Source organism: Trachypithecus francoisi, unplaced genomic scaffold (genome assembly GCF_009764315.1).
Source record: "Trachypithecus francoisi isolate TF-2019V2 unplaced genomic scaffold, Tfra_2.0 Lachesis_group4, whole genome shotgun sequence".
In the NCBI taxonomy this organism is placed as follows: Eukaryota; Metazoa; Chordata; class Mammalia; order Primates; family Cercopithecidae; genus Trachypithecus; species Trachypithecus francoisi.
In genome coordinates, this window is record NW_022681469.1 from 120,524,863 (window position 1) to 120,669,041 (window position 144,179).

The window sequence follows — 144,179 nt, forward strand, 5'->3', positions numbered from 1 at the left end:
GGGAGGCTGAGGCAGGTGGATTACGAGGTCAGAAGTTCAAGACCAGCCTGGCCATATGGTGAAACCCCATCTCTACAAGAATATTAAGGTGTGGTTTGCTTTGTTCACTGAGTTGACATTTGCACTGAACATGCAAACAATAGTGACTTGGTGGTGACCTCAAACTGTGCTAGTCTCATGACATTCTTTACCATCATGCATGCACAGTTAAAAAAAAAAAGCAAAGCAAAAAAAAAAAAAAAAAGAGTGAGTTTCACTTGAGAATGTCCTTGATGAAACAGTAAAAATTATTGGTTTTGTCAAATCTCACCCTGAGCACACCTCCTTCTACTATTCCAATTGTCCAAATGCATAATAAAGTACAGTGGTTGCCTTGAGAAGAACCTCAGGTGGGATATAGTTGGAGATGTAAGCTGAACTAGTCAGTTTTTCCATGGAACACATTTTTAATCGAAGTAACAATTGACAGACAAGCTGTGATACACATTTTCTTGGAAATTAACAAAGTGAGCCTGTCACTTCAAGTCAAACAACTCACAGTATTTATTACCGAGGATAAAATTCAAGCTTTTAAGTGAATATTAGATTTTTGGAAAACTTGTATCTGTCACCATGAGCTTGACAGCTTCCCAATACTTAATGACTTCTCTGAGATTGAAGATATTAACAAATATGCTATTTGTTTTGATATTGTATCATACTGTTTGTCCACATCTAGAAGACCCATGTAACTCAGTGAACTAGCATATTTCCAATGACCAAAGCATGATGTGACAAACTCATGTTCCAATAAGAGAGCCAAAGTGCAGGTAGATCAATGGGTTTTATTGAAATAGATTATAAAAGCTTCATTCGTATGTTTCAGATTCTACATTGTATTCAACCTTTTAAAAACCACCTCATGTGGCCAGGTGAAGTGGCTCACACCTGTAATTTCAGCACTTTGGGAGGTCAAGGTGGTGGGATTCCTTGAGGTCAAGAGTTTGAGACCAGCCTGAGCAACATGGCAAAACCTCATCTCTATAAAAAATAAAGAAACTAGCTGTATTAGTCTGTTTTCATGCTGCTGATAAAGACATATCTAAGACTGGGAAGAAAAACAGGTTGAATTGGACTTACAGTTCCACATGGTTCAGGAAGTCTCAGAATCATGGTGGGAGGTGTAAGGTACTTCTGAAATAGCAGTGCCAAGACAGAATGAGGAAGAAGCAAAAGTGGAACCCCCCGATACACCTATCAGATCCCATGAGACTTATTCACTATTACAAGGAAAACTGGCCCCCAAGATTCAGTTACCTCCCCCTGGGTCCCTCCCACAACACATGGGAATTCTGGAAGATACAATTCAAGTTGAGATTTTGGTGGGGACACAGCCAAACCATATCATTCCACTCCTGGCCCTTCCAAATCTCATGTCTTCACACTTCAAAACCAATCATGCCTTCCCAACAGTCCTGCAAAGTCTTAACTCACTTCAGCATTAACCCAAAAGTCCACAGTCCAAAGTCTTATCTGAGACAAGGCAAGTCCCTTCTGCCTATGAGCCTGTAAAATCAAAAGCAAGCTAGTTACTTCTTAGACACAATGGAGGGTACAGACATTGGGTAAGTACAGCCTTTCCCAATGGGAGAAATTGGCTAGAACAAAGGGGTTACAGGGCCCATGCAAGTCCAAAATTCAGCAGGACGGTCAAATTTTAAAACTCCAAAGTGGTCTTTGATTCCGGGTCTCACATCCAGGTCACGCTGAGGCAAGAGGTGGGTTCCCATGGTCTTGGGCAGCTCTGCTCCTGTGGCTTTGCAGGGTACAGCCTCCCTCCCAGCTGCTTTCATGGGCTGGCATTGAGTGTCTGTGGCTTTTCCAGGCACACGGTGCAAGCTGTTGGTGGATCTACCATTCCATGGTCTGGAGAACGGGCACCCTCTTCTCACAGCTCCACTAGGCAGTGCCCCAGTAGAGACTCTGTGTGGGGGAGACCCACACTTCCCTTCCGCATTGCCCTAGCAGAGGTTCTCCACGAGGGTACCACCCCTGTAACAAACTTTTGCCTGGGCATCCAGGCATTTCTGTATATCTTCTGAAACCTAGGCAGAGGTTCCCAAACCTCAATTCTTGACTTCTGTGCACCGTCACGCTCAACACCTTGTGGGAGCTGCCAAGGCTTGGGGCTTCCACCCTCTGAAGCCACAGCCCGAGCTATATGTTGGCCCCTTGCAGCCATGGTTGGAGCAGCTGGGACACAGGGCACCAAGTCCCTAGGCTGCACACAGCCTATCCACGAAACCATCTTTTTCTCCCGGGCTTCTGGGTCTGTGATGGGAGGGGCTGCCGTGAAGGTCTCTGACATGGCCTGGAGACATTTTCCCCATGGTTTTGGGGATTAACATTAGGTTCCTTGCTACTTATGCAAATTTCTATAGCTGGCTTGAATTTCTCCTCAGAAAATGGGTTTTTCTTTCCTATCGCATAGTCAAGCTACAAATTTTCCAAATTTTATGCTCTGCTTCACTTGTAAAGGTGAATGCCTTTAACAGTACCCGAGTCACCTCTCGCATGCTTTGCTGCTTAGAAATTTCTTCCACTATATACCCTAAATCATCTTTTTCAAGTTCAAAGTTTTACAAATCTCTAGGGCATGGGCAAAATGCCACCAGTCTCTTTGTTAAAACATAACAAGAGTCACCTTTACTCCAGTCCCAACAAGTTCCTCATCTCACCCTGAGACTGTCTCAGCCTGGACCTTATCGTCCATATTGTTATCAGCATTTTGGGCAAAGCCATTCAGCAAGTCTCTAGGAAGTTCCAGACTTTCCCACATTTTTCCTGTCTTCTTCTGAGCCCTCCAAACTTCCAATTTCTGCTTGTTACCCAGTTCCAGAGTTGCTTCCACATTTTTGGGTATCTTTTCAGCAATGCCCCACTCCCGGTACCAATTTAATGTATTAGTCCATTTTTGTGCTGCTGATAAAGACACACCCGAGTCTTGGAAGAAAAAAGAGGTTTAATTGGACTTACAGTTCCACATGGCCAGGGAGGCTTCAGATTCATGGCAGAAGGTGAAAGGCACTTCTTACATGGCAGTGGTAAGAGAGAACGAGGAAGAAGCAAAAGCAGAAACCCCTGATAAACCCATCATATCTCATGAGACTTATTCACTATCACAAAAATATCACAGGAAAGACCGGCCCCCATGCTTCAATTACCACCCTCTGGGTCCCTCCCACAGCATGTGGGAATTCTGAAAGATACAATTCAAGTTGAGATTTGGTGAGGACACAGCAAAACCGTATCATTAGCTTAGTGTAATGGCACATGCCTGTAGTGTCTGTGGTGGCACACGCTAATTAGGAGGCTGAGACAGGAGGATCACTTGAACCTGGAAGGTCGAGGCTGCAGTGAGCCATGATTGCCCCACTGTACTCAGCCTGGGTGATAGAGTAAGACCCCGTCCCCCCAAAAAAACCAAAAAACCCACCTCATGTTGCATTTTGATTGCAGTATCAAAGAATATTCACAACTGTCTGTTTTTAAATTTTCCCTTTCCTTTTCAATTACATTTTTGTGTGAGGCTGGATTTTCTTTACGTACTTTGATCAAAACAACATATCTCAATTCTTCTGAATGTAGAAGCAGGTATGAGAATCTAGCTATCTTATGTTAAGCCTGATAATACAGAGATTTATAAAAATGTAAGACAATGCCACTCTTATTATGATTGTTTAGAAAATACTTGTGTTTTAAATAAAGATGTTACCCATGAGAACACATAATTGACTTGTTATTCTGATTTTAAATAAGTAAACATTTGAAGATATTTTGAGTATAATTTCCAACATAATAAATATCAATAGATGAAAAGATACAAGACTTCCTTGAAGTCTGTATTAGTTTTCTATTGCCGCTGTAACAAATGATCATAAATCTAGTGACTTAAAACACACAAATTTATTGTTTTATAATTCTGTAGATTTCTGACATAGGTCTCCCTGAGCTGAAATCAAGATAGAGGCAGAGCTGCATTCCATCTGGAGGTTTTTGGAGAGAATCTGTTTCCTTGCTTTTTCTGGCTTGTAGAGGCCACCTCCATTCTTTCGTTCGTGGCCCCTTCCTCTATTTCCAAAGTGAGCAATGATGCATTTCTTTGACCATCTCCCCATAATCACAGCTCCCTCTCTGATCCCAGATGGATAAGATTTATGTGATTAGATTGGGCCCACCTGGATAATCTAGGATAATCTCCCCATTTTCTTACCTTTAAGCACATGTGCAAATTCCCTTTGGCCATGAATAGTAACATAATCACAGGTTTGGGGGATAAGGGTGTGAACTTCTTTGAGGTTTCATTATTCTGCCCACTACAGTCTACCCACTGGCTCTTAAAGATTGATTTCTGTCCCACAATGCAAATTACATTCATTTCATCCCAATGTTCCTCAAAGTCTCAAACCATTACAACATCAACTTGAAGTTTAAAAATGTCATCTAAATCTGATCAACTCCAAAGTTCCAAATTTCTCTCTCTAAATCAAGTGTGGGTGAAATCATGAGTATGGTTCATCCTGGAGCATCACTCCTTTCCATCTGTGGACCTGGGAAATTAGAAAACAAATTATCTGCTTCCAAAATACAATGGTGGAATGGGCATGGGACAACAGTTATAGACATTCTCATTCCAAAGGGAGAAAGTAGAAGGAAAAATGGAATCACTGGTCCTAAGCAATTTTGAAATCCAGCCAGGCAATCATTGTTAATTTTCAAGGTCTAGAAACAATCCTTTGTGGTTTGTGGCTTTGTCCTCTGGGCTTATGGCCACCTTTATTCTGCCAGCCATGGGGTCTTTAATTTTTAAGAATGCAGAGGAATCCTGGACACAAGTTTGAGAACTGCTACATTAGATCAGATGCGTTAGAGATTGGGTGCCAGGAGAGCTGTTGGGAAGGATCCTGAGGTTGTCTGGACTCAGCTGGAAGCGTGCTTCAATGAATTAGTAATGTCTGCTGTGGTCTTGGCAGGGAGAGTGCTTTGATCAGTTAGTAACGTCTGCTGTGGCCCTTAAGGGACACAGGCGTGGTTACCATTCCTGTATTATCCATAAAGACCCCTCCAGCTTTGTGGGTCTCTGATTCCATGAATATTCTCTGCATATGCTGAATCTTCTCAGAACATTCTGGAAGAAGTAGTTAATATCATAAGAAAAAGCTGTGCAGTTTCAACTATGACCAGTGGCCCTTTTAGGCAGAGCTGATCCTGAAAAAAATGATGAGAGAGTTCTATATTTTGCTATTATTCAAATTTCGGCAGAGTGTCTTCCACCCATAATTTTAGGACCCTGGCATGTTTTGTCACCCCCACTGAAATCTCATTTTATAAAAGTATATGAGAAACTCATTTTTTATTCTATTTTATTTTTTGAGACAGTGCCTAACTCTGTCACCCAGGCTGAAGTACAGTGGTGTAATCTTGGCTCACTGCAACCTCCACTTCACAGGCTCAAGTGATTCTCCCACCTCAGCCTCCTGAGTAGCTGGGAATACAGGTGCATGTCATCACACCTGGCTAATTTTTAAATTTTTTTTAGAGACAGGGTTTTGCCATGTTGCCTAGGCTGGTCTCAAACTCCTGAGCTCAAGCGATCTACACGCTTTGGCCTCCCATAGTGCTGGGATTACAGGTGTGAGCCACTGTGCCCCACTTTGATGAACTCAAAGTCAGGCAAACGTACCAGCCTTTCTGAGAGGTTCTACTTTTATTGCAAGCAAAGTCTTCAGCCAGCAAATTTCAAACCTTTCAAATGCATGCCCTCCCTTTTCTGAACATAAAAGTCTTGATCTTCCATTCTGATATAGTTCTTTCAAGGGGAGCCATAATATTATCTGAATATGCCTACTAGTCAAGAAAAGCCTGTAAAGCTTTATTTTCTGAAGTCTTTGTTGTGAAAATATTACAAATATGAAAAATACTACAACTTTTTTTACTATGCTTTTTTAAACTCAGCCCCTACAACCTCAAAGCAGCCTAAAAAAGGGTTAGGCTTCTCCTTCCACCCAATCCTAAGTTAAGAATCCCTGTTTCAGTTGTGGCAGAATTTATTTTCCAAGATGGTGTCAATAATCTCTCCCATTCCAAATGTTCTTTTAACAATCCTTTAACATCAATATGACTTACTGAGAAGTGAGGTCTACACTCCTGTCAATGGAATCTGTGTCACCTGTGATTATGGAAAAAGTGACACTGTGACTTCTGGTGCTAGGTCATAAAAGGCAATAAAGTTCCACTCTTGTCCTATTGTGATACTCATTCTTGGAGTCCAACTACCGCAGCAAGGAAGGCCAGGCCACAAGGAGAGACTACATGCAGGTGCTCCGCCAACAGCCCCAGCTCAGGTCCCAGTGACAGCCAGCATCAACCACCGATGTTAGTAAACAAGCCTTCAGAGCCCCCGGTGGTTGAGGCTTATTTTCTGTGCCCTAGATATCAGGGAATAGAGGTGAGTTGCCCCTATTGAGTCCTGCCCAAGTTGCAGATTCATGGGCAAATGAAATGACTGCTGTTTTAAGTCTCTACTACATTTTGGAGTGGTTGTATAATATGGCAAGAATAATTGGAACAAAAATCAAAAGAGAGTAAGAGACTGTGTCATTGGCAGATTGTGGGGAAAGATATGTGATATGGTGTGGCTGTGTCCCCACCCAAATCTCGTCTTTAATATAGCTCCCATAACTCCCATATGTTGTGGGAAGGACCCAGTGGGAGATAATTGAATCACTGGGGTTGTTTCCCTCATGCTGTTCTTGGGGTAGTAAATATGTCTTATGAGATCTGATAATTTCATAAGGAGTTTCCCCTTTTGCTTGATTCTCATTCTCTCTTTGCCTGCTGCCACCCATGTAAGATGTGTCTTTGTTCTTTCCTCGCCTTCTGCCATGATTGTGAGGCCTCCCCACCCGTGTGGAACTGTGAGTCCATTAAACCTCTTTTCTTTATAAATTATCCAGTCTTGGGTATGTCTTTATCAGCAGTGTGAAAATGGACTAATACAATATGTTTGGAATCAACCTTCTCTCCCCTCTATTTCACCCCTAACTACTGATCTACTGATCACATCTGATTTAATGATGCAATTCTCAAACTTGGCTTCCCCTTTGCAATTTTTTTGTTTCTTTCTTTTTTTTTTTTTGAGATGGGGTCTTGCTCTGTTGCCCAGGCTGGAGTTCTGTGGCTCAATCTTGGCTCACTGCAATCTCTGCCTCCTGAGTTCCAGTAATTCTCCTGCCTCAGCCTCTGGAGTAGCTGGGATTACAGGGGCCCGCCACCATGCCCAGCTAATTTTAGTAGAGACAGGGTTTCACCATGTTGGCCAGACTGGTCTTGAACTCCTGAGCTCAGGTGATCTGCCCATGTTGACCTCTCAAAGTACTGGGATTGCAGGTGTAAGCCACCGTGTCTGGCCCCTTTGCATTCTTAAAAATTATCAAGGACCCTATGGTAGGCCGAATAATGGTGGAGCCATAAGCCCAGAGGCTGGAGCCATAAAGCACAAAGAATTGTTTCGAAGCCTTGAAACTTAGTGCAGCTGGGGAGAGAAAACTTGTGAGATTTGACTTTGAACAATTCCCCCATTTCCCTTTCCCAATGTCTGTTACTAATCATATCCATGTACCCTTAAAAAACTCTTTTTAAGGACTTTGGGGTGAGTCATGTTACTTATTTAGGCATTAGGTTCTTCCCTTCCTAAACTTTTCTGCTTCCCACCTCCTAGTTCGCTCTCTTCATTTTCCTTTCCGTGTTTCTCCTTTTTTTTTTTTTTTTCCAAACTTACCAATGAAAATTGTAAATGCCACAAAATCACCTCTCTACTAGATTGAATCCACTTGGGGTAGATAAACTGCAGGAATCGCTTTTTCTGGCTCTGTGAATTTGACAGTGTGTTTGCATACCGCCTGGTGTTTCGTCGGCATTTTCTCACTTTTTGATGCCAGGCTTCCCACTAACGAGTCAGTACTCCAAGGACAGCCGCCGGTGGTCCTCCTCATTCTTTTATTTTTTTTTCAAATCTTCCAATTGAAATATTTATGAAAGTTTCTTTACTTACAAAGTTCAGCTTAAACGAGTTATGGTCCGCACCCCTGTACCCCAGAACCTCTGATTTTTTTTGAGAAAAATGTTCTTTTATTTTACAATATTCATTTTTTAAAAAATGCTGGAAGAATATAAATATCCTGGGATGAGAATAGAAATTTTAGAGAGGGAAATTTTTATGTTAAATATTTTTATAATTTTTATTTATTTATTTTTATTTTATTTATTTCACTTTAAGTTCTGGGATAGATGTGCTGAACGTGCAGGTTTGTTACACAGGTATACGTGTGCCATGGTGGTTTGCTGCACCTATCAACCCATCATCTAGGTTTTAAGCTCCACATGCATTAGGTATTTGTCTGAATGCTCTCCCTCCCCTTTCCTCCCACCCCCGACAGGCCCTGGTGTGTGATGTTCCCCTCCCTGTGTCCATGTGTTCTCGTTGTTCAGCTCCCACTTATGAGTGAGAACATGTGCTGTTTGGTTTTCTGTTTCTGTATTAGTTTGCTGAGGATGATGGTTTCCAGTTTCATCCATGTACCCACAAAGGACATGAACTCATTCCTTTTATGGCTGTATGGTATTCCATGGTGTATATGCGCTGATTTTAATAGATGCATGCAGATGGGTAAACAAATAGCTTAAGGACTGTGTGCTAGATTTGCACAATGGGAGACAGGCAGTTGATACACCAACAGGGGACAGCTCAGGTGGATACTTTTTTTTTTCTTGAGACAGAATCTTGATCTGTTGCTCAGGCTGGAGTGCAATGGCGCGATCTCTGCTCATTGCAACCGCCACCTCCTGGGTTCAAGCAATTCTCCTGCCTCAGCCTCCCAAGAAGCTGAGACTACAGGCGACTGCCACCATGCCCAGCTAATTTTTGTATTTTTCTAGAGATAGAGTTTCCCCATGTTGGCCAGGCTAGTCTCAACCTCCTGACTGCAAGTGATCTGCCTGCCTTGGCCTCTCAAAGTGCTGGGATTATGGTGGGGCCACTGCACTTGGCCTAAATTATTAAGTATTTTAAATAAATGTTATTTATACATATTGTGTACAAGATAGCCTTCTTTTATTTTTGATATCTAAATAGGTACAGAACATTTATTAATAAATGTCTGGCTAATGCACACATTCTTGAGAACTTGGAGACCTTCAGCACAATGCTAATTAAACTGGACCTGTGCTTTTTTAAATTAGAAATTTAACCCATTTTTATTTATTATAATATGTTAACTTTTAATTATATTATTTCATGTGTTCTGTCATTCATATTTCATTATTTTGCCTTATAGACCACACTTTCTTTGCTTTTCCCTTGTGACTCAATAATGTATAGCCAATATTTAATTTTAATAAATGTTAATTTTACATTGTTCAAAAAATCTTTGCTTGGGTAATATCTATAACTATTAAATCCAAAATTAATACAAAAGCTTTTGGCTCTTCTTTTTGAAATGGAGAATTCAAGATGTGTTTTAACTCTTTTTGTTCGACTTTCTTGGCCTTGCAAGTAGAATTCGGAGCACACATTGTAAGACGCATGTTTTTATTAATATTGGCATTGTTTACAATAACTCATCTCAGGAGTCTCTGTTGACTTGGGCATTCCTTTAATTATCAGTGTACGCTAATTATTTATACAATCTCTAGTTAACAGTGTCCATGCTTGATTTTATAATTTCTCTGATCTTGAGCACTTATTTTTTGGTGCATCTCCTAGGTTTTGATTAAAACTTTGGTTAAGATTTTGAGGAAGAGTGCATCAGTCATAGGATTTTCTGTGGCATAACCTATCTCAGGCTATCTGTCCTTCACTTTGGCTCATGAACAGCATCTGGGTTAGGCAAAGAATTCTTGAGTCACAGATGTCTCCCTTAAACACTACAGACATTACTTCATTTTCTTCTGTGTTAGCAATGGTAGAACTATAGAATTAGGGTTAGCTGAATTTCAGTTCTTCTGTTACAACTTGTCATTATCGTTTAATTTTTCCTAGCTTAGTGGCAGTTTCTCCAAACTCGACATGAAAATGTCACTCAAATATAACTACTGTGTCTCTTTTTATAAATTTACTTAAAACAGTGAGTCTAGGCCGGGTGCGGTGGCTCACGCCTGTAATCCCAGCACTTTGGGAGGCAGAGGTGGGTGGATCACCTGAGGTCAGGAGTTTCAGATCAGCCTGGCCAACATGGCGAAACACCATCTTTACTAAAAATACAAAATTAGCCAGTCATGGTGGCAGGCGCCTGTAATCCCAGCTACTTGGGAGGCTGGGACAGGAGAATCGCTTGAACCCTGGAAGTGGAGTTTGCAGTAGCTGAGATCACACCATTGAACTCCAACCCGGGCAACAAGAGTGAAACTTCACCTCAACAAAAGAAAACAAACGGGCCGGGCGCGGTGGCTCAAGCCTGTAATCCAAGCACTTTGGGAGGCCGAGACGGGCGGATCACGAGGTCAGGAGTTCGAGACCATCCTGGCAAACATGGTGAAACCCCGTCTCTACTAAACAAATACAAAAAAAGCTAGCCGGGCGAGGTGGCTGGCGCCCTTAGTCCCAGCTACTCGGGAGGCTGAGGCAGGGGAATGGCGTAAACCCGGGAGGCGGAGGTTGCAGTGAGCTGAGATGCGGCCACTGCACTCCAGCCCGGGCGACAGAGCGAGACTCCGTCTCAAAAAAAAAAAAAAAAAAAAAAGAAAACAAACAAACACCAAAACAACAACAACAAAAACATTGAGTGTTTTTTTTTTGTTTTTTTGTTTTTTGTTGTTGAGACACAGTCTTGCTCTGTCGCCCAGGCTGGAGTGCCCTGGCCCGATCTCAGCTCACTGCAAGCTCCGCCTCCCGGGTTTACGCCATTCTCCTGCCTCAGCCTCCCAAACAGCTGGGACTACAGGCGCCCGCCACCTCGCCCAGCTAGTTTTTTGTATTTTTTTTATTTAGTAGAGACGGGGTTTCACTGTGTTAGCCAGGATGGTCTTGATCTCCTGACCTCGTGATCCGCCCGTCTCGGCCTCCCAAAGTGCTGGGATTACAGGCTTGAGCCACCACACCCCGCCAACATTGAGTGTTTTTGATTTGCACACTCATGTGCTTTTTTTCCAGCCCAGGAAAATTGTCTTCTATTAAACTATTGATTTTTTCTTTTCCTCCACTTATTCTGGTTTCTTCTTTAGAAATATTGCTAGAGATTAGATATACTGAACTGTTACCTGGACTTGGGAGACAAAACAATGTCTCCATTATACACAGCAAAAATGCTATGGATTTTTAAATGGGGATACATTATAGGTAGCTGATACGGTTTGGATTTGTGTCCCCACCCAAATTTCATGTTGAATTGTAATCCCCAATGTTGGAGGTGGGACCTGGTGTGAGGCGAGTGGATCATGGGGGCGGATTTCCCCCTTGCTGTTCTTCTGATAGTGAGTGAGCTCTCATGAGATCTGGTTGTTTAAAAGTGTGTAGCACTGCCACCCCTACTTTCTTCCTCCTGCTCAGGCCGTGTAAGATGTGCCTGCTTCCCCTTCACCATTCGTCATGATTGAAAGTTTCCTGAGGCCTCCTCAGCCGTGCTTCTGGGGTACAGCCTGTGAAACTGTGAGCCAATTAAACCTATTTTCTTTATCAATTACCCAGTTTGTTTACAGTTTCTTTAAGGAAATTCCCATTTCCTTAGCAGGACTCTTCCATTTAAAGACAAGATTGCAGGATTTTCCTTCCCACACATCTGGCTGCAGCTCTTGGCTCTGAAACACATCTCTTTCATTGGTCCAATAAATAGTAGAAACAATCTATAATCATCAGATTTATCATGTAGATATATGACTGCCATTTGTTAACAGTGAGATTTATTGTGATAAAATTTATCTGCTCCAGTGTCCTTTTAACAAGGCAAAGGAGATGGCACAACTCTAGTTTTACGTGTTTTGGTGACTTAAGTCAGGATTTTGACTCAGCTGCGGTTGGGCGCTGGTATCTGTGCTCAGCTCACAAAAAAGCAGAATTGTTTCTACTTTCAGCTAAAGTCCTTACTGGTACAATTGACCATCTGAAAGAGTAAAGACAGTTCACTGAGGGGAGAGGACCGGGAAAGCCATAGATTAGGAGTTTTCAAGGTTCTTTTCAGTTATACTTTCTCCAGCTGAAATCTTCCCTGGACACTTAAAAAGCTGATATGTTCTACTTAAAGAAGACATTGTACCATTCAACTAACTCTCCAATATGTGTACCTCAAGGTAACCCTGGGCAGGGTTCCGAGAAGCCCCAGGATTTGGCCAATCACAGTTTGAAATCCAGTGCTGATTATAAAAGGCCTTGGGGCGGGGCCTGGCTCACTCTGCTCAGTAGCTCCTCAGCAAACTTGAGCCTCCTAATTCCTTGCACTGACACCAACTCCCTCTTCAGAACCATCGTAGCATTTTAATGTTTCTTCTTGGAACGCTTATTACTCCTTACCTTTTTTGTCTTATAATTTATAATTCAGATATATGACTTATCTTCTTATATCTGCTTATTAGTCTACAGTGTACTCAAAGTAAGAATTTATTAGTTCATCAAATAGCCAGTTAGCAAGCATCCTCATTTCCCAGATTATTTCTCTTACTTTTTTTTTTTTTTTTTTTTTTTGAGGCAGAGTTTTGCTCTGGTTGCCCAGGCTGGAGTGCAGTGGTGCGATTTCGACTCACCGCAACCTCTGCCTCCAGGTTCAAGTGATTCTCCTGCCTCAGCCTCCCGAGTAACTGGGATTACAGGCTTGCGCCACCATGCACAGCTAATTTTTTATATTTTTAGTAAAGACGAGGTTTCTCCATGTTGGCCAGGCTGGTCTTGAATCCCTAACCTCAGGTGATATACCCGCCTCGACCTCCCAAAGTGTTGGGATTACAGATGTGAGCCACCATGCCTGGCCTTTTCCAGATTATTTTTTCAGTGTGTGTGTTTGTGTGTGTATGTGTGTGTGGGTGTGTGTACGTGTGTGTGTTTTAGTTTGTTTGAATCAGAATATCCATGCATTACAAAACTCAAAGTCCACGCATAACATTTGGTATTTTTTCTACAATTTCTCCACCTTCTTTTTGTTCTTCTTGTAACTTATTTGTTGAAGAAAATGGAACCTGCATGCTGTATAGTCTCTCATATTGTGGCTTTGCAGTTTGCATCACTTAAGACAACACACTTAAACAGGATTCATAAGGGTTTTCAATGGAGATACACATTTGTTTCTTTACTGCACACCATACAGACTCCTTACGTGCTAGCACTGGGGCCCTGCATGTGTGAGGCCCCTCTATTCTAGCCAGGCCAGCCTGCATGTTGTCCTGGTACAGCAACATCTCCTTAACATAATCATAGACTTTTCAGGCACAAAGGACCTAGAGTCACCTTCTCACATCTATAACTCCCAGCCATGTGGTGTTTTCTCTCTTTTATCACCTGTCATCCATATTCATTACTTCCTTTAAGATCATACACAGGCCAGGCATGGTGGCTCACACCTATAATCATAGCACTTTGGGAGGCTGAGGTGGGTGGATCACTTGAGGTCAGGGGTTCAAGACCAGCCTTACTAACATGGTGAAATCCCATCTCTTCTAAAAATACAAAAAATTAGCCAAGCTTGGTGACAGGTGCCTGTAATCTCAGCTACTTGGGAGGCTGAGGCAGGAGAATTGCTGGAACCTGGGAGGTGGAAGTTGTAGTGAGCTGAGATCGCACCATTGTACTCCAGCCTGGGCAATAAGGATGAAACTCTGTCTCAAAAAAAAAAAAAAAAAATCATACTCAAATTCTTCTGGGGACTCAATACAAGAGAGAGGGAAGAAAGCATGAATGTGGGAATTAGACTCTTGAATTGGCTGTTTCCCTGGATCTCCCGATCTTGGGCAGATGACTGAACTTCTCTGAGCCTCAGTTTTAAAAATCTGTATAATGGAGATGTTGCAAGGATTAAACAACAAGACAAAATGCAGTAGAATAAAACATTCTTGCAGTTGCTTAGACCCAAAACATCAGAGTTACTTTTTTACTTCTCTCTCTCACACCCCATATTAGAAAAAAAAGGACCTAGAGTCACCTTCTGAGGGGAAGCTCAATGCTACGTGATTTCATCAAATCTTCTCTTTGAGCCTTTATAAATATTGCAGGTCCTTAAATAACAGAAATAGTAACATCTATTCATCACGTACTCTGTATCAGGCAATATATTAAAAGCCTTCTGTCTAATAACTCATTTAAGCCTCTAAGAAATCCGACAAGGTCGGTATTATCACCAGTCCCAGTTTTACAGATGAGGAAATGGAGACCCAGAAAAATTAAGTAATATACCCAAGGGTACCTGGGAAGTAAATGATGGTGTCTGAATTGGGACCTATGCTGTCATACTCCAGGGACTTTTTTTTTTTTTTTTGAGACAGGGTCTCACTCGGTCCCCCAGGCTGGAATGCAGTGGTGCAATCATGGCTCACTGCAGCTTCAACCTCTCTGGGCTCAGGTGATCCTCCCACCTTGGCCTCCTGAGTAGCTGGGACTACAGGTGTGTGCTACCACGTCTGGCTAATTTTTGTGTATATATATATATATATATTTTGTAGAGATGGGGTTTCACCATGTTGCTCAGGCTGCTCTCGAACTCCTGGGCTCAAGTGATCCACCTGCCTTGGCCTCCCAAAGTGCTAGGATTCTAAGAGTTATCCACTGCATTTGGCCTATGGGGACTTCTTAACCCTGCCCATACTACTTAATGCACTAGGAGCTATTAAGAAAATATTGAATTCCACACCCCACCCCAGACCACCTCAGCATCTCCAGGTGATGGACCCAGGCTTGGAAACTTCTTAAAAGCTCCCAGGGGATTCTTGTGCATGGCCAGAGTCGAGAACTACCAATGTTGACATGATGCAACTGAAAATGATTATGATTATGAAATGAAACAATAATCCAGGGCTGGGTGTGGCGGCTCACGCCTGTAATCCCAGCACTTTCGGAGGCCAAGGTGGGCGGATCACTTGAGACTAGGAGTTCAAGACCAGCCTGGCCAACATGGTGAAAGCCCATGTCTACTAAATATACAAAAATTAGCCGAGCGTGGTGGTACATGCCTGTAATCCCAGCTACAGGCAGAGGTTGCAGTGAGCCGAGATCCCACCTCTGCACTCCTACCTGAGTGACAGCGAGACTCTGTCTCAAAAAAAAAAAAAAAAAAAAAAATTTGGGATTATTGTTAAGTGTGTCTTTTACCCTGTAGCCTCTACTCTTGATTATTCTTGAGTGTTACTTTTCCTTTCTGGAGTTGGGTTAAAGGGTATCTAAGGACCTTTTTAGATTTATCATCCCACGCGTCTGTGACTCAGGGAAGGTCACAGATTTCCTCAAGCCACCGGAAAGCCACCGGGGAGCCAGAAGTAAGCTTCAGCGGTGATACCTCTGGCCACCTCCTTAGTGGTAGCAAGAAGAGTCTTCAAAAGCCTCTGCTGGGCCTGTCACATCCGAGTGAAATACATATGCCTGTCAGTTACCTTCCTATATTTCTCAGGCCACTTGAGGTGAAAAATGTGTAGGCTTTGAACCATCCCAGGAGAGCTTTCTCAGCTGTCAGCAGCTGAGCACAGTCACGATCAGATTCATACTGACCCTTGCATTGTGTCAGTCACTGTAGTTCCTCACCTGTCTGAGAGGTTGACAGCCTTGTCTTGTTGGTTTGTCAAATCGAATGACAGTCCCTCCAGATTTGGTGATGCGTGGACAAGAGAAGTTGTCACGGAAACCTTGTGGGCGCCGACGAGCCGGGGCATCTTCACCATACTCAGATGGTGTGAATAAGGAGAACAGGGCAATTAGATGCTCTGCATCATTAATACGGGAAGGTTTACAAATTAAAGCTTGTCAGCGTCCTTAAGGCCACTCAATGACCAAAAAAATTTGAGTGCAGATATACGAAGGCAGAATTCTGCAGCAGGAGTTACAGCTCCTGTTTTCTCCTCCCTTCCTTCTTTTTCTTTCTTTTTTTTTTGAGACAAGGTCTCACTCTGTCACCCAGGCTGGAGTGCAGTGGCATGATGTCAGCTCACTGCAACTTCTGCCTCCCAGGTTCAAGCGATTCTCCTGCCTTGGCCTCCCAAGTAGCTGGGATTACAAGAGCACGCCACCATGCCTGGCTAATTTTTTTGTATTTTTAGTAGAGACGGTGTTTTATGTTATTGGCCAGGCTGGTCTTGGACTCCCAACCTCAGATGGTGTGCCCACCTTGACCTCCCAAAGTGTCTCCTCCTTTCCTTCTTTCAGTTAATCATGCTCATCTCAGTGAAACAGGGCCGACTGGGTAAATTGCAAGGTCTCTGCTGTCTGGCGTAATGTTTGCCGATTGTTGACTGCGTCAAGCAGAGAAAAAAAGAAAAAAGGTTGAATTTGGATGTCAGGGTTTAAGTTTTAACTCAACCACCATTGGCTTATTTCATTGCATTAAAAAATTGAAATAGAGGGCCGGGTGCCGTGGTTCACACCTGTAATACCAGCACTTTGGGAGGCTGAGGCAGGTGAATCATCTGAGGTCAGGAGTTTGAGACCAGCCTGGCCAACATGGTGAAATCCCATCTCTATTAAAAATACAAAAATTAGTCAGGCACGGTGGTGGGCACCTGTAATCCCAGGTACTTGGGAGGCTGAGGCAGGAGAATTGTTTGAACCTGGGAGGCAGAGGTTGCTGTGAGCCGAGATCGCACCACTGCGCTAGAACCTGGGCAACAGAGCAAGACTCCAAAAAAAAAAAAAAAAAAGAAAGAAATAGAATAAAAAGAAATATATCAAAATGCATTACACAGATTGGAGTTAAGTTTTGCTTGTGCAACATTTATTTTAGTTATGTAAATGTATAAATCACTGGGTGTACTGGATCATGCTGTCATGTCTGTGTGTGTGTGTGTGTGTGTATGTGTTTTAGATGGAGTCTTGCTCTGTCACCCAGGCTGGAGTGCAATGATGCCGTCTCAGCTTGCTGCAACATCTGCCTCACTGGTTCAAGCAATTCTCCTGCCTCAGCCTCCCGAGTAGTTGGGATTACAGGCACCCGCCACCATGCCCAGGTAATTTTTGTATTTTTAGTAGAGACAGGGGTCTATGCTGTCCAGGCTGGTCTCAAACTCCTGACCCCAAGTGATCTGCCGGCCTCAGCCTCCCAAAGTGCTGAGATTACAAGCATGAGCCACCACGCCTTGCCTCAAGTGTGTTTTTTATTGTGACTTACTACCAGGAATATTGGAAAACGACTATCCCAAGAAATCCAGGGGTGGAGGAAGGAATTCTACCTGTCTTTTTAGATGGGCCCATAGAAGTAGCCACAATTATGAGTTTTTACCATGTGCCAGGCACTGTCTAAGCACTTGAGAAGTACTACGTCATTTTATCCTCATGACAACCCTATGAAGTAGATACCATATTACCAAACTCATGAGACAGATGAAGAAATGGAGACATGGTTGATTATGAATTGTGGTGACAACCTAAGCAACATAATGAGATGCCCTCATCTCTAAAAAAATTAAAAAATTAGCCAGGCAGGGTGGCATGCACCTGTAGTCCCAGCTACTCAGAAGGCTGAGAGAGTAGGATCTCTTGAACCTAAGAGTTGGAGGCTGCAGTGAGCTATGATCACATCACTGCACTCCAGCCTAGGTGACAGAGCCAGTCTAGGCACTCAGTCTAGCTGACAGAACCAGACTCTTTCTCTTAAAATAGAAAAAGAATGTGGTAGCAGAACAATGACTTCCAAAGACGCCCATGTCCTAATGCCTCGAACCTGTGAGTGTTACCTCCAGTGGAAGAGGCTTCACAGATGTGATTAGCTCTGGATTGTATAGATGGGCCCAGTGTCCTTCAATGATCAGGGTCCTTCAATGATGGAAGAGGGAGGCAGAGAGTCTGAGTCAGATGGAGATGCGAAGCTGCTGTACCGCTGACTCTGAAGTTGGAGGGAGGGGAATTGAGCAATCTCTTTTTGCTAAAGGCCTCTACCTCCCTCCATTTTGACCTTGGTCCTCCCTCTTTCCTTCAAGCGAGAGTGGTACAGCAGCTTTGCATCTCCGTCTGACTCAGACTTTCTGCCTTCCCTTTCCATAAATGAAGGACCCTGATGTTCACACTGGGCCCATCTGTACAATCCAGAGCTGATCATATCTGTGAAGCCTTTTTTCCACTGAAGGTAACACTCACAGGTTCGAGGCATTAGGACACGGGCATCTTCGGAAGTCATTCTTCTGCTACCACATTCTTTTTTTTTAAGAGAAGGAGTCTGGCTCTGTCAGCTAGATTGAGTACCTAGACTGGCTCTGTCACCTAGGCTGGAGTGCAGTGGTGTGATCATAGCTGACCGCAGCCTCCAACTCCTAGGCTTAAGAGATCCTACTATCTCAGCCTTCTGAGTCAGCTGGGACTACAGTTGCATCTCCTTCATCTTTTTTGAGTCATGGATTCAAGTCCACCCCTTCCAATAGGTCTTCCTTGATGGAGCCTACTCCAGGAATAGTATATTGTTGTAGACTTGCCAATGTACACTTTCTTTTTAAAATTTATTTTTATTTTATTATTATTTTTGAGATATGATCTTGTTATATTTCCCATCCTGTTCTTGAACTCCTGGGCTTAAGCGATCCTCCTGCACCAGCCTCTTGTGTAGCTGGGACTACAGGTGTGCATCACCACACTCAGCTAAAATTTTTAATGTTTTCGTAGAGACAGGGTCTTGCTATGTTGCCCAGCCTGGTCTTGAACTCCTGGGCTTAAGCAATCCTCCCGCCTCAGCCTCTTGAGTAGCTGGGATTGCAGGCATGTGCCACCACACCCAGTTATTTTTTTTTATTTTTTTGTAGAGATAGGGTCTTGCTATGTTGCTCAGCCTGGTCTTGAACTCCTGGGCACAAGCAATCCTCCTGCCTCAGCCTCCTGAGTAGCTGAGACTACAGGTGCTCACCACCACACCCAACTCCCAACTTATACCTTCATTAGCAGGATATGAGCATGTCAATTTGACCACACTCTGAATAACAGTGTATTACTATTTGAAAAAAACGTTTTGGCAGAGCTGATGCACATCTGCTGAAATAAATCAGTCTTCTTGCCTTGATTAATTAAGTCTACAGGTCTATTTTTGAACATAATATATGACCCTATCCCAAGAAAATTTTGTGTGTTTATGAGCTAATAATCATTGATAAATGATGAGCCTTCTTTTTCCTCTTCTTCTTTTTAAAATTCTTTTTCAGATGGAGTCTCATTCTGTCACCCAGGCTGGAGTGTAATGGCATGATCATAGATAGCTCACTATGGCCTCAGCCTCCTGGGCACAAGAGATCCTCTTGTCTCAGTCTCCTGAATAGCTCAGACTACAGATGCATGCCACCATGGTAGGCTAATTTTTTTAATTTCTAATTTTTGTAGAGACGGAATCTCACCTTGTTGCCCAGGCTTGTCTTGAACTCCTGGCTTCATGTGATCCTCCCTCCTCAGCCTCCCAAAATGCTGGGATTATAGGCATGAACCACTGTACTTGGCTGTCCTGTTCTTCTTTGTCATGGTTATGTCTACTGACTTTCAACCAGCATCCTCCCCAATGCATGCGAGCCAGAAGTCATGAGAACAGAAATATAGAGAAATGGAAAGGAATAATTTATTATGATAGGAAGACGTAAGTTTCTGTGAAACATAAAGGCATATTAACTGTTTACATTTTGTTACATACTCCAGGTAGCTAAGATTTTGTAAAAATTAAGCATTCTGTGGTCTCATGGTTATAGACATCGTCCTTGGGATATTTTATAAATTCTGAAGTATAGAATCATGGCTGTGTAACTCATGATGTGGACATCTATGTGGCAAATCTATGTTTGCATTCAGTTATAAGATGATTGCATAAGGTTAAACAGTGACCCTGCAGCAGAAAGTCAGCTCTCCAAGCTCTGTTCTCTAAAATTATACAGTGCCAGGAATGAGAGGCACTGCATTCTCTCCCTTAGGAAAAGAAGAGAACTCCTCTGGGCTTCCATTTCCTTGTTTGTAAAAATCAAGGGGTTGAATGACATGGCCTCTAAAGTCCCCCTGATTCCAAAATTTCATGTTGCTGTGATTCTGATTACAGTCCTGATCCAGTCATGCATGCAAAGCGCTGACTATTTAAGTAATTGCTTGCAGGTCGAACATTTCATCACTGTCAAGGACCCACAATCACATGGAAGGGCAGCGCTTCCTTCTCCCTGGTTACATGCTGAATGTAATTACACTTTAAATGACTTAATAAAGGAGGTGGGTGCCTTCTTCACCAGGGCTTATCCTTGGACTGTGCATGCAGTGCATATAAAAGCTGCTTATCTATCTCATCCAAGGAAGCTCAGACCTTGCTTGGCCATGACCTCATGCCAGGCATCTGGTCTACCTCATCTGAACCAGCACCATTTGTGCCCCAGATTGGTCTCACTCATGTCTCCTTACGTTGCCTCAGGAAGCGTTTACCCCACAATTCTAAAGACGCAATGAGAAGGGCCATTTTGTGAAGAACTGTGAGATACAAACCCTGACATGATCTGGCTGTGTCCCCACCCAAGTCTTATCTCTTTTATTTTTTCTCACTCTGTTGCCCAGGATGGAGTACAGTGGCATGATCTCGGCTCACTGCAACCTCTTCCTCCTGGGTTCAAGTGATTCTCCTGCCTCCTGAGTAGCTGGGATTACAGGCACTTGCCACCACACCTGGCTAATTTTTGTATTTTTAGTAGAGATGGGGCTTCACCATGTTGGCCAGGCTGGTCTCGAACTCCTGACCTCAAGTGATCTACCCATCTCGGCCTCTCTAAAGTGCTGGGATTACAGGCGTGAGCTACCTGCCCAGCCCCAAATCTTATCTTGAACTGTAGCTCCCATAATTCCCATGTATCGTGGGAAGGGCCAGGTGGGAGTAATTGAATCATGGGGATGGGTCTTTTCCATGCTGTTCTCGTGAGAGTGAATAAGTCTCGCGAGATCTGATGGTTTTATAAATGGGAGTTACCCTGCATAAGTCCTCTTGTCTGCTGCCATGTGTGGTGTATGTTTGCTCCTTCTTTGCCTTCCACCATAATTATGAGGCCTCCCCAGCCACGTGAAACTGTGACTCCATCAAACATCTTTTTGTTTATAAATTACTCAGTCTTGGGTATGTCTTTATCAGCAGCGTGAGAACAGTCTAATATAAACTCCCTTTCACCCATTCACACATTCACTCACTCACTCAAGTTTTTTTTTTTTTTTTTTAAGGGACACATGAGAGTTGCAGGTTTAGTGTCAGCTACACTTTGGTTCAAATTTTGTTTTCAACATTTTCTTTCTTTTTCTTGGTGGGGACAGGGTCTCGCTCTGTTGCCCAGGTTGGAGTGCAGTGGTGCAATCGTCGCTTACTGTGACCTCTGCCTCCTGGGTTCAAGCAACCCTCCCACTTCAGTCTCCCAAGTAGCTGGGACTACAGGCATGTGCCAGCATGCCTGGCTAATTTTTTTGTGTGTATATACATACACTGGTATATATACACCAATGTATATATTGGTAGAGGCTGGGTTTCACCATGTTGCTCAGGCTGGTCTCAAACTCCTGGGCTCAAGCAGTCTTCCCACCTTGGCCTCCCAAAGTGCTATTACAGGCATGAGCCACCGAGTCTGGCCACATGTACAATTTCTTTAATGACAAAAAAGATAGGGGCTTATGGAAATGGTTATGCAAAGCAGGAGACAACACAGCAAGCTTCCAGATGGAGGTGAGCTTCCTAAGCCTTCAGCCCTCACGGGCAGGTGCAGCTGCTGCTGATTTCATCTGTGTGGCATGAAGACTCTTAAAGGCACAAGAAACTTGCCTCTGCTAGAGGGGCTCAGAGAGTTCTTAGTATCATTTTGGCCACCTTCCCTCTCTGCTCCGCTCAAATTTTGGTGACTCTGGCCAAGTGCCTGCCTGCTCAGCTGATTAAAAAAAAAAAAAAAGGATACAAAGCAATGACAGTTCATGCATATTCCTGAATATTTCCATGAGATGGGGTGACTTGAAGGTCAACTTCTCTGACCCAGCATGCCTCAGTTGGTCCACTCCTATCTTCCACTGTCTATAGTGTCTACTGGCATCCTGGTAGAACCACTCGTCTTAGTCTTTTGAGTTGTTATAATAAAATACCTTAGGTATTTACTATTTCTATTTACTTAGACTAGGTCATTTCTAAACGTATTTATTGTTCGTGGTTCTGGAAGCTGGAAAGTCCAAGGTCAGGGTGCCAGCAGATTTGGTGTCTGGTGAAGGCCTGTTCCTCACATATGCTACTTTCTATGTGTCCTCACACGGTGAAAGGGGTGGAAGGGGCGAGCAGGTTCCCTCTAGTACTTTTATAAGGGCAATGATTCCATTCCTGAGGGTGGAGCCCCCATGACCTAATCGCCTCCCAAAGTTCCCACCTCCTAATGCCATCACCTTGGAGTTAGGTTACAACACATTAATTCGGTGGGACATGAACATTCATACCATAGCACCATTCATTAGACTAGTATTCAGCAAGAAAGAGGAAGGAAGTGTTGGAAGTTTCTGCACCAACATAGATGAATTTCAAGATAATCATGCTAATGAAAGAAGTCATACAAAAAGGAACATACATTGTATAACTCTGTTGATGTGAAGCTTAGAAGATGCAAAACTAACTGGTAGGGACAGAAAGCACATCGATGGTTGCCTGGGTAAAGAACAGAACGTGAGGGAGGAATTAACACAGAAGCACTAAGAAGCTTTTGAGGTCATGGATGTTTCCTTCCTTCCTTCCTTCCTTCCTTCCTTCCTTCCTTCCTTCCTTCCTTCCTCCTTCCTTCCTTCCTCCCTCCCTCCCTTCCTTCCTTCCTTTCTTCCTTCCTTCCTTCCTTCTTTCCTTTCTCACTTCCCCTCCCTAGCCTATGTCTTATGGAAATAATGATTCAGATAGAAATCCTGGCCAGGCACAGTGGCTCACGCCTGTAATCCCAGCACTTTGGGAGGCTGAGGTGGGCAGATCACCTCAGGTCAGGAATTCAAGACCACCCTGGCCAGCATGGTGAAAACCTATCTCTACTAAAAATACAAAAATTAGCCAGGTGTGGTGACATGTACCTGTGGTCCCAACTACTCAGGAGGCTGAGGCATGAGAATCACCTGAACCCAGGAAGTGGAGGCTGCAGTGAACTGAGATCATGCCCCTGCACTCCAGCTTGGGTGACAGAGTGAGACTCCATCTCAAAAAAAAAACAAAAATTATAGAAAATAAAAATGCCTGGCACACAGTAGATCTCTGGCCAATGTCAGCTTTTTCTACCATCAATGAGAATCTCAGCCTTGGGATATTTGGATCAGGTACCCCCTGTTTTCCAAGAGACCTGCTAATCCCTAAACCAAAGCATTTCAGGGCAGCTTCCAAACGTCCTTGTGGCAGGATGGTTATTTTTCTTCCCTAACTAGTAGCAGGTGTTTGGCTGTGTCCATTAAAAGCCATTTCGTGTTCCCCTGACAAATGAGTTTTTTATTTAGTGGCATAGGATCAATAACGTATCTCATGCGAACTATTAAAATCGAACATGTCTGCTGGGCTGACAATTGTATTATCGATATGTACTGAGCAATAAATTATGTGAAACAAAAATGGAGCAACCGGCCTTATAAAAGGCTTATCTGGGGGCATGGCTGGCTTTGTTACAGCCGCAGCCGTGGCTTCCCGGGGCTGCACTTGGAAAAAGCGCTCGATGCCGCCTGGGCAGCTTTCCATCTCAAGTGGGAACGTGGCTGCCGGCTGTCTCCGCTCTTCAAAGTTAGTGGAGGCTCATTTGGAATAAACTCTTCTCTTCCCCTTCCCAGTCAGGCCCTGGTGGAATACAGAGCTTGTCCTGATCCCTGCCCTTTGACAAGGGTGAACATCCCCTTGTCCCATGCTCAGTGGCACAGGGGAGGGCATTTCAGATGCCCTGGTCCCGTCCACATTAGGAGTGGTCAGCTAGTGTCAACTCCCACCTTTGCTCCTCACTTCCCATCAGTCTGGTGCTTACCTGGCTTCTAACTTACAGCTTTTGTCTTCTATTTGCGGCCTCTGACAATTGATATAACTTCTCTAGCATCCTCCTTTGGATCCAGTCATAATCCCTGTCTGTCAATTTCTGATCTCTTTAGGTAATCAATTTACTCCCCACCCATAATCTGCCTTCCCCTCTAATGGGAGTTGAGAAGTATCAGTTGCACTGATAACTCTTTTCAGGATTTCTATTATTTTTTTTGAGACAGAGTTTTGCTCTGTTGCCCAGGCGGTGGCACGATCTTGGCTCACTGCAACCCCTTCCTCCCGGGTTCAAGTGATTCTTGTGCCTCAGTCTCGCCTCCTGAGTAGCTGGGACTACAAGCGTACACCACCACACCCGGATAATTTTTGTATTTTTAGTAGAGGTGGGGTTTTGCCATTTTGGCCAGGCTGCTCTTGAACTCTGGACCTCAGGTGATCCACCTGCCTAGGCCTCCCAAAGTGTTGAGATTATAGGCGTGAGCCACTGTGCCTGGCCGGAATTTCTGTTTGAATCATTATTTTCATAAAACCTAGCCCTTAGAGACCATTCCTCCCGGGTACTGCATTGCAACGCATGTTGGGAACTCAGCTTCTTAGGAGGAAATGAAGAGGAAGAAGCTTGGAAATCAGGCAGGGTATGGGTTGGGAATCTGGGAACCTGACTTGGCTGTAGGACTGACCCCAAAGGAACTGGTCAGAAGTTGAATGCACAATACCAGTAGGACTTGGTACACTTGTGTTGATATGGGACAGGGAAGAACAGTTGTGAAGTAGAATGTTATGGCCCCAGCCCCATTAATGACGGTTCGTCATAGACATTCTCTTCCAGTGGGAGCAACTGGATGTTACCCAGGAACCCAAGGCCTTCCTTTGAGTCCAGATGCAGTAGTCTCACCACCCAGGCAGCCACTTCCCATCTGAGTTAGCAGTCAGATGGAAATCTGTTGCTATATTTGGCCTAAAGGAATGCCTTTCAATTAGCACAGTGTGTGTATTGGAAGCAGTGGCCAGGTTTCATAAGAATATCTGAGAGGGAAGAAACAGTTGAAAGGCACATTAAATATTACGATATAATTTTATGGTTGGAAATGCAAAATGCCTATTACTTTCTTAATAGAAAGTATGGGTAGTTAAGTTCGACCAAAACGTCTTGGATACGGATACGGGAGGGGGGCAGAGATTCTCAAGGAAGTGGGAGGAGCTCCCTCCAGGAACTGTATCAGAATATTAGGGGAAATATCAAATGTGTGATTTTCATGATGACTTAGGGGTATCCAAAGAGGGCTAATGGACCCGTTACAGTCAATATTTCTTGTTTCTTTTAGAACACAAGCCCCTGAAACTTTTACCTGGAACATCGTGGCTCAGAACAAAGGTTAATTTTTCCCAGCTTCCCTTGCAACTGGGTCTGAGCATGTGACTAGGTTCTGGCCAATGGGATGCGAGCATGAGTATTGCATGACAGATTATAGGAACTTGCTGTAACAGAAACTGGCTTTAGATCTTGACTCTTTCTTTTCTTTACCTCCTTCTCCATCTTTCTGCTTGGCATGCAGGTGCTGCTGTCTATGACCTTCAGTATGAGGGTCATGCCCTAGAGATGGCTGCGGGTTGAACTGTTAGGTTGGTGCAAAAGTAAGTGTAGTTTTTTGCTGTTACTTTTAATGGCAAAAACAGCAATTACTTTTGCACCAACTTAGTAAGAGGATCCAAGATCCTTGGGGACTTTGTGAAGCAGAGCTCATAAAAACCTGCCCAGAGCTTTCCCCCACTGGACAAATTTTACATGAGAAATCAACTTCCATTGTATTAAAGGCACATGATTTTGGATTTTCCTATGGCTGAAGATTGCCACCACCAAGTCTTTCCTTCTCTATATATACATGGTGCTCCTTACCACACGAGCTAGAGTGTGATTATCCTCCTCTTGAATCTGGGCTGGCTTTAGTGACTTGTTGGACCAACAGGATGTGGCAAAAGCAATGTTTTGGGATTTCTGTGGCTAGGTCAAATGGTGTGGCTTTTGCCTGGATCTCTTGGAATGTTTATTTTGGGACAATGCCTGTCAGAACCCAGCTGCCAGGCTGGGGTAAGCCCAAGCTAATGGAGAGGTCACATATAGGTACCCTGGTCCACAGTCCAGGCTGAGCTCCCAATCAATAGCCACATGGACAGATCACCTTAGATACGATGCTCAGGACAGCTTCTGGATGACCGCACTCCCAGCTGCTGTCTGACTGCAATTGCATGAGACAGTTTGAGAGAGGTGGAACCAACTCTGCTCCCAGTCAATCCTCAGAGCCATGAGATAAACTGAAGAGTTGGTGTTGGAAGCCCCTAAGTTTTGGGATGGTTTGTCACACAGCAATAGATAACCACATCACCCAACGTGATCACAAAAGACAGAATTTAGATTAAAAGCAGTCTGCTAATTGGATGAAAAAGAACAAGAAGGAATTGAAGAAGTGAAGATGATGTCTTGGATACCGGTTTGCTGGCAGCAGCTGATAAAGTCCTGCTTGATAAAGAGTGACCTCATGTGTGGCATCAGTGGATGTGAATGAATGGTTGTGAAGCTGGCACACAGATGGCCTCAACTCCCTGACTCTTATTGCCCCTTTGAGTCCTCTCCAAGCCCCTGTATCATGCACTGGCCCAAGCGGAATGCCAGCATTCCCTGGATGGGCTTAGTTCTTTTCTTTTGAGACAGAATCTCATTCTGTCACCCAGGCTGGAGTGTAGTGGTGCAGTCTTGGCTTACAGCAACCTCCGACTTCTAGGTTCAAGCAATTCTCCTGCCTCATCCCCCTGAGCAGCTGGGATTACAGGCACGCGCCACCAAGCCTGGCCAATTTTTGTACTTTTAGTAGAGACAGGGTTTCACCATGTTGGTCAGGCTGGTCTCGAACTCCTGACCACCGTGAGCCGGCCTTGGCCTCCCAAAGTGCTGGGATTACAGGCGTGAGCCACCACGCCCGGCTTAGACGGAATTAGTTCTAAGTGCTTGCCCCATCTGTCTTTGCACTGTGATCTTTCCTCTTGGCTTCACAATTACTCTGCTTTGATTAAACACCTTTTTCCAATCTCTCTTGTTTTGCAGGACCCTCTGCAAATGGGTGGGATAAATAGAAGGTTTTAATCAAATAGACATGGGATGCTCACTAATCCAGCCCACCTTCTGCAGAGTACAGCAATCAGAAGAATTAGAAAGAAATTCCAATATCAACAGGAAAAAATCCAGTAAGGAGTCGTCAGCCTTCCCTGGCATTCTCTACCCAAAGCAGACTTACTTATTTTTCTGCCTCTCCCTAACTCCACTGTGCCTCCAATAACCAGGGACTCTACTGCAAGTTTGGGCTTAATGTCTCCTATTCATTCCCTAAGTGTTGAAAGGGATAATTGAGAGGTAATTGCATTACTGCACAGTTTGTAGTTAACCTTCTATTTTGGCTCTTAACATGCATATCTTTGCTCCAGGAGTACATTAAGGGTAATTATAGGCAATTCTCTGCCAGATCCAGAAAAAGGGGTTTTCAGTGAGTGCAGGAGCCCACCAGGAAAGAAGGATTAATGTGGCTGAGCTTGAAGCATATCCAAGAAGGTGGATGAATTCAGGTCAACTTGACATGAACTTTGGCCAAGCAGAGCTGGAAAAATTAGAGTCAGATTAAAGTCCTTTCTTGAGAATTACTGCCTCATAACAAAGCCCAGAGAAATTGTCATGCAGTCATTTATTCAACCAAAAATCTGAGTGCCTTCCCTCTGCTGAGCTTTGAGTTGAAGACAGACAGTGTTTGAAAAGGTTCTCTGGTGCTGAGCATAGAGTGACATTTGTCATAATCTGTCCACAAAAGAGAACCTACAGGATCGGTCTTTGGGTTCCAGCATGATGTGCTTTAACCCTCAGCAGCATTTAAAGAAATAAAACGTTGTCATTTCCACTGTGGGCATTTAGAGAAAGTCAATTATTTTCTGTAATTGGGCATGAGCTCCTAGAAAAATGAAACTTATGTGCAATACTATTTACTTCCATCTCAAATGCACAATAATCCAAAGAAAACCTTGAGGATAGAGGCTGAATCCAAATAACGGCACTGCAGTGGGCTTGTCTCCATCAATCCCAGTTCTAACTCAATTGCCCCGTGCCTCAGTTTCCTCACTTGTATAATGTGTGAACTGTAACAGGTTCACTTTTGTCAGCCAAAAGTGAAACAGGCGCTGTTGTCACTCATGCTTTCTGGTCTGATAAGTCCAAATTTATCTTCTTCCTGCTTAATGTTAGGTCAAAATATCTTTAAAGCATGCTACCCAGATGAGAATATTGTTGAAATTTAATGAATATTTTCCTTCCTTCCCTCCCTCCTTCCTTCCTTTCTTCCTTCCTTCCTTCCTTCCCTCCCTCTCTCCCTCCTTTCCCTCCCTCCTTCCTTCCTTCCTTCCTTCCTTCCTTCCTGTCTTCCTTTCTTCCTTTCTTTCTTTCTTTCTTTCTTTCTTTCTTTCTTTCTTTCTTCTTCTTTCTTTCTTTTCTTTCTTTCTTTCTTTTTCTTTCTTTCTCTCTCTCTTTCTTTCTTTCTTTCTTTCTTTCTTTCTTTTCTTTCCTTTTTTCTTTCTTTCTCTCTCTCTTTCTTTCTTTTTCTTTCTTTCTTCCTCCCTCCCTCCCTCCTTCCTTCCTTCCTTCTTCCTTTCCTTTCTCTCTTTCTCTTTCTGGCCTCTTTCTCAGCTTTCTTCTGTCTTTCAAGAGGATCTCACCCTGTTACCCAGGCTGGAGTGCAGTGGCACAATCACAGCTCGTCCATAACCTTGAACTCCTGGGCTCAGGCAATCCTGCTGCGTCAGCCTCCCACGAAGCTGGGACCCCAGGCACACACTACCATGTGTGGCTAATATTTGTATTTTTTGTAGAGATGGGGTCCTGCTGTGTTTCCCAGGCTGTGAATATTTTCTAAACAGTGTCTTACTGTTCTGTCTACCTGTGGCTGTTCGAAGAAGAGAATCTGGAATTTTTATTTATTTTGTTTGTTTGTTTGTTTGTTTATTATTTATTTATTATTTATTTATTTATTTATTTTGAGACAGAGTCTCGCTCTGTCGCCCAGGCTGGAGTGCAGTGGCATGATCTCGGCTCACTGCATCCTCCACCTCCTGGGTTCATGCCATTCTCCTGCCTCAACCTCCCAAGTAGCTGGGACTATAGGCGCCAGCCACCTCGCCTGGCTAACTTTTTGTATTTTTAGTAGAGTTGGAGTTTCACCGTGTTAGTCAGGATGTCTTGATCTCCTGACCTCATGATCTGCCCGCCTCGGCCTCCCAAACTGTTGGGATTACAGGCGTGAGCCACAGCGCCCGGAAAATTTTAATTATCTGGCTGACCAGAGGCAAATGAAGAATGTGTATTCCTCTATTGGCCAACAAGATTCACTTCTGTTGCTTTCCATTGCCTATCATCAGGGCTTTTCTCTTTGCCCCTCATCTCCCAGAAGAAAGGCTGGGGAATGGGGCAGAGAGTTTAGTGCTGAGTTTCACTGACTGTGTGGTTTTCTTTCACAGAAACAGCTCAGGTAGCTGCTTGAGGGTTCCAGACAATATTGATGAGGATTAATGATCCTGTAAATAGGTGTTTAAAATAACTAAAAAGATGAAAACAAGGATTAGGAAGAAACTACAGTGGGTTAATAAATGAGATGTTCAATGGCACATTCCTACAAGATTATTTTAGCAATTAGTGGGAAACATTTTGTCAAAAACAAAATAAATTTGCAATCAGAAAATAATTTGCAATCAGATTTGCAAGTAAAATAGCACACCTTCCCGTCAGTCAAACGCATTTTGAGAATTAAATGATCAAGTCAAGAGTGATGCTTTCAGAAGGTAAATGGTTAGAACCGATTATCCTGGCAATTAGTCAACTGTGAAGCATCAACTGGGGAGGCATTTCACAGAAAGTGTTTCCCTCAAAGAAGCTGTCCAACCACACGGAGAGCAGAAATACCTTGGTGCGGGAGGCTGATGGTGTCTTCCTGGAATTCAGCAAATGCACTCATATAAAATGCTCTATAAGCCACTAAGGCGGATGTCACTCTCATAATGGAATCGATCCCTTGCCACACCACATGGGTCACTTTGTGTGGACAGGTAATGAGTACCTCAGATATTTTCAAGGAACTCGATCCTCATGCATTCTTAGAGATTTCTTTGGAGGCCAAAACAGAGGTTGAAAATAGTTTCTGCAGATGATTAGCCACTCAAGCCATCAGGGGCCCACCCTGGAAAGACCATTAATAAGGCAAGTTATCAATATTTTACCTAATTTTTACTGCTGACCATAAAGACTCAATTTGGAGGGAACTTAATGAGCATATTTCAGGCAGCAACTTTCTCTCCTTAATCTGGCAATAAAACGGAAAATGCATATCAAAAAAAACAGAGGTTCTCAGTGCACTTACAAGGTTGCTAATTCTCCTACAACAGATGTGCAGAATTTGTGTACTAAAGGCAGGAAGATTCTGAAGCTGGTTCTCAGTGTAGCTCTATCTCAGTCAACTGATTGCTATTCATGTATTATCCAGTATTTTTCCTCCTAATTTTTCTCTTAAATATTTATAAAACTGGCTTAGGCTGCAAAGATCCAAGAAATAAAATAGAATTATCTTAGTAGAGAAAAGGTTGGGATATGTCATTCTGATTTAGAAAGCCCATTTCATGGTGTGTGTTGGAACAAGAAATAATTAATTTGAAAAGTCCTTGATCTCTGACTATAGTTGCCTTAATGATATTATAGTATTAAATATAATAGTATTTCACATTCATTATCCTTGTGTTCATTCTGAGCCCTTGTCTTCACGGCAAGAACCGTGTCCACAGCTGGGAATGATTAAAGCACAAAAGATTAAAACTGAAAGGGGTAATTTTGTGAAGCTGACTATTTACTCTAGATCTTAGCCACTTTGCAACTCAAATATCTTTCTCTCTCTCTTTTCAGTTTGAAAGAGTTTGGCTAATTCATTCTCATCATTTGCTAGCCTTATTTATTTTACAGTTCTGAGTTTATGTTCTACCCAAAGTCAATAAAAGTGAGTTTGTTGATATTTTCATTTCCATCGAGTTGTTGGTGGGCTGCATTTCTCTATCCCCTCTGTATTTGGTGCTACAGAGGAGGATGAACAGACCAGTGCTGGTTGGAACAGCCCACGTCCCTGTTGCGCTGGACCAAGGACAGTGGTTGACCAAGGGCATTGACCTCTCTCTCTGGCTCTGTGCACCCCACAACTTGTGAGTGAGCTCTTCCTTCTTATCGATGGGGCCATCCTCCAGATACTGTTCCCACCTTTCTGATTTTCTTTTGCTACAGGTGATACTCCTACTACCACTAGGGACACTACTCCAGACCTCTGGTCCATTTCCTGGCACTTCCTTTTCAACCTTCACACTTGGTTCCAGTATTGAATCTCCTCCTTGTCTCCTGGGATTGCCATGGGTTTGATATTCCTATAGCACATTCTGCATGTTTAGAAAAGCCCTCATTGAAGACACTGACAGAACCTTACTAATAGGAGGGAGAATGAGGAGAAATTGATTAATGGGTACAAATATATGGATTGATAGAGAAAAATAAGATCTAGTGTTTGATAGATCAGTAGGGTGATTGTAGTTTACAATAATCTGTTGCACATTTCAAAATAACCAGAAAATAATAATTTGAATGTTTCTACCATAAAGAAAAGACAAATATTTAAGATGATGGATATGGTTTCGCTGTGTCCCCACCCAAATCTCATCTTGAATTGTAGCTCACATAATTCCCACATGTTGTGGGAGGGACCCAGTGGGAGATAATTGAATCCTAGGGGCAGGTCTTTCCCCTGCACTGTTCTCATGGTAGTGATTAAGTTCTCATGGGATCTGATGGTTTTATAAATGGGAATTCCCATGTACGAGCTCTCTTGCTTGCCACCGTGTAAGATGTGCCTTTGCTCCTCCTTGTCTTCCACGGTAATTGTGAGGCTTCCCCAACCACATGGAACTGTGAGTCAATTAAACTTCTTTCCTTTATAAATTACCCAGTCTCAGGTATGCCTTTATTAGCAGCATAAGAACAGACTAATACAATGATGGATATCACAATGTACTGATTTGATCTTTACAAATTATATGAATGCATTAGTTATCCTGTGTACCCTGAAACTGTGTACATCTATCATGCATCAATTAAATTTTAAAAAAGAAGGAAAGAGAACTCAACAGGGTGAGAGTACCATACAGAAGACCTCACTCAGAGTGGCAGAAGACTTTGCTCTCCAGGAAAGATGCAGAAGTCCAGCCTCTCCTCAACCCTCCCTTTATGCTCTGGAAATAAAGTGCTCCATTTGATCTGGGGCATTTTCTCATGAAAGCCTGTGTCTGCTACTTGATTCTAGTCTGGAACATTCTGTTTTCTCTCTGTGTGCTCATCAGAAACACTCAAGGTAAGTGGTTGGGGTCTCCCTGCATTTCCATTCATGTAAATCTCCACATTTCCATTCATGCAACTCTGCATTTCCATTTGTGCCACCTCTGTCTTCCTAAAGCCCGGCTCTGATCACCATGTCTTCTTACTGGGATGTTCAGTGCCCTCCCATTGCCATCAAGTGAGTTCAGACTCCTCTTCCAACCAAGCCAAGTCTGTCTTTCAGGTCTTTATCCCAGGTCATTTTAGCCACATTTTAGCTTCTCTAGGCAACATTTTGGTAATGTGTTCAAATTTACCTTCCAATGTGCTGATTATTTCTTTAGCTGTTTCTTTTCTTTTTTCTTTTTTTGTAAGATGGGGTCTCGCTCTGTCACCCAGGCTGGAGTGCAGTACTGTGATCTCAGTTCACTGCAACCTTTGCCTCCTGGGTTCAAGCAATTCTCCTGTCTCAGCTTCCCGAGTAGCTGGGGTTACAGGCATGCGCCACCATGCCTGGCTAATTTTTTTTTTTTTGGCAGCTTCTTGCTCTATTGCTCAGGCTGGAGTGCAATGGTATGATTGTGGCTCACTGCATCCTCTGCTTCCTGGGTTCAAGCAATTCATGTCTCAGTGAATGACTCTTTCACTGAGATGTGGGTTCATGTCTCAATTTCCCAAGTGGGTGGGACTACAGGCATGTGCCACCATACCCAGCTAAATTTCTGTCTTTTAAGTAGAGATGGGGTTTTGCCATGTTTGCCAGGCTGGTCTCGAACTCCTTGAACTTAAGTGATCTGCCTGCCTTGGCCTCCCAAAGTGTTGGGGTTACAGGCTTGAGCCACTGCACCTGGCCTCATTGTCTGGTTTTTGAGAGATTTTATTTACTTTCTGGACTGCTAGACAATGCATTGAAGATTTTTCTTCTTTTATCCAACATTTTAGACATTTTACAGTGGTTAGGATTTGCTCAGTCTAGTCCATACCATTGCCAGAAGTCTGCTAATAGCACCTTTGTCTCTCCCTTAGGGCAGTTATTCTACTTTGTTGTCTATTGTAGATGTTTGCTTATCTTTTTCCTTTTGTTGGACTGTAACATTTTCTTTTGTGAACCATGTGCCCGTTACTATGACTTGTGAAATAACTGATTCAATATCAATGTTCAGGGAATGGAGTACCTAGAAGGTGGAATTGAGCTGAATTTGTGGGTCCGTTTTTGCTGTGATTGGGAGCTGCCTTTGACAAGAGATGCTATGTCATGCTGCAATAACAAACAAGCCTTGCAATCTCAATGGCTCAACAGAATTAATGTTTATTTCTGCTCTTGATGTCATCTGATGCGGGTCTTACACTCCTCCAGGGCAAGTCTCTGCCTCGTTGGGGATCCGGGTAGCTATGCCATCCGGGATGCATGGTCTTCATAATCACAGTGACAAGTGGAGAATGCTGAGTAAGGTTTTCAACTGCCAAGACTGGACATAGCTGCCATCACTTCTGACATCCTGTTGACCAGACATGGTCACATGGCTGCACCTATATTCTGAGGCTGGGAAATGACTCTGTAGGTGGAGACATCTTATCCATCAATCAATCTATTATCTATCTATCATCTCTCTTTATCTGTTTATCTATCATCTTTCCTCTCTATCTCTTTATCTACCATCTTTCTTATCTCTTTATGTATCTATCTGTCTTTGATCTATCTATCTAGCATCTTTCTTTATCTATGATCTATCCATCTATCATCTGTCTTTTTATCTATCTATCTATCTATCTATAAATATGTCAGAGATATTTGAACCAGAGTGACTCCATCTTGAGTGAGGGCTAGGAAAATGAGCCTGGGACCTGCTGGGCTCCATTCCTAGAAAGTCAGACATTCCTAGCCTCTAGATGTTTACGGTTAAGGGAACAGATTGATAATGTTGACTAAACAGACCCAGACTCAGGAGTGTCCTGATATCCTGATATCTTGAGAACAGACACATTCCCAATTTTGCTTTAAAGATAATAATACTAATAATACTTATTCTTGCAAAATATAGTCATTAAGAAAATTAATCCTTTATCACAAACCCTTGTAGCAGAGAACATCTCCCCATCATCTATGTTTATCCTATATATAAACGAATATTTTACCTAGGGTGGACGTGTTCCTCCTCCTACTTTTGGGAAAACGCCCTACTTTGTCTGGAGTAGCTCTTTGTTCTTGCACCACTTTTGCTTTGCTTTGCACTGTGGACTCACCCTGAGTTATTTCTTGTGGGAGATCCAAGAACCCTCTCTTGGAGCCTGGATCAGGACCCCTTTCTGGTAACATATCCATCTAATTATCTATCGATCTATTCACAAACAAAAATATTTAACAGGACTGGAGCAAAGATTGTTCACTGGTGTGCTTAAAATTGTGTCCAGGTGATTCTGATGGATACCGCTTTTTGGGAATCCCTGCACAGACTAGTGACAGGAGCAGACCTGGCAGACTCTGTGTTATGCACAGAGGGCAGCAAGAAATATTGTGTACAAAGAGGTGACCGCTTCTCTCCCAGCATTTCTGGAAAGGTTTCCTGGCATATGAGGAAAAGGAAATAAACAGTTATTATTATTATTAATTATTAAATTGAGACAGAGTCTTGCTCTGTCGCCCAGGCTGGAGTGCAATGGTGCGATCTTGGCTCACTGCAACCTCCGTCTCCTGGGTTCAAGTGATTCTTCTGCATCAGTCTCCCCAATAGCTGGAATTATAGGGGTGGGCCACCACGTCTGGCTAATTTTTATGTTTTTAATTAGAGACAGTGTTTTGCCATGTTGGCCAAGCTGTTCTGAAACTCGTGATCTCAAGTGATCCACCTGCCTCAGCCTCCCGAAGTGCTGGGATTGCAGACCACAGCCACTGAGCCTGGCTGGAAATAAACAGTTATTGAATATCTACCATGGTCATCTTCCCTAAGTCTCAGAACAGTAATGATGGTGTTATTATCTCCATTTTGGAGAGTAGTAAACTGAGGCTAATTCACTTGCCCAAAGCAACATAGCTAGAAAGTGGGAAAGCTTGGATTTTAACCCAAATGAAGTGGTACTTGAGTTGTATCTTGAAGAATGAGTGATGTGTACCAGCTAGTTTTTGACACAGAATTGCTGAGTAACAGGCCACCCAGAGCCTCTTGTTAAATCAAACATTTATTCTCATAGACCTGTGGATCTGCCTGGGGTTGGCTGAAATGGACTGATCTTGGCTGGACTCCACTAGTCTCCCTGGGGGTGGTTGGGGACTGACTGATAGAGGCTGGATTCAAGTAAGGTGTGTATGCTTTACGGACCAGCAGGCTGGTCTACATTGTGCTCTCATGGCGATGACAAAGACACAGGAGGGTACGTGGGAATTTCTGAGACCTCTTAAAGCCTAGGCTTGCACGTGGGACCCTACCACTTCCACCTCATTCTGTTGAGCCAAAGCAAGTCACGTGGTCAAACCCAAAGTCAAGGGACAGGGAAGTGTGCTCTGCCATTTTCCTGAGGGGACATGCAAAATTACATGGCAAAGACAGTGGATAAAAATAAGGAAGTGGGAAGAACTGGGTCCTGTAATATAGCCTAATGCTCGTGGATTTCCAAGAAACTTGGAGGCAAAAAAGGAAAGTGAATAAAGAAGAGGACAGAGAAAAAAGAAGAGAAAAGAAAATATTTGTTGAGCATTTATCCTATTTGCAGGCTACGGGCACTAGGATATTTTTCTTTATTTTTAATTTTAGAGGCAGGTTCTCACTCTGTTGTCCAGGCTGAAGTGTAGAGGCACGAACCTAGCTCACTGCAGCCTCAAAATCCTGGGCTCAAGCGATCCACCCGCCTCAGCCTTTTAAATAGCTGGGGCTATAGGTAGATACCACCACACCTGGCTAAATTTAAAAATGTTTTTAAGAGAAAGGGCCTGGCTACGTGTCCAGATTGGTCTCAAACTCCTGAGCTCAAATGCTTCTCCTGCCTTGATCTCCCAAAGCACTGGTATTACGAGCATAAACCACCACACCTGGCCTCTAGGATGTTTTTCGTATATTTGATTCTGCCTTTACAATCACCTTGTCTAAAATAGGTTTTAGTATCTCCTTTTTGGAGAGGAAACCCCCACAGCAGTTCAGAGGAGTGAGGAAACTTTCCCATGGCTACTTAATGATCATTGTAGAGCCAGAATTCAGCATGGATGGAACTGGAGGTCATTCTGTTAAGTGAAATAAGCCAGGCGCAGAAAGACAAATGCTGCATGTTCTCACTCATATGTGGGAGCTAAAAACTTTGATCTCAGGACAATAGAGTGTAGAATGACAGTTACCAGAGGCTGGGAAGGGTGGGAGGTAGTGAATGAGAGGCTCATTAATGGGTACAAAAATACAGTTAGGTAGAAGGAATGTGTGTTTTTTTTTTTTTTTTTGAGAAGAAGTCTCACTCTGTCACCCAGGCTGGAGTGCAGTGGCGCTATGTCGGCTCACTGCAACCTCTGCCTCCTGGGTTCAAGTGATTCTCCCCCCTCAGCCTCCCAAGTAGCCACCATGCCCGGCTAATTTTTGTATTTTTTTTTTTTTTGAGACGGAGTCTTGCTCTGTCACCCAGGCTGCAGTGCAGTGGCGCTATGTCGGCTCACTGCAACCTCTGCCTCCTGGGTTCAAGTGATTCTCCCCCCTCAGCCTCCCAAGTAGCTGGGACTACAGGCACCTGCCACCATGCCCGGCTAATTTTTGTATTTTTTTTTTTTTTTTTTTGAGACGGAGTCTTGCAAGCTCCGCCTCCCAAGTTCACACCATTCTCCTGCCTCAGCCTCCCGGGCAGCTGGGACTACAGGCGCCCGCCACCACGCCCAGCTAATTTTTTGTATTTTTAGTAGAGACGGGGTTTCACCATGTTGGCCATGGTGGTCTCAAACTCCTGACGTTGTGATCCGCCCGCCTCAGCCTCCCAAAGTGCTGAGATTACAGGCGTGAGCCACTGCAGCTGATCAGGAATAAGTGTTAATGTTCAATAGCAGAGTCGGGTGGTTATCGTTAACCACAATGCACTGTATATTTCAAAATAGCTAGAAGAGAGGACTGGAAATATTCCCAACACATAGAAATGATAAATACTTGAGGTTATAGATATCATAAATACGCTAACTTGATCATCACACATTCTATGCTTGTGAAAAAATACTATACACGCCCCACAAATATGTACAAATATTATGTATCAATAAAAAATAAAAATAAAAACAAAACAAAAGCCAACAAAACAACACAAATTGAGATCTGTCTCTTTCTTCAGGCTGTGCTTTTGCCTGTAAAACAGAGGTTAGTAACTTTTTTTGCAAAGGGCCAGGAAGAGAATGTTTTATGCTTGGCAAGCTATCAAATCTTTGCAGTAACTCCTCAACCCTGTCATAATAGTGCCAAAGCCGCCATTGCAATGCATAAACAAATGGACATCGATATATTCCAGTAAAATGTTATTTACAAAAGCAGGCAGTGGGCCGTAGTCACAGGATAGAGTTTTGACAGTCCCTGCTCTAAATCGCCTCCTTTTATGGGGTCTGGCGCAATCCTGGAGAGGACTCTAGACGGAAAGAAAAACATGTAAGAGGATGTGGATGTGTGGGAGCCTATGATGGCTTCAAGAGAATGGAGAGGAATTTGAGGAGATGGGGGCAGATGGTGCTAATCTGAGGCCTGGGAATTGAGAGAACAGAAGATGCTGAGCATGTATTTGGAGCCTGAGTCATCATGGGTCTACTTGTTGAGCAAAGCTCTACCATGGATCAAGGTCTTTGCTAGGCTCTGAGAGCACCCAGCAGAAGGTGAAGATCAGTTATTGTCTTTGAAAGACGATTTGGAAGGAAGAGAGAGACCTAGAAAGAAATGGTAAAAGAGTAAGAGTGCGCAGAGTGTGGAGGCAGTGAACTTCTGAGTCCCATATGAGAACACTTTAAGTGAAGTCCTATCATAGGGTATGATTTATGGTGCTTTATTATGTTTTTTGTGAGACAGGGCCTCACTCTGTCACCCAGGCTGGAGTGCAGAGGCGTGATCTTGGCTCACTGCAGCCTCAACCTCCCTGGCTCAAGCGATCCTCCCACCTCAGTCTCTTGAGTAGCTGAGACTACAAGTATGTGCCACCACACCCAGCTAATTTCTGTATTTTTTTGTAGAGACAGGGTCTCACCATGTTGCCCAGGCTGGTCTCACACTCCTGGGTTCAAGTGATCCTCCTGCCTCAGCCTTCCGAAGTGCTGGGATTACAGGCATGAGCCATCATGCCTGGCCCCATCCATGGCTCTTGCTGGCCCAGAGACACAATGACCAGATAGAACCAAGCATTGCCCATTGGGCAGAGAATCAGAGCCAACGAAACAAATGCCTCAATATCTTTCTTAAGAATTTCTTAAATGTAGACATGTATTTTTGGAGACTGAAGCTGGTACTACTATTTGAAAGAGTTAACACATTCCGCTTGGAAAGGAAAAACAACCATGTGGTGACAAAGAATTCGTTCCCTTCTTTGGGTGGCAGCCACAGGATTCCTCGCCAATTAGTAGCATCTGGTCCTCATAGAAGCTTCATCCCTGGGTGAGCTGGCAGGTACCTCTGGATGTGACACTCTGTGAAGTTCCTGATGGCCCATCTGTGATGTCTTCCCTTCCCAGATACCACAGTCTTCCCTCCCCCTTTCCAACCCGTCTGCCTTTCATTTGAAATATTTTTAAACACTTAGAACTGAAAGCAGGACTATCTCCAGCTTTTTTTTTTTTTTTTTTTAAGAGACTAGGGTGAGATTCTGAATTGGTTTTTCCAAATTTAATAAAAAGAGATAGCTATGACAGTAATAGCTATGATTTGTTGAGCATATATATATGGTTTTATGTAGGACTTATGTTCAACGTTTTGCATTCACCATCTCATTTAATTATCAAAACAACAGTGTGAGGATGGAGATGCCGTTATTACTGCAATTAACAAAGGAGGAACTCATGTCTCAGAAAGGTGCTTCCCCTGGCCAAGGTCATGCAGTGCCTAAGTGTTGGTGCCAGGATTCTGGTGTTGCGTGAGTCTACAGTTCAGACTCCAACATCTTACATATGGGGAGATCTGAAATTCAGGTTGTATAGAAGTAGAAGTTTAAATGGTGACATTTCGGAGAGGGGAGTCCCTTTTTATTCAGTTTTTGGGCAAAATTCAGGCCCCATCATTCTGAGGGGTCCCTTCCTAAATTTTCATAATAGTACAGCATACCTTATAATACTGTATACTGTTTGACAGATTCTAAGATGTTTTTACAGATATTAAAGGACATTAAGAGGCTGTCCTTGGCTCAAGGAGCTCCAAGAGTCCAGTGCTTTCTTAATGTGAGAAACAAATTCACCCATCCAAACCCAAAGAATAGATTCCCTGGAGAACAGCAAACTTGAGACTTTTAATGACAGTCTTGCAAGATTGGGTGTCTGATAGGCAGGCACACCCAGCACACTTTCAACAAGCAATTTATCCCCTAGTGTGCAGGTCCCTCTCCTGGTTCTTCACAGTCTGAGTAATATGGGGTTACAATCTTCCTGGATGTCACCTATTGGCTGTTGGGTAGGGGCTTCACGTGTTTTCTCTAGGGTTATCTTGCTGCATTTTGTTGTAGCCCACAATGCATTGCAATCCTAGTTAGCTCATGGGCTCTTCAAGTCTTTGACTTATGACCTTAGTAGCTGGGCAGACTGATAAGAACAGACAAAGTGGGCTATTTTGCAGGCTAGTAAACCTTCATCTTAGACTAAACAACTTTGGTTTTGGTGAGGGCAGCTAAGTGGGGGGATAAGTAGGCCTTGCCTATCCAAGCAGGGGCCTAGTATATCCTGTTTTTTCTGCAGTTTGGTGACCTAAGCCGGTTTAAGGAACTTTGTCTTGGAAATGAACTACTGTATACATTATTTCCTTCATTTAGATTCCTAGATATTTTATTTTCCTTTTTTAGGAAGATTAGGGCTATCTCCTAGAACTCTTCTATACCTACTGTTCTCAGAAATTCCAGTTTGTCACAGCCCTCCCCTCCTCCCCCAGCCCAGCCTCCCCAACCCGTCTAAACCTAATTAACCGACTGTTTTCCAAATAGACTCTGCTGTGAGGGTAGGAAGAGAATGAAGTCCAGCCTGTGATTCAGACACATCATCTTCATTCATTGGGAAAGAAAAGGCCTGGGTCTTAATGAGAAATAAAGAATTCTACAGACGAATCCTTCAGTTTCTTGTCAAAGGCCCAGATTGAGAAATTTAGAGTTGCCCAGCTTGTGGTCTTTTATTTTAAGTAACAGTGGGATAAATGGGCTCTGGTAGCAATCGAATAGACTAGTTATCTTCCTAAATTGATGATACATCTGGCTACTTCACCCCTTTTCAATTTCAAATGCAATTTGTCTGAAGCCTCCAATTTAAACCACAGAGATCTTCTCTAAACTAAATAATAGGCTACACAACTCGCTGGCTTCCCATGAAAAGACAAAGGGGGGTGTGTGTGTGTGTGTGTGCGCGCGTGTGCACGTGTGTGCTTGCATGCACTTGCACGGTGGGGATAATGGATTGACGTTGATGAGAAGAGATGCATTCCAACTGATGATTGAATTTAAAGCTCTTTCATTTCTATGGGGAATTTAGGATCTGATGAAATTATCATTTCTACTGGGCGCGGAATGCCATGGATAGAGACTTGGGGCCTTGGATAGCTGAGCAATCCTGGGCAAACCTCTACCGCCCTCTCTCCATTCCACCCCTGTGCTGGTTGCAGGGTTCATCATAGGTCTCTGAGGCATTTCTGGGCTTCCTAACTGGTGCTCACCTCTAGTATCGTCATCTCCATCCCACTTCCAAGCACCTGCCAACAAGTATTTTTTTTAACGTGCAAATCTGCTCAGTCACTTCTCAGACACACCCTTGTGTCTTACCTGAAAGGGGTCCAGATCAGGACCCCAAGAGAGGGTTCTTGGATCTCATGCAAGAAAGAATTCAGGGCGAGTCCATAGAGTAAAGTGAAAGCAAGTTTATTCAGAAAGGAAAGAAATGACGACTGGCTACTCCATAGACAGAGCAGCCCCAAGGGCTGCTGGTTGCCCATTTTTATGGTTATTTCTTGATGATATGCTAAACAACGGGTGGATTATTCATGCCTCCCTCTTTTAGACCATATAGGGTAACTTCCTGACATTGCCATAGCATTTGTAAACTGTCATGGTGCCAGTGGGAGTGTAGCGGTGAGGACGACCAGAGGTCACTCTCGTCGCCATCTTGGTTTTGGTGAGTTTTAGCCAGTTTCTTTACTGCAAGCTATTTTATCGGTAAGGTCTTTATGACCTGTATCTTGTGCTGACCTCCTATGCTATCCTGTGACTTCAAAGGCCTTAATGGTCTGGGAATGCAGCTGAGTAGGGTTCAGCCTTATTTTACCCAGCTGCTATTCAAGATGAAGTTGCTTTATCTTGACACTTGTGGGCTTCTTATTGCTACTGAATTCGGAAGAGACGCCGGGTGAACAAAACCTTCTTCCAAGTGCATCCACAACCAAAGTGTGTCGTCTTCTTCATCCACTGCAAACACCTCCCATTTCCAGGACGTCGTCTGTCTCTGCTCCCCAAGGGCCCCATTGCTCTCCCACCTTGACCCTTGTCCATCATGTTCCCAGTGCCAGAAAAATCTTACTCCCTCCTCCTTCCACCTACTCATGCTTAACAGAAGTACTTTTCTGTTTCTGGAATGGCACAGCATAACATTTGTAAGAGTTGGAAGGATTCTTTGAAGTTGGGAAATTCAATTGCTATGGAAATGCTATTTTCTCATTTCCAAGTCCTCTGCAAGATCCTGCTCAAATGTTGCTTCCTCTGGAAGCAGCCTCTCACTCTCCTGGCAAGTTATAGGTGCTTGAGAAATGTGTGATACGTTAATGCATGAATAAATATATGGGTGGAAGAGCAAAAGGTCTTTTTACTTTATTGTGTCCAATGCTATGGAGTCACAAACTCAGTTTTGTTTTTGTTTATTTCAGAACTAAAGATGAACTGGTCCAACTTCAGTCGGAGAGAGAGTAGGTGACTTAATCAATGTCACCTGGTGACTTAATCAACGTCACGTGCTGAATCAGCACCAGAAGTAAGTAGGACTAGAACACAGGATTCTTAATTGTGAGCCCAGACCTTTTTCTTCACTTCCACATCAGCAGTTCTGTTTGTTACATCTACGGGGCTTCTTCGGGCAGTGGAGACTGCTTGGCCACTTGGCGGATTCCTCTTTCTCACTGCATGACTCTTGTAAGACATCGTGTTAATTCCCTCATTCCACGGAACTTTCTTGAGTGACTGTTACATGTGGGACTTCAAAGCTGAGAAAGACACAGTCTGGACCCCCAAGGACTTCCGGCTAGATGGGAAGTAACAAGAGAATGTAAGGGGAACACTGAACAAGAATTCTAGTGTGGGGAGGGGTGAGAGGTTTGGGGATATCCTTTCTGAGGATGAGGCATTTAAATTGAGCCTGGAAAGTGAACAGGACCTTCCAAGAGGACTATGAGGGTGAAGAGAGTGATCCCTATGGAGAGACGGTCATGTACTGAGGTCCTGTGGCATGAAAGCTCATGGTGTGTTTGGGGTCACATGTCTGGAGGAGAGGATTGACAGTGGGAAGGGGATCTGAGAGTGTAAGTGGGGTCAGCTGGCCAGGGGCGATGTGTACCTTGCTAAGGTGACTGTATCTTGTCCTCTGAGCAGGGGGATGTATTAGTGTGCTCCGGCTGTCATAACAAAGTACGACAGACTGGGCTGCTTAAACAACAGACACTGGTTTTCTCACACTTCTGGAGCGTTCAATGTCAAGGTCAAGGTTAATGTCAAGGTGTCAGTAGGATTGGTTTCCCCTAAGTCCTCTCCTTGGTTTGTCAATGGCCATCTTCTCTCTGTGTCTTCCCACGGTCACCTGTTATGTGTGTCTCTGTTCTAATCTCTTCTCATAAGGACACCAGCCAGATTAGATTTGTACCCACCCCATGACCTCCTTCTACCTTCATCATCTCTTTAAAGACCCGATCTCCACATACAGTCACATTTTTTTCTTTTAATTTCAATAGTTTTTGGAAAACAGGTGGTTTTTGGCTACATGGATAAGTTCTTCAGTGGTGATTTCTGAGATTTTGGTGCACCCGTCACCCGAGCAGTATACACTGTACCCAATATGTGGTCTCTTATCCCTCTAAAGGACTGCAGACACCTCCCATTTCCAGGACATCGTCTGTCTCTGCTCCCCAAGGGCCCCATTGCTCTCCCACCTTGACCCTTGTCCATCATGTTCCCAGTGCCAGAAAAATCTTACTCCCTCCTCCTTATGTTGGAGTTAGGACTCCAACATATGAATTATTTTTGGCCCGGGGTCAGGGGGGTGTCACAATGAAGCTCATAACAGGGAGCAAATGGAGGTGCTTTTAAAAAATTTTTATTTTCAGGAGTTATTTGAAACACTTGATTCTCATTTTCTTGGCTTGTGATGTGTTCTTAATGGCATTAATCCTTCCTCAGAAGGGCCTCTAAATATAGATGCCATCTGCTGCCAGGCAATATGTTATCACTGATCACCCACTTAACAATTACTTCCTTCTATGCAAGGAGGAGAGGTTGCAGAGACTCGAGGGGGAGGCACACCCTCCATACAGCCTTCAGCCAGTGAGAAGCCAGGGAAAAATCCTGCAGTCGGGTGGGACTCCGGGGCCTCAAGATGATGGAATGTTGCCAGAATTCCAAGACTCTGTGATTCTTGACTAGCCGGGCACTTGCGTCATGCTCGTTGACTCAGAAAGAGGAGTTCCTCCCCCTTCCTGTAAGTCCCGAGCACCAGCAGAAAACCGTGATGGAAATTTCCGCCTATTAAAAAAAAAGTTCCTTCTTAAAGAGCAAAGTGGCACGTGCCAGCCCCGGTTGATGGCATCTCTGCGTTGATTAAGGGGAACATTCATTGTCCGGATGTGCGTGCCCTGCCCTCTGATGTGATGTGGGTTGCTCAGAGGACACCTTCCTCCAGCCCTGCTGCAGAGCCACTGCCGGCTGGCTTATTCCAGCACTCTTGCTGTGAAGGACAATTTGGCCTTCCATTAATTACTTTCTGAGTTCTAGATTTCAATTAGAGAGTTAATTACTTTTTGCCATATTGCCCCCATTAAAGACATTTTCACTATTAAGTCAATTTGTTAGCATTGAAGAGCTTTGCCAAGACAGAAAAGTTATTGTCCACAGAGCCTCCCGCGGTTGCTGTTGACTCCTCCTACTTTGAGGTGATGAAGTTGGAAGGTCTATTTTAGATTTGATTTTTCATTCATTTAGCAAATATTCACGAACCACTTACTTTGTGCTCAGTGCTGAGGGTATGGAGGATGTGAAGGCAAGTCAGATGTGGTCCTTGCCTTCAAGGGGGTCAAGAACTGGTAGAAAAGGGATAAAATGAAAGGAATAAATCAGAGATGTCAGTATTGGAGTCTGGGCATGAGCAAAATATCCAAACACAGAAGATGACGAGGTGATTAATTTGGGAAGCATGTTAGCCTGTTCTCACACTGCTGTAAAGCCATATCAGAGACTGGGTAATTTATAAAGGAAAGAGATTTAATTAACTCACAGTTCAACATGGTTGGTGAGGTGACAATCATGGCAGAAGATGAAGGGGACAGTAAGGTATTTCTTGCGTGGTGGCAGGAGAGAGAGAACTTTTAAACCACCAGATCTTGTGAGAATTCACTCACTATTATGAGAACAGCATGGGGGAACCACCACCATGATCTAATCGCCTCCCACCAGTCGTTCGTTCCCTCAACACCTGGGGATTACAATTCGAGATGAGATTTGGGTGGGGACACAGTGCAAAACCGTATCAGGAAGTCTTTGCGAGGTTATGAAATTTTACATAGGTCTTGTAGGATGCATAGGTGTTTGCCAGCCAGATAAGAAGGAAAAGGTATTCGTTTCATAGGGATGTAATAAAGTATCACAAACTAGTGGCTTAAACAACAGAAATGTATTGTCTCATGGTTGGGCATGGTGGCTGATGCCTGGAAGCCCATCAGTTTGGGAAATCGAGGTGTGAGGATCCCTTGAGCCTAGGAGTTTGAGACCAGCCTGGGCAACATTGTGAGATACCACCTCTACAAAAAAAAATTTTTTTAATTAGCTGGGCATGAGGCCAGGCATGTTGGCTCACGCCAGGCATGTTGGCTCACTTTGGGAGGCCAGGGCAGGTGGATCACCTAAGGTCAGGAGTTTGAGGGCAGCCTGACCAACATGGTGAAACCCTGTCTCTGCTCTGCTAAAAACAGAAAAATTAGCCAGACGTGGTGACACATGCCCGTAATCTTAGCTACTTGAGAGGCTGAGGCAGAAGAATTGCTTGAATCTGGGAGATGGAGGTTGCAGTGAGCTGAGATTGCACCACTACACTCCAGCCTGGGTGACAGAGTGAGGCTCCATCTCAAAAACACAAACAAAACAACAACAACAAAAAATTAGCTGGGCATGATGGTGTGTGCCTATAGTCCTAGCTACTCAGGAAGCTGAGACAGGAGGATCACTTGGGTCCAGAAGTTCAAGGCTGCAGTGAGCCATGATTGCACCACTGCACTCCAGCCTGTGCAACAGAGTGTGACTTTGTCTTTGGAAAAAAAAAAAAAAAAAGAGAGAGAGAGAGTAATTAATCGTTTCATAGTTCTGGCATCTAGAATTCTAAGATCAAGCATGGTGGCAGGGCTATGCTCCCTCTGAAGGCACCAGGCTGGAGGGATATGGTGGTCCAGGGATCTCTCCTGGCTGCAGTTAATTCCTTCCCTGGCTTGTGGTAGCAGAGCTTCAGTCTTCACTAGGGGTCCTCCCTCTGTCTTCACATCATTTTTCCTGAATTTGTAACTGTCTCTGTGTCCAAATTTCACCTTTTTATAAGCACATTAGTCATATTGGACTGGGATACAGCCTACTGACCTCATTTTATCTTGATTACCTCTGCAAAGACTCTTTCTCCAAACTAAGTCATTCGTAGGTCTTCCACATATGCACTTTGCAGGACACAGTTCAACCATCACAGACTCGAAGGCAAGGAAACAGGGTGCATAAAGGCATGGAGTTCTGGAAAGAGTAGACTACCGAAGAGTAGGCTATTTAGGAAAGAGTAGACTAAGAAAGTGTACCTCTGACCTAACTCGGCCAGAAGCTCCTCTCAGGTTTGTTTTCTCTAAAATAAATGCGCCTTAACTGGTGAGCCACCTTTTGTGTTTCTTTCCTCTTTCTTTTCAGAGAGATATAGATACAGCTAGACCACAGGTGACTTTAAGTTAGCTACATGTGCAGTTTCTCTAAAGAATGTTCAAGGCTGAAATGAGAACACATGGACACAATGAGGGTAACATTACACACCAGGGCCTGTTGCGGGGTGGGCGGCAAGGGGAGAGAGAGCGTTAGGACAGATACCTAATGCATGAGGGGCATAAAACCTAGATAATGGGTTGATAGGTGCAGCAAATCACCATAGCACATGCATACCTATGTAACAAACCTGCACATTCTGCACATGTATCCCAGAACTTAAAGTAAAATGAAATAATAAAAAAGAATGTAGCTGCATGCATTTCAAGGAAATCACTTCTCTTCTAACTACAAGCAGCCAGAAAAAGCACACAGTAAAATGCAGATAAGACAGTTCAGGCACAGAGGAGGGTGGGGGGAAGTCTGTTGGGTAACAGCCAAACTGTACCCTCATACAGTGGGCCCCAGTGAAATAGTGGGTCTTACTAAGCCCATTCCTTTCCCTTCAGGTGCACTAAGATAGGGAAGCTAAAAGCAGACTTGGGGGGTATGCCTGCAGCTGCAGGAAAATGTATGGAAACAAACACACAACTCTCCCTCCCAAAATAAGCATAAAAAGAGACACAGAAGCAATCCAAGCCACTGATAAACTCTCATGCCTTGAATCCTTAAAAACTCTTAGTCTGTAAGAAAGTGTGCCTCTGACCTAACTCAACCAAAAGCTCCTCTCAGGTTTGTTTTCTCTAAAATAAACCTGTCTTGATTGGCGAGCCACCTTTCATGTTTCATTCCTCTTTAATTCTTACAACCCTGACCTTACTAACCCATATGTGGTCTTCCAAGGGTCTGTATTTATCTAATTTTGTACAGATGATTTACACACAAACTTCTACAGGCTTTTCAAATCATTATTTTACAAATAATAACTTATTTATTTCTTTCTTTATTTATTTTTGAGATGGAGTTTCTCTCAGTCACCCAGGCTGGAGTGTAGTGGTGTGACCTTGGCTCACTGCAACCTCTGTCTCCCGGGTTCAAGTGATTCTCCTGCCTGGGCCCCCTGAGTAGCTATAACTACAGGCATGCACCACTATGCCTGGCTAATATTTGTATTTTTAGTAGAGATGGGGTTTCACCATGTTGGTCAGTCTGGTCTCAAACTCCTGACCTTGTGATCCATCTGCCTTGGCCTCCCAAAGTGCTGGAATTACGGGCATGAACCACTGCACCTGGCCAATGATATCTTTTTGTAAGTGATTTTCAGTCTCACTCTATAGAGACTTGTGAAAATCCTCTAAACTATGCTTTCTCAATGGGGGCAACATTGATCCCAAGGTTATGATAGTTGTTTCTTGGGAGGTGAAAGAAGTTTTATAATGGCCTGTGGTCTCTCAAGGCTCAATTCTATTTGAGGAAATAAACAGATGTGCAGTGTATCTGTGGGATTAAAATTTCATGGAGGGGGTGACTATGAAGAAAAGATTCAGAAACACTGCTTTAAGTCATCTGCTATGACTCTGATCTTTTCTCTATTATTTTCAGAGACAGTTCTTTCTCTCTTGCCCAGGCTGGAGTGCAGTGGGATGATCATGGCTTACTGCAGCTTTGACCTCCTGGACGCAAGCAATCCTCCTACCTCAGCCTTCTGAGTAGCTGGGACTACAGGCATGCACCACTGAGCCTGGCTAGTTTTTAACTTTTTTTTTTTTTTCTATGGAAATGGAGTTTTTTTTTTTTTTTTTGAGACGGAGTCTCGCTCTGTCGCCCAGGCTGGAGTGCAGTGGCCGGATCTCAGCTCACTGCAAGCTCCGCCTCCCGGGTTTACGCCATTCTCTCGCCTCAGCCTCCCGAGTAGCTGGGACTACAGGCGCCCGCCATCTCGCCCGGCTAATTTTTTGTATATTTTAGTAGAGACGGGGTTTCACCGTGTTAGCCAGGATGGTCTCGATCTCCTGACCTCGTGATCCGCCCGTCTCGGCCTCCCAAAGTGCTGGGATTACAGGCTTGAGCCACCGCGCCCGGCCGGAAATGGAGTTTTGCTGTGTTGCCCAAGCTAGTCTCAAACTCCTGGCCTCAAGTGATCCTCCCGTCTCAACCTCACAAAGTGTTGAGATTATGGGCATAACCCCCCATGCCTGGTCTGATCTTCTCTTTTTAATGGTTGCATACTATTCTGTGGTGTAGATAAACTGTCATTTATTCAGCACTCCTTGCATTTCTGGACATCCATTCTAGGTCCAGCTTTCTGTCATACGAAGAAGGCTACAGTTGACTGATTGCTGCTTCCATTTATCTGGCATAGATTTTCACAGTAGAAATCTTGATCACCAGATACCTGATTTTAAATTTTGCAATAGGCCGGTCATAGTGGCTCACTCCTGTAATCCCCACACTTTGGGAGGCCGAGGCAGGCAGATCACTTGAAGCCAGGACTTTGCGACCAGCCTGGCCAATATGGTGAAACCCCATCTCTACTAAAAACACAAAAAATTAGCTGGGCGTGGTGGCACACGCCTGTAATCGTAGTTATGTGGGAGGCTGAGGTAGGGGAATTACTTGAACCTGGGAGGTGGAGGTTGCAGTGAGCCGAGATTGCACCACTGCACTCCAGCCTGGGTGACAGAGCGAGACTCTATCTCAAAATAAATAAATAAACAAATAAATAAATTAATTTTGTGGTAAACGTTACTGGATTGCTTTTCTCATGTTAGAGGTGATGCCTTCCCTTAGCATTAGGTGCTGTCACCCTTTCTGGTGTTTTCCACTTTGAGGGGTGTAAAGTGATAGCTCACTGTGACTTTAATTTGCATATCTCTGACTAGCAGCCAATGTGAGCATCTTTTCATACATTTACAGCCATGTAGATTTGCTCTTATATGAATTGTCTATGCATGTATGGTTGGCTCCATTTTTATACTAGGGTGTTTATCTTTTCTTGTAAATTCCCAAGAGTTCTTTGTATGTTACAGATATTAATCCTTTGTGTGACATTGGGAAAGTGCTTCTTTTTTTTTTTTTTTTTGAGACGGAGTCTCGCTCTGTCACCCAGGCTGGAGTGCAGTGGCCGGATCTCAGCTCACTGCAAGCTCCGCCTCCCGGGTTTATGCCATTCTCTTGCCTCAGCCTCCTGAGTAGCCGGGACTACAGGCGCCCGCCATCTCGCCTGGCTAATTTTTTGCATTTATTTTTATTTTTATTTTTTATTTTTTTGAGACGGAGTCTCGCTCTGTCGCCCGGGCTGGAGTGCAGTGGCCAGATCTCAGCTCACTGCAAGCTCCGCCTCCCGGATTCACGCCATTCTCCTGCCTCAGCCTCCCGAGTAGCTGGGACTACAGGCGCCCGCCACCTCGCCCGGCTATTTTTTTGTATTTTTTAGTAGAGACGGGGTTTCACCATGTTAGCCAGGATGGTCTCCATCTCCTGACCTTGTGATCCGCCCGTCTCGGCCTCCCAAAGTGCTGGGATTACAGGCTTGAGCCACTGCGCCCAGCCCGCATTTTTTTTTAGTAGAGACAGGGTTTCACCGTGTTAGCCAGGATGGTCTCCATCTCCTGACCTCGTGATCCGCCCGTCTCGGCCTCCCAAAGTGCTGGGATTACAGACTTGAGCCACCGTGCCCGGCCTGGGAAAGTGCTTCTTCCAGATCTATTGTCTCTTGACTTAATTTATGGTTCTTCTTGCACATTTAAGTTCTAAGTTTTACATAGTTAAACATGTATGTCTTTATTTTGCAGCTTTTGGGTTTCCAGTCTAGGTTAACTCCCAAATCGTACATGTGGTCTTCTAGATTTTCTTGCAAGGTTTTTGGCTTTACTTATTTTTTGAGACAAGGTCTGGCTGTATTGCACAGGCTGGAATGCAGTGGTGAGAGCATAACTCACCTCAGACTTGGTCTTCCGGGCTCAAGTGATCCCACTGCCTCAGCCTCCTGAGTAGCTGGGACTACAGTCTCATGGCATCATGCCCAGCTAATTTTTATTTTATTTTATTTTTACTAAAGATGAGGTCTCGCTATGTTGCCCAGGCTGATCTTGAACTCTTGGCCTCAAGTGATCCTCCAGCCTTGGCTTCCCAAGGTTTTTGGATTGCAGGTAAGACCCACTGTGCCCAGCCAAATTTAAGTTTCTTTAATACACATACTCAAGGCCACTCTAGCCAGAAGACCCAGAGACACTCTGATTTGGGAGTTGAGTGGGGCAGGGTACTGGCCTCCTGCAGAGTCTCTAGCCTCCCAACCCTGTGAAGGCCCCAGCCATTGCCATGAGGATGGAGTCTTTTGGGAGAACAGAAAGTTTTGGGGGAAGGGCAGTCACTTTCCCATGGGCTTGCCCTTGATCTCCCTTGTTGTGTGGTTTGGGTGTATGAACTACCTCCCACCATTCAGGCAGAGCCTAGAACCTGTCTCTTACCTGCCCAGCTGCTGACTGGTAAAGCCTCCTGGTGTTATGGGACAAGGAGAGAGAGGAAGTCAAGAAAGCAGAAGAGCAGGGAGCACCCGGAGGAGCGGTGTGGAGGGTGGTGGCAGTCTTGCCATTTGGCCTGGCAGGGATGAGATTCCCCCGTAATCAAGGGTAAGATGTCATGGTGATACCAATATCCCCTGGGGCCACCTAAGGACAAGGAAACCCCAGCAGCAAGAGGCTAGATGGTGGCCCATCTGAGAGAACAGAACCCCTGCCACCCCAAAGCTCTTAAGTCTCCAGTCCAGCTGGCACCAAGAGGGGAGAGAAAGAGTTTAGCATCAAATACAAGGTTAAAGTTGTAAAACAAATAGGACCACCTTAAAAACATGAACAAGATTGTTTTATTATATGAAGCAGAATCAAAAATTATAAAATTAAATGACATTATGTGAAAAGAGCAGCCTACAACCCAGGGAAAGAAGGGGTCATAAACAGAGTGGCTTATACAATAGAAAGTCATCTTTTTTTTTTGTCAATTCTGGAGACTGGAAGACAGTTGAGGTTTCTCAGTATGGTTAGGTTCTTGTGAGGACTCTTTTCCTGGCTTGCCAACAGTTGCCTTCTTGCTATGTCTTTACCTAGTGGGGAGAGAGAGAGAGAGAAGGGATAACGAGCTCTCTCTTTTTGTTTTAATAAAATCACCAACCCTGTAGGATTAGGATTGTGCCCTTATGACCTCACTTAACCTTAATTACCCCCTACAAGCCTCATCTCCACACACAGTCACATTGGGGGTTTGAGCTTCAGCATAGGAATTTTTGGGGGTGGTGGGGAGACAATTCAGTCCATAGCAATGTGCTAATGAGTTGAGAGGCCCTCACTCAACTGGGTATATTTGGCATTAACTGAGAAAAGGTCAGATTGTGATACCTATTGAGGATTTTCGTATTGTAGTCTAGGATTCAAGAGGACCAAAAGTTTGTAAGATAAGAAGAAATAAGGCTACAATGATAGATGGCAGCTGAAATATTTTGAGGCAGGGTTCAGGCTGTATTTAATAGGGAAGATAAAGTAGTGTTCTTTCTCTCTCTCTGTCACACACACACACACAACCACCCCTGAAAGATCCATAGTGATCACCTAGTCCAGGAATAACAGATGCGTGGTGTGGGAGACATTATTCCCCTATTTCTTCTCTCATGGCAGACATAAGTAACGTTTATGGCACTGCTTCATGTTATGACTACTGATACGGTTTGGATTTGTGTTGCTGCCCAAATCTCATGCCCAGTCATAATCCCCAGTGTTGGAGGAAGGGCCTGGTGGGGGCTGATAGACTCATGGGAGAGAATTTCCCCCTTGCTATTCTTGTGACAGTGAGTTCTCATGAAATGTGGTTGTTTAAAAGTGTGTAACACCCCCCAACAACTTTTGCTCTCTCTTCCTCCTGCTCCAGCCATGTAAGACATGTGTGCTTTCTCTTTGCCTTATGCGTGATTAAAAGTTTCCTGAGGCCTCCTCAGCCATGCTTCCTGTATGTCCTGTGGAACTGTGAGTCAATTAAATCTCTTTTCTTTATAAATTACCCAGTTTTGGCTGGGCCTGGTGGCTCACTCCTGTAATCCCAGCACTTTGGGAGGCTGAGGCAGGCGGATCATGAGGTCAAGAGATCTAAACCATCCTGGCCAAAATGGTGAAACAAAATGGTGAAAATACAAAAATTAGCTGGGCATGGTGGCACGCACCTGTAGTCTCAGCTACTGGGGAGGCTGAGGCAGCAGAATTGCTTGAACCCGGGAGGCAGAGGTTTTAGTGAGCTGAGATCATGCCATTGGTCTCCAGCTTTTGGGCGACACAGCCAGACTCTGTCCCCCCCAACAAAAAAAAAAATTACCCAGTTCCAGGTAGCTTTTTATAGCAATGTGAGAATAGACTAATACAACTGCCTGTTCTCTGATGCAACAAGGAGACAGCCCGCTGCAATCAGGTAGGGCTTCCTGAAGGAGGTGAGACTTCAACTGGTTCTCAAAAGATGGACTGGGTTTATAAATGTGGCCCCTAAACTTTGGTAGGCTAAGGAGGGCTTCTTGAGACCAGATCCTGGAGTCCATCTAATGAGACTCTGATTCAGTTCATATTAGGGATATTCTTAATGTTTTATGTTCCTCAGGTGAATTAGATCCATGGAGAACGGGGATACTGGAAGCAGAGGAGAGACTGGCATAAGCAAAGAAGGGCGATCAATAGAAGGTTCCCAAAGGAAGGAAGAATCAGAACTGTGAGTTGTGGTTATTGGCTGTATTAGAGAGAAGTCCAAGGCAGGGATGAGCTCGAAATTGGTGGTTATCAAATCTGGAGGTCATCACTACAGACTTGGAAGGACTGAGTACAGCTGCAATGCCAGCAACTTATACCTACACTTTCAGGCACTGAATTTCAGCAAAGTGAGCAGTGGGAACAGCTCAATGTATTTACACATCCTAACTGACCAGTGAGCCACCCCCTCCTGCTTCTGCCTGATTCTGAAAAATGCTGTTTTAACAAGGGGCACTTGATCAATGCAGGATAGTTTGGTAATGGCTTGATATCTGTCTTAGTCTGTTTTCTGTTGCTATTACTAAACACCTGAGATTGGCTAATTTATGAAGAAAATAAATTTATTTCTTCCATTTTCTTTGAGATACAGTCTTTCTCTGTTGCCCAGGCTAGAGTGCAGTGGTGTGATCATAGCTCTCTCCACCCTTGAACTTCTGGGCTCAAGCAATCCTCCTGCCTCAGCCTCCCAAGTAGCTGGGAGTACAGATATATGCCACTACATCTGGCTATTTTTTTTTTGTTTTTAACTTTTTTGTAGTGATGAGGTCTCACTATGTTTCCCAGACTGGTCTGGAACTCCTGCCTCAAGTGATCCTCCTAACTCAGACTCCCAAAGCACTGGGATTACAGTGAGCCTCTGTGATTTGCCCCTGAGAACAGCTGGAATTGGAAATCAAATACCTGTCTGAATTACTTCAACCTCTCCTGCCCACCACCCAAGCCTCCCAGATTTGGAATACTGTCCAGAGGTCCATGTTGGCTTGTAGAATGATGGCACCGTGTTTCAAGGATGAGCCATCATACCCAGCCAGAAATTTATTTCTTACAGTTCTGGGGACTGGGAAGTCCAAGGATGAGTGACTTCATCTTGTGAGAACCTTCTTGCTGGTGTGAACTCTGCCGAGTTCCAAAGCAGCACAAGGCATCACAAGGTTAGGGGGCTCACGAAAGAGGACTAAAGTGGCTTCTATAATAAACCTGCTCTTGTGACAAGTAACTCACTCTTTTGATAACCCATTAACCTATTAATTTCTTAATTCAAGAATGCATTAATCTATTCATGAGAGTTCTGTCCTTATGCATGGCCTATTCACCTGCCAAAGGTCCTATCTCTCAACACTGCTGTGTTGGTGACCAACTTTCCAACACATGAATTTTGGAGAAATGCACTCAAACCACAGCCATATACACAGCATTGTCACATCTGGGCCGATTACTTTATATATTAAAAACAGCCTTAGTACCTCTGCCTGTTTTCCTGTAATTTAATAGAAACAATGAAGGTAATAATAATTAAAATAAGGGTTCCTATTTACTTAGTCTGTACCATGTTCTAGGCACAGCACTAGTCTTTTGCAAACTAGAAGGAGGTGTTATTATTGCTCCCATACCCAACTGTTACAGGAAAGAAGTCCCAATCCAGACCTCAAGAGAGGGTTCTTGGATCTCACACAAGAAAGAATTCTGAGTCAGTCTGCGGTGCAAAGTAAAAGCAAGTTTATTAAGAAAGTAAAGTGGTGAAAATACAGTTACTCCATAGACAGAGTAGGGTGTTCCTGAAAGTAAGAGGAGGAACGCGTCCACCCTAGGTCCAATACTCGTATGTATGGGGAGATATTCTCTGCTACCAGGGTTTGTGATAAAGGCTAAATTTTCTTAATTACTATATTTTTCAAGAATTAATATTAATAATAAAGCAAAATTAGGAAATGCTTTTGTTTTCCAGATATCAGGATATCTGGGCACTCCCAAGTCTGGGTCTGTTTAGTAAACATTATTAATTTGCTCCCTTAACCATAAACATCTAGAGGCTAGGAATGCCTGACTTTCTGGGAATGCAGCCCAGCAGGTCCCAGCCTCATGTTCGTAGCCCTCACTCAAGACGGAGTCACTCTGGTTAGAACACCTCTGTCACAACCCTTGTGTAGAAGAGGAAACTAAGGCTCAATTAATCTCTGTGATTTGCACCTGAGAACAGCTGGAATTGGAATTCAAATACCTGTCTGACTTACTTCAGCCTCCCCTGCCCATGACCCAAGCCTCCCAGATGTCAAAGATTGTCCAGAGATCCACGTTGGCCTGTAGAATGATGGCACCATGTTTAAAGAGTTGGGTGTGGCAGCATCATGTTTTGGATGCTGGTGGTAATCTGCTTCTAACACCCCCCAGTCCCATGGCAAACTTCAGACTTATTTTGGAAAGATTGTTAGGAGGTCAGTTCTGGGATACCATGAAAGCCAGCAGAGATTAGGAGAAGTAGTGTTTTGGCATTAATGTTAAAGTGTCTGGGCCAGGCACGGTGGCTCACGTCTGTAATCCCAGAACTTTGGGAGGCTGATGCAGGCAGGTCACGAGGTCAGGAGTTCGAGACCAGCCTGGTCAACATGGTGAAACCCTGTCTCTACTAAAAATACAAAAAGTAGCCAGGCGTGATGGCAGGCACCTGTAATTCCAGCTGCTCGGGAGGCTGAGGCAGGAGAACTGCTTGAAACCAACAGAGGTTGCAGTGAGCCAAGATCGCACCACTACACTCCAGCCTAGGTGAAAGAACGAAACTCAATCTCAAACAAAAAGAAAAAAAAAAATTAAAGTGACTTCAGTGAACTCAGAGGTTGAAAAAGCGTGAGATGGTTCAGTTACATGAGGTATGACTTAGGAGGTGAAATGCAGAGTGTAGGCTTGAAAAGTAGCTTAACTTGGGCTTCTGGGCCTGACCTGCCACCCTGTAACTTTGTGACTTTGAACAAGATAACACAATCTGTCTGAAACTCAGCTCAACTCTCAAAGCAGGATCCCTGCTTCTTAAGAATCCTGTGAAGGCAGCTGAGACAGTAGGATTGTTTGAGGCTAGGAGTTTGAGACCATCCTGAGCAACATAGCAAGACTCCATATCTAAAAAGATAAATTAACCCAGAATGGTAGTGCATGCCTGTAGTCACAACTACCTGGGAAGCTGAGGTGGGAGAATCCCTTAAGCCCAGGAGCTGGAGGCTGCAATGATTATGATCATTCTACTGCACTCTAGCTTGGGTGACAAAGTGATACCCTGTCTTACAAAAAAAAGTATCCTGTGAGGAGAAATGACTCAGGGTACGGACAATGCCTATTTGGGTGCCTGTTCATGGAAGTGCAAAATAAATGTGGGCTTCCTGCCTCTAATAGGGCCAGAGAGAGACCAGAAGGGAATTCTTGGTTCCCATTTGGAGTAGAGAGGAGGAAAAAGAGAAAGAGAGAGAGAGATTGAAAGGGAGAGAGATGCTTTTGTTTAGAGCATCTCTGGGAAGAAGGACTTGTATTTATCTGTCTCTTGGGCTTCCCTTCAAGGCTACTGCCCCTAGACATGCTGAACTAAGGCAAACAAGCTCAAACTGGGAGTGATAATGCCATTTTGCAGCAAATGTCTCCAGAGGAGAGGAGTGACTGACACTTTCTGCTATGTTTTCCTCTCCGTCCCTTCCCGGCTCATAATAGTGGCCAGGAGAAATAACAATGAGACAAGAGCTAAAAACAAGGGAGAATCTTCACAAGGTTACCGGGATTGGAGGAGGCATTAGCAACTTTACCTCTACATGTAACTGTCTGCTGGGTTCTTCCTGCCTGCTGCACAAGTAAAGACCATGACATTACAGTAAAGAAAGAGTTTGATTGACAGAAGGCCAGTCACACCACATGAGAGACTGGTTACTGCTCAAATCAATCTCCCTGAAGGCTCATAATTAGAGGTTTTTCAAAGGCAGTTTGGAGAAGGAGTGGGGGTAGCTAGGAAATAGGTGCTTTCTGCTGATTGGTTGGGGTGGAGATGAAACCATAGGGGTTTGAAACTGTCTTTTTGAGTTGAGTTGCTCCCATGTGGAGCCATGGGAGTCCTTTATTCCAAGTGGAGCCATAGTGTCAGACGTGCAAAAAACCTCAAAAGGTATCTCAAAAGGCCAATCTACAATAGTGGTGTTGTCTGCAGGAAATTTTGGCAACCTATGTCTACGTCTTAGCAGAATTTGGGCTCCTCTTCTCCCCCTAGCCTGGCAGCTTTTCATTAGCTTTACAGAGGCAATTGAGTTTGAGGGAAGGCCTATTACCATTTAAACTTCAACCTAAATGTCTTTCAAAGTCAGCTAGGCCTAAAAGCCCAAAAATAATTAAGGGAAAGCCAAGATGGGAGTGTGTTAAATCAGATCTCTTTCACTGCCACAATTTTCTTGCTATTGTAATGTTGGCTAAGGCAGTTTAATACAGGTTGATGAGTCTTCATGGCAAGGTCCCCACTGCATTGCAGGATTGCATGTGATTTCTTGTGTTCCTGTATCCCTTCATTCATACTTCTGACCTTCACTGAACATCTGTGAGTGCAATAATACGCAATGGGTAGTTTCTGCTCTCAGGGACTCAGTCTCCTTTGGGAGATGTATACCTAAGCAGATGGTCACTCAGCATAACTGAGCCAGGATAGAGGAAATGCAGGCAGCCTGGAAGCCTTTCTGGAGGAGCTACTCTTTTTGTTACAAGTCTGAGAAAGTGATTAACAATAAAGCAGGAGGAGGCAAGGGGAGAGGAGTTGGAGGACATGGAGGAAGACATTTCTGGTAAAAGCCACTGCAAGAGCAAAGGCGGGGTGGACACACTGAGCAATTAGTGAGGGGATCAGGAGGCTAGAGGTCCAGGCCATGGAGAGGTCAAGGTCCAGGCCATGGAGATTTTGGAATTTGTCCCTAAATCTGACATGGAGCTGTCAGAGGCGTTTGAACCCGAGCAACTCCATCTTAAATAGGAGCTAAAATGAGGCTGAGACCTACTGGGCTACATTCCCGATGGTTAAAGCATTCTTAGTCACAGGGTGAGATAGGAAGTCGACACAGTATACAGGTTATAAAGACCTTGCTGATAAAGCAGGTTGCAGTACAGAAGTTGGGCAAAACCCACCAAAACCAAGATGGCGATGAGAGAGACCCCTGGTTGTCCTCACTGCTACGCTCCCAGCAGCGCCATGACAGTTTACAAATGCCATGGCAACGTCAGGAAGTGACCCTATATGGTCTAAAAACGGGAGGCATGTATAATCTACCCCTTATTTAGCATATAATTTAAAAATAACCATAAAAAAGGGGCACCAGCAGCTCTTGGAGCTGCTCTATCTGTGGAGTAGCCATTCTTTTATTTCTTTACTTTCCTAATAAACTTGCTTTCACTTTACTCCATGGACTCATCCTGAATTCTTTCTTGCGTGAGATCCGAGAACCCTCTCTTTGGGTCTGGATTGGGACCCCTTTCCTGTAACAGAGCTGTTGATGGACTTAAGTTGGGAATGGGATGATCATATTGGTCGTTTAGCAAGAGGTAGCTGGCAATGGTGGAGAGGGAACCCTGTGAGGGTTTTTAGAGGAACTTGGCTCCAAAGATGACAAGACTTGAGAACAAAGGTGGTGGCCGTGGAGATGGAATCTAGAGGTCTGATTGTGAAACCGCCTTTGTAAAAATTATAACCGAAAAAGTTTTGACAGTGAAAGAGATCAGGCCTAACCGACTCCATCTTGCTTCTAACCTTTAAACTGTCCGTGTTCATTCCTGGGTGTAGGCTGAACTAGCTTTCGGAAGTAGTTCAGTTCATGATTTGACTCTGAAACAAAGTTGATAATAGCCCTTTCCTGAAAAGACCCCCTTCTTGCCTAGGGACTAGTCTGCCTTTGCAGGACTAACAAATTAGCTACAAGATTAGAAATTACCATTTAGGGGCTATGCAGAGTCTGAACCTCCCCAAATTGCTCCTGGGGACAACATCACTATCGTAAACCCTCGGTGCCTGAGATATTGTACAGACTGTGCTGGGTGGATCCGCTGACACCACCCAGACAAACAATCTGGCTCAACCAGTTCTGCCATCTCACCCAGGAACAGAAGACAGCAAGAAAAACTCACTTCTACCCAATGTGATTCCATTTCCAACCTGACCAATCAGCACTCCTCACTTCCCAAGCCCCTACCTGCCAAATTATCTTTAAAATCTCTGATTCCTGAATGCTCAGGGAGACTGATTTGAGGAATGATAAAACTCTGATCTCCTGCACAGCCAACTCTGTGTAAATCGCTCTTTCTCTATTGCAATTCGTGTGTCTTTTTTTTTTTTTCCTGAGACGGAGTTTTGTTCTGTTGCCCAGGCTGGAGTGCAGTGGCACGATCTTGGCTCACTGCAAACTCCACTTCCCAGGTTCACGCCATTCTCCTGCCTCAGCCTCCTGAGTGGCTGGGACTACAGGCGCCCGCCACCACGCCCGGCTAATTTTTTGTATTTTTAGTAGAGATGGGGTTTCACCATGTTAGCCAGGATGGTCTCCATCTCCTGACCTCGTGATCCATCCACCTCGGCCTCCCAAAGTGCTGGGCTTACAGGCGTGAGCCAGTGTGCCCGGCAATTCCTCAGCGATTCCTCTCCTTGCTCTTTCTAGGCAGCAGGCAAGGTGAACTCATTGGGCAGTTACAATTCTAGAGAGAGGAAGTAGCATTGGCTGGACTTGGTACCTAGTGAGATGTGGGGTTGATGGAGAGGGAGGAGTTAAGGACCCTGGCTTGGGCAGTCTGATAGATTATGGGGCATCCCCAGAGACAGGGACAAGTGTTGACTTTAAGGCGACTTGGTGATCTCCCTCCCTCCCTCCCTCCCTTCCTTCCTTCCTTCCTTCCTTCCTTCCTGCCTGCTGAGAGGTGGAGATTTGTGCTAAGAACCAACAACACAGCTTTGGTTTGTACTAGCTCACATGGACCAAAGCAAGAGTTTGTTACAAGTCACCTGACAGTGTCAAGCACTGAAGTAAATTAGAGATGACAACAATTCTTTGAAACTCTTCCTGTTTAGAGTTGGGGTCTGTGACACCTCCCGTTGTATCTGGGAAGGCTCTGTGATTGGTTGAACAACAGAATATGTGCACATGATGCTGTGCCAGTTTTCAGGCCCAGGTCTTAAGAGAATAGCAGTTTTCATTCCTTGCTCTTGGAATACTTGGACTGTCCTGAGCCGCCATGCTATGAGGAAGCTCAAGCAGCCACCATGCTATGAGGAAGCTGTGAGGCCCATGTGGAAAGGAACCAAGGCCCTCAGATGAATGCCCTAGCTGAGATACCAGCCAACAACCAGCACCATCTTGCCAGCTAAGTGAGTGCACCATCTTGAATCCTCCAGCCCCAGTGGAGCTGCTTCACCTTATGCTTCCTGGAACTAAGATGAGCCATCCCCTCCGAGCCCTGCCCACATTGAACATTAGTGAGCAAAGCAAATGGTTGTTGTTTAAAGCCTCTCTGTTTTGGGATAATTTGTTATGGAGCAACAGTTAACTAGAACAAGTATGCACAGTGGCACCAACAGTGAACTAGAAATGAGGAAGGTCACTGAAGAAGTAAACACAACCCATGATGGAAGTCGGTCACAGACACTGCTATCTGTCCAGTGTAACTCTTCCTCTGTTTCAGCTCAACCAGCCCATAGATCCCTGCTTCACTCATAGGCCAAGGCTGTCTCTTTCAGCTTTGTTGGCAGATTGGTGCTATTAGGGAAGAGCTTTGGGCCTCTCTCAATCCCAGGCAGGGCCTGTGGGCTCACGACAGACCAGAAGGGAGACAGATGGGGATTCCTGGTACTGGGAGCTGCCACTGGCACTTAGCTGAGGAGGGAGGAAGCTTCGTCTGTGCTTCTCTTCCCTGGGACCAGGTAGCAATTGTGCTCTTCTTATGATTAGAGGCACAGAGACTAACCCTGGGCTTTGATGTCCCCATAAAGTGCTCCACAAGCACAGAGGAACTGTTCACGGTGACAGAAACAGATGGGGCTACCCAGATGGGAGGTTTTCACTGGAGGGGTCATATTACTTCCAAGAACGAGGGGCTGTAAACAATGCAGTGCCACTTCCCACCTACCAAATTAGCTGGAAAAATTAAAAAAAAAAACACAAAAACAACAAGAATTGAGCGTTACTGTGAGCAGTGGGGGCTTGAGGAGGTGGCTTCGGTGATATGTCACTGGCAGCCTCGTGTACTGCCTGTCTTGCAGAGCCCTGGCTGATGAGATGCACAGGACATTATTAACGCCACTTTGCTGAAAATGCAGCACACTCAGACTAATGCCTTATGGCATTTGCCGCTTTCCTGGGGCTCCAAAGATGGAGAGAAAGTCCTGAAATAGCAACTCCGAGCTGGTCGTCAAGGCAACAGGATCCATTAGGATGCGTAATCAGGTGCTGCGCTTGGCACTGTGAGGGGATGGGATAAAAGAAATTGCAAATGCATACCCTACCCTCCACGAGCCTACATTCTTCTGGGGGAGACAAGGCTTTGGTTTGGAAATCTATTAGGTCAGCATTTCCCTCCCTAAGGAGCAGGAGTACATGAGTATTGCAAGATATTAACTGGTGATAATAATAATAATAAAAAAAACAGAGTCGTGGGGACAAGGACAAAGGATTTTGCAGAGCCTACTGGGCAAAACAAAATTAAAAATTGTTGGGCTTCTCGGAGTCTTTAATGAGCTCACATGCATTGTGATGTTCAAAAGGCAGATATTGTTGACTACATTTCCCAGAATTATTTGACCATGGAAACTCTTGTTCACAGAGAATTTCAGGGGATTAGTAAACCACAGAATGGCTTTGGGGACCCTGAATTAGGAAGCAATACAAAGCCGTGTGTAATTAAGTTCTTAGGATGTATGGAACAGCTTGAGAGCACAACGGAATTCAGAGCAGGGAGAGTCCATGTTGGCTGGGAACATGGAGAGGCTTCATGGTGGAGGAGTTGAGCTGAATCTTGCAGATTCTGAGTGGGTGATAAGAGGTCTCTCCCCTCTTATCACCCACTCAAGGGAATCATAAGATTCCCTTGTGGGTGTGGATGGCTCTTCTCCTGGGACCCAGAGAGGGAGATGCCTCTGTGCGGGTGATAGATCTCATTTGGTTCTGCCAAGAATTGAAAGAGGCAACACTTTTCATGTGCTTTTTCTGCTCTTGGAATGACTACTTGTTTGCACAAATGAATGCTTTTGACAGCACATTCAGTTATCACCTCCTCACAGAAGCCCTCTCTGATGCCCTGAAATGAACGAATGCTTGTCCACTTTTTTATTTTTGTCTTTCTTCTAAATGCTCAGCACTTAGATGCTACAACTGCCAATGTCATCCATCAATCAATCCCTGACTACTTTTTTTGGCCTTTTCTTTTTCTTTTTTTTTTTTTTGAGACGGAGTCTTGCTCTGTCGCCCAGGCTGGAGTGTAGGGGCACAATCTGGGTTCACTGCAAGCTCTGCCTCCCCGGGTTCACGCCATTCTCCTGCCTCAGCCTCCCCAGTAGCTGGGACTACAGGCGCCTGCCACCTTGCCCGGCTAGTTTTTTGTATTTTTTTTTTTTAGTAGAGACGGGGTTTCACCGTGTTAGCCGGGATGGTCTCGATCTCCTGACCTCGTGATCCGCCCATCTCTGCTTCCCAAAGTGCTGGGATTATAGGCTTGAGCCACTGCGCCCGGCCTTTTTGGCCTTTTCTTTGGGTGATTTATACATATGTGTGTGTGTATATGTGTGTGTGTGTCTGTGTGTGCAAATAACATTTGCCCTATTTATGAATTATTTTAATGCTTATATTTTTATTTATTTATAGTATGGAAAAATAAAGCAACATATTTTATTTTATTGTGTTTATTTGTTTTCAACTTTTAGATTCTGCAAGTACATGTGCAGGTTTGTTACAAAGGCATATTGTGTGATGCTGAGGTTTAAAGTATGATTGAACGCATCATCCAGGAAGTGAACATAGTACCCAGTAGGTAGTTTTTCAATAGTTGCTCCCTCATTTCTCTCCCTACTCTTGTATTCCCTAGTGTCTCTTGCTCCCATCTTTATGTCCTTGTGTACCCAATGTTTAGCTTTCACTTATAAGTAAGAACATACTGTGTTTGGTTTTCTGTTTCTGCATTAATTCGGTTAGGATGGTGGCCTCCAGCTGCATCTATGCTGCTGCGAAGAACATGATTTTGGTCTTTGTCATGGCTACATAGTATCCCACTGTATATATACTGTATATATATTTAGAAATATATAAAATATATATTTGTATATTGCCAAATATATATATTTATATATTTATATGTATATTATATATTAAATATATATCTATATATAAAGATATATTATTTATTTATATATTTATATGTATATTATATATTAAATATATATTATATATTTAATATATATCTATAAATATATCTATATATTTATAGATATATTTATATTTATATAAAATATATCTATATATTTATAGATATATATCTATATATAAAGATATATAGATATAGATATAAATATATAGATATATTTTATATATCTAAATATATAGATCTATAGATATCTCTATATAGATCTATATATTTAGATATATAAAATATATCTTATATATTTTATATCTATAGATCTATATATAGATCTATAGATATCTCTATATAGCTCGATATATTTAGATATATAAAATATATCTTATATATTTTATATATCTAAATATATAGATCTATAGATATCTCTATATAGATCTATATATAGATCTATAGATATCTCTATATAGATCTATATATAGATCTATATATAGATCTATATATAGATCTATATATAGATCTATAGATATCTCTATATAGATCTATATATTTAGATATATAAAATATATCTATATATTTATATATAGATATATATCTATAATATATCTATATACAACTATATAGATATAAAGATATATAGATATAGATATAAATATATAAATCTATAGATATATATCTATAAATATATAGATATATAGATATATACAAGTATATATATCTTTTTTATCCAATCCACTGTTGATGGGCATATCAAAAAGTTAACTCATCACAAGTCAGTTAGGTCTTAATGCTGGGATGCAAGCATAGTTCAAAATACAGAAATCAACAAATGTGATTCACCACATAAACAGAATTAAGAACAAATAATCATGTGATTATTTCAATAGATGCAGAAAAGATTACGATAAAATCCTATTAACTATTTGAAAGTGTAAAATTTAGTGGCATTTATTACAATCACCATTGTAACTATCACTATTCTTTTTTTAATTTAACTTTTATTAAGTTCAGGGGTACAGGCGTAGGTTTGTTATATAGGTAAACTTGTCATGGGGGCTTGCTGTACAGATTATTTTATTGGGGTATTAAGCCTAGTACCCATTCGTTATTTTTCTTGATTCTCTCTCTCCTCTCATTCTCTGACTATCACCATTACCTGGTTTTGAAATCTTTTAATCGCTCCAAACAGAAACTCATATGCATTAAGGATAACTTTCCAGGCCAGGTGCCATGGCTCATGCCTGTAATTCCAGCCCCTCGGGAGGCCGAGGGAGGCAGATCGCCTGAGGTCAAGAGTTTGAGACCAGCATGGCTAACATGGTGAAACCCCATCTCTACTAAAAATACAAAAAATTAGCTGGGGGTGGTGGCTCATGCCTATAGTCCCAGCTACTTGGGAGGCTGAGGCAGGAGAATTACTTGAACCTGAGAGATGGAGGTGAAAAAAAGGATAACTTCCCATTCCTCCTTATCCCAGACTCTGGTAACTTTTTTTTTTTTTTTTGAGATGGAGTCTTGCTCTGTCACCCAGGCTGGAGTGCAGTGATGCTTTCTCTGCTCACTGCAACCTCTGCCTCCTGGATTCAAGTGATTCTCCCACCTCACCCTCCCAAGTAGCTGGGGCTACAGGTGCTAGCCACCACGCCTGGCTAATTTTTGTATTTTTAACAGAGACGGGGTTTCACCATGTTGGCCAGGCTGGTTTCAAACTCCTGGCCTCAAGTGATCCGCTCCCCCTCGGCCTCCCAAAGTGCTGAGATTATAGGCATGAGTCACTGTGCCCGGCCCAAGGTAACTTCTAATTTACTTTCTGTCTCTATGAATTTGCCTTTTTTAGATAGTTCATTATGTGAACTTATACAATGTCTGTCCTTTTGTAACTGGCTTGTCTTGTTTGGCATAATATTTTCAAGGCTCATACATGTTGAATCATAGTCTATTGTAGGGGTATGCCATGTTTTGTTTATTGATTCATCTATTGGTGGTATGCTGGTTGTTTCTACCTTTTGGCTTTTGTGCCTAATGCTGCCATGAACACCGGTGTACAAGCATCTCTCTGGTCAATTTTTATGCATTGTCTTTGCTTCTGTTACAGTGGTAACTGCCACATCCAAACCTATTTGCTTGAATATAAAATGGCAACATGCTAAATTATCCCTTCTGGAATGTGATCTTTTGGCCAACAAACATTTGTCAAACAGTTATTATATCCCTGGCATTATGGATAGGGTGTTGTACAAGGCGGAACCCTTGTCCTTTCTGAATAAGCTTTGAATTGCTCTACCGACCGGATAGGCTGGCGTAGCTGTACATGATGTGATCTGATGCCAGCTAGAATACAGTTAGAGCTGTAACCCCAATAAAATGTGCCCCGAGAATTAGAATGGGGAGACTGATCGCAATTGTTTCTGAGATGCTCCAATATTTTGCTGCTTGAGGAAGGTATGTTGCGATTCTTAAAAGTGAGTCCCAAATATTATTTTGTAGCTGGAGATGTTGCCCTCTGTTTCTCTTGATTTCTCTAGGGCTCCCTCTGTCTCTGTATCTTTCTCTGTTTCTGTCTCTGTCACACACACACACACACACACACGCACACACACACACACACACCTTTCTCTGAGTCCATAAAGAACTTCCAGAGAGGGAAGGTTATTGGACTTTGAAAAAGTTATTTAATAATCTTCTCCTTGATGGTCTGGGTGGCTTAGCTCAGCCCTGCATAAGAGCACTCACAGGGCTGGTGTGTTCTCTTTAGAGTCTCTCAGCCCAGGCATTTATTTATAAGGAGACCACACCCGGGAGGCAGCGATGCAATGCTTCTGTTTGAGAGTCAGCAATGATGTATTTAGCAATCATCACCAATTGCTTATTAAGAGACAATGTTCCAGAAAACTGGGTTGAGTCTCTACTTTCAAACTTGTTCACTGTGAGCCTTGGGCAATCTGCCTCTCTCAGCCTCAGGTTCCTCTTCTGTAAAATGGGAACTAACAATGATGCTGACCTCATTTCACAGGCTTAGCCCAGTGCCCTAATTAACACTAGATGTTATTACTGTGATTATCATTAGAGTGGTACTTATCTGTAAAATGGTAACATACTAAATGCTAAGCACTCAACTCAACTAGGGAAGAGATACATCTGCAATGGACAGAGAGGTGGACTAGGAAGACCCCCAGGGTTCTGACTGCAAAGATTCTGACCGCAAAGATTTCGACTTGAGCAAGTGCCAGCTGGTCACCCAGAAGCTAGAATAACTGAAGGAGCATGCAGAAAAGTGCTTCAGGAGTCTAAAGGGGTGCCTGAATGCAGAGTAATTGTACCATCGTTTTAATTATTATTTTCCACTGGGTGTGGTGGCTCATGCCTGTAATTAGTCCCAGCACTTTAGGAGGCTGAGGCAGGAGGATCACTTGAGCCCAGGAAGTCGAGGCTGCAGTGAGCCAGGATGGTGCTGCTGCACTCCAGCCTCGATGACAGAGTGAGACCCTGTCTCAACAAACATTATTATTCTCCCCATCCCATCCTCATTGGAAGGATGGCAGGTGCAGTTCTCTAGAGCATGGGAGAGGACTATGCAATGCAGGGAAGCGTTTCAGAGGCACTACTGAATCCCGCAAAGTGGATAACATTGGTGGATGAATAAAAAATGATTGATGTCATTGACAACATGACTTTACAGACAGTGCTGTTGGAGGCTGAAGGGCTGTGATTATCTATGCTGTTTCCTGCAAGCCAGTAGCTAGTGCTGCCCTGTAGATGCATCCAGGAGCTGGAGCCATGTTTGTTACCATATCATGTTACAGACAGCTGCGTGGTCTGAGTCATCGATTCCTGGAACGTGTACTTTGTACCTTCTCTCCCTGTAAGGACAGAGTGGATTTGCAAAGACGAGCATCCTTGCGTGACCCTATGCCTGGAGAAGCATGTCCCCCTCTTTCCTGCTTCCTTCCTGATGCTCCTGATTCTCAAGCCGTGTCCATAAACAGAGGAAGGGCTGGAAGCTGTGCTGGTTGCAGAAATATGGGGTGCCTGTCAGTAAGGGTCAAAGTGAGGCTAACCCCAATCTGTCCTGTGCTTACCTCTCCAGCCTTGTCACTCATGGAAGCTCCCTTTGCTCTCAGAACTCCGGTCTAACTGAATTGTTACCAGCAACTCCCCAGAACTACCATCCTATGTCGTGTATCAATGCCTTCGAGCATTGATTGGTTGAGGCTGCCCTGAGCCCTTTCCCCAGGGCTGCTTCATGAATACCCGCTCTGCTTAAGGGATGCACTTTGTAGGGAGCTCTAATGGGTGAAATTGAACACCACTGTCCCCACTGGGTCCCTTCTGGGTCCTCATGAGGCTCTGTCTAGGCAATGTGTTAGCATCTGTAATGTCTTATTGCTCTGATGTATTTAAAGGTCTGTCTTGTAATGCAAGCACTTTAAGAGGTCAACACACGAGGATCGTTTGTGCCCAGGAGTTTGAAATCACCCTGGGGAGCATGGCAAGAACCCATCTCTACAAAAGCAAACAAACAAAGACTAGCCCGGTGTGATGGTGCACAGCTGTAGTTCTAGCTGCTGTGGGGGCTGAGGTGGGAGGATCCCTGGAGTGCAGGAGGTTGAGGCTGCAGTGAGCCGTGATTGTGCCACTGTACTCCAGCTTGGGGCCAGAGCAAAACTGTCTTAAACAAACAAACAAACACACAAACAAACAAACAGGGCCTATTTTCTTGCCCCCCTACTCCTCCCAAATTGAGCTACTGAGTTGCAGAGACCTTGTTTCATATGTCCTGTGTCCCCTGTTCCTAGCTCTGTGCCTGTGCCCCTGCTCCTAGCTCTGTGTCTGTGACCCCGTTCCTAGCCCTGTGTCTGTGTTCCTTGTTCCTAGTTCTATGTTTGTGTCCCCTGTTCCTAGCTCTGTGTCTGTGCCCCCTGTTCCTAGCTCTGTGTCTGTGCCCCCTGTTCCTAGCTCTGTGTCTCTGTCCCCTGTTCCTAGCTCTGTGTCTGTGCCCCCTGCTCCTAGCTCTGTGCCTGTGTTCCCTGTTCCTAGCTCTGTGCCTGTGTCCCCTGCTCCTAGCTCTGTGCCTGTGTCCCCTGCTCCTAGCTCTGTGCCTATGTCCCCTGCTCCTAGCTCTGTGCTGTGTCTGTGTCCCCTGTTTCTAGTTCTGTGTCTGTGGCCCCCGTTCCTAGCCCTGTGTCTGTGTTCCTTGTTCCTAGTTCTATGTTTGTGTCCCCTGTTCCTAGCTCTGTGCCTATGTCCCCTGTTCCTAGCTCTGTGTCCCCTGTTCCTAGCTCTGTGTCTGTGTCCCCTGTTTCTAGTTCTGTGCCTGTATCCACTGTTTCTAGCTCTGTGCTTGGGACCCAGACATTTACCAAATGCTCACTTAGTAATGAGCAAATGAAAGAAATGGTTGACGTGTGCTGTGCAGGATGCCAAGTCTTACATTTATTCATATCAACCCTCCTCTGCTCCATGACTATGTCCACTTTTGCTTGCTGAGATGGAGGATGGGGTGATATCCCGAGAGAAGCATTAGACATTGAGAAGAAACGCTCCATGGGAATGCATTGCTATTTTTCAGACTTGCCTGGGGCTGGCTTTGCTACAGCCTGGATAGATAGACTTGAGTTTCCTGTGCCAGGTGGAGGACTGGCTTCCCAGGGAGCGGGGCTCCACCTGCCGTGCTGGAGAGTCTTCCGAACACGTTTGTCTGCCTGATGGGTCTTTGCCTGTTGAATTCTGCCCATGTCCTCGGTGCAGGGCTGCCTGGCATTTGGAACCAACACGATAAACAACAGTTGGCTGTGAATCGGCGAAGCTGACTGGCTAACGGTGAAATGCTCTTGAAAGGATGGTTTTGGTTGGGTTTGGGCCAATCAAGGGGAAGGTGGATAAGTCAAATTCTGTTCTCCCTGCAACTTGGCTCTGAGGTCAGGAGAGCCATCCTAGGCCAGTCTTTAGTCCAGATGAGAGGCAATTGTTGTTCTGGTTCCGAATCAGATTCAGCCCGTGTTCTCTGGGTGTTGGAGAGATCGCTCCTGGGTGAGAGGCACAGTCACACGTTCTGGCTCATTGAACTCTTCCAGGAAACCTGTGAAATGCGGGGAGTTTCATTCCTATTTTACAGTTGAAAAAACTCAATTTGAGATGTGAAGTGATAGGACTGAGACCAGAATTGGATATTTTCACTCAAATTCTAGTATACTTTCTAGCAATATGCTTTGTGCATTATTTCTTTTTGTTTTTTTTTTTTTCCTCCAAGTATCTGGTAGATATTAGAGACTTCTAGGCTGAGCAATTCTCTTGTTCCAACCATCAGCACTGTCTCTCTTGTGTTTCTGAAATGGTCTGGGTCTCACTAGCCTGTCAGTGAAGATGAAGATGTATTTACAGGAGTGCAGAAACCATGCTACCTTCTCTCCCCAATCCATGAAATACCAGCTCTGCAATATTGAGCCTGCCCCTATTTCTAACAAGGTCTCTGTGCTTAAGAATGTACCCATGTGTTTTATGCTATCTCTCCTTCCCCATCTGCAGTCTGCTGTGCACAGATCACCTAGGAGAGGGGCCACTCCCAACCCTGTTGCTGGTGTCTTTCATGTTTGTCTGCTCCCATGGGGCTCTGCAGTTTTTCCTTGTGCTCTGCTGTTTTTGGAGCCCTCTCAAATCTGCGGGATGCTGAAGCCATACTGAGTTATTGTGGCATAGTAGGGGAGACATGGTCTCTCTTGGTGGTGCGCTGGAGCTGGTTTCTACTGATGCAGAGCAGGTGAGCCCCCAAACTGGGGCTTATCTTGGGAGGGTCCTTGGGTTTGCCCGGGAAAGAATTCAAGGGCCAGCCGGTGGTGTTAGACTGCAACTTTTATTGAAGCCATGGTGCACAGCAGCAACAGAGATACTGCTCCTTGCAGAGCAGGGCTACCCCATAGGCAGTGTGCCTGGAGTAGCAGCTCAGAGGCAGTGCTGCACTCACATGTATACCCACTTTTAATTACATTCAAATGAAGGGGTGGATTATGCAGACATTTCTAGGGAAAGGGTGGTAACTTCTGAGTCATCAGGTCATTGCCACAGAGAGGGGCAGTAACTTCTAAGTGTTGCCATGGCAATGGAAAACTGACATGGCACTCTGTGGGTACGTTTTATGGAAAGCTGATTCCACCCCATCCCTGTTTTAGGTGGTCCTCAATATGGTCAGGTATCCAAACCCTATACCTCCTGAATCAAGTCTTGCCTATTACCTCACTACTGGCTTTTCAGAGTCAGTTGTGTGCATCTCATCCCATCTCTGAGGTTAATGACATCATGTGGATAGCCTGAAATTGACTATGATGGGAGTATTTACACTACGGAAACAGGTAGTTGTTACCTATCAAGAACCCCTCTGCACCAGCCTGCTCCTGAAAATTGACACACCACTGCCTGCTCTCTGTTGCATTTTCTGCCCTGGGTCTAGGGTGTCTGGAGTCTCATGTAGCCTTCCATCAACTCCACCCCTTCAGCTGTGGGGCTCGGTTCGGTCCCTCTGATTCTCCGCAGAGATGGGCAACATGTCAGCACTTCTATCTTTCTTCTCTTTCTCTTTCAGGCTCCACCCAGAAAAACAAGTTGTACCACTAAGCTTCTTTATCCTCCTTATGTCAAAATGTTCCCTGCCCCAAATGAAACAAACAAAAACACAACACAACGAAGCAATGGTGCTGGTGTGTATTAACCTATTTGAACAGATACATGGGACGGGGGAGTTACTTTTATAAATCCTACCTCAGGACTAGTCTTTTTTTTTTCTTTTTTTTTGAGTTGGAGTCTCACTCTGTTGCCAGGCTGGAGTGCAGTGGCCTGATCTCAGCTCACTACAACCTCTGCCTCCTCGGTTCAAGTGATTCTCCTGCCTCAGCCTCCCGAGTGCCTGGGATTATAGATGCGTGCTACCCTGCCCAGCTAATTTTTGTATTTTTAGTAGAGATGGGGTTTCATCATGTTGGCCAGGATGGTCTTCATTTCTTGACCTCATGATCCATCCACCTCGGCCTCCCAAAATGCTGGGATTACAGGTGTGAGCCACCGCACCCGGCCATGGGAGACTAGTCTTGACACCTAGTTAGATGTGTACATTTTTACTTTGATTTCTCAAAAAATGCTCCAAAATCAAGGCACTTCAAATGGAGTAGAAGGCACTGGGCCTCTAATCTTGAAGTCTGGGCTTCAGTTCTGACTCCTTCAGTGACCCACTGTGTGCCCATGGGTGTGTTAGTAAAAGGTGAACCAACTTACACATTGTGTGCCTCTGGGTTTATTAGTCAAGGCCGGGACAACTAACTCGCTGTGTGCTCTTGGATTTGCTGGTGAAGTCTGGGCCAACTGGTCCGTTGCATGTCCTTGGATGTATTATTTAAGAGCAGGCCAATTCGTCTCCTGCGTGCTCTTAGGTGTATTAGCCAAGGGTAAACCAATTAATCCTCTGTGTGCCCTTGGGTTTACTAGTCAAGAGTGGGCCAATGGATCTACTGTGTGCCCTTGAGTGTATTATTCAAGGGTGGGCCAATTGACCCACTGTGCCTTCTTGAGTGTATTAGTCAAGAGTGGATCAACTGACCCACTGTGTGCCCTTAGATGTATTAGTCAAGAGTGGGTTAACTGTCCCACTGTATGTCCTTGGGTATATCTGACCACTGCGTGTTCTTCGGTATACTAGACCCACTGTGTGTTCTTGGGATATTAGTCAAGAGCAGGCCAACTGACCCACTGTGTGCCCTTAGATGTATTAGTCAAGAGTGGGTCAACTGTCCCACTGTGTGTCCTTGAGTATATTAGACCCACTGTGTGTTCTTGGGTGTCAAAAGTGGGCCAACTGACACACTGTGTGCCCTTGGATGTATTGCTCAAGGGCTGCCTTACTAACCCACAGCATGCTCTTGGGTGTGTTAGAGTGGTTTAATTGCTAGAGCAACCCTCAAATTCAGTGGCGAGCCTCAACATATTTATTTCTCACTCGTATGACTGTCCATGCAGTTGGATGGGGAAATGGAATGAGGACTGGGTGTGGAAAGGTTTGATGAACTAGCCTGGATATGACAGTCATTACTTTAATACTTCATTAATCAGAATTTGGTCACATGGCCAAACTGCAAGGCAGCAGTGTAAGGAAGGAAGAAGAGATTGGTGAGTACCCACATCTCTGCTGTGTTGGGGAAGTCCTTTTCCTTTTAGATACTAGATTCTATGGCTGAAACACAGAGGCTTTGATCTATGAGATCTGCAAGGCTCCTTCTTGCTCTAAGAGTCCACGAGTTTCTTCTTTTATTATTGACAAACTAAATGAGCAGAGTTTTCAAAGCAGATTGGGTTTGCTTCTCATTCCTGGCTTGGATCCCCAATGCCTTTCACTGTGGGGTAGAGCCAACCCTTCACCGACGAGTCTGTTCAAAATGCTAATCAACGTATTAGGGCCTGATCATCATCTTTCTCCAAACAATGCCCAGACCCACATCTCACTCCTTCTAAGTCTTCTGAGAGTCCAAATTTTGAACCCATTTCATCAAGGCCAAATGTCAATCATAAGAAGAAATCTATATGAAATTTTAATTGCAAGATGTTCGGTGTAAATTTAATGAGTGAAATAAGAGATCTGAGAATTCCCGCATTCTCGGCTCATGCATAATGTTGACTTAAATTGGCTCTCTGGAGGTGGAGGGAATTGCATTTTTAGAATTTACACACCGAGAGAGCAAATGGAGTGGACCCTGAAGGTTAAGGTCATAAATCAGAATCATTTAACTGGCTTTGAGTGATTGCTGTAGGCTGTAATGGCAAGGAGAGCTGGCTGCAGCCACAAGTGATTACTCTGCCTCCGATTATTGAAATGCTACTCAATATTCATAAATCAGCGGTCATTAATCCCCCAAATAGTACCTATCGGCTTTCTAAATAAATTTCCAACCTGCTAATGGAGATTGAAAGAGGCTGATCGGCGCTGGCTCAGAATTGAAACAGATGAGAGCGTCACTTGGACAGACCTGGAAACATGTCTTTTTGGAACGTGAAGTCACTTCGGGGTAAAGATGTCCCAGCAGACATCTTTTCACTCTTTGCAAAAGGGGATTATTCAGGCAGTTTATCCCGACCCTTGTCATTTCTGTAGAGAATAGCTTTGATGTTTATGTCTCAATCTCTGAATTTCGCCTGGGACCAAATCAAATGAGTTAAAAGCTTCAATTCAATTGCTTGCACATCCCTGTTTACCCACAGTAATTGGAAAATAAATGCACGGTGCAGTGAAAGGCCATGACATTTATTGGATAGCATGGGAGCAAACTGGAGAAGGAAATCGTAATTGGAGCGTCAGTCACTGGGGTAACAAATTTGGGAAGAAATCGAGAAATGAAAATGAGCATGAACTTGTAGGGACATCAAACTGAAAAGCGATTTCATGACCACAGACACTTCAAGTCCATGTTCATTTTCCCTTTGCCTTGTTTCTGGGTTGGATTAATAAATTATATATAATGGTGACCAGACGTCTGGGTGAGGACATCACATTGACTCAAGTAATAGGCACCACTCTGTAACTGTTGCATTTGAAATCTGGCAGAAAATGAGATTTGTGTGCAGATGTGAGGGAGACAAGCCGTATAGATTCCTCTCCTGCCTGGTTTCACCTTGAAAAAAGGAAACCAGAGAAGGGAGGCTGAAAATAAATCCTGTTTTCAAGTATAATCCCTCAAAATAATAGCATAGACTCTTTTGATCCCAGATTTATTAGTCAAAGAGCCTAGAAATAAACATTGTAGCTGCAAAACCATCCCCCTCTTCTTGGAAATTGAGGGACATAGAAGAAAGGGGACTCTGTCCGGGATGACAGAGCTAGAACTGAAATCCAAGCCAGTTGCCATGAAAAAGAGCAACAGTTCAAACCACATTCCCCAGGGAAACACTCTGTGCACAAAAGCAATTCGGCGATAGGTATGAAGAGTGTTAAAAACATCCATTCTCTGCCTCCTTTGGGGTTGATTCTATTTATCCTCAGCACAAATTCTCACTTCCACTACCTGATTCCGAAGAATTGCGTTGACCTGTAAAGAGATTCATGGAAGCCTTATTTTTGCTACATTTGAAGCGGGTGACAAGTCCAATATGGAAGAATAGTTAAGGCAGGCATGGATCGCCTGCTCATGGGCAGCAGGGAACCCTTCGAAAGGTTGCCTAGGGGAACCCGTGACACTCCAAAGGAAATGTTTATGGAGGCTGCAAATATGTACCCCCAGGGTGCTCACACCTACGTAAAAGATGCATGGCTGGATAGTATCAGACAAATTTGGAAGAAGTCATGATTTCCTTCTTAGCACGCTTCCCTCCTTGTTCCCTAACTGTGATCCTGCCTCATGGAAGCTTGTTCACTAAACGTGTTTTCTCTTCTCCCCTTGTTCACACTGCTCTTACAGGCTCAAGTCCTAACAAGACTTACTTTCTTCTCTTAAAACCATGTACTTTTTGGCTGTAGAAGTAACGCATACTCATTGTATGACTTTTTGGCAAATACAGAAAAGTATAAAAATATGATAAAAACCAGTCATAATGATGCCACTCAGAGATGCCACAGTTTAGTTTATACTTGGGAGCATAACTTTTATGTCCAACCATCTTCTAATTAAGGATCTGAGCTACATGTGTTTCTGCTCTATGAACCCCGAGTTACTAAGCCACCAACACAAGATCACTGGCTCCATCCTAAATTGCTGTGTGACCTCTTGGCAAGCTGCTTACCCTCTCTATTCCTAAATTTCCTAATTTGTAAACTGCGTTGGTCGTTCTGTTTCTATCAAAAAAACTATCTCAGCCCTAAGAACGCTATAAATTCATAACAGTGTAGTTCTAATAGGAATCAGATTTGTATCTAGCATGACATGCAGGCAGTATTGGTAACTTTTCACGTGACCAATGAGATCCCTCAACTACATAATATGCCCACCCACTTAAAGATCTCTATCCATTCTCTTCTATCCTTCCATGCTCTAGCCACACAGGAACTAGAAGAAACTTGTGTTTCTTCTGATGAACCTGCTGCTGTGATGACTCTGTGCTTCTCCCTAAGCTGTGTCCTTCTCCCAGAATAACCTTCCCCACCCTGTCCACATCAGGACACTGCCCAGATGTTTCCTCCTCCAAGGAGACTTCTGCGTTCTCCCCAATGCGGGATCAGTTGCTAACTCTCCTGTGTTCCCACAAGACTATGCAGAAGTTGTTTTACTCACTCTTATTGAGTAGGGCTGCAATTTTTGTGAGCATATCATCTCTAAACTCTGGGGACAACACGGCTGACCTTTGCGATTCCAGACCCAAAGTCGTCGCAGACTTAAGGGAAGAAATGAGTGCTTCATTTTTGCTGGGTAATCATTCCTTATTATTAACACAAGACTTGGAATAAGTAAGACACAATGATTTGATATTTTGAACAAGGCCAAGGTGACAATGGGTAAAGCTGAAGGAAGCGTTCATTGCCATCAGGACATGGGCAGTGGGACAAGGTTGTGGTTATTTTCTTGCAGCAGTGCAGGAAGCCTGTTGCACTCTGAAACGGGAACTGAATACCTTGATGGAGATAAACGGGGAAGGCATGTGATACATCCGGTAAGCAGTAGCTCATCTCAAATTAGCTGAAGCCCCTAGGTTTTTTGTTTTTTCGTTTCGTTTTTTTTTTTTCTTTTTGAGACAGAGTCTCACTCTGTTGCTCAGGCTAGAGTGCAGTGATGCGATCACAGCTCACTGTAGCCTTGACTTCCTGGGCTCAAGTGATCCTCCTGCCTCACCCTCTTGAGTAGCTGGAGCTACAGGTGAGTACTACCACGCCCGGCTAATTTTTAAATATTTTTTGTAAAGAGAGGGTTTCTCAATGTTGCCCAAGCTGGGTTTGAACTCTTGGGCTCAGGCAATCTGCCTATCTCAGCCCCACAAAGTGCTGGGATTATAGGTGTGAGCCACTGCTCCTGACTCAAGCCCCTGGGTTTTAGCCAGGACAATGGGTCTCTGTGTAGTCGCAGTCTAAACACTTCTGCTTTTGCACTAGTTTGCAAAACACATGGCAAAATCTTCAGGCTGTGTGGATGGCATTGATCTGACATTGCCTTTCCTGTTTTCAGCCCATTTCATAACAGCCATGTTGAATAAATGCTGTTGCTTCTAATGATGATAATTTTTGAAGAAAGTAGCGTTTATTAGACGACAGATTTTATTATATGAAACACATATTCTGAACCTCTGAAAGGCACTACCTTTCTGGGAAAGAAGCAGGAAGATTAAAGAGAATGAAGCGCTATTTCCCATGAGCTACACCCCTCCGACACTTTGAAAGGCCCTTTGTTCACTCCAATGCTCTGGCCGCATCATTCCACTTGCCTGGCCAGGCACTCCTCCTCTGACAACCTTAGGAACTCACAGATTCCTAGCAAGAGGGCAGCGCTGAGTCCTGAGCCCTCAACGCTGAGCTCAGAGCTAACTTAGGCTAGATTGTGGAGGAATGGAAGAGAATAGATAGAGATCTTTAAGGGGTGGTCATATTACATGGTTGAGAGATCTCATTGGTCACATAGGCTGTTACCAATTTTGCCTACATGTCAGACTACCCATGAATCTGATTCTTATTAGAACTACATTATTACGAATTCATAGCATTTTCAGGGCTGAGAGAGTCTTTTTTTTTTTTTTTTTTTGAGACGGAGTCTTGCTCTGCCACCCAGGCTGGAGTGCAGTGGCCGGATCTCAGCTCACTGCAAGCTCCGCCTCCCGGGTTTACGCCATTCTCCTGCCTCAGCCTCCCGAGTAGCTGGGACTACAGGCGCCCGCCTCGTCGCCCGGCTAGTTTTTTGTATTTTTAAGTAGAGACAGGGTTTCACCGTATTAGCCAGGATGGTCTCCTGACCTTGTGATCTGCCTGTCTTGGCCTCCCAAAGTGCTGGGATTACAGGCTTGAGCCACCATGCCCGGCCTTTTTTTTTTTTTTTTTTTCTGAGAGAGTCTTTTGATATACTCAGAATAACCCACGCATTTTACAGATTAGGAAATTCAGGAGCAGAGAGGGTAGCTGACTTGCCAAGAGGCACACAGCAATTTAGGATGGAGCCAATTACAGATGCCATTTGTAAGACAGGAGTCTTCCACATGCACATATATGTTTATTGCGGCACTATTCACAATAGCAAAGACTTGGAACCAACCCAAATGTCCATCAGTGACAGACTGGATTAAGAAAATGTGGCACATATACACCATGGAATACTATGCAGCCATAAAAAAGGATGAGTTAATGTCCTTTGTAGGGACATGGATGCAGCTGGAAAGCATCATTCTCAGCAAACTATTGCAAGAACAGAAAACCAAACACTACATGTTCTCACTCATAGGTGGGAACTGAACAATAAGAACACTTGGATACAGGAAGGGGAACATCACACACCAGGGCCTGTTGTGGGATGGGAGGAGGGAGGAGGGATAGCATTAGGAGATATACCTAATGTAAATGACAAGTTAATGGGTGCAGCACACCAATATGGCACATGTATAGATATGTAACAAACCTGTACGTTGTGCACATGTACCCTAGAATATAAAGTATAATAATAATAAAAAAAGACAAGAGTCTTCACATTTCATTTTTCTGAGTTTCCTCTTTTTGAACTGTGCCCATTTGACTCTAGGTTATAAATTCTTATAACTGAGATAATTGGCCCATTTGATTGTGTGTGTGGAGGTGGTTCAAGGCAAAGCCAAACTTCTCTCCCATTTTCCTTAGAAATTCTCCATTCATTAATTCCATAAATACTGACTGATCACCTACTATGTAAGCAACATGATAGTAGACATGGAAAGTTGAGCAGTGAATAAGAGGCTGTTGACCATAAGGGAGAGGAGGGGAAGAGGGGTATTGAACCATTTACTGTAAGATTAATTATTTGACTCCTACGGGGCAAAAGGAGCCTCTTCCAAGAAGCTGAGTGCAGTGGTTTGAGGGCATAGACTGCCGGGTTCAGTCTTTTATTAGCTATGCAACCCCTTGGAGTATTCTATGGTCATCTGTAAAGGAATTTGCAGCAATATCTATCTCAAGGGCTAAATGGAGCATTGAATGGAGCAATCCTTACAAAGCATTCTGCAAGGGACATCTGGTTAGCAGGCACTCAACAAATGTGTACAATTATTAAAAGTCTGGGGGAGCGGGGGAGTCAGTTCAGACCTTGAACAATGCTTCCAAATAGAACTGCTGGAGCTGCCTCTGCAGGAATTGTGAATGGTGGTCCAGCCCGGCTCAAAGGCTTTGAGACTGAAACTACCTTTGCAAAAATTATGACAGTGAAAGAAATCTGGCCTAACTGACTCTATCTTGGTTTTAACCTCCGAGCTGTCCTTGCCTATTCCTGGGTGTATGCCAAGATAACTATGGGAGGAATTTAGTTTTTAGTTTAATTTTAAAACAAAGATGATTACAACCCCTTCCTGAAACAAGCCCCTTCCTTGCTTGGGGACTGAAAATGCCTTTGTAAAACTAACAAATTACCACATGATTAGAATTATGGAACCAGAGGTCACAAGACCCACAATCTCCACAAATTGCTCTTATAGATAACAACGCTATTGTAAAAGTTAACATTGGTATTTGAGATGTCTTTCAGATCTTCCATTCTGATCAGCTGGCACCACCTGGACTGGTGGCCTGTAGCAGAAAACTGGCTCAACTGGTCTTGTGATCCAACCCAGGCAATGACTCAGCACAAGAAGACAGTTCCAACCTCCTATAGTTTCATCCCTGACCCAACCAATCAGCATTCCCAGTTTCCTAACACCATGCCTGCCAAATTATCCTTTAAAAAAACTCCAGTCTCCAAATGTTTTTGGAAGCTGATTTGAGTAATAAACTCTCGTCTTCCCCTTGGCTAGCTCTGCATTTATTAAACCTTTTCTCTACCGCAACACTGTTGTCTCAGTGAATTGGCTATACCTGTGCAGTGGGCAAGAACAAGATGGTTATTACAAGACCATCACCCATCTTGGGATACAGTGCTCTTGGGCTGGCTTTTTTTCAACTTTTGCAGGGTGTGCTCCTCTCATCTCCATCTCTAAATTTAAGGCATTTGAGGGTCCCTGAGATCACCCTCTGTAGGGAGTGGGGTACTTGCCAGACGGGGAGACTGCCACCTGACTCTCTGGCTGAGAGCTTCTCCAACTGCTTCAAGAACAGAGCAGAAAAGTATGGGGAAACAGTGTCCCCCAGATTTTCAGGAAGATGGAAATGCAGTGAGACACAAAGCCTACAGTTGGTGTAAGCTGCCTGTCCCTTAGCTACAGGACAAGGGTACATGCTCCCTACAGGCCAAGGGGACTTGGAGAGGATAGCTGGGCTGGCACCACCTTGAAAGGATTTGAGGTGAGGCAAAGACCTGCTTGGGAAAAGAGATCCCAGGGAAAAGAGCACAAAAGCCCCACCAGAGCACGGGCAGAGGGGCAGAAAAAAGAGGCTGGCAGGGAAGTGGGTGGCCTCCATTAGCAAAGGGAGAAACCTTGGAGATCTCCATCAGAAGTCTCTGAAGAACTCACACAAGTGGCTGCCAGAAGTGCATCCACCAAGTGGACCCCAGTCACGACAGAAGGCACAGCCAGGAGCTTTACCGCAGTACTCAATTAACTTTTGTGTCTTTTCTTCTCATTCATTTTTCCAGCCCAATAGCAGCAGCCTGTGAATGGAATGGGGCTCTCACTTTTCTCCAGCATCTCTCTTCCCGACGCTGTTCCCTGCACCCTGTTGTTTAGGGCTCCTGCAGGGCAGAGAGCAACACGGCCTTCAGACCCAGGTGAGCCAGCTCCCTGTCCTGAGCCCTGTGTCTCAGAGGACCTCAAGCTTCAGAGAGTCAGCCTCATAATATCCTAAGTCTCTCCAGTACGAGGGTCTGTCTGGAGCTAGCTGTGCCCTTTGAGCAAGGTGCCTCGAGCCCAGACCTGGTTCCAGTGATTCCAGCCATGGAAAGAGTCTTACTGGACATTATCTAAGCCTCTTTTCTGTGGTTGGACCTGGCCAAGGCCAGCAGTGCCATCCAAGTGGGACATCAAAGTTCAGACTGGGTCTTACATGGATTCCAGACCCTGTTTCTTCTCCTTAGGATGTTTTTGACCCTCTATTTCACATGTGGCATTGACAAGATGCCTGGAGTAGCTCCAAGAATTCTACCTGTGATGTGACTTTGAGGTCCTGTGGCCAGGCCCAGGGGGGCAACCTGGCACACAGATCACTCTTGCTAGTTGGTGCAGAGTTTCTTTCATGAGGTTTGGGCTGTCAGGTTGGTGTTGCCATGATGATTTGTGATGATGCTCCCTCCTATCTGATGCAAGATGAGTTGAGTTCAGGGATCTGGACGACCAATGGTCCACCATCACCCCTGGGCTGAGCCATATGCCTGAACCCATGCAATGGCACTTACCGGTCTTGGCTCTGACCATGGTTCCACTTCCAGTCTTCGGCACCCAAAGGCTGTGGGGTGGCACCAGCTATCCTTTACAACAGGCATGTTCTTATTTGTGAACCTGGGAACCTACACCAGGTGTCAGGGAGTGTTCTGGGAAATGTGTCCCCTGATCGAAAGGGCCTGAGACCGGGTCACCCTTGCAGTGGTCCATGGGAACCTGGGATGGCAGCCCTCTCCTTCCTCCACTGTGCTGACCCTGGAAGGATAAGAAGCAAAGCTGGAAAAGAGAGAAGGAGGTGGAATAGGAGATAAGAAGAAGATGTCCCTTACTGCCACCCAAATACACTCCACTCACTCCAGAAAACTGCCTGGGTGGGCAGAGAGGAGGGATTCTAAGTGGGTAACATTGCGGAGTGTTGATATCACCCCAGACCTGCCTGCAATTATGTGACTGGCTATTAGACAAGACATTTTAATTCCTTATTTTTTATGTTTTTTCGAGATGGAGTCTTGCTTTGTCGCCCAGACTGGAGTGCAGTGGTGCGATCTCAGCTCACTGCATCCACCACCTCCAGGGTTCAAACGATTCTCCTGCCTCAGCCTCCTGAGTAGCTGGGATTACAGGTGCCCGCCACCATGCCCGGCTAATTTTTGTATTTTTAGTAGAGAAAGGATTTTGCTATGTTGGCCAGGCTAGTCTCGAACTCCTGACCTTAGGTGATCCACCTGCCTTTGCCTCCCAAGGTGCTGAGATTACAGGCACGAGCCACCGCACCCCATCCAAGACATTTGAATTCCTAACACAAGACTTTAAGTTACTGGAAGTGACAGAAGTAAGGCCATGGAGGGAACTGCAGTGACATCCAAGTTGGCAAGGACCCAGACGGTAGCCACAAGCCAAATGGGACTATTTAAATTTAAATTAGTGGAAGTCAAATACAATGAAAGACTCAGGTTCTGTGTCTCATTAGCCGCATGTCAAGTGCTTGAAAGTTATACGTGGCTAGTGGCTACCCTACTGGCCAGTGTAGACATAGAACGTTTCCACCCTGCAGAAAATTATCTTGGACAGGGAGGCTGGTTCCGGAGAATGGCTGGAAGGAATCATAAGAGAATCCATGAAGCTGGTTTCTGCTCCCCCTTGGCTGAGTCTAGTTTGGTTAGTGTTAATTGAACTTAACAGTTACTTGAGATTAAGGGAGGCATTATTTATACTTTTTAAGACGAGAGAGATGGGAGTGTGTTAATAAGCTGAAGGAAAAAGAACCTGCAGAAAGAGAGAGAGGAGTGATATTGGGGAGGGAGGGGTGATCGTAAGAGCAGGGACGGTGAGTTTATTTTGAGCCCAGAGCTAAGTAAAGATGTCAGATGACTTTGCAAATCATCATAAATTCCAGAAACAAGAAAGGAACCCACAACCCAGACTGGCTTGCAATTCTCTTCCAAAGGGAAATGGAATTGCCAGTGTGAACCTCCTTAATACTTAAATGCTTTGCAGATGAAACAGAAAATAACCAGGAATTGCATTCTCAACGCCGCCACTGCATTTATGGAGCCTCAGGCAGGATATCTGACCCATTATTGTCAGAATATACAGAGTCCATATCCCAAACCATTAATTTGAGATTCTACATTCAATCACTGTTGGTTCATTGTCAAATTTATATGACATACAAAGACCTCTTATTTTAACACCTGATATTTGTCTCTGTAGATACATACAGAGAAAGGCTTTGCATCAGATGCCAGTTTTATTCTCTTGAATTCTCAGCCACAGAAGCCACAGAACCCGCCTCCCGGGTTCACACCATTCTCCTGCCTCAGCCTCCCCGAGTAGCTGGGACTGCAGGCACCTGCCACCACGCCCGGCTAATTTTTTTGTATTTTTAGTAGAGACGGGGTTTCACCGTGTTAGTCAGGATGGTCTTGATCTCCTGACCTCGTGATCTGCCCATCTCAGCCTCCCAAAGTGCTGGGATTATAGGCGTGAGCCACTGGGGAGTTTTCATGTCTTCTCAACTGAGAGAGAATTGGAAGATAATGTCAGAATCTCACTCCATGCAGCATGCAACCTGTTTTGTCTTAATATCTGGTTGGATTTACATCTAGATTTTCCTAAGATGAGACTTCCTGTTGTAGGAAGTCGCTTAAAAGGCTTTGAGGTGTGTGAGGCCAAGACCAGTGGATCACGAGGTGGGGAGTTTGAGGCCAGCCTGACCAACAAGGTGAAACTCTGTCTCTACTAAAAATACAAAAATTAGCCAGGCGTGGTGGTGTGCACCTGTACTCCCAGCTACTCAGGAGGCTGAGGCAGGAAAATCATTTGAACCGGGGAGGCAGAGGCTTCAGTGAGCCAAGATCGCACCACTGCACTCCAGCCTGAACAACAGAGCGAGACTCTATCTCAAAAAAAAAAAAAAAAAAAAAAGGCTTTGGAGTGGTTTGCAATACTATCTAAGCTTGGCAAGGAAATGTAGGGTGCCCACAAACCACATGGGACTCTTTAAATTTAAATAAGCCTCTGACTCTTCTGCTCAATCAGGCACTTGGAAGTTGCAAAGGGGGAGGAAGAGGGGAAGATTGGCCTGGAGACCTGTGCACATGTCTTTAACTTAATGTTAGGTGTGTTTCTGCCTTGAACTTAGTATTAAGTGTAGCTCTCATTCCACATGTGCTTCAGTCATTCACTGCCAACCTTACCTTGTTTTTTTTTTTTTTTTGAGACGAAGTCTTCCTTTGTCACCCAGGCTGTAGTGCAGTGGCGCGATCTCAGCTCACTGCAACTTCCGCCTCCCGGGTTCAAGCGATTCTCCTGCCTCAGCCTCCCGAGTAGCTGGGATTATAGGCACCTGCCAGTACTCCCAGCCAATTTTTTTTGTATTTTTGGTAGAGACGGAGTTTCAACATGTTGACCAGGCTGGTCTCGAACTCCTGACCTTGTGATTCGCCCTCCTCGGCCTCCCAAAGTACTGAGATTGCAGGCGTGAGCCACTGCATCCGGCCCAACCCTACCTCTTTTAAACACCCACTCCCCTCTGTATCTGCCCTAGGATAGGAACCAGGTTCTGCAGTGTCTGAGGACATGGGTTCTAGAGACTAGAGGGCTCTGCTGTTTGTTAATAACGTAGCACAGAGCAAGCGTTTCCTCCTGCGTGCCTCAGTTTCTTCAGACAACAAGTGAGACTAATGGTCATATCTACTGCCAGGGTCATTGTGAAGATTGATAGAGGTCAGTTTCTGTAACTTGCCAGGCACAAGGGCAGCACTCTCTGAATAGTAGCTATTTGTGTTATTTTTGTTACAGCCTCAACCTATGGGCTTTAAGCCTCAGAATTGGAGTGGCTGGTCTCCCACGTTCTCACAAGCACCCACAGCCAGATGGACAGCTCTGAGTAAGATGGGTCATTATACTGACAGGAAGAAAATCAGAGCTCCCATGGGGAGACATGGGCTCTCTGTATGGAACTGTCAAACCATTTTGGCAGCTGTCTTGCAAACAAAGGCAAAAGTGGGATCCTGTGGTTGATTGGTGTGCAATGATCAATTTCTGTCCTTGGGAACTGCAAGGAGGGAGACACTATGTTGTGATAAGACCCAAGCTGTCATCCCTGCCCAACGTTGACAGTCACCTAACTTTGCAGGGCCAGCTTTCCAATTTGCGAAGTGGTTGATGGACCAGGTTGCTTACCCAGGTGCTTCCTGCTCTGTGATTCTGTTACTCCAAGAAGTGGAGCACGTAGACCTCAAATCCTCTTCCGTATGAAGGATGAGCTGTATTTCTTTATGGGGGAGGGGGAAGTGTGTGTCTGTTTCTCTTGAGTCATAGAATCCTGGGATATGGAAACGGTGAGTCTCCTTGGAAACAATGAGAAGATGAAACTTTGGATTTTTCATTTTCCATCACTTTGAGATAATATGTCCATGTGTGTAACCTTTTCTAGATTTTAGCACTCTGAGCACTTACGGATCGCAGAAAGCAAAGATCTATGCCTGGAAGTCTTGTATCTATAATATAAAAAATGCACTGGCGTATCCACTCACAGCAGGAACATATTACTGCTTTTATGGGTGCCTTTCATTGAAAAGATGGACAGGGATTTGGACTTTCTTAAAGTCTCTGACACAATTTAACAAGGACTAAGTGCAGGTGGAGGATTGAAGGATGGTTTCAGGTTCAGAGGCACACTTTTCTGGGCATGACAAAGCCATGCTGTCTGACTGCTTTGGTGCCTCTGGCAGTGCACTCCACTCTAGGAGTCTCAGAAATCCTAAAAGGACGCAGTCCCTTGGGGAATCTGTTCAGTTTCTGACACGTAGTTCTGGCGTCTCCCACGATCTCCCTTCTGCCTCTTCCTTGCTTCTTTCCTCTGGGTAGGGTGCGTTTGGCAATTTGGCTGGGTGTTCTACATGGTTCCTCATTTTGGCTTTATCCTGGATCTACCCTTCCCCTCCCTTGACTCCACAGTCTTCCAGTTTTACCCTCCCCAACCCTCACTCTGGCTCCTAAACTTCCTCCAGAGTCCACTTACCCATGAGGGCTTGGCACATCCATTCATCTGCCTCTGGTTTTCCTCCTGTCTGAAGTCCTCTTTCTTCAGTACCCTAGGGAGTGGGATAGATAACCTGGGGTAGGACACTGGGGTCCAAAGGAACAGGAACCACTGCTCAAGAGAGTGGCCTGTGGCCAGCTCTGGGCTTGAAGCCGAAGTTCTGGGTGGACCACTTGTGGATGGAGCACAGTGAGAGGTAGATATACCTAGCTGAACAGCACACACAGCCCTTAGGCAGACTGGACCCTGGGGAGCAGAACCCTTGTTGGTGAATTGGCATTCAGGGGATACACTCCAGGATTATCAGGAAATGAGCTGCCGAGAGTTAGGCTACAGATTCTCAAAAACCAAGGTATAGAATTACCACATGACCCAACAATTCTGCTCCTAAATACGTACCCCAAATAACTGAAAACGGGGGTTCAAATAAAAACATGTACACAAACGTGTATAGCAGAATTATTTACAATAGTCAAAAGGTGAAAACAACCCCAGCGTCCGTCAACGGGTGAATGGAGACCTACAACGGGCATATCCATACAATGGAATATTATTCACTTGTTAAAAGGAATGAAGTACTGACACATTCTACAATGTGGGTAAACCTTGACACATTATGCTAAGTGAAAGAAGCCAGACACAGAAACCCACCATTACATGATTCTATTTATGTGAAACGTCCAGAATAGGCAAGTCCATAGAGCCTGAAAAACGACTAGTGGTTTTCAGGGGCTGGGGATGGGGGATATGGGGAGTGACTGCAATGGATACAGGATGTTCTTTTGGGATGGTGTGGATATCTGGCAACTAGATAGATACGATGTTTGCACACCTTTGTGAATGTGCTAAATGGCAAGGAATTACACACATTCAAATGGATAATGATTAATTTTATATTATGGAAATTTTACCTTAATTTAAAAAAACGTAGGACAGACTCTAGCCTGCACTGGGAGATGGGCAGATACACTGAGAAACCAGTCATGTTACTGAAACCCAGAAGGAGGATCTTATCAGGAATGGGTTTGGCTGTACAGCTAATATTAATATAAATTACATTAATGATAACTTAAATAAATGGGGGTTTATATTCTCCACTCAGAAGTCTGGGGTGGGTGACCCATAATGACCCCAACAATGATATTGGGGATCCAAGCTCTTACTCTTCTTCTCTACTGTTCTTAGTATGTATGCTTTTGTACTCATTCTTCTTGCCTCATCATCACAAAATAGTTGCTACCATTCCAGCCACCATATCTAGGTTCCAGGCAGGAAGAAGGGAAAGTTGTGAAGAACTGTAGAGCGTTTCTAGCTGAGTCAAACCTTTTTTCTCTTCTTTTCTTTCTTTCTTTCTTTCTTTTTTTTTTTTGAGATGGAGTCTCACTCTGTTGCTCTGTCACCCAGGCTGGAGTGCAGTGGCATGATCTTGGCTCACCACAACCTCTGCCTCCTGGGTTCAAGTGTTTCTCCTGCCTCAGCCCCCTGAGTAGCTGGGACTACAGGTGCACACCACCATGCCCAGCTAATTTTTGTATTTTTTAGTAGAGACAAGATTTCACTATGTTGGCTAGGCTGGTCTTGAACTCCTGACCTCTAGTGATCCACTGGTCTTGGCCTTCCAAAGTGCTGGGATTACAGGTGTAAGCCACCATGGCTGGCCTGAGCTGGACCTTTCAAATAAGGTCCTGGATCCTTATTTCCTGGATCTGCCACTCACTGACAACAGCATTGGGTCAGAGAATTCAACATGGATCCATCAACGAGAAAGTGACTTGGGACAGAATTACAGGAGGTTGGTTTAGTCAACCAATGATGTCTGTATAAGAACCAAATAAAAAAGTCTGGAAATGGCATTTTATACATGGGATGACCTGGAGGTCCTCAGCTGCAGGACCTGGATCTTGGCATGGCAAGGTCTGCTGTGGTGACATTTGACCTCAGGATAGATCAGTACTGTTCAGAGATACAGCCTTCTAGAAAGGGGCATTGTTTGTTCCTGGGGAAAGCCCTAGGGAATCTGATTTAATAGCAACCCCATAGGAGGAAAGGATGGTCAGCTTGGGTAGTGTTTCCTTCATCAGAAGTCAAGGCAGGACTGGCCTTGAGCCCAGGGATGGTGGTCCCAGCAGGGAGTTACTGGGGAGAGCAATGGCCACTGAGATGAGGTCGGAAGCAATGGACACAGATATGGGACCCAGAACTTGTCTCAACAACATGACAAGATGAAGCCAAAGATGGATATTGCTTGGCATGGGCTATTCCTGTAAAGAAAATACTGTCCACGTCAAAATAAAGTATACTTATTTCTGTTCCCTGGTGAGGTGCAAAATGTACAGATACACACGTGTCTGGTTTCATATACATGTCACTCATCTGTGATCTTGTGGAAACCACATATTGTGACTTTGTTGTTGTTGTTGTTGTTGTTTTTGGGATGGAGTCTCACTTTGTTGCCCAGGCTGGAGTGCAGTGGTACGATCTTGGCTCACTGCCACCTCCCTCTCCTGGGTTCAAGCTATTCTCCTGCCTTAAGTCCCCCAAGTAGCTGGGACTACAGGCATGTGCCATCACCCCTGGATAATTTTTGTATTTTTAGTAGCAATGGGGTTTTGCCATGTTGGCCAGGCTGGTCTCAAACTCCTGACCTCATGTGATCCGCCTTCCTTGGCCTCCCAAAGTGCTGAGATTACAGGTGTGAGCCACCACGCCTGGCTTCACATATTCTGTCTTGTTCATCCGCATGTCTCCACTATCTAGCACAGTTCTCAGCACACAATACTAGTCCTCCATTAATTTCCATTAATGTTGTCAAGATGGAATGAATCTTTTGCAACTCCATAAAGATAGTCTCAGTTTGGTATCTGCAGTTCAGTCAATCTTCTGTTCATTTCACTTTCCTGGCCAGGACAAGCTCTGGTGAAAATTATGAAGTAACTTCATAATAAGAGTTGAAGTAATTTCACAATAAGAGTTTTTCTAATGGCTCCATCATGGTAATAGCCTTCTCCCCAAATCTTTGGATAGGCTCTATTGGAAAAACGTAGGCTTTGCGGCTAGAAAGAAGTAGCTTCCAGTGACTGGATATGAAAACACAATGTACACCTACAATGAAAACCTACAAAGGAAATCAAAGGAAGAATCTAAAAACACACAAATAGACCTAAGTATATGTAATAACCTAATGTATTTATAAAGTGAGATAAATGATTTTAGTCAATATATTACCGTTTGAAAATTAAATTTCAGAATGCATTAAAGATTTAAAAAACTCGTAAGAGCGCTAGGATAATACATGGGTTGATTTTAATGTTCCAATCAAAGATGGGAATTTAAAGGTTGATTGATACATTTGACAAACTAAACATTTAAAGTTGCAGTTTGGAAAATTACCACTGTAAAAGAGAAAAATAGCTTAATATGAGCTGGAACATCTATTTGCAGCATATATTATGGAAAAAAGTGTGATGATCTTAATATATCAACAACGTTTACAAATCAATAAAAGATGATTGCCCTAGTTAAAAATCAGCATAAACGGTAATTCACAAAAGACGATATGCAAATTGCCAAGAAACATCAAAGTAGCTCAGTATTACTAGTAAGTAAATAAATAAATTTAAACAACAAGGCGTATATTTTTACTATAAAATTGACATTTTTGGACCTGGTGTGGTGGCTCACTCCTGTAATCCCAGCACTTTGGGAGGCCGAGGCTGGAGGATCACAAGCTCAGAAGTTCAAGACCAGCCCGGCCAACATGGTGAATCCCTGTCTCTACTAAAAATACAAAAGCTAGCCAGGCATGGTGGTGCACACCTGTAGTCCAAGCTACTCAGGAGGCTGAGGCAGGAGAATTGCTTGAACCCGGGAGATGGAGGTTGCAGTGAGCCAGGATCACACCATTGCACTCCAGCCTGGGCAACAGAGTGAGACTCTGTGTCAAAGGGAAAAAAATGACATTTTTTTGGAAAGGCAATGCCAGTGTTGGTAAGAGTTTGTGGAAATGGGAACTTGTACACACGGATTTAACCTGGTACAACTTTTTGACGTACGATTTTGCAATATACCTATCAAAAAAGCCTTAAAATGTTCTTATTCTTTCAGTTAGAAATTTCATTTGTAGCAATTTATTCTAAAGAGTAACTTTGGGTATAGGCAAATATTATTTCCAAGGATATTCATTACATCATTGTTTATAACAGAAATTAGAAATAATCTATCTGATAGAGGAATGGTTAAAAGTAATTTGGTACAAGAATGCAATGGAGTATAATGGGACAATGAAAAATAGGAAGATGGAGGATCACGACTAGAGCATGTAAAATGAAAATGCAGATGATATAATAGCATGTATAGTATGATTCTGTTCCAGTAGGTAATCAGACAGGAGTGAGAAGGGGAGAGAGCCCCCCAATCCCACCAGGAATGTCAGGCGACCATCAGGTGGTGGTCAGGTGGTTGTTAAACTTTCTCTCTAAAATAATAATTGGTCACAGCCTGCACCAAGGAAAGGCAGTCTCCCAATAGATAGAAAAATCTCAAACTAGTGATCAGAGTGATCAACTTCCCAGTAAGACCTCAGGAGTTGGGTGAGTGGGCTCAAGCATGCTCACTAAGAGGCAAAATGGTGGCGTCTCACTGGTATATGACCTTCCTCTAGGAACATTTGACTGGTAAGGGAAGAATGCCTCAAGTGAGCATGCGTCCAATTTCAGGAAACACACCATGCACGCGGTCCCTCCCAGATGCTGGAAAGCCACTGTGTACGTGGACAGCCCACCCCATGGGAAGAATCAGAGGAGAAGGGACGCAACCCTCCAGAAGCAGGTCAACCTATAAAACCCCAAGTCTGAAGTCAAACTACACTTGATCTCTCAAGTCACCCGTTTTGTCCTCTTACAAGGGAATTGTACTTCCTTTCATTCCTGCTCTAAAACTTTTTAACAGACTCTCATTCCTGCTCTAAAACTTACCTAAGTCCCTCCCTGTCCCTTATGCCCCTTGGTCGAATTCTTTCTTCTGAAGAGACAGGAATTCAGATTGCTACAGACCTGTACGGATTCAGCACTGGTAACAATTCCATTTTTTAATTTTTTTTTGAGACAGAGTCTTGCACTGTCACCCGGGCTGGAGTGCAATGGTGTGATCTCGGCTCACTGCAACCTCTGCCTCTTGGGTTCAAGTGATTATCCTGCCTCAGCCTCCCGAGTAGCTGGAACTACAGGTGCCCGCCACCACATCCGGCTAAATTTTTTTTTTTTTTTTAAAGTAGAGATGGGGTTTCACTATGTTGTCCAGGCTGGTCTCAAACTCCTGACCTCGTGATCCACCCACCTCAGTCTCCCAAAGTGCTGGGATTATAAGTGTGAGCCACTGCACCTGGTCTAACAATTCCATTTTAAATGTGTGTGCACACACACATATATACACAGAAGAAAAGTATTTATCTTTTGAGTATTGCAGGAAAATTTTATTTCCTTCTCAGTGTTTTATACACACACACGTACACACACACTTTATATAACACAAGGTATTGTATGAAATCTAATATAATGTGTGATATAGACATGATACTGCCTAATACATACAGGGTTTCCTTTCCTCTTATATTGCTCATGGAAGCAGATTTCCCATTATACGACTCATGGAAGCAGATTTATAAAATTTATTAAATTGAAAAATTCTCCAGACTTCACTATTACTAGTTGCTTTTTTTTTTTTTTTTTTTTTTTTTTTTTTTTTTTTTTTTTTTACCGAGAAGGTGTTTTGCTCTGTCATCCAGGCTGGAGTGCAGTGGTACGATCTTGGTTCACTGCGACCTCCGCCTCCTGGGTTCGCCTCCTGGGTTCAAGTGATTCTCCTGCCTCAGCCTCCCAAGTAGCTGGGATTACAGGTGTGTGCCAACACGCCCAGCAAATTTTGCATTTTTAGTAGAGATGGGGTTTCTCCATGTTGGTTAGGCTGGTCTTGAACTCCCGACCTCAGGTGATCTGCCCACCTCGGCCTCCAGAAGTGCTAGGATTACAGGCGTGAGCCACCGTGCCCAGCCCTAGTAGCTTTATTATCTTAGGCAAGTTACTCAAACTCTCTAAGTTTTTGCATCTGTAAAATTTGCATAATAATATCGACCTCTTAGAATTGTAGTGCAGATGAAATGGGATAATATATATGAACGCTTTCTGATCCATATTAATCACTCACTAAATGCAATGTCTTTAATTTTCTCTGGTACACTCTCCCTCCCTTATCACATGTGCACATAGGAGAGCTTGTAATATTAAGCAGTTGTATTTTACAGTGAATTTAAATGAATGTCTTTTTTTTCCCAGATGGATTTTATTCTATGTCTGTAGGGTTTTCGTTATAAAATGAAAGATTTGTTTCTATAACCTTCTATCTAAAGAATAATTGCAGTCTTTTTCTAATTTGTAGAAAAATTGAAGTCAATGGCTAGGAATTTTCTCCGTTTTAATTTCCTCACTCTAAAACTACATCAGAAACTTGTTTTCTTGCTACCATAAGGATCATAGCAGAAACTCCTGTGAGCTAGAATCTGAGTGTGCGAAGTCATATTTGGTTGTTTGGATACACCAGTGTTTCTGCAAAGCCTGTGTTGACTCTGCCAATTCAAGGGGCTTGGGGAACTTCACCGGAAGGAGTGTTGTCACAGGTAGAGGTGTGAGGGCTCCTGGTTTGTCCCAAGGTTATAACAGAATGCAGTGAGTGCCAACCTGAGCTAGTCGATATTACGTGGGCTGACAGTCAGGCTACTTTGCAACAACCTGCCGGCACAGTCTCTGAAAAGCTGTAGGTTAGGGTTCTGCAAATGGAAGTGTGGGCCGTGTTCAATGCAAGAGTGTGCTCTGGGCGGCAAACAATTGATGGAAAAATCAGCAACCCCTCATCTCCTCTGCACAACAATCCCTGGCAGAGATTACTCTAAGTCAACCATTCCCATTGATGATGCTTGCAAACAAACAAGCAAACAAACAAACAAAAAATCCAGCCTCATCCCAGAAAACAAGACATTCCTCCTCCAGACTCTTTTTAAATTGCCCGTCACCTGCTTTCTCCTGGGTTTGGTGAATAACCTCATCCTACTATTGGTCGGGCCTCCATCTTGGGGGGGCCCAGCTCAGCCCCAAACCTCATTAGAATCCAGGTCTGTGTTCCTGGCACACAGCTGCTTCTTGCACTTGAAAACTGACGGGGAGAAAAATGGTTCCTGCACTTCCTATCAGCCTTAAACAGAAACATCTGTTCACCACGAGCCTTTTGCTGGCTTGGTTTGCAGGGAATGTGTTCTGGGCAGGTGACGGCACTGCCTCTCCGCACGATGACATCAGCCAGAGAGAACTGCTGCAGGGGACTGGGGGCCATGGGAATACAGACTAGTTCTGCCTGCCAGGAAAATGAAGCCTGAACTGCACATTTTATAAAGCTTTAAAAGCACAAATCCTGGCTTAAAAGGAGAAATATTGCCAGGTGGTGAAAAGTGCTTCTGAAGAAAAAGAAAATAATACAAAAGAGAGAGCTGATTGAATCCAGGAGTTCTGTCTGGCCTTTTTGTTCTTTCTTCCCTATCAGCTGAGCAATAAATGAAGATTTCTAGTCTGAGGACATCCATTGAGACAAAAATGCTTTTCTTTCATCTGATTGTATCTGGCATCTCACCGCATTTCTCTGTTTTTAGGCACTGATTAAATATTCCAGCCTGGGAAAGAGGCTTAGCCCAGAGTCTAGATATAGATATCCCTTTTTCTTCATTATCTTCTTTCTTGTTGCTGTTGTTTTTTGAGATGGAGTCTCGCTCTGTTGTGCTGGCTGGAGTAGCAGTGGCGTGATCTCGGCTCACTGCAATCTCTGCCCCGTGGATTTCAGCAATTCTCCTGCCTCAGCCTCCCTAGTAGCTGGAATTACAAGCGTGTGCTACCACACCCAGCTAATTTTTTTGTATTTTTAGTAGAGATGGGGTTTCACCATGTTGGCCAGGCTGGTTTTGAACTCCTGACCTGGCCTCGAGTCGTCCGCCCGCGTCGGCCTCCCAAATTCTTCATTATCTTCTTAAAACTCTCAAAAAGAGCCAGATCCTAAATTCTTCCTTTCTTTCTGCTTTCAGATTAGGGCACGGAAGCACCAGGAAATGAAGTTTTCCCCGCTTGGGGTTTTAGATGGCTTTGCTCAAGCAGCATTTGTTTAACACAAAGCATGGGCTGTCACCATAAAGCAAATCTATATGTGTCTCTCACTGTCCCCTTAAGTCTGCTCCTGTGGGTGAAACCGCCTTTGCAAAATGATAACAGGAAATTATGACAGTGAAAGAGATCAGACCTAACCGACTCCGTCTTGCTTCTAACCTTTGAGCTGTCCTTGTTCATCCCTGGGCATAGGCCGAACTAGCTTTGGGAAGGAATTCGGTTCATGGTGCGACTCTGAAACAAAATTGATAACAGGCCCTTTCCCCAAAAGACCCCCTTCTTGCCTGGGGACCCGTCTGCCTTTGCAGGACTAACAAATCAGCGACAAGATTAGAAATTACAGTTTAGGGGTTGTGCAGCCTTGGGCTCTATGAGTCTGAACCTCTCCTAATTGCTCCTGGGGATAACATCACTCTTGTAAAACTTAAGATCAGTGCTTTCTTTTTTATAGACTCTGCACTGGATGGATCAGCTGACACCACCCAGACGGGTAATCCAGCTCAACCAGTTCTGCAATCCCACTCAGAACAGAAGACAGCAAGAAAAACTCACTTTGACCCCCTATAGATGGAATCACGTATAATCATCTATTGGTCAGTGCGGATCAATCAGCACTCCCCACTTTCCAAGCCCATACCTGACAAATTATCTTTAAAAACTCTGATCCCTGAGTTTCTGGGGAGACTGATTTGATAATAAAGAACTCTGGTCTCCCGCACGGCCGGCTCTGTGTAAATTACTCTTTCTGCATTGCAATTCCCCTGTTTTGACAAATCGGCTCTGTCTGGGCATCCGGCAAGATGAACGGGCTCTGTCTGGGCGGTTACATGGGGATTGTTTTTTCATGGCCAGGGGCAAGCCTCTGGACTCCTCTGGTCACTTGTAGGGAAGGAAAACTCCTGTAGCCAATCTAAGTTATAAAACAGAGTCCCAGTCTCATGTGATAACCAAACTTCTCAACGTAATTTAAAGCTGATTTTGCCTCCTGCTTCCCTGTTGTGCTGGTGAAGACAGAGAATTTAGGCTTGGCGCCGTTTTTTGTTCCCTCTCTTTTCTTTTTGCGTCTCTTCCTCCTCCTCTGTGATCTTTCTACCTGGACCTTCGGACCCTGATGGGAAGCGGTTATGAAGTGGGAGAGGAGGTGAAATGGAAACAATCATCTGTGTGTCTGGAACTTGACGACCATCAGGTGATACTCCGCCTTGGATGCCCCCTTTTGGGGACACTTCCGTGGATGCTTTGATTCTTTGGAGACCCGTCTTCCATTTCTGAGGCCTTCCCACCTGTAGTTCCCTTGGTGCATTTTCCTTGGATCCGTTTCTCACTCTATCTGGCCCCTAAACTTTTGATACAGGAGATAGAAAGAAACTATTTAGACAGATAGTAAGGGCAACAGAGTCCTCAGTGGAATTTCCCTTTTGACAAGCAACCCCCAAATCATTTCTTTTCTAACAAAAAGCAGCCTGAAAAATTGAGCTGCAAACATAAACAAGCAAGCTGGAAACTTGCACAGGCCAATGCTGGCAGCTGTGCCCATAGAAAAGGGCTACCTGGGGCCAGGTATGTTTGACGTGGAGGCCTTATCTTCCCTCTTCTTTGTCACCATGTGTACAGTAAGCAACAGGCAACATGGTGCTGGCCAGGCAAAGAGTCCATCTGCACAGTAAAAGATGAGGGTGGGGGCAGCCAGGTTTTTCCCGCCCTATGCAAATGGCACATCTGGTCCAACCAATCTTTGGTGCCCTATGTAAATCAGACACCACCTCAAGTTCATCTATAAACCCCCTTGGATTCCACTGCAGAAGTGACAACCCATTTCCCCAAGACCCCTCTCTCGGTAGCAGAGAGAGCTTGTCTCTTTCTTTCGCCTATTCAACTTCTGTTCTTAAGCTCACTATGGTGTGTCCGTGTCCTAGTTTTCTGTGGCCATGAGACAACGAACCTTGGGTATTTACCCTAGACAACGATGCCACTTCACTTCCAGGGATGCCTCTAGCTTTTCTCTGCTGAAGTCCACTGTCTCTCCCTGCAGCCCTCCTGGATGAGGTCTAAAACCACACTTGGTCCATGGGAGACACACATGGATGCTTCGTCCTGACATGTTCTGGAACAGGAAGACTTCTAATGCAAGCATCTTTTCTGAGGTGTTGTCTGCTGGCAACCAGCTAACCAATCTCTCACCTTCACCTTTCTTGGGTAGGAAATAGACCCAACCCTTTATATCTTCCAATAGAGAGGATATGTAGTAAGCATCTATTTGGGGGTTTCTGTTGAAGCCCCAAAGCCCCCTTCCCCGAGCTCAAGTAGAAGAGCAGGCACCCTGCAGCCCTCACCCTTGATAGAAGTAAGAGTTACAGTACATCAATAGCTAGTCCTAAAACCCTTTCCCGTCTCCTTTCCTTGAAGTCTCTGATGCCAAGCCTGGGTCAGGCAGAAGGTGTCTCTTCTATTTGGAGGTGGGGATTGGGGTGCGGTTGAGACTAAGTACAGCTTTCTTCAGAGAAGCTGTCTGCAGAAATCATCCCCAATCTCCAACCCTTTTTTTTTTCTTTTTTGAGACGGAGTTTTGCTCTCATTACCTGGGCTGGAGTGCAGTGGCACAATCCCGGCTCACTGAAACCTCTGCTTCCTAAGTTCAAGCGATTCTCCTGCCTCAGACTCTGGAGTAGGTGGGATTAAAGGTGCGCACCACCATGCCTGGCTAATTTTTTGCATTTTTAGTAGAGGCTGGGTTTCACCATGTTGGTCAGGTTGGTCTTGAACTCCTGACCCCGTGATCCGCCCGCCTCAGCCTCCCAAAGTGCTGGGATTACAGGCATGAGCCACTGCGCCCGGCCTCCCCAATCTTCCAACTCTTAACCCTTGGTATGGGTGGAAGGTTTAGGAGTTATTAAGCTATAATTCAGGCAGCTATTTGGTTATGTCATTTGTGCATGTCTTGGATCTCTTTTGGAATGTGATAACTATTATCTTTAGTGCCTTTGTTTCAGCCTCATGCGATGTTCTGACTATACGGACTGGCCTGTCTTCCTTCCCACTTGCTTCTGAGCTCTTGGAGGTGAGGTTCAGGTTTGATTAATTTCGATCTTCAACAAGCAGCCTGGGTCTAGCTTGTGGTAAGCACTTAGTGCATTCTTGCTGAACCAATGAATAAATGCCACAAATCTCTTTCAGCGAATAATCAGTAATTTACTGAGCAAATAAATGATCAAACACTGGGCCTTGTGCAGAGGGAGCGGTGATCACATCTACCACAGGGCCTGGTTTTAGAGTGCTTCCACAGCAGTTGGGATGACTGGTTATTGGGTGTCAAAGCATTTGTCAATGTCTAATTCCAAGGCTGAGACAGAGAAAGCATGGGATAAACCTAGATGATCTTGTGATGCCAAAAAGTAAATTACTTGGCTGGGGGGAAAGATGAAGGGCATGCCGGAAGGACACAGGAATGAGCTTGAAGGAGCCCTCAGTGGCCAAATCTGGGCCAAGTTGGGCAACAAAATAAATAATGATTGTCATGCTTTACAATGCATAGAACAAAAAATCAATATCCGGGAGTCCACACTGGCATGCATGAGTAAATATTACATAAATAAATTGAAGAGCGGGGAAAGTACTTCTTTACAGTAGAATTCTGACCATTAAATGTAGAAGGGATGATGAAAATAGGCAAACACCACAGTCATAAGTGCTTCAGGCAAAAATCGTCAATGAATGCTGGAAACGAGTGGGCAAAATCGTGGTGAGAAACATGATATTCACATAATCTCAAAGTATATCCCCTTTGGTACTTATTAGTTACAAAAAGAAAAATGGTAACTTTACAGTAGAGAGCCCAGCAACCCCAATTTTATCAAGTCATCAAATTTGAAGGTCACTATGGGTCGAGTATCCCTTATCGGAAGTGGTTGGGTCCAGAAGTGTTTTGGATTTTGGATGTTTCTGGATTTTGGAATATCTGCACGTACATAATAGGATATCTTGGGAATGAGAACCAAGTCTAAAGACAAAATTCATTTATGTTTTATTTACACCTTATACACATAAACTGAAGGTAATTTTTTACAATATTCCTAAACATTCTGTGCATGGAAAAAAGAAAGTTTTCACTGTGTTTTAACTGTAACCCATCACATAAGTCAGGTGTGGAATTTTCCACCTGTACTCCAAAAGTGTTGGGTTTTGGAGCATGATAGATTTCAGATTTTCAGATTAGAGATTCTCACTTGCTAAAGAGAAGACACAGTGACATCATGAGCCTATTGGCCTGATGCACTGAGAAGGGGACATCACATCTGTGGTGCTTTTGCCCTCAAATACTGAATTTAGATATGGGGAGACCTCAGATTGATCCAAATTTGGGGACATTCTAGAAACTAACCGGCTAGTACTCTTCAAAAATGGCAAGATCATGAAAGAACAGACTGAGAACTATTCTAGACAGGAGGATGTTTAAAGAGACCCAATAAATGAAGGCAACATCAGATCCTGGATAGGATCTTGGATCAGATAAAGGCCGTTTATGGAACAATCGGAGAAGCGTGAGAAAAGTGTGTAGGTTAATTTACAGTATCTCTTTGACTAATGTAGATGACTGCATTGTGCCTGTGTAAAATGCATTAATATTTAGAGAAAGTTGCTAAGGGTTTTTATGATAATTACTTGTATTGTGGGTGCAACTTTTAGAAATAAGTATGAATTTATTTCAAAGGAGTTTGAGACCAACCTGGGAGTTGGTAAAACCCCCTGTCTACAAAGAATAAAAGATTATTAGCCAGGTGTGGTGGCTCAAGCCTGTAGTCCCAGCTACTAGGGAGGCTGAGGTGGGAGGATTGCTTGAGCCAGAGAGGTGGAGGCTGCAGTGAGCTGTGATGGTGCCTCTGCACTCCAGCCAGGGCAACATAGTGAGACCTTGCCCCATCCCCCAAAACATAAAAAAGTTAAACAATAAATTAAAACTATGCCTTATTTTTAGGAAGTTAGTATCTCCCTCTTGGAACTCATCCCTCTCTTGACTTTTTCAAGCATCTCAATCCAAAAGAGTGGGTTTCATCCCTCCACCCACTACTGATTTGATCAAATCTTGCTATGGCTACTTATGGCCACATGGTGTCGCTGTTAGCACTCTGTCCTGCCTCATCTTGCAGGCCTGGCGGATCCAGTTCCCTGCAGAGGCCCCTGGGAATAGCCAAGGATGAGCCACGCCCCCAATCCCGAGCTTGGCGAAGGCGCTCTAGGCTTGAATCCTCCGAGGTCGTCGTTCTCAGGGCTCAGCCCCTTCAGTTCACATCCAGAGTCTCCTCTGATGGACCAGCTCACCCTGGAAACCGACTGGCTGGGCACTGGTGCTGCCTCTCCCAGCCCTTGAACCCTCTGTCTTCCCTCTCTGAATTGCACATCTTCAAGACGCTACAGACACCCTAGCTCCTCTGTCCTGCTCCCAGGGGAGACTGTAGGGATGCAGCCCTCTAAGGAACACTTCTTCAGGAATTCCAAGGTGTCTACACCTGCTTTTCTGGGAGGCAGGAGCAAGCTCAGTATGACTTTCTGTCCCCTCTCTCATTAGACATGAGAAAAAAAAAAATATTTGAGCCCTGCAGCACTTCATTTATTCACTTCCTACAAAAAATATTTATCAAGTGTTCGCTTTGGGCTGGGCTCTGTTTCAGGGATTAATAAAAAGATCTTGACTGTAAATCTAAAGGCAGACGTCATGAAACAAATCAAGAGGTAAGCCTCTGTAAGGATGGGGTACTGTGGGTACCTGACGGGAAAACCTTGCTCACCACGTCTAACTGTGGAAGCTGGCACTTGAATTGAATCCTGGAAGAAGAAAAGTACCGGCTGATATACAAGAGAAAGAAGGACATTTTTCTCTGAGGGAGCAGCAAATATGCAGACCCCAAGTCTGAACGAAGACACCCTAATGTGTTCCTACAACTGTCTCTTTTAGCGCACCCTGAATGCATTTGACCTTATCCTCTTTCTTCTTTTTTTTTTTTGAGGCAGTGTCTTGCTCTGTTGCCTAGGCTGGAGTGCAGTGGTGCAGTCATAGGTCACTGTAGCCTAGACCTCCTTGGGCTTAAGCAATCCTCCCACCTCAACCTTCTGAGTAACTGGGATCACAGATGTGCACCATCGTGTCTGGCTAATTTTTTTTTTTTTTTTGAGATGGAGTCTCGCTCTGTCACCCAGGCAGGAGTGCAGTGATGTAACCTCAGCTCACTGCAACCTCCGCCTCCCGGGTTCAAGAGGTTTTTCTGTCTCAGCTTCCTGAGTAGCTGGGACCACAGGTGTGCACCACCACACCTGGCTAATTTTTCATATTTTCAGTGGAGACGGGGTTCCCCATGTTGGCCAGGCTGGTCTCAAACTCCTGACCTCAAGTGATCTGCCTGCCTCAGCCTCCCAAAGTGCTGGGATTACAGGCATGAGCCACAGCACCTGGCTCTCGTCTAGCTTATTTTTATTTTTATTTTTGTTTTTGTAGAGATGGGGTCTTACTATGTGGCCCAGGCTGGCCTCGAACTTTTGGGCTCAAGTGATCCTCCTGCCTCGGCCTCCCAAGGTGTGGGATTATAGGTATGAGCCACCACGCATGGCCTCTAGTTTATTTTCTGTTTTATTCTTCTGTCTCTCCACACTGGTCTGTGAGCTCTGAGTGGGTGAGCACCTTGTCTTCAATGTTGACTTTATTCCCACTGCCTAGGACCACGTAGAGTCTCAGCTTTAAAAAAGTGATCAATTAATGAAACAGCTTAATGTATTAGTTAGTGACAATACAACCTGTGGCTCCATCTGGCTGGGGAGATGTTTAGGGGAGCAGCAATTTCCAAGGCTACAGTGTCTGGCGAAAGGTGGGTCACATAGAATCTTGTGTGCTGAGTGGAGGAGCTTTTGCTTCATCTTGAAGCCAAGAGGGAGCCTCGCAATCTATTGACCAGAAGAATAAGGTAATTGCATTTGTGTTGCGGGTTAGCTCTGCAGCAGTCTGGAGGCTACCGGAGACGGGTTAAGGCGAGAGGCACTGAGAACAGCAGGAGGCTTTTGCTGAGATTTGGGCAAATGACAAAAAGGTCCTGAGCCTAGAAGACCTTGTGATGCCAAGTAGTAAGAAACTATTTGAGAAAACAAAAATATGGTGGCATGTCAGAAAGACACAGGAACCAGCTTGAAGGAGCTCCCAGTGGCCAAATTTGGGACAAGTTCAGCCAACAAAGTAAAATAATGGGCCAGATGTGGTGGCTTGTGTCTGTGATCCCAGCACTTTAAGAGACCGAGACAGGCAGATCGCTTGAGCCTAGGGGTTTGATACCAGCCTGGGCAACATGGTGAGACCCCATCTCTACAAAAAAAAAAGAAAAGAAAAAATATAAACATTAGCCCGGCATGGGGGTGCACACTTGTGGTCCCAGCTACTGGTAGGCTGAGGCGGACAGATTGCTTGAGCCCAGGAGTTTGAGACCGGCCTGGGCAATGTGGCAAAATTCCATCTCTACAAAAAAAATGCAAAAATGAGCTGGGTGTGGTGGCCCACACCTTTAGTTCCAGTTACAACTGGCCACCTACCAATGCACTTAATTGGAGGAGCTATACTAATATTATCAACTATTAATTTACCCACAGCTTCAAGTACGTTCATTATTCTAGTTTTATTAATCACCTTCGAATTTGCTGTAACCCTTTTTCAGGCCTGTGTCTTTACACTGCTAGTAAGCCTCTACTTCCACGACAACATGTAATAACCCACCAAAATCATGCCTATCAGATGGCCAACCCTAGCCCCTGACCACTAATGGGAACCCTTTCAGTGCTACTGCTAACATCCAGCCTAACCATATGATTTCATTCTAACTCTGCTACCCTCCTGACTCTAGGCCTACTAACCAATACATTAATACTACATCAATGATGATGTGATATTTTCTGAGAAGGCATTCCAAGGCCACCATACACCAATCATCCAAAAAGGTCTTCCATATGGAATAATCTTTGTCAGTGTTTCAGAGATGCTCTTCTTCGCTGGTTTCTTCTGAGGATTCTACCGGGAGGCTGAGGCAGGAGGATTGCTTGAGCCTAGGGAGGGGGAGGCTGCAGTGAACCATGATCAGACCACTGCACTCCAGCCTCAGCAACAGAGCAAGAACCTATCCCAAAAACAATGATAGTCATAGGTTATAACACATTGAGTAAAAATCATCATCCAGGAGTCTACACTGGCATACATGAGTAAAGAATTAGATGCATACATTGCAGAGAAGGGAGAGGGATTCCTTACAGATGCCTGTGACTATTGAGTTTAGAAGGGATGATCTTCTAGGCTCAGGACTTCTAGGCTGTGAGGGGGCTAAAGAGAAGGACAGGTACTATGGAGGTAGCTGGGAGGACAAACATGGCCCCGACAACATGGCGGCACCCACCTGGATGGCCCAGACATTCTCAGAGGAGAGAAGAGCTTGAATTTGAACACTTAAAATGGGTGATGCCTGGGTGTGCTACATCCCAGATGAAATTCTATGCACAGCATAGGACCTGTGGGTTTGGAGATGAAAAGGAAGATAGGGGCTGGTCAAGGAGATTTGGGACTTACCAAGATAAAGATGGAGGTAATGCCGTGGGTGTGAATGGCACCATCCCAAGGGAGAATGCCCAGTGCATTAACTCTGGATGGAGCCACAGGGTTATCAAGAGAGAAGAGAAAGAAAAACCCAGCAAAAGAGACCGAGAGAAGTCACGGAAACCAATAGGCCATGAATTACAGAAATCAAAGAAGATGTTTCTAGAAGTGAGTAGTCCACAAAGTCAAATGCAGCAGCCAGATCCAGCCAAACAAAGACTGGATCCTGTCCTTTGGGTTTGACCATCTGGACTTCGGTGGTGGCAGAAGCAGCACTGGCAGAGAGATGGGGTTGGAGCGAGATTGCGATGGGGTGAAGGGTTGGAGAGAGGAGACAGTTACTGTTCTAGCCCCATGGGTCCCTCACTCCTTACCCCACCTCCCTTGAGCTCTCTCCCTGTTTCCCGCCTTTGCATCCTTCCAGAGCCAGCTCCTAGCTGTCCCTCTCTGTAACTTGCCTCTGGGGAAGACTTAATTCTTCCTTTATCTGCGTTGCTAAGATTATTCACTCTACCTCTTAGGACAGTGTGTCTTTTTACCTACATAACCTGTAAGGTGAGCTGTATTTATATGTAAACTACACACACACACTCTCTCTCTCTCTCTCTATATATATATATATTTGGAGACGAGGTCTTGCGGTGTCATCCAGGCTGGAGAGCAGTGGCACAATCATGGCTCACTGCAGCCTTGAGTGCCCGGGCTCAAGTCATCCTCCTGCCTCACCCGCCTGAGTAGCTGGGACTAGAGGCATGCACCACCACACTGGGCTAATGTTTAAAATTTTTCATGGAGATGGGATCTCCCTAGGTTGCCCAGGCTGGTACAGGATCTCCCTAGGTTGCCCAGGCTGGTCCCAAACTCCTAGGCTCAAGCAATCTCCCAGCCTTGGCCTTCCAAAGTGCTGGGGTTACAGGCATGAGCCACTGTGCCTGGCATCATCTCTATATTTCTATCTGTGTGTCCCTATGTGGTTCCCTCCTTTTATCTGCCTCTTTCCGATTCTCCGGCTCCTTTCCTTCTCCCCTCCTCCCATATAATTAAGCAGAAACAGAAGCCCTAAGAAAGAAAAAGAGGCCTCAAGAAACTTTTTGGGTGTGGGAGGAAGAGTCTCTCAGGAGAGTTTGCAGGGCTGTTTTCTGTTGTCAGGACTGGGTCACATGGACTTGGGGAAGAGAGAGAGAAAGAGAGAGAAAAAGAGGGAGGAAAGGGGGATCTGCAAGTGGGTGAAGGGAAGGGAAAGGGTTAGTCCTGGCCACCCGTAAGGCCCTTGGACAGTGGGCAGAGACTTGGCTCTCTTGTAAGTGATGAAGCCCTTAATGGAATCCTCCCTTCCTACCCAGATGCAACCAAACACATCATTGGGAATTAAATTTGGAGATGAGACTCTAAAGCCTCCACCATTGACACAACTCTGTTGAACAGTAGACAGGGTCTCTGGAGACCGGGGGCTGGGTCTTCCTTCCTGTCCCTCCAGTGCCTGTCCCAGCATTTGTTCCCTGCCGGTCCTTGGGAAATACTGGACAGAAAAGCAAAATGGATCATCTGGGCATTTGCTGGATTGACTTAGTTCCCCCACCAATGAATCCTGCTCTCTTCTTTTTACCATTTCCTCCAACAAAGACATCAAAAGCTCAAAGAAAGATCAGGGAACTTGGAAAGCCTCCTCCGACAGGTGTAAGCCGACCCCCAGGGCCCTATGCTGAGCAGGGCCCACCGGGCACTTCCCCATCTCTGGAGAGGCACCCAGCCTCTCCTCCGAGCGCTGTCAGTCAGTGTAACATCCCACACTGCCATTGATTTTTCTGTCTTTCTACACTAATTAGACATGTTATTACTAATCTTTGGTAATCACCACAAGGGGCTTGTGGAAAGTCTCTGAGATTTCAATCTAGATTAAAAATAAGAAACATTATCACCTCTGGGAAAATGCAGAGAAAGCGCATGTTATTTTAATGTTTAAATCAATAAAGCTGTCCCGCTTCTGTTTTGTGTGAGTATTGATGAAATTTATAAAAATCCCATTTAAACTTCTCCCTGTCCATTTCCCCGCAGGGGCACGTGATTGATTTCTCAGAGGGCATCTGAGATGGAGGGGTATAAGGAAAGGCTGTCAAAGACCCTTGTGCATTGGGGGCGGATGGCAGAGACCTGGAGAGGGGGTGGGGGAAGGAGGAGGCTTCAGGGACCTAGTTCCTGCTCTTTTATTTCCATTTCCATTGATTCCTCTTATTAAAGAAGCCTTTGAACCCACAAGAAAGAAAGAGAGAAAATCCTTTCTTCCTTAATTAATCTCTTTTCCAATTGTTAGACTGCAAACTTTGATTGCAAAACAACCTGCCTGCCCCAAGCAGATTAAATCAGGAGGGGGCAAGAGAAGGGGAGGGGAGGCCAACGCCTTAACCAGGAATTCTGTCATTGGAGAGCGGAGAAAAGAAAATTATCTTCAAACGAAGAGAACACCATCTAGCACATTCTCTCAAACAATTGAAACTAATGTGTTGACACAAAAAGAGAAATGAGCCTACTTTAATTTTCTGCGGAGACAGACTGTAATTTGTAACATCTCTGATCAGAAATTGAGGCGGCATATGGACTCAAAGAGAAGTAAAGCGCCGTTAACTTTTTGCCAGGCATAGTGGGGTAGGGGGAGGAGGAACCGAACACATTTCTATTGCCACGGAGATGCTGGCATCAGCTACCAGGACAGCTTGTGCACGCAGAAGGGTGGCGTCGTGTACCACAACTTGGGAGGGAGGCAGCCTGTGTTTGCGCGTCTCCTGTGTGTATGGAGACTTGTACTCAGCTAGCTGCGAGGTTGGAGGGGCCGGATACATTCCTCCACTCCACCACCTGTGCAAGAGCCCTGGACTCCAGGCTGGGCTGCCCCTCCCGATGCGTGGTGCAGGAGAAGAGCTTAAGTGGCTTTTGGTGTGAGCTCAGCTTTATTCCAAGAGGATTCCCTCCTTGCTGAACTTTCCCAGGGAGGATGAAAATTTGGCATGCTTCTAACCCCATGCCCCAAACATCTGTTTCCCCTGCAGACTGTGAGCTTCTTTAGGGCAGAAGTTACATGATCAAAATGATACTGTCTTGTGTTTGTAATCCCAGCACTTTGGGAGGCTAAGGCAGGAGGATCGCTTGAGACCAGGTGTTTGAAACCAGCCTGGGCAACATAGTGAGATCCCATCTCTACAAAAGAAAATTTTAAAAATTAGCTGGGTGGGGTGGTGGGATTCCAAGCACATGCCACCATGCCAGATAAATTTTAAATTTTTTGGCAATGTGGTCTTGCTATGTTGCCCAGGCTGGTCTCGAACTCCTGGATGCAAGTGATCCTCCTGCGTCAGCCTCCCAAAGTGCTGGGATTACGAGGGTGAGCCACTGTGCCTGGCAAGACAGGAATTTTGATTGGAGACCCAGGTCCTGTGCTTGGCATGTCACCAGGTTTATACTGATTCATATTGATTGACTGATTGAGATAGAGTCTTGCTATGCTGCCCAGACCAGTCTCGATCTCCTGACCTGAAGTGATTGTCCTGCCTCAGCCTCCCAGAGTGCTGAGATGACAGGTGTAAGCCACCACGCCTGGCTCCTGCACATTCTTAGACTCAAGTTCTGCATTTCTAGCTGTCTCTTGGACAACCTGGTAGCATCTCAAACTCAGCATCCACGTGGTCATAGAACTGAGTCCAGGTGAATAGGATGAACCAGGTGAATAGGTGAACCTACTAAGTGCTGGTTCCAACTTAGGCCCATCACTTACCTTGTCAGCAGCTTGTCCAATATCCCAGCAAGGTGATATTTTATGAATGAACAAAGTGAAATTGATGTAGTGTCTTTCCTAAAGACACTCAGTCATTGGGTGGCGGAGTTGGAACCGAATCTAAAACTGTCCCCTCCAAAGCTACCCCTTTTCCAACCAGGCCATGTGTCTCCTGAGCTTAGCTGAGGTCTGGCACTTGCTGATACTCAATGATGTTGACTGAAAGACAAGTGTCTTCTTCACTTCTGTGACTTCCTCTTCTGTGTGTGTGTGTGACAGCGTCTCACTGTATCAGAGGCTGGAGTGCAGGGGCTAGATCATAACTCACTGCAACTATAGCTTCTGGCCCTGAACTCAAGCAATCCTCCTGCCTGTCTCCTCCCAACTAGATGGGATTACAGGTTCATGCCACCATGCCTGGCTATGTAAAAAAAAAATTGTAGAGATGAAGTCTTGCTGTGTTGCCCACGCTCGTCCCAAACTCCTGGCCTCAAGTGATCCTCCTGCCTCAGCTTCCCAAAGTGCTGGGATTACAGGCATAAACCACTGCACCTGGGCCTTCTGTGACTTCTGACTGCTTATTATTTTGACCTTCTACTGTAGCTTCCAGCTTTAATGATATTCGCTTGGATAGAAAGACTCCAGTGCCCCCACACTCCACCCTAAACCTTTTGAATGGACTTTAGTCTCACTCACAAATTCCATGTCGGTTAGCATTGTTCACAAGAAAGGAAAGACAGCATTCAATAGACCCACCATGAACCAGGCACTTTCCGTATTTTATTTCATTTAGATTTCTACCATCATCATCACAACCTATTTTTACAGATGAAAAATTAGTCTCAGAGAAGTTCAGTGAGTAACTTGTCCAAGTTATTGCAGTGAGCAAGCAGCCAGAGACTAAATCAGGGACACCTTATTATTTGTTGACACCATGGCCTTCAGCAGCCAATATCACATTTTGTAAGATCAGGGACTCCAGGCTCAATACATTCAAGAGAATCACCTCTGACTCCTGCACTTTTTTTATTTTTTAAATTTTTTTTGATGCCGGGTTTCACTCTGTCACCCAGGCTGGAGTGGAGTGGCATGGCACGGTCACAGCTCACTGCAAGCTCAACCTCCTGAATTCAAGCAATCCTCTCACCTCTGCCTCCGAGTAGCTGGGATTCCAAGCACATGCCACCATGCCAGATAATTTTTAAGTTTTTTGGCAATGGGGTCTTGCTATGTTGCCCAGGCTGGTCTCGAACTCCTGATTGCAAGTGATCCTCCTGCCTCAGACTCCCAAAGTGCTGGGACTACAGGCTTGAGCTCCTGTGCCCGGTAAGACAGGAATTTTGATTAGAGACCCAGGTCCTGTGCTTGGCATGTCACCAGGTTTATTTATTACTTATTCATATTGATTGACTGATTGAGATAGGGTCTTGCTATGTTGCCCAGACCTGTCTCCATCTCCTGACCTGAAGTGATCCGCCCGCCTCGGCCTCCCAAAGTGCTGAGATGATAGATGTGAGCCACCACGCCTGGCTGCTGCACATTCTTAGACTCAAGTTTTGCATTTCTAGCTGTCTCTAGGACAACCTGGTAGCATCTCAAACTCAACATCCACATGGTCATAGAACTGAGTCCAGGTGAATAGGTTGTGAGCGGAAGAACCTGTTTCCATGCTGTGTGGCTCAAACGCAGGTGTGGTCATGTACCAACTCCAAACCCGAGGACACAGATAAGGCCTAGATCCCTCCTGGACTCCCTGGCACAGATCCTGCTTGCCCATTCTGAAAGGGTATGGAGCAGAGAAGTGTGCTTGTACCAACTCCAAACCCGAGGACACAGATAAGGCCTAGATCCCTCCTGGGCTCCCTGGCACAGATCCTGCTTGCCCATTCTGAAAGGGTATGGAGCAGAGAAGTGTGCTTCTCTCCTGTCAAAGCCACAGCATACTAGGGTTTATTTGTAGAGCAGCTTGCTTGGTCTCCTTTGAGACAACTTCTCTCCTTTTCCTCTATGAACTCCATCTGGTTCCCCCCACCCTCCAGGTGACATCGAGGCAATAAAACACCAGATACATACTTGAAAGATAGAAGCGTCCTGATAATGAAATGCTTCCCATCTCAGTGCACAGAAGGAAACCAGGATGTACGGATCACTTACTGATGGCAGACACTTTCACAGATCTTATTGATATAGTTTAGATATGAGTGTCCTCCAGATCTCATGTTGAAATGTGATTCCCGAATTTGGAGGTGGGGCCTGGTGGGAGGTGTTTGGGTCACAGGGGTGTAGACCTTGTGATGGCTTGGCACTGTCTCTGCAGTAATGAGTGAGTTCTCACTGTATTAGTTCGTGAGAGAGCTGGCTTTTTTTTTTAAAAAAAGCATGGCACTGGCTGGCGTGGTGACTCATGCCTGAAATCCCAGCACTTTGAGATGCCGAGGTGGGCGGATCATGAGGTTAGGAGATTGAGACCATCCTGGCTAACACAGTAAAACCCCGTCTCTACTAAAAAAATACGAAAAAATTAGCTGGGTGTGGTGGCACGCGCCTGTAGTCCCAGCTACTTGGGAGACTGAGGCAGGAGAATGGTGTGAACCCAGGAGGCGGCGCTTGCAGTGAGCCGAGATCGCACCACTGCACTCCAGCCTGGGCAACAGAGCGAGACTGCATCTCAAAAAAAAAAAAAAAAAAAAGCATGGCACCTTTTTTGAGACAGAATCTCGCTGTGTCACTGAGGCTAGAATGCAGGGGCGTGATCTTGGCTCACTGAAACCTCTGCCTTCTGAGTTCAAGAGACTCTTCTGCCTCCGGAGTAGCTGGGATTATAGGCCGCCATGCCCGGCTAATTTTGTAATTTTAGTAGAGATGGGGTTTCACCATGTTGGTCAGGCTGGTATTGAACTCCTGACCTCAGGTGATCCACCCGCCTCAGCCTCCCAAAGTGCTGGGATTACAGGCATGAGCCACTGTGCCCGGCCATCCCTTTCTTTTTTCCCCTTTCTCATCACGTAATGCTGGATCCCTTTTGCCTTTCACCATGAGTGGAAGCTCCCTGAGGCTTCACCCGAAGCAGATGCTGGCACCATGCTTTTTCTACAACCTGCAGAACCATGAGCCAAACAAACCTCTTTTCTTTTTCTTTCTTTTTTTTTTTTTTGAGACGGAGTCTCCCTCTGTTGCCCAGGCTGGAGTGCAGTGGCCAGATCTCAGCTCACTGCAAGCTCCGCCTCCTGGGTTCATGCCATTCTCCTGCCTCAGCCTCCCGAGTAGCTGGGACTACAGGCGCCCGCCACCTCGCCCGGCTAGTTTTTTTTGTATTTTTTAGTAGAGACGGGGTTTCACAGTGTTAGCCAGGATGGTCTCGATCTCCTGATCTCGTGATCCGCCCGTCTCGGCCTCCCAAAGTGCTGGGATTACAGGCTTGAGCCACCGCGCCCGGCCCAAACCTCTTTTCTTTATGTCACCCAGTCTTCCTTTATAGCAGCACAAAATGGACTAAGACACTTAAGATTAATCATACGATTTCTCTCTTTTTCTTTTCTTTTCTTTCTTTTTTTTTTTCCTTGAGACAGTCTCATTCTGCTGCCCAGGCTGGAATGCAGTGGCACAATCTCACTGCAACCTCCGCCTTCCAGGTTCAAGTGATTCTCCTGCCTCAGCCTCCCGAGTAGCTGGGATTATAGGTGCACACCACCATGCCCAGCTAATTTTTATACTTTTAGTAGAGGCACGGTTTCATCAAGTTGACCAGGCTGATCTCAGACTCCTGGCCTCGAGTGATCTACCTGCCTCAGCCTTCCAAAGTGCTGGGATTACAGGTATGAGCCACTGTGCCGGGCAATCATGCTGTTTCTTTAAGTCAAAGTTTTCAATGACTTTTGGATGAAGTTCAGTCCTGGCTTCTTTAAAGCCTTTTTGGAGCAGGCCAGGCTGGAGCTAAAGCATTGCGCTGGCACAGGGATGCACAAACTCCTTAGTTCAGTATGTGAGCCCCTCCTCAGCTGGGCCTCTGTCCACCCCTTCACCTCTGCTGTCCCCTTCTTGCTGTGTCTCCCATTTCACTTTCTGCTTCTAACTTTGTGCCTTTGGCTCAGGCAAGCCCCTCTTTGTGGAATGCCAGAGACATCTTGTCTACCAGAAAACTCGAACTCAACCTTTGAGACACTCTATTCCATTTCTTCCAGGGACTCTTCCCTTCTCTCCTCTTCCTTCCTGTGTTTTAGACTTTCCATTGTACAAGTAGACACAGCTACCCATGACAGCCTGTGGTTCTTAGCTATCTGCCCATAGTAGACTATGAGCTCTCTGAAGACAAGAACATTGTTTTTTTTTTTTGAGACAGAGTCTTACTCTGTTACCCAGGCTGGAGTTCAATGGCACAATCTCAGCTCACTGCAACCTCCGCCTCCTGGGATCAAGTGATTCTCCTGCCTCAGCCTTCTGCGGAGCTGGGGCTACAGGTGTCCACCACTACACCCAGCTAATTTTTGTATTATTAGTAGAGATGGGTTTCACCGTGTTGGCTGGGCTGGTCTCGAACTCCTGACCTTGTGATCTGCCTGCCTCAGCCTCCCAAAGTGTTGGGATTACAGGCATGAGCCACTGCTCCCAGCCAAGAACCTTGTCTTATTCATTAGCTTGTGTGGATCCCAGCACAATTCCTGGCACCTGGGAGGCTCTCAGTGAATATTATATGAAATGATAACCCTGACAACAGTCATGTGAGGTCAGCATGATTTCTTCACATTTGTAATCAGAAAATCTGACTCTGAGAGATTCTGACTTGCCCAATAACAAAGGTATCTAGTGTGAGGCTTGGGTTTTGAACATAGATCTGTCTGATGCCCAAATCCATGCTTTTTATATCCCTTTACAACTCCCTCTTGATATCTCTACCAAGTAGAGAGTGATTTCCTTTCAGAAAGAGGGATTTTCTGGATTAAGTGTGTCTAGACATCTCTCTCATCTTAATGCGGATTTGTTCAGAGCAAAGCAGCATCTCCCAGACTGGTGGCAAAACTGAAATAAAAAGCAGCAGCTGCCACCTCCAGCAGCCCTGGCAGCGTCGTCTGCACAGCTCGCTGGGCGTGTTGTCCTCATGGGTTCTGGAGACAGCCCTGAATTTTCCTTTTCTTTCCCTTCCTCCTACCCTCCCTCCCTCCCTCCCACTGTCCTTCCCTTCCTTCCTCCTTTTCTCCCTCCCTCCCTTCCTTCCTCCTTCCCTATCTCCCTTCCTTTTTCCCTCCCTTCTTTCCTTCCTTCCTTCTTTCCTTCCTTCCTTTCTTCCTTCCTTCACTTGTTCTTTCTTCCTCCCTCCCTTCCCTCCCTTCCCTCCCTCCTCCCTCCCTCCCTTCCCTTCCCTCCCTCCCTCCCTTTGTTCCTTCCTTCCTTCTTTCCTTCCTTCCTTCTTTCCTTCCTTCCTTTCTTCCTTCCTTCACTTGTTCTTTCTTCCTCCCTCCCTTCCCTCCCTCCCTCCCTCCTCCCTCCCTCCCTTTGTTCCTTCCTTCCTTCCTTCTTTTTTCTTCCTTTCTTCCTTCCTTCACTTGTTCTTTCTTCCTCCCTCCCTTCCCTTCCCTCCCTCCTCCCTCCCTCCCTCCCTTCCTTCCTTCCTTCCTTCTTCCTTCCTTCCTTCCTTCCTTCCTTCCTTCCTTCTTTCCCTCCCTTCCTCCCTCTCTTCCTCTCTCCCTCCTGCCTTCCTGCCTCCGCTTCTCCTTTCTTCCTTCCTAGCACAAAACTAGGCTTTCCCTTCTGCAATTCCCACCTGGGGGACATGGATTTATTTTGGGCATTGGCAGCAGAAAGTGAGTCTTGCTGTGGCTTTCATTCTGGTGATATTTGAGCTGCACCAGCAGGTGGGGCCTGAAGCTAGTTTGGCTGCCCTCAGCCTTGTTTCTGGAGGGCCTGGAATTCAGGAATGGCTTTCCTTTTCAGCTCTGACTTTCCTCTCCCCACCAAATGTTGATTTCAATTTGCCTGGGGTCGGGGTCCATCCAGACCCTGAGGATTCCAGATGCTCTCCAGTTCCTAAACCAGCCTGCTCTGTGGCTTCTCTGAAGCTGTGGCTTGCTCATCCCAGCACCTGTGCCATCAATCCAGCTTTCTCTGGTGGTCACACTGGGCTAGAATGTCGGGCACAGGGCATGATTGTTGGGGCATAGGGCTTTTACCTCTCTGGGAGAAGCAGCCCTGATTTTCCAGCAGACACTGCAGCTGGAAACTACACACATTCATCTCCCTGCAGTTCTTGAAGTGTGTTAGTTTTCTGTCCCATGTTAAACTATTAGCTCTCTGAAGGCAAGAACCTGGTTGTATTCATTGCTCTGTGTAGGTCCCTAGCACAGCTCCTGGCACCTGGTAGGGCATCAGTGAATATTTGATGATAATTGTAATCCTATCAATGGTTGTGTGAGCTCCCTAGGACTAGTCCAATTTACTTTTATTTTTTATTTTTTAGAGACAGGGTATTTCTCTGTCACCCAGGCTGGAGTACAGTGGTGCGGTCACAGCTCACTGCAGCCTTGACCTCCTGGGCTCAAGAGATCTCCCATCTCAGCCTCCTGAGTAGCTGGGACTACAGGCACTTGCCACCACACCTGGCTAATTCAATTTTTTTTGTGTGTGTACATGAGGATCTTGCTATGTTGCCCAGGCTGGTCCTGAACTCTTGGCCATGAGCAACCCTTCCATCTCGGCCTCTCAAAGAGCTACGATAACAGGTGTGAGCCACCATACCTGGCCACTAGCCCAATCTGTATATGGGCATTTGAAAAGTGGCCTTTGGGGAGAGAAGGAAGGTGGCATGTTTCCTACAAATGCACAGAGATTTTGCATTTGGTTCTAGTGTATACTTATGTAGATTATAATATTAAGAAAGCATTTTAAGTGAATAACAGTGCTTCTTATATGCCAAGCACCATGCTAATGCATTACCTGTAATTTACTCTAAGTTCTCACAGCTGCCCTTTGAGAAGGTAATATACTTATCCACGTTTTAAAAATCAGGAAACTGTTGTTGAGAGAGGTTAGAAGTCACTTAGCTCAGGGTGGTCAAGATGAGATTTGAGCCTAGCTCTGTCTGATGCCAGAACAGTGCCTTTCTTCTTGCTGATTCTCTCTACTCTGCTGCCAGAGCTGATGTTTCCAGGATCTTTGATGCTGCCTCTGGCTCTGGACCCTGCACAGAGGACTCCTGCAAGAATGCATGCCCAAGCCTCACAAGCAGAGGCTTTAAAAGAGTGAAATGTCGTGAAGTTTATTCTGATGCTAAAAGGGGATTTGAGAGAGACTTAAAGAGCAGTTGTGGCCAGGCGTGGTGGCTCATGCCTGTAATGCTAGGATTTTGAGAGGCGGAGGCAGGCAGATCACCCGAGGTCAGGAGTTTGAGACCAGCCTGGCCAAAAAAATTAGCTGGGCATTGTGGCGGGTGCGTAATCCCAGCCACTCTGGAGGCTGAGGCAGGAGAATTGCTTGAACCCGGGAGGTGGAGGTTGCAGTGAGCCGAGATTGCATCATTGAACTCCAGCCCAGGTAACAATAGCAAAACTCTATCTCAAAATAAATAAATAAATAATAAATAAATAAATGCACCAGCTCTTATGTGTGACTGATAAGCTCAACTGTGAACTGTACCACAGGCAGCCCCTAATGAATAAGAGAAAGATTTATTAGAGGATGTCATATTTGGTTAAGTACTTTATATGTAAGATGAGTATTTCTCTTGTACATATTACATTTTCAATGGACTTCCAACCATTTCCAATCCATTATTTTTAACTCCTTGCATTATATTGATGGTAAATTAATTACTACAATTACAAGTAAAAAAACCCGTATTGTCCAATTATAATTTAATTCATTTTAGCTCCTCTCTTTGAGTTTGGATAAAAAGCTAAAGCACTTTAGAAAATGCTGTAATTTTCTCTAAAATTCTGTCATTGGGTTTCATATTTCTGTGGTGATTTGAAGACAGGATGGAGATTCGACAGGGGACTTGGCTGGCTCCCCAGGCAGCATCCCTCAGGGTAGTCCGGAAGCCTGTGTTCAAATCCAGCTTCAACAATCTGCTAGAATTGCAACAAAAACAATGATTGACAAGTGGGACCTAATTAAACTAACGAACTTCTGCACAGCAAGAGAAACTATTAAAGGAGTAAGCAGACAACCTACAGAACGGGAAAGTATATTCGCAAACTCTGCATCTGACAAAGAACTAATGTCCAGAATCTATAAGGAACTTAAACAAATCAACAAACAAAAAATAAACAACCCCATTAAAAAGTGGGCAAAGCATATGAACAGACCCTTGTCAAAAGAAGGCATATAAGCAGCCAACAAATATATGGAAAAATGCCCAACATCACTTATCATCAGAGAAATGCAAATCAAAACCACAATGAGATACCATCTCATACCAGTCAGAATGGCTATTGTTAACAAGTAAAAAAATAATAACAGCTATTGGCAAGGTTGGGAGAAAAGGGGACATATATACACTGTTGGTGGGAATGTAAATTAGCCCAGCCATTGTGGAGAGCAGTTTGGAGATTCTCAATGAAGAGTTGAGATACAATTCAATCCAGCAATTCCATTACTGGTTATATATTCAAAGGGAAATAAATTGTTCTACTAAAAACAGAACAATTTATTTCCCTTTGAATATATACCCAGTAAGTCCAAGCTTCATTGATATACATATGCTTGCTTGTCGCAACACTATTCACAAGAGCAAAGATATGGAATCAGCCCAGGTTTCCATCAAGGATGGATTGGACAAAGGCAATGTGGTGTATGCACACCACGGAATACTACGCAGCCATGAAAAAGAAAGAAATCATGTCCTTTGCAGTACCGTGGATGTAGCTGGAGGCCATTATCCTAAGCCAATTAATGTAGGAACAGAAAACAAAATACTACACGTTCTCAGTATTTTGAGGCTGGGCAGGAGGATTACTTGAGGCCAGGTGTTTGAGATCAACCTGGGCAACATAGCGAGACCCTGTCTCTACAAAAAAATTTTAAAATTTTAGCCAGGCATGGTGGTGCAAGCCTATAATCTAAGCTAGTAGGGAGGCTGAGGTGGGGGGGGGATCTCTTGAGGCCAGGAGTTCAAGACCAACCTGGGCAAGATAGTGAGACCTTCTCTCTAATGTAAAAAGTAGCCGGGCATGGTGGCATGCATTTGTAGTCCCAGCTACTTGGGAGGGTGAAGCAGGAGAATGGCTTGAGCCCAGGAGGTCAAGGCTGCAGTGAGCTATGACAGCACCACTGCATTCCAGCCTGGGCAACAGAGCAAGACCCTGTCTCATTAAAAAAAAAAAAAAAAGTCTGCCATGGACACAGCTGCTGCGAGAGGAGTTCTGCCAATGAGGGGACTGAGCTTCTTTTAATTCCTCCTAAATCCTCAATACTCAGCACAGCATGTGGCACCTGCTAGGCCAGTTCCTGATGACAGCCCTGTGCCCTCGCACAGGACTGCCCGAGGCTGGTACTGTCCTGGACACTTTAGTCTTTCAGCCAAGAAATCCCTCTTTTTCTGCTTCAGCCAGTTTGGGCTGGGTTTTCTGTCATGGGAAATAAAAACGTCTTAAATGATCCAAACAGAAAACCATCTCCTTTTGAGGGATTTGGCGAGACCATCTCTACAACTGATGCTGTCAGAGCATGACAGCCTGATGCATCCAGCTCTACTCTTGGAAACAACATCTCCCAAACCATCTCATCATGTTAATTGCACCCTGGGCTCTGAGAATTCCTCCCAGTGGATAGGTCGTGAGCAAGGTCACCCAGATCCACGCTGGCCATCAATTTCCTTGACCCATTTCTTCTTAGGATATTGCAAATGTCATTGATTGGGCCTCAGATAAGCCATCTTTTTCTTGCCTTCTGCCTGGGTCTGTCTCTTGAGATGATTTTAGACATATCCAATCTCATCTGCCATGTCTTAATTTTATTAACCAAGCTCTCCACATCCTGGGAGGCCCTTGCTGTCATCTCATACTCTGCACAAGTGGGAAGGTTTCTTAGGTTGATTTTCCTGTTCCCTGAAGCACCTGAAACCTGCATAAGGGATGGAGCCAACATCACTCCGCTTTGGCCGGAGCCTTTGCATCATTTTAATTAATTAATTTATTTTTTGAGGCAGTCTTGCTCTGTAGCCCAAGCTGGAGTGCAGTGGCACAATCTTGGCTCACTGCAACCTTTGCCTCTGGGTTCAAGTGATTCTCCTGTCTCGGCTTCCTCAAGTAGCTGGAATTACAGGTGAATGCCACCATGCCTGTCTAATTTTTGTATTTGTAGTAGAGATGGGATTTTGCCATGTTAGCCAGGCTGGTCTCGAACTCCTGACCGCAAGTGATCCACCTGCCTCAGCCTCCCAAATTGTTGGGATTACAGGCATGAGCCACCGCGTCTGGTCCGTTTTAGTCTCTTGAAGGCCAAGCTTCACTAATTGGCATACGAGGCTGGGCTTGTCTTATTACCAACTGCTTCACACCTCCCTTCCTAGTTCTGCCTGTTTTACTCTCACTGTTCCTCCCCTGGAGGGTTCCATCCCACAGTCGATGAGCATTCCAGTCTTCGGGGATCTCTTTCTGTTCTGAATCTCTGGAGCCATGTCAGTGTTAGGTACTCATCCTGCACGTGCTGTGTCTTTGCGTGAGCACAGGGTCTCTCTTACTAGATAGGCACTCTTGAAGGCAGGGGCCATGTCTTAGTCATTGCTGCATGCCCAGCTCTTGCAAGGCCTGAGCAAAAGAAAAACAAAAACGAAAACACAAAAACAGGCCAGGCACGGTGGTTCATGCCTGTAATCCTAGCACTTTAGGAGGCTGGGGTGGGTGGATCACGAGGTCAGAAGATCGAGACCAGCCTGGTTAACGTGGTGAAACCCTATCTCTACTAAAAATACGAAAATTAGCCGGGCATGCTGGTGTGTGCCTGTAGTCCCAGCTACAGGAGGCTGAGGCAGGAACATCGCATGAACCTGGGAGGCGGAGTTTGCAGTGAGCCAACGTTGCGCCATTGCACTCAACAGAGTGAGACTGGGCAACAGAGTGAGACTCCATCTCAAAAAACAAAACCAAACAAGACAAAACAGAAACAAACCCTGATTAAAGTCAAAGACACGTTCACACATAGGAGACAAGGTATTGTAAGGATACAAAGTCAACTCCATTCTTTCCCAGGCCAATCTATTTCAGTCTCACTGGGTCCGACAACAATCTGGGATCCTCCTGCTGGTTTCTTCCAGCAAACCATGTTGTATTTATGCCTCTCCACTTTCTCATGCTCTTCTTTTTCCCCGAAATCGTTTCTCTCTTTCCTGACCTGCTTCACCCTCAAGGGTCTTCCAGGCTAACTCTAGTGTGGTACGATGTGTTCTGCCTGCCTTGTGTAGCCTCACAGGAACCCAGTCTTCAAGGCTGTGTCCAGGCCTGAACCAACCCCAAAGCCTGATATGTGTCTTGTTCATCTCTACAGCTCTTAGGCCTAGCACAGATGCCAATGAATAATGCCAGTGAATCGTTGGGGATCCCCTGGCCATCACCAGAGCTCTGTGATACCACAGAGGCATCCCGGGGCAGGGAGTAGTCATTTCCGGTCCCATTCCTCCTCTTCTTTCTGATTAGAATTTCTCAAAATTCCTGGTTATGTACAAGGGTAGACCAGGTGGTTTTCCTGCAGTTTGACGCTAATGAAAGCCGCCAGACTGCCTGAGCAGCGCTGTCCCGGTCTGGGCTCTTAATCCGCTTATTATGCCTTTCCTAGCAGCCTGAGGACACAAAACTCACTGGCCAGGGGCCAGGAGGACTGTCAGCATCAAGAGAGACCCTAGAATAAAATTAAACCACGTGACAATCTTTTAAAAACCTTTTCTTCCCCCAGTGTCACCAGCACATGGAAAATGCTTTTATTGTTTTCCTTTCTTTCTTGTTTCTGCAGGAGGCTTCTCTCCCACGAGACCCCCAACTAAGACGGAGCAAGAGAAAAAAAAGAAAAACAGAGGCGAATGAATAAGAAGCAGAGGAAATGCTGAAGAGAAATAGCTTGAGAGCAGAACGCAATGGATCCAAGGATTCCGGACCTAGGCTAAGAGAAGGATGCTTATTTGTGGGACATTTGTATCAAATGAACAGTCAGTTGGCCAGGCGTAGTGGCTCACACCCGTAATCCCACTACTTTGGGAGGCTGAGGCTAGTGGATCACCTAAGGTCAGGAGTTCAAGACCAGCATGGCCAATATGGTGAAACCCTGTCTCTACTTGAAAAAAACAAAACAAAACAAATTAGCTGGGTGCGGTGGCGGGCATCTGTAGTCCCAGCTACTCGGGAGGCAGAGGCAGGAGAATTGCTTGAACCTGGCAGGCGGAGGTTGCAGTGAGCAGAGATGGCACCACTGAACTCCAACCTGGGTAACAGAGTGAGACGCTGTCTCAAAACAAACAAACAAACAAACAAACAAACAAACAAACAAACAAAAACAAACGTACATCAATTGGTGTTGCATGCAGGAGTATATGCCTGCAATATAGACACTGATACACATTGACTTAAAAGATATACATTGACTTAAATGTATCCATTGACTTAAATGTATACATTGACTTAAAAGAAACATCTTGTGTTATCCTATCCTGGGCTGCAAGGGGAAAACCTATTGTCAAGCCGTGAGACCTATCTCCTATTTCCATGCATCCCTTGAGGTGCCCGCTAACCATAGCGATTTGTTTGTTCAATCCGCTGTAATGCAATTTTACTCTATACTTTAGCTTAATTGGTGGAGTGTGGAGAAACAAAGCAAATATTTGTGCAGCTCGAATGTTGCTCTTGTAATTAGGAGGTAGTGTTTCTCGGTGTCTGTGTCTGAATGGCAACACACAGTCAGGGGAATCGATTTGCTTTGGGAATCAATAGATGTGGTTTCCATTGGCAGATAATTTAAGGCTTCCTTTTGGAAACAGGAGGATCCGGGACAGCTCTATCTCTAATGCCTGGCTCCATTTAATATGGCAACTGGGCAGCGGTGTTATTTCCAGGCTGGCTGTTTTTTGGCCCAAGAATGATAAAAACCCTTGCCAGTGCCAGTCAGCTCAGTGTTAATCTTGCAGAAATGCAGGAATCTAAAATGTGGTTCCTGCTGCCTGGACTACTTCCTCTGCTGGACAATTCCTGGGCACCCTGCAAAGCCTATGTCTATGAAAAGTCTCCCTCTGCTATCAGGTGAAGGGATCCCTTGTCCTCTGTACATCCTTGGCACCTGTACTCTGTCCACCACGTCTTGGAGGTAACACATCTACAGCACTGAGCCATAACAGCCATTGCATATATATGTATATGTATTGGCCATTGCATTTTAAAGATCTCTTTGGTTGCAATTCGTAGGAACCCACTTGAGCTAGATGAAAACCTAAAAATTATTTATAGGGACATATGGGTACTTTCAGTATGCATACCACAGTCAATCAGAGGCTGAAATGGAGACTTCTGTCTTGTTATCACAGGAGTGAGGGTGTGGCCTGTGTGCTGCCTAATCTGGCCTAGAACTGGCTGCACCTGCCATTCTTTTGCTTATACCTTTACCCTTGGTTACTGTAATTCCCTATTTTCCTATCTATCATCTATCCATCTATCTATCTATCTTCTATCTATCATCTATGTATCTATCATCTGTCATCTATCTATCATCTATCTAATCATCTATCTTGTCTATCTATTATCTATCTATATCTTCTATTAATTGTGGGTTTTTTGTTGAGGACTCTGACAAAAAGATAAACTTTTACATGACAGTTTATCTGATTTTGAGTATTTTTTTCCCAAAGGTATTCAACCTGAAGATTCAACCAGAGGAGACCTCAGAGCTGCTTTTCTCGTCCTTCCTCTTCCCTCTCCCAGGGCTCCAATGTTCTCTCTTTATCAAGCAGAACAAAAATGATGGCATCCATGAAAGAAAAAAAAAAAAAAGGAAAATGTTGGGGGAGAGGAGGGAAAGGAGGGAAAGCAGGAGGGCTCTGGAGCACGGAGGGTCGACTCTGATGGTCTGCGTGGCCATTGGAGGTACCCTGAGAGTCTGCAGACGAGGGGCCCTGGGAACAAGTTAACTAGAGTGGTGACTCCCTTACGTGTCTGATTCCTCATTGCACAAGGACTTTTTGTGAATTGGAGTCCATTGCTTGAAACTCCAGTGGAGAAGAGTTGAACCTGATTTATCTTTCTTTCATATCCATACCCATTTATTTGCCAGTGAGGGAGGATACCTTCCCTCCTCCACATCCTCAACGCTGTCCAGATCATGAACAGATGCTGGGAACCGGACACCTGATTCTTCCAGTGTCAAACATAAGCAAGCGGACAGAGCCACCACAAAGCCAGTGGCCAGCTGACAGGCATCCCGTGTTCCAGTATTCCAGCCACATGCTCACCAATGGGGTCATCTCTGGTTTAGGGGTGACATTTGCTGTGTGTGAGCACTGTCTTAAGTTCCTTATATATTTAGTACAGCTCTGGACCTAGAATAAATATTTGATAAATGGCGAGAACCTGTGACCACTTGTATTAGCCAGGGTTCTCTAGAGGGGCGGATAGATGTACATATGAAGGGGAGTGCATTAAGGAGTATTGCCTCACATGATCCCAAGGAAAAGTCCCATAATAGGCCATCTGAAGCTGAGGAGCAAGGAAGCAATTCCGAGTCAAGTCCCAAAACCTCACAAACAGGGGAGTTGACAGCGCAGCCTTCAGTCTGTGGCCAAAGGCCCGAGAGTCCCTGGTGAACCACTGGTGTAAGTCCAAGAGTCCAAAAGAGGAGGAACTTGGAGTCTGATGTTTGAGGGCAGGAAGCATCCAGCATGGGAGAAAGATGAAGGCTGGAAGACTCAGCAACTCTGGTCCTTCCACGTTCCTCTGCCTGCTTTTATTCTAGCCACACTGGCAGCTGATTAGATGGTGCTCACCCAGATTGAGGGTGGGTCTGCCTCTCCCAGTCCACTGACTCAAATGTTCATCTCCTTTGGCAGCACCCTCACAGACACACCCAGGAACCAGCCCTTGCATCCTTCAATCCAATTAAGTTGACCTTCAATATTAACCATCACACCAGCCTATCAGCCTTTTTGCTGAGGTTATGAAAAAGCATTATCGGACAGATTGAGTATGGGATGTTGTTGCAAGCTCTAAGCCAAGGAAATATATTTGAACGAATACAGTAGAAGCTGCTGGCATATTTTCATTGTCATATTCTCATAGCATCTGCCAGTCATTGGGGGTTACCCTAGCTCCAAAGGCAATGTGTAATACTCCTTCTTGGAATGTCAAAGGCCTTTAAGATGTAGTTAGTGCTGCACTCAACACCGGTAATAACTATTAGCCTGAAGTATTTCAAGGGTTTAGAGTCATCTCAGAGAAAACCTGCACAAAGGAAATCTTTCATGAGGCCTGATGGATCTTCAGGGCTTTCAATGGGATTCAAGAGACTGAATGATGGACAGTGTGAGTGTGTGTGTGCACGTGTGTGTGTATGTGTGCATGTCCTGTGTGTATATGAGAAAGAAAGAGAGAGAGACAGAGAGAGCCATGCTGGCTGCTCTTGATATTGTTGGTGTTGTTAATTGAAGCATTTAAAAAAAAAAAAAAAGCAAAAGCAAAACAAAACAAACCTAGACTTCTTTTTCCCTTTTTAGACAAATCCAGATCCAAATGAAGACTTTAATGTATGTGCGGTAGAGGTCTCCAGCAAAGATCTCTTTTAAATACCATAGTTTTTGAAAATGACAGATGCAGATGAAACATTTCAATGTTTAATGTCAAAGTTAATGAAAAATACAATTTGAGGGCAAGAGTGCTACTGGATAATTTCTGCAGTAGTGAAGAGTTTTAATTCTAGATGAATTCCAACATTTCAGGGGCTAACGTGGGAGGGTCACTTGAGTCCAGGAGTTGAAGACCAGCCCAGGCAACATAGTGAGACCCCATCACACAATTCTAAGTGACTGTTCTTCCACTTTGCTGAATTTACTCATTCATCGATTTATTTATTTCACAGACAGGTATTGAGTGGCTTTTGTCTGTTAGCATCTATTGGTCTCTAATGGCTTGAGAATGTGTAAAAATCAAGCGCTGCCCTCCAGGAAAAATGAGTCCAGTAGACAATTCAAATAAGTAAATGCTGTATTATCAACTTCTTTTTTTGGTAGCCTAAGGGCCTTGGGGTCAGAAAGCAAGTATATAGAGCATCTTCTCTGTGTGGTCCTAACCCGGGCACAGAGAGGGGATGCACATATAAATAAGACTTAGGACATAGTGTTTGTCTTCTGAAAGGTAACCAGTTGGAAAGAGGAGTTGGAGGAGGATATCATGTTGGCAGAGTCTGGTATGAAGGGACCACTTGAGAAATGGCACCAGGGGAGGATAAGCGTTGGGATATGGAACTTCAGTGGGACCTGGCAGTTGAACACATAACCACAGGTGAAAAGTCACCCTAAACCAGTGTGTCAGGAGAAAGATGGTGGATCGAGACTTCTGGAAGAGATGGTGTTAATACACCACCTGGAAATAAATATATTAGGTTGGTACAAAAGTAATTGCAATGTCTGCCATTAAAAAGTAATAACAAGACCAGGTGCAGTGGCTCACGCCTGTAATCCCAGCACTTTGGGAGGCCAGGCGGGTGGATCATAAGGTCGGGAGTTTAAGACCAGCCTGGCCAACATGGTGAAACGTGGTCTCTATTAAAAATACAAAAATTAGCCAGACAGATGTGTTGGTGCACACTGGTAGTCCCAGCTACTCGGTAGGCTGAGGTGGAAGAATCGCTTGAACCTGGGAGGTGGAGGTTGCAGTGAGCTGAGATCAAGCCACCCACTCCAGCCTGGGTGACAGAGTGAGACTCCGTCTCAAAAAAAAAAAAAAAAGGCAAAAACCACAATTTTGCACCAACCACCAACCTAATATGATTTTACTTTTATTATAAAAGTAATACGGTTTTTAAAAAAGTGTTTCCAGAAGATATAAAAGGAAGAGTGCTCAGAAATGAAAAATGAAAGTTTTTCCCACCTCCATCCTTAGGCTCACAGTGTAGACTCAACTGAATTTCACTTTTTAGCTCTTCTCTCAGTTACCACCATAAACCTGAATGAAAGACTCTACAACTAACTTTTGATCCATAAATTTTGATGATTAATATTGCTGCCTCCCCTCCCATCTCTGTTGTATGTGTGGATTTATAATACTTACGTTCCCTTCTTAAACCATAAAAATAGGTCTTCTAGGCTTTGATTATTGGTTGGTGGAAAAAGACTTAGAACTAACAGACAGTATTTACAATTGTATGATTATGTAAATATTATTCATTATAAAACTTTGAGTAGTGTGATTAGACCCAAAGAAGCATATGTAACCCTGTCATTAGGGTTGGTAGTTGCTATGCTAAAAAGCAAAAATCAATGTGAAACAGGACATGAGGGTGGCAGGGTCCAATCTGATTCCAAGGTTTGAGCGTCCAACAGGGCACACATCTCACTAGCAAGAAATTGTGTTACTCAAGAATAATACAAAAATATTTTTTTCTTCCAATGTATGCATATTATTTTTTCAAATGGCTGCTAAATCGTTAAGACAAAAATGCATATTAAGCTGTGTAAACCTAAGCAAAAAGGACTGTTAGGTATTCCTTTTGAATGCTGTAAAAAAAAAAAAAATTGCAGGCTGGGTGTGGTGGTTCAAGCCTGTAATCCCAGCACTTTGGGAGGCCGAGGCAGGCTGATCATGAGGTCAGGAGTTTAAGACAAGTCCGGTCAACATGGTGAAACCCCATCTCTACTAATAATACAAAAATTAGCTGGGGCTTTGTGGCATGTGCCTGTAGTCCCAGCTACTCGGGAGGCTGAGGTAGGAGAATCACTTGAACCTGGGAGGTAGAGGTTGCAGTGAGTTGAGATCGCGCCACTGCATTCTGGCCTGGGCAACAGAGTGAGACTCCATCTCAAAAAAAAAAAAAAAAAATTGCTAAGTTACTAAGAATGACATGAACTGAGAAAGTCTGGGAACTTCTGACATAACTTTGATTCTAGAAAATTCCTTCTGACTCCTGTGTGGCCAATGGCTGGGAGGGATATAAGAGCAGAAGCAGGGAGATGAGTCAGGAGATTATTGAAGTACACTTTTTCTTTTTCTTTGTTTTGGGGGAGGACAGAGTCTTGCTTTATCTCCCAGGCTGGAGTTCAGTGGTGTGATCTTGGCTCACTGCAATCGCCGCCTCCTGGGTTCAAGCCATTCTCCCACTTCGGCCTCCCAAGTGGCTGGGACTACAGATGCATACCACCATGGTCAGCTAATTTTTAAAAATTTTCTGTAGAGACAGAGTCTTGCTATGTTGCCCAGACTGGATTTGAACTCCTGGCCTCAGGTGATCCTCCCACCTTGGCCTCTCAAAGTACTGGGATTACAGGCATGAACCACTGTGCCCAGCCTGGACCTCAAGTTTATATGCTGTGTTAGCTTTGTCTTTCTCGGTAACAAATTACCCTGATACTTAGTGGCTTAAAATAACAAACATTTATTGTCTCTTGGTTTCTGTGGGCCAGAAATTCAGCAGCAGCTTAGCTGAGTGATCTGGCTCAGCCTCCCCTGTGAGGCTGCAGTCAAGGTATAGAATGGGGCTATGCTCATCTGAAGGCTTAACTGTATTGAAGGGTCCATGTTTAAACAGACTCACATGGCTATTAGCAGGAGGCTGAGCCCCTGGCTGTTTGTTAGATTGAGGTTTTGGTTCCTAGCCACGTGTACCTCTGCATAGGGCTGCTTGAGTCTCTTTGTGACATGCAGTTGGCTTCTTCCAGAGCAACTGATTCAAGAGAGAGAAATGCAGGAGAAGCCAGCATGTCTTTTAGGACCTGGCCTTGGTAGTGAAATACCATCAGGTCTGCCTTATGCTATTGGTCACACAGATCAGCCTGATACAGTGTCAGAAGAGACTACACAAGGGTATGCACATCAGGAAGGAAGAATTGTCTTGGGCTACCTTGGAAGCTGCATTCCACACAGCAAAATAATAATAATCATCATCATATTTATTATGATTATAATATAATGATTATAAATGAATGCAATACATGATTATAAAAATAATCATCATTATTATTATTTTCAGACAGCGTCTTGTTACCTAGGCTGGAATGCAGTGGTACCATCATGGCTCACTGCAGCCTCCAGCTCCTGGGCTCAAGTGATCCTCTCACCTCAGCATCTCGAGTAACTGGGACTACAGGCACGTGACCAAGTCCAGCTAATTGTTTAAGTTTTTGTAGAGATGGGGCCTTTCTAGGTTGCCCAGGCTGGTTTTGAACTCCTGGCCTGAAGTAATCCTCCTACCTCAGCCAATAAATAAGCGATGCATTTCACGCATTGCTAGTTATGTCACTGGTTCTGGGGAGGGTTGCGGTTTCTAGGGAGGTAAGTACTTGGGGGCAGCAGCTGTCAGGAGCACACACACCAAAGTGAATTTTGCTCTCAGTACAAGGGCTGTTCACCTCTCATGCTACAATTTTCTTGCGGAATGTATTCCTCCAGGGTCGTCTGGGGTGTCAGTGCAAATGTAAAGACAACCTACCAACTGATTTTGTTTTTCAGGGCATTGAGGCTGAAAACTAGAAGAGTTGTGTTCTTAATGTTCTTAAGGAATTTTTTCACTACCTGATTGGAGCTTATAGATGTCTCAGGGATCACCCCTAACAGTGGCTCTCAACTTTGGGTGCACAGATGAATCTCTTGGGGGACTTTAAAAAATATGGAAGCTCGTGTCCCAGATCCAGTAATTCTGAACTGATTGGTCTGGGGAGTAGTTTGGGCAATGAAATTTTAAAAGCTTCCAAAAAGCTTGAGAACCACTGAACTGAGAGAGAACCACTTAGAACCTCTTGCTTCTGTGGGCAAGAGGCTGTGAAGATGGAGCATTTCCCATCTCCCAGGTACACAAATGTGCAGAGGGCTACCGCTCTCTGAAGGATGGGGTCTGTGCGTCTCAGCTCTAAGCAGTGGCTTGTTCAACGGTTTCCGTCTTTTAGCTGTTGAATTGCATTTTGGAAATCCAGCCAGTCGAGTCAAAAACATCAATTAGAATCTGTTCTTCCTTGTATTAAAGTTTTATTTTATTTTTTCTCTTTAGGGCTAAAGAAATTGGTTCCACATCGCTTTTAGATGATACTGACTCAGTTAAATGCAATTTCAGTGAATGCTATATTGCTTAATTAGACAATAATATCAAAGAAATTGACCATTATATCTGGTTATTGACTTTTCAGATGGCCTGTATTATCATTTATATTCTTTCCAGTTGGGTTTTTAAGCATGAAAATAATTTATTGAGGGATTGTTCTTAGAAGCTATTTTTAATAGCCTAATGGCTTTTTAATTTTCAAATCATTTATATTCATCAGCTGCAGCCAAGAAAGGGCTCAGATTGCCTCTCCCTGCATGGCCGTTCCTTCCTCTTCAGTTATTAATTGGTTTTACTTGGATGTAAAGCTGTGGGAAGCAGGATTTCCACCCTATTTATGATGTCAGAAGGGGCACACCATCAAGGAAATGAACTTTGGGCTGGAAGCCACAAAAATAACTAAGAAAACCCAATGTTTATTGAATAACTGCTCTATGCCAGGCAATTTATGTAGATTGGATTGCTTCTAATCCTTTCAGTCATTCTATAACGTCAGCGGTATTATCTTTTCTTAGTAGAATGGGAAATGAGGACTCAGGTAAGTAGAATGTCATCGTAATTATCATTACTGTCATCGTCATCATCATTATCATCATCATCATAATTATCTTCCTCCTCCTCATCATCAAGGCTGACGCACATTGACAGAAGGCCATGCATCCCAGTTTACGTTGTGTCTCTGTGTAATTTTTAGTAGTGTTTCTTTTTGCTTTTGAAATTACCCCAATTAAGACAAGAGAGTAAACGATCACTCTGCTTCTTGGACCCTTGACAACTGCCAGGCCCTGTGTCAAGCACTTCATATGGATGACCATGCTCAAACCTCCCAACAGCCAATGGGTACTTTTATTACCCTTCCTTTATAGATGGGGAAACTGAGGCACTGTCAGTCAAGGTCAAGGTGAAGACACTTGCAAAAGTCACAGAGCTGATTCATGATGGAGCCCAGCTCTAAGCCTAGGCAGCCTCGTTTACTCTCCATTCTCTTTCTGGTACACCAAGCTGAATATCAATCAATATCACAATTTCAAAAATCTGGACCAGGGTGAAAGTTCCATGAGAGTACTTATTGGGCGAAAATAGCAAAAACACTGTTATAACCACAGGAACATTGAGTTGTTTTGATGTGGTGGAACTCTATTATGAATGAGCGGCAGGAAATCACATTTTCTGGTGTTAGGCTCTGTAGAGGAAACACAGACTCTTTATATCGAATTAGCTAGAAGAACTTGTGCTTTGAAAGCCATGGGGCAGCTGGACAGGATGCACACAATCCTCTCAATTCCTACGAGCTTAATTAGACAAACTAATTGACTGTCAACAGCCATGCTTATTTTCCTGGGACCTCAGACTGCCTTAATACAAATACAGCATCCAAAAAAGGGTGGCTGAGGCTCCTGAGTCCTGTATGCAGCCACTTGTAACTGGAGTGCTATGTCCAATTCAGAGTATCATGCTGCAGAGGAACCAGGAATGAAGTGGGGTGTTTTTGGATGAGGGTGACCAGCTGGTGAGGGGGAATGAAAGCCAAGTCCTCAGAAAAGCTTGGGAATGATTTTCTGCTATTCGGTCAGGGGAGAAGAAGGCTCAGAACAGGGAACCGAGAATAGGCACTTAGAATTCAGAGGGGATATCCTATCAGACATATTTTGTACCATCTCAGAGCTATCACTGATGGGGAGATGGTAGCTGCAGGAAATAGCATCATCTCCCTCTCTGCATTTGTTTCTAGCTCCTGGGAGAGAAGATAGTGGTATAACTGGCTGGACTGGGTGACATGTCGGTCTGTCTCTGTAACCTAATTGTGACACTCCTCACCATAAGGCAGTGTGAACATTTACAGAAGATGGTGATGTTGGCTGGGGTCTCCAATGCCTTGAGACCTAGAGAAGATTGACTTGAATACCCATCTGCCCCTCTGACCATATGAAGTCCTTGCTCAGACTTTTGCAAATTCCTAGAGGCTTTCTATGTTTTGCTCTCTACCGGCTGTGAGGCCCTCTTCCTTCACAAAGTGGTTGGACCATCTTCTAGGCTGTCTTGCTGTCTTCATTCCACACATAATTAGCTTGAATCAATGGTAATGTTTCTTAAACTGACAAATTACATTCTTTGCAGAATGAGTTTATGCTGTGTGTTTTGGTCAAGGAAGGGCAGAGTTTTTGTTAGTAGACTTTAGCGGTCTTTCTTGTCTCTGCAAAACTGCCTTTAATTAAACATTAAGTATCTTACAATTCTTAAAATGACTTTGGCGATCCATCACTAGGGGACTTTTGCTAACCTTTGATTATAGATTACTTGCTATTTTAATTTTTTTTTGCCCCTTTCTTTTTCATTCTTTTCAGAATCAAAATACTTATATAAGGTATTTTGGCTATTTCTCTTATTGCCCATTCCCTACTGACTTCCAAGTTCTAACACAGTAGTTTTGGCCATGACCTGTGGTAAGAATCACAGCATACCATGATTCAAAACATTTATACAATACTTACTCTTGCTACCTCTGATGCACTAGGCCTATTTTCTATTCTATGCAATGCAGTGCAATGCTATGCTAGCCTATCTTGTCCTATCCCATCATGTTTCCATTCCATTTCATTTAAAAATTTTAGTCATGATTTACCAAACTGATTGCAACCCACTGATGTAATAGGACTTGAAATTTTCAAACCACTGCTCCTAGTTTTCTTTTTTTTAAACTCAAGTGATTTTCCAAGTACTTTTCTGTCACTGTTTTGCTTATGTGAGTCCTAGAATGCAAATCTTTCAAAGACAAGGCCTTGCTTTTGATTTCCCCACACTAACTAACTAGTCTAATTCTAAGCACATAGCAGGGTAAAGTAGATATGGCGTTTATTGATCAGTGGAATGATGTGGGTCCTCTAAACTTCACTGAAACCATAAAGGGATCCTTAGGACTGGAAACACAAGGATAGGTGCCCTCTGCAACTATAATACATTAGAGATTGGGTGGAGAAGCCCTTTGTAAGTCATAATGTGCTTCTCAAAGCCCAGTTTATTTAAAGGTATTTGTTCAGTGGATTTACATTGAATCTCATTCCTGCAGGATTTCCCACAGAAATTAGAAACACAAGACATACTCCTGACCTTGAGGAGTTCAGGAACTGACAAAGAATTAATTCATAACACAGTAGAATGAAATGTACAACAGCGTTGCCTTAGTCTGTGTTGTATTGCTATAAAGCATCCCTCTATAGCAACACAACACAGACTAAGGCAACACGTAGTTGTCTTAGTGACAACTGGGTAACTTATAAAGAAAAGAGGTTTATTTGACTCATGGTAACTCAGACTATACAAGAGGTATGGCATCAGCATCTGCCTCTGAGGGCCTCAGGCTGCTTCCACTATGGTGGAAGGCAAATGGGAGCCAGTATGTCCAGAGATCACATGGCTAGAGAGAAAGCAAGGTGGGAAGAGGTGCCAGGGTCTATTAAACAATCAGCTCTTAAGGCAGCTAACAGAGTAAGAACTCACTCATTCCCCCAATTCAGGACAGTAATGTATTCATGAGGAATCTGCCTTCATGACCCAAACATCTCTCATTAGGCCCCACTTCCAACATTGGGGATCAAATTTCAATATAAGGTTTGGAGGGGACAAATATCTAAACCATAGCAGGTGAGATTAGTGTTGCACTAGAAGCATGTATGTTGTGAAGTTGGAACCCAGACAGGGGGTAGCATGGAGGAGGTGCTATTTGGACAAGGTCTTATAGGTTGGATTGGTGTTAGTCAAAGGGAAAAAAATATTTTAGTCGGAAGAGACAGTATATACAAAGGTCACCAGCCTTAAGAGTGGGTTGCGTTTTGGGAAATGGATGTTGGTCGCAGATGGTTGGTGTAAAGGGTATAATGTATGGGATGGTCAGAGATAAAAGGGTGAGATTAGGTTGTAAAGGATTTTGACCTTGTTTGGAAAGCTATCCAATGATTATCAGAGGGAAGTGCAGAGAATAGACCCAAGGCAGAGAGGCTTGGGGAGGGCAGCTGGTTAGGAGATGAAGGAACTCTGCTTTCAACATCTGCACCAGCTAGGCAGTGACATCAGGGCATGGCTCTCTTGCTGTGGAATCATTAGGCAGTTTCTGCTGTGGCAGTCAGGGATGTGCCCTCTACCCAATCAGACTTTGATCTGGCAGTTTCCTTGGAGAGTGTCAGCCAAGAGTGGAGGAGTCTTGCATGACATCTGCCAAGCATCCTAGGAGGAGGGAGAGGAGAAGAAAGTGATATCCACAAGGTGCTTTTGCTGAAATGATGTAAATATCCAATGGCAGTCTCATGTCGAATGGGTGGCCAATGATCCCATTCACGGTGTAAGCTGTCTCGGTGATTAGGCAGTTACTATAAACAGCCTGCCCAAATTGGCTTAATCAGATGCACCCTTGATTTTGCCAAGGGAGGGATGTGTATGATCACACTGTGAGATAGGGAGAGAATAAGAGGAATTATTAGTTTGATGTTCTAAATGTCCATCACTGGGCACTTAAAAAAACAAACAAACAGACAGACAAACAAACAAACAAACAAAAAACAGTCGGCCAGGCGTGGTGGCTCACGTCTGTAATCCCAAAACTTTGGGAGGCTGAGGTGGGCGTATCACGAGGTCAGGAGATGGAGACCATCCTGGCTAACATGGTGAAATCCCGTCTCTACTAAAAACACAAAAAATTAGCCGGGTGTGGTGGCAGGCGCCTGTAGTCTCAGCTACTCGGGAGGCTGAGGCAGGAGCTACTCGGGAGGCTGAGGCATGAACCTGGGAGGTGGAGGTTGTAGCGAGCTGAGATCACGCCATTGCACTGCAGCCTGGGTGACAGAGTGAGACTCTGTCTCAAAAACAAAAACAAAAAAGTCATGCTAAAAGAAATAAAACCTTAATGCATATTAGCCATAATATTACATGGTATTATGGAATATACTACATATTATATCCGTCCTGTCTCTCAGTGAACTTTAATTGTGATAAACTTATACAGGTCCACAGTAAGACACATAATCAAATTGTGGAAGGAAAAGAGAATTGTGACATTAGCAAAACAGAAATGATTTGTCAGGTACAGTGATCCTCAAAAAGATTTCCTGTTTCACATTGATTTTTGCTTTTTAGCCCAGCAACTACCAACCCTCATAACAGGGTTACATATGCTTCTTTGGTTCTAGTATGTCTCAGATCGTCCCGAGAGTTTGGAGGTCAGGCTTCCACTTTCTGCTTTCTATAGGAACCAGAGAGAGCAGTAAGGGGTATCAGGCTGCAGCAGAACCCCTGCCTGGGCATGCCTCCTTATTTGGGAATGTGGTGCTGGGTTCCCTATTTTAACTTCTGCCCTGGGCACCGATATAATGCTTGTTTGCAGCAGTTCTGTATCTGTTCACTTGCATCGCTACCTTCCATGGTCCAAGCTGAGCCAAGAAATGGGGAGAAGATGAGATGGGGAGCGGTGGCTCTACTATCTCATGATCCAAAGCCTTGACCATTTTCCCCACACACCATCTACCTGGGATCTGGGAATTATTTCAGGCCTTTAACAAACAGGCCCATTGCATACCTCTTCTGTGGCAAGGTAGAACTGGTGTCCATCCCTAGGAGGTCCCATATCTTGAGGGAGGTGGGAATGTGGTAAAGGAAAAAGGGGATGAAATGAGGATGGGAGAACTCAGCTTTTAAGGGGCACAGATAACCTCTTCTGGTGACTAGGACTTGTTTGGCTTTCCTCTGGTGACCAAGGTAACTTCTCAGTACCCTTTTAACTGGGAAAGAAGTCTCTCCATCAGCCCCTCGGCCACCACCACCCTGCTTCTGCCACCTGCCTCTTGTTGACCTAAACTAACAAATGCCACAAACTTCCCCTCCATCACCGAGCCCTTCTACAACATCTGTTTGCCTGACCTGGTACATTTGTTGGGGGTTCGTGTTTGGGAAGGGCTCTTTTATTCAGAGACTTTATCTTTCCCACAACTTAAGGGCTAAAAAGCTTTACTTTTATGCAATGGTGGTGATATTGCCTGTTACTTGGCCCAAGAAAGAGTTGGCAGCAATATGCAGGCTTCAAAAAACATTGCAGATTTTATCTGAGTATGAAAAATGAAGTTCTAGAACATTCTGCTATCTGCTCATTTAGGGAAGAGGGGGCTGAGACCTAAAGGTATGTTATTGATCAACCACCTGAGAATGGCAGATTGCTGACCTTGCCAGGAATTTAATAAATGACAAATGAAAAGATCAGAGGCTTGACTTCATTTGGATCTTAAACTATCCTTACTTGGGTCCTTTCTAGGTGTCACAAAGATGGTGATGCTGACAAGAATTCCCAAACAATCATTCTCTGTCGTCACCCACCCCCATGCAGGAAATTTATAGCCACTCTTAAGTTGCTCCTGAATAGAAGCGTGAAAATGCAGAGGTTGTCTTGGGTCTATGAGTAACACAAGCTACCTGCTACTTTCCTTCTTCCTGCTTCAGTGGGCTGTGCACACATCTCTAGGACTTATTCATGTCTATTTGGCACATCTAAGGCTGATTCTGGCCAAAGGTTTCCTCTGGCCACTGTCTAGTGGTGAGTATGTCCACATCAAAGTTTAGGGTATAAATGCTTGCTGTTACCCATTGTAGTCAGCTGAACAATGATCCCCCAAATAAACCAGGTCTCAATCTCTGGAACCTGTAAACTTAAAGTTTACCTTATTCAGAGAAAGAGTCTTTGCAGATGTAATCAAGTTAAGGATTTTGAAATGGGGAGATGTTTATGTAGGTGGACCCTACATTATGCAATCATATGGTTGTTTTTTTTGAGACAGAGTTTTGCTCTGTCAACCAGCTGGAGTGCAGTGGCATGATCTCAGCTTACTGCAAGCACCACCTTCTGGGTTCAAGCGATTCTCAACCTCCTGAGTAGTAGTAGTTGTGCCACCACACCCAGCTAACTTTTGTATTTTTAGTAGAGATGGGGTATTGTCATGATGGCAAGGCTGGTCTTGAACTCCTGACCTCAGGTGATCCATCCACCTCAGCCTTCCAAAGTGCTGTGATTACAGACGTGAACCACTGCACCTGGCCACATGTATCCTTATAAGAGGGAGGGAAAGGGAAATTTAACACATGCAGAGGAGAAGGCTACAAGAAGATGGAGCAGAGACAGAGATTTGAAGATGCTGTTCTTAAAGATGGGAGCGATGTGGGCACAAGCCAAGGAATGCCGGCAGCCACCAGAAGTTGGAAAAGGTGAGAAATGGATTCTTTCCTAGAACCTTTAGAGGTTGTGTGTCTCCGCCAACACCTTGATTTTGGTCAAGTGACATAGATTTTTGACTTCTGACCTCCAGAACTGGAGTCCAGAAGGGTGTTATTTTAAGCCACCTAATTTGTGGTCATTGGAAACAAATGGCTGCTGACATCTGCACAAGGACTTCCAAGGCCAAAGTTGAAGGTCTGATATTTCAATACCCATGCTAGGATCTGTTTGCAGGCATTCATGGCTCATTGTCTTCCTACATGAACTTCACAGGAGATCCAGACAATTCTGACTCGCAGATACTAGCAGATTTGGCTAATCTAGAAAGCCAGGCCAAACATTAAGACAGGCAGGGCCTGAGGAAGGTTGCATTCTCAACAGAGGTCATGAAAGAAAGACGACAACTCTGCCTTCTGTCAGCAGCTGCTCCCCACTTTCAGCTCCTTGCCACACTCTGACAACCCATATCCTATTGCAGGGAATGCAACGTGATCAGGAAAGAGAGGATACATTAGCCTTCCATTGAGATACTGACTTTGAACTCAGACATGCCTGTTGTGGGAAGGCTCTCTTTCTTCTCCTTAAAAGTCATTGGATCACAAGACCCTCAGCCTGACAGTTGAATATTTGTGTCCTTCTCTATGGCTAGCAGCTATAATCAGAAAAGACCTTGAATTATGCATACCTTGCATGTTAATTTGGGGAAAGGTGGAATGGCTTTGTTGGATACATGACGGCAAGTAGGTAGAGAGGGTACTGTGACCTGGCCAGGGGCAAGTGGCCATTCCTGTGCCAAACAAAGCCAGGCTGGCTAGTATTTATTGGCCTTTTGACTACAATATCCCCTCCTTAGGACAGAGGCAAGAGGTCCCTGTGGAGACGTGGGCCAAGGGCCCATCATCATGACGGGCAGCTGTCTCTGCTAAGAATATTTCCTCTTCTGAGTTGATCGTTGCCCTGGAATCAGATTTTGCAGTTCTTTCCCTGGTAGCTTCTCTATTCAGTTGACCATTAGAAGGTGAAGCCACCAATCTTCTACACATCGGATGTCTAGATGCTGAGGCTCAAGCTGGGATCCTTCTTTTATATTTTAGAGACAATGTAAAATCCTGCCTCTACAAATGAATGCCTCTTCTGCCTCACTGATCAAGGAAGAACAGGCTGTGGTGATAGACAGGTCATAGTGACAGTGTGGAGAGCTTCAGAATTGGGTATCTAATGCTGGACGTTGGAATAGTTTGGGTAACCATTTGCTAGTATGTCTGTTGTTAACCTTGCCTAAATTCCTAAGGTCTGGGGGTAAAATACTCCTTACTTTGCAGTCACTGACCCACTTTAAATTTGTTAAGCCCAAGATTTGTTATCAAAATGGAAAATAGCACTGGCTTCCTGCCTTTGTCCTCCTTTAGATGATTAAAACCAGCTTCTGTGAGCAGAATTTCTCCTTCAATGTTCCCCATCATTCTCCTCCAACACCTGCACTAACTGTCAAATGATATTTTCTCTTGGCCATGTCTGTACAAGGTCAAGTTTATTCATACCATGAAAGTTTTATGAGTTGAATTTTTAAAATTTATTTTAAAATTTTGAAACAATCGAACTTAAAGAATTGGTGAAGGTTCAACTAAAATGATTTTTTTTTGTTCTGAAACAATGGAGAATAAATTGCCTACCTGATGCTCTCTTATTCCTGAATATTTTTGTGTGTCATTCCTAAAAACAAGCGTGTTCTCCTACAGAATCACAACACAAGGGTCACAATCAGAAAGTTAACACTGATGTATGTCTATCATCTAGTCCTCAGACCATGCTCAGTTTTGCTGATTGTCTCAATCATGGTTTTCTTCCCAGCCAGAATCCGGTGTTGCATTGAAATGTGAGGTCTCTTTAGTCACCTTTGGTTTGGAATGGTTCTTCCTCAGTCTTTCCTTGACTTTCGCAGCTTTGACGTCTGGGCTGAATTTTGTTTGTTTGTTTGTTTGTTTGTTTGAGATGGAGTCTCTCTCTGTTGCCCAGACTGGAGTGCAGAGGTACGATCTCGGCTCACTGCACCCTCTGCCTCTTGGGTTCAAGCAATTCTCCTGCCTCAGCCTCCCAAGTAGCTGGGATTACAGGTGTGTGCTACCATGCTCGGCTAAGTTTTGTATTTTTAGTAGAGATGGAGTTTCACCATGTTGGCCAGGCTGGTCTTGAATTCCTGATCTCAGTTGATCTGTCTGGGGTGAACTTTTAACCACCCTCCACCTCCCTCATCCTCAGACTTTGGCTGGTCATTGTGAGAAAGTCATTATCCTTGAAGAAATATTTTCCTTGTCTTGCTTCACCTCATCCTAGCCTTGAGAGCAACTTGGGAAGAACACTGGACTGGGAGGTCAGAAACTTCTCTTCCTACTTTGACTTCTCCCTCACCATATTGCCCCTGTGTTGCCCCCCATGAACTGAATTTACCCTTAATGAGATCCCAAGGACCTCTGTGCATTGTCAGGAGAATAAAGTACCCATAGATCTTAAGAGTGTCCACTAGAGAGAAACTGTTGCTATTTCATTACATATCATAGTGTCCCCCTCACTGTAGTATTAAGAAACATATCCTTTCCTCCAGTAATTTTTTTTTCATTTTATGGACATTGTTACCTGCTAAGGTGTCTTCTTTCACAATATTTATGACAGCTGGCTTATGGCAGTAAATGTGTGAACTGTTTTGATGTTTTCAACCTTATATTCACTGTATCCTTTATATTTATTCCTTTTATCTGTTTGGCATTATTTTTACACTCTTTTAAGATGTCTTATATAAATAAGCAAATCCCAGTATACGATATTTTATACATCAAGTTCTGACTCTGTAAAATCAACAAACTCTTGTTTGTTCCTCACAAGATGGCTGCCCCCATGCATGCTCAAGATGGCTGCTACTTGCACATGCTCAAGATGGCTGCCACCCATAAGTGCTCACTGCATGTTGAGAGAATAGATCTGTGTCATTTGAAGGCAGTAGGTTGGGCCTTCCACCCTGTTTGCCAGACACCTGAAATAGACTTCAGTTTGGGATTCAGTAAGCTGTTTTGTAGCCATGGCTAGCATTTGATTAAAGTCACTGTCATGTGGGATCTATGGATAAGCATCTTTTCCTTGCAGACATCCATTCTCAGGGAATGCTGTTACCAAGCTATTCTGCTTGGAGCATTTGTGTTTTAGTCTTGTGGGAGTCCTGAGCTTTACACTCTACTCAAGAAAGAAAGGGCTGATATGATAGACAGACAGACAACACTGTCACCCCAGCAGAGCCAATATTTCCTCCCACAGAACTCCAAACGATAGGAGTCCCGGTACCTGGAGTTCCTGCTACAGCAGTAGAGACCTGACACATAGGCACCACCCATTCAGAGTTGTAGCTTTACTTGTCTTTTTGACTTGAAAGCATCTGGAGGCAACAGATGTATGCATCTGAAGATGCTTGGGGACAAGATGTGTTAAGGTGCGTGCAAGGGTTTGCTAGGTCAACAAATCAAAGCAGCATGCTATAACCTGCCCATGGATTGTGTGTGCAGGGACTACTGTCCCTGACCTGCAGACAAGACAGGACTTTGCAGTCAAGCTACTGGCCACAGGTGGAGGGAAAGCAGGTTAGTGAAAGGGGAGTGTAGAAATTTCCTGTGGCTGCTGTGACACATTACCACAAACGAGAAACTTAAACACTGTAAGAATTAAAGAAAGAGAAAAGAAACATGAAAGGTGGCTTGATGGTTAAGACAGGCTTATTTTAGAGAAAACAATCCTGAGAGGGGCATCTGGATGCATTAGGTCAGAGGCACACTCTCTTACAGACTAAGAGTTTTTAAGGATTTAGGGTGGAAGAGTTTATCAGAGGCTTGGACTGCTTCTGTGTCTCTTTGTTGTGCTTATCTGGGAGGGAGAGTTGTGTGTCTTTTCCCACACATCTTTCTGCAGCTGCAGGCACATCCTGAGTCTGCTTTTTGCTTTTCTACCTTAGTGGATTTGAAGGGAAAGGAATGTGCTTATTAAGGCCCACTGTTTTACTGGGGCACATTGTATGAGGGTGAGGTTTGGCAGTTACCCAAGAGACGTTCCCTCCACCTCCCTCTGTGCCCGAACTGTCTTATCTGTGTTTTACTATCTGCTCTTTCTGGCTGCTTGTAGTTAGAAAAGAAGTGATTTCCTTGAAATGCATGAGGCTAGAAAGGGAGCTGGAACTTAAAGTGGCAGTGTTTGTCTGAGATGATGGTGCTCCTGCTCTGTCAAACATCAGGAGTTTCTTCTCTCATGGTTCTCGAGGTTAGAAGTCTGATAAATCAAGGTGTCAGCAGGACCACACTCTTCCAAAGGCTCTAGGAGATAATCCTTTCTTGTCTCTGTCAGATTCTGGTTGCTCCAGTTGTTCCTTGGCTTGTGGCCATATCACTCCAATCCCTGTCTCTGCAGTTACATGGCCTCCTGTTACCTGTCTCTCTCAAAATTAATCCCTTTGCCTCTTTCCTTTAAATTTTTTTTGTGGTTACATAGTAGGTGTCTATATTTATAGGGTACATGAAATATTTTACAACGCGAAGTAATCACATCAGTGTAAATGTGTGCAATGTGAAATAATCACACCAAGGTAAATGGGGTATGCATCACCTCAAGCGTTTATCCTTTGTATTACAAACAATCCAATCATATCCTTTTAGTTATTCCAAAATGTACAATTAAATTACTGTTGACTGTAGTCACTCTGTTGTGCTATCACAAACTAGATCTTATTTATTCTATCTAACTATATTTTTGTACCCATTAACTATATTTTGTACCCATCTCCACACCCTTCCTAACTCCATAACTACCCTTCTCAGACTCAGGTAACCATCATTCTCTTATCTCTGGGAGTTTGATTATTTTAATTTTCAGCTCCTACAAAGGAATGAGAACAGGCAAAGTTTGTTAGTTCCATGCAAAATTGATTATTCCACTCGATAACCCAGGATAAACTTCTCTAGAGATCCTTCATTACATCTTTTGCCACAGAAGATAATATTCACTCTTTTGCCATATGAGGTAATATTCACAGGTTCTGGGGAATAAGATATGGATGTATCTTTTAGGGGGCATGCTATAGAGAGGAAATCTCTAATCTTATTGACCAAATACAAACATGAAATTAGAGGAGGCTGGAGATGGGGGCAAAATTGATTTAACATATTCCTGTTTTGAGTGTGTCTTTTATGTAGTGCCTTCTAATCTCAAGTATAAATTAATATTCAGGAAATAATCACTACATTAGATTTGGTAAGGACCATAGTCAGGTAGGAAAAAAAAAGTATCCTAGTGTTTCACTGAAGCTTCTGACATCCCTGACCATTTTGAGTTCATTATCTACATCAATGTGCATTCCTGAATGGTAAAATTCATGAATTTGGCCAGTATTGAAGCATCTTTATAACAGTTCAACCAGTTACATATTTAAGCAATTCCGTTTTTCTATAGTGAGTTTAAAATGGTTGTCAGTGTTTCAGTTTTGTTCTTAGTTGTAACAGCTCGGACTTTTAAAAAGTTTTCCAGTAATGATCACCACTTGTCAAAAACCGGGTTTAAGAAGATGCCATTTGATTTTGTGCAAACCTCACTTCTCAAGTCACACCAATTTCTTGTTTGAGAAAAGCATTTGGTCATAGATCTGTGATTTGGCTAGTCAGGTGGCTTATACTTAAAAGCATTATTTTTTTGAGAAAATATTTTGTGTCTGTTTTTGCTTCAACCCTCCAGACTTTTAAAGCAAAAAAAAAAGTTTCATTAGTATTTTTAGTTTCTAAAAAAAAGTACTTGTTGCACTGTATTTGCTTCAGATTATTTAAAAGCCCTTTAAATATTAATATATTGAGGAAACGGTTCCGCAACTACACGAGTCTGAGTGGGTATTATTACCCCATTCCACTCACAGGAAGACTGAGTCCCAGAGGTCTCAGCTGAGGGAATATTCCCTTATTAGTATCAGAGCTGGGACTGAAATTCAGATCTCCTAACTCTTAGGCCAGCGACACAGATGGCACAGGGCTTCTGACACGTCATCTCAATTTTACAAGATTCTCAAGGTTTGGAAATGCCTTAGAGACCTCGCTATTAGCGATTTGCAGGGACAGACAAACTGCAGATAAATCTTCCTGTGCATCAACTTAAAAAAACAAAAAAACAAAAAAACCACTAGATTTTCTATTCGGTGCCAACATTGACAGTTTCTTTCCTCTACAGACCTACGTGAATTGATGACGTCAGCTCAGCCCCAGATCAGTGTCTTCTTGGGCTGTTTGGGACGGTTGTCTCTTCCACTGTCCCCTTCAGTGTGCATTGCGTGTGAGAGGGGACACCTGAGTTGTTGGACTGATGTCCTCTGGGGGGCTGGTGAGAAGTCCGGGGCGTGCTTCACTCCGAACAGGTCGATCTGGGGTGAATTATTAGCTGCATGCTGACTTCTAAGTGGAAATCTATATCTTGCCTAGTTCTGCTCTGCGCAAACCTTGTCGTCTTACCTTGTGAATATTGATTGCATTTAAACAGGCTTTTTGCCCCAGGCCTGGTCAAGGCACCAATTAGATGTTGACTCTCATGCCGCTTGCATAAGGCTGTCTATGATTATGGATATGGGACTGGTTCCAACATGCAGCCCTTTCAGACAGGAAAGATGCTTTAGCCTGAATAATTTATTGGAAACCCCTTTCTAGCATAAAAACAAGAGTAGAGTGAACTCACCGAGACGAAATGGCAATTCATCAGTATGTTGCAACTTCTCCTTTCCCTGGTCCCATTCTGTCTCCTCTCATAGGCTCGGTTTTTACTTAATAAAATAAATCGTTTGTTTGCAGGTTGGGGAGAGATTTCTCAGGCAACATTCTGAATTCCCAACAAGAAAGGTTGAACCACATGATTTATTTTGATATAGCAAATGACGGAACACATATTTGGTGATTACAGGAGGATTTTGCTTCTTTGGCATCTTTGTACTTAATTCTTTGTTTGTGAACCTTCAAAGGCAAAATCGTTTAAAAAGCACATTAGCCTGCCAGGTGCAGTGGTTCAGGCCTGTAATCCTGGCATTTTGGGAGGCCAAGGTAACCAGATTGCTTGATTCCAGGAGTTTGAGACTAGCCTGGGCAACTTAGCAAGATCTGCATCTCTACAAAAAATTAAAAAAAAATAGGCAAATGTGTTTTTAAAACTTTCCCACTATTTTTTAAAATCTAGAAAGATTGAAAATTGAGAAAACATGGAGAATAATTTAACAAATTATAATGTCCCTAGCACCCACAATCAAAAACTAGAGGTTTTAGCATAATGGTTTTAGATCTTTTAAAAAATGAAAGGTAAATTTGAAGTTCCATATTTATCCCTTCTTAGTATCATTACCCTTTTTCTCGAGGAGTAAACACTATCTCATATATATATATATAAATATATATAGTATATATAAATATATATAAATATATATAAATATATATATAAATATATATAAATATATATATAATATATATTAAATATATATATATAAATATATATATATATATATATATATATAAATATATATATATAATATATATATATATATATTTTTTTGAGACGGAGTCTTACTCTGTTGCCCAGGCTGGAGTGTAGCGGTGCTATCTCGACTCACTGCAACCTCTGCCTCCTAGGTTCAAGCAATTCTCCTGACTCAACCTCCCGAGTAGCTGGAATTACAGGTGTGTGCCACCACACCTGGCTAATTTTTGTATTTTTAGTAGAGACAGGCTTCACCATGTAGGCCAGGCTGTTCTCAAACTCCTGACCTCAAGTGATCTGCCTGCCTTGGCCTTCCAAAGTCCCAAAGTGCTGGGATTACAGGCATGTGCTACCACGCCTGGCTAATTTTTGTGTTTTCGATAGAGATGAGGCTTCTCTGTGTTGCCCAGGCTGGTCTCAAACTCCTGGGCTCAAGAGATCCTCCCACCTTGGCCTCCCAAAGTGCTGGGATTTACAGATGTGAGCTACTATGCTCGGCCCTGCAACTCTTTTCATTCATGGTTTGGTTTATGGTAGCTATCCACTTGATGCACCTCAATTTAATTAATTTAACAATGAGCACTTTTATGTTGGGAGATACTGAAATGTATTTAAACTTTTATTTTTGATAAAAATTATTCTTTCTAATTTATTGCTACTATTAACAAGATTGCTAAAAAATTTCTTAGAAATGTATAACCTTTGAGTGCTCATGAGAAAATCTCTTTAGCATAAGCGTACAAGTAATTATTAAGTTTAAGTTTTAGCAGACTTTGCCAGATTGCTCTCCCAAGGGGATATATTCTGTTACAGCCCCTCTGCTCTAGTGAGGCTTAAAGTTTCCACTTCACATTTCATCACATTCTCATTAACATTTGATATTGTGTGATTTTATCTCATAGTTTTAATTTGCGCTTCCCTGACCACCAGTGACACGAGGATGAATACGGCTCGATTTGTTATTACCCACTCAGGGCCATCCCTTCTTTCTGGATTGCATTTTCCTATCCTTTGCTCCCATTTGTAGTTGCTTTGTTTATCTTTACCTTTATAATCTACAGAAACTCTGGATACTAATTTTTGCTGGTTATGTGGACTGTGAACATTTCCCCCAAATCTGTTGCTTTTAATTTTGCCTGAAGTAGGATTCCAAAACAATTTTTGATCTATTTAAGCTATGATTTTTTTTTTTTTCTGTTTAAACACTATGTAGAAATCTCTACTGTAGGTCATAAAATTATTTTCCAATATTTTCTTGTAATGACTTTCAGGTTTATCTCTCATGTTTGTATTTTTAATCTACCTAGAATTTATTTGCTTATTTATTTGTTTGTTTATATTTGGGAAGGGGTGAGCTGCTGCTCTAGATCTGGACAGCCTCTTCCCCAAGACTTCTTGCTGTGGGTCAGAAATAATCCTCTTCTGTAAGTCACTGTTGGTTGAACTTTCTATTACTTGTAGCCTAACACCTTCCAATTGCTACACTTACTCTCTCTCCCTACTCCTTTTAGAATTCTCCTTTTATGTATCTTGGAGCTTATAGTTATTTTTTCCATTTTTCTTTTCTATTTGTGTGTGTATGCATATATACTGCATAATGCATATGGTTTTTACAAAATTCAAATTGCATAGCTAAGGTCAAAACAGCTTGTATATGTGTATATATATATGTGTGCCTTATTTTGGGAGATTGCCCAGCTGTGTATTTCAGTTCACCAATTCTCTCTTTGGCTAGCTCTAGTCATCTGTTTAAACTCTCCATTGCATATGTTTCTCAAATCACTGTATTTTTTTTTACTTCTACAATTTCCAGTAGTTCCTTTTTCAAATCTACCTTTTTTTTGTTTTCATTATGTCTTTTTCATGCCTCATAGACTCTATTTCTTTCTCCACATATGGATATTTCAAGTAAACTTATTTTAAAGTTCCACTCTCATTGATTTATTATTTATGGTTTCTTTATGGCCTTTTATTGTTTGCTGATGATGTCCTATAGCATTTGATGTCTTCAAATGCTGTCTGGACTGTATCTTCAGCATGAACCATTTTTTACACCTGTAGCAAATACTCTGGCTTGCAGAGACTCTTCCATGAGAATTTTCATAATTCCTTCTATTGGGGCTATGAAGAAAATCTCAGGGCCAAAGTTTTACATTTGCATCTAGCTTCATTTTTTTTTTTTTGTTTGTGCCTTGTAGGCAGTCAGGTTAAGAATTCTGATCTCACAGTCTCAGGCAGGGCCAGTTGAGAGGTTGAGGGGTTCTACTTCTTAAAGGCTATTGGTTTGAGTCACTGACAAAGTTCTTCTAATTTCATTTCAAGGACAGGAAAGACGTTTACTGGTGACTGGCTTCTGCTAAGGGGTTCAGTTTCTGCTCCTGTGCCAAATGTGGAGACTTGGCTTCAACTCCTTCCTCCATGGAGGCTTTAAAACCTCTACCCACACAGGCATATATCTGGTTTAGCTACTCCCATGGCCAAACGGTTTCAACTCCTACTCATTGCAATGTTTCTGGTACCTGCAGGTACTCATTCTTGCTTTTGGGCTTAGCTATGCATTTCAAATTTTGTAAAAACCATGTACATTATGGAGTATTCCTATGTGGTTTCGGAGGGAGGAGGGCTTCATGCATTCATGCAGTCTGTGATCTTGACCTGGAATCTTGTTCATTTCTTTATCAGTAGTTTCCAAGTTGCACAAGGGATTGTGCCCTAAATATTCCTTTGTATGTTACCAATTTTGAAGTTAGCATATATTTTCCCATTTAAAGAAAGGGATATGGTGATTAATGAATGACAGTGTAAGCTTCACTGCTTGGACAGGTGAGCTTCGAGGTCTGAGTTTCACTAGCAGAAATCCAGGTAGCTTCAGGATGCATTCTACACCACTCAAAATCTAGCTTTCAGTCTTTC

General features: G+C 44.2%; 1 long non-coding RNA gene across 1 annotated transcript; it reads left to right on the plus strand.

Moving 5' to 3' along the window:
• Positions 1 to 6,323: 6,323 nt before the first annotated feature.
• On the plus strand, positions 6,324 to 94,688 carry LOC117072563. Its single transcript, XR_004432857.1, has 5 exons — positions 6,324 to 6,487; positions 42,609 to 42,712; positions 53,461 to 53,568; positions 80,417 to 80,548; positions 94,357 to 94,688. It is a non-coding gene; the product is annotated as an uncharacterized LOC117072563 (long non-coding RNA).
• Positions 94,689 to 144,179: the final 49,491 nt, after the last annotated feature.